At 46.8% G+C, this 122,256-nt stretch overlaps 3 protein-coding genes and 2 pseudogenes across 6 annotated transcripts; 3 read left to right on the forward strand and 2 right to left on the reverse strand.

Moving 5' to 3' along the window:
- Positions 1-7,118: 7,118 nt before the first annotated feature.
- LOC125410367 (ribose-phosphate pyrophosphokinase 1-like) lies at positions 7,119-8,095 on the forward strand (annotated as a pseudogene).
- Positions 8,096-38,708: 30,613 nt separating this feature from the next.
- Nefh (neurofilament heavy chain) lies at positions 38,709-48,124 on the forward strand. Its single transcript, XM_048449850.3, has 4 exons — positions 38,709-39,666; positions 41,436-41,635; positions 42,527-42,651; positions 45,566-48,124. Exons 1-4 carry the CDS (start codon positions 38,784-38,786, stop codon positions 47,538-47,540), a joined length of 3,183 nt encoding a protein of 1,060 aa, XP_048305807.3. The 5' UTR covers positions 38,709-38,783; the 3' UTR covers positions 47,541-48,124.
- Positions 48,125-54,264: 6,140 nt separating this feature from the next.
- Thoc5 (THO complex subunit 5) lies at positions 54,265-93,690 on the reverse strand. Of its 4 annotated transcripts, none has more exons than XM_087909135.1 (21): positions 93,595-93,690; positions 90,988-91,106; positions 84,110-84,253; positions 81,391-81,504; positions 81,157-81,254; positions 79,428-79,574; positions 73,114-73,228; positions 71,180-71,312; positions 70,456-70,491; positions 69,070-69,147; positions 67,762-67,802; positions 67,436-67,535; positions 66,797-66,905; positions 64,288-64,389; positions 63,562-63,658; positions 62,877-62,991; positions 61,562-61,665; positions 61,354-61,441; positions 58,515-58,630; positions 57,025-57,215; positions 54,265-54,455 (listed from the first exon to the last, which is right to left on the reverse strand). In XM_087909135.1, the coding sequence occupies exons 2-21, from the start codon at positions 91,081-91,083 to the stop codon at positions 54,392-54,394; spliced, it is 2,088 nt and encodes a 695-aa protein (XP_087765261.1). In that variant the 5' UTR covers positions 91,084-91,106; positions 93,595-93,690; the 3' UTR covers positions 54,265-54,391. The 4 variants fall into 4 exon arrangements, with proteins under 4 accessions (XP_087765261.1, XP_087765262.1, XP_087765264.1 ...); XM_087909136.1 differs by lacking the exon at positions 93,595-93,690 and adding an exon at positions 93,400-93,526; XM_087909138.1 differs by lacking the exon at positions 93,595-93,690 and adding an exon at positions 86,143-86,307.
- Positions 89,093-89,284, forward strand: LOC148121192 (Nuclear RNase P; annotated as a pseudogene).
- A 712-nt stretch (positions 93,691-94,402) lies between the features above and the next one.
- Nipsnap1 (nipsnap homolog 1) lies at positions 94,403-121,581 on the reverse strand. Its single transcript, XM_048449904.3, has 10 exons — positions 121,436-121,581; positions 106,653-106,780; positions 106,393-106,438; positions 106,034-106,128; positions 99,401-99,471; positions 99,117-99,257; positions 98,821-98,852; positions 98,423-98,517; positions 96,715-96,798; positions 94,403-95,426 (listed from the first exon to the last, which is right to left on the reverse strand). The coding sequence occupies exons 1-10, from the start codon at positions 121,531-121,533 to the stop codon at positions 95,362-95,364; spliced, it is 855 nt and encodes a 284-aa protein (XP_048305861.1). The 5' UTR covers positions 121,534-121,581; the 3' UTR covers positions 94,403-95,361.
- Between the last annotated feature and the right edge of the window lie 675 nt (positions 121,582-122,256).

Here is a 122,256-nt window from a genome sequence, read left to right on the forward strand (position 1 = left end):
GGGATTACAGGTATGCACTGTCAAGTCCAGCAGCTTTTTATTTTTATTTCATTGTAGCACTTCCTTACTTTCTAGTAACTCAAGATGACCCAGGCTGGCCTTGTTCTTCCCCTGCTCCACTACCGTTATCAATCATTTTCCAAGTGTTCTTGCTGTCTTTTATTGAGAATGGGGTAGAAATCCACCCTGAGTACTAGGTGTGCTCAATGCTATGAGGTATTCTATAACTTTTCAGTGGTCAGTGGTAAACCTGTAAAGTGTCAGGTCATCTGACCATATCATCTATTACAGCACAAACTGAAAGCAAACCTTGCTCTCTCCAAACCACTTAAAAATTGAGATTGTTGACTTCCGTTTAAAGCACCTTCAAGGCAGTGGTCCTAGCCTTGCAGTGGACATTCCCAGTGCCCAGAGATGGAAGCAATGGTTTGGACTGGGTCCTTGTAATCGCTGGGGAATGAACACGACACAACCCAGTTTGTTTGCATGACAGGTACTCATTGTTACCTTTCTTTCTTTTTTTTTTAATTTTTTGATTTTTTAAAGACAGAATTTCTCTGTGTAACAGTCCTGGCTGTCCTGGAACTCACTTTGTAGAAACCAGGCTGCCCTCAAACTCATTGAGAACTCCCTGCCTTGCCTCTGCCTCTCAAGTGCTGGGATTAAAGGTGTGCGTCACCACAGCCCAGCTCATCATTACCTTTTGACCTTTAGGAAAAGCCTCACAGGACAGGAGCCAAGGAAGGGACTCAGTCCCAGAGTCCCCAGATCTGCTTTTGGAGCTCACTCATAATGCTTGATCTTTTGAAGGCTATTAAACCCTTCTCCAAGCCACGTCATCAGTCAGTGTAAAGCCTAATGCTTCCCCATGGAGTTGCAAGAGTTAGCGACCTCATAGCAAATCTATATTTGTTTTCTATTGCTGGGTAACAAATTACCACCTCTTTAGCAGCTTCAGACAACATCCACTTATTACTTCACAGTTCTGGAGGCACACAGTCAGCATAGTTTGCCGGGGTTCTCCGCTGAAAATCTGGCTTGGGCTGAAAGCAAGGTGTTGGCTGCCTTGTACTGCTGTCAATCTTCCGCTCCTTTGCAGGCTCAGCAGTCGACCAGTTCATAAGCCTAAGGTTCCCACTTTCGCTCCAGTTTTGTTTCGTTTCATTTCTTTTCCCTTCTTTCCTTCCTTCCTTCCTTCCTTCCTTCCTTCCTTCCTTCCTTCCTTCCTTTCTTTCTTTCTTTCTTTCTTTCTTTCCTTCTTTCCTGAGACAGGGTTTCTCTGTACAGCTTTGGAGCCTGTCCTGGAACTAGCTCTGTAGACCAGGCTGGCCTTGAACTCACAGAGATCTGTCTGCCTCGGTCTTCCAAGTGCTGGGATTAAAGGTGTGTGCCACCACCCCTGGTTCCATCATCAGCTTTGTCAGCAGCAAGGGGATAAAAGGTAATACTTTTAACAGTGGCTTTTCTGTTATAGCTAGCATCTCTGTGAACAGCCAGGGAAAAACCCTCCTGCCCCTTGCAGCTGACAACTACCTGGACCAAGGTTAACTTTTAATAATTTGTTCCTCTGTGACTTTCGGCTTTACATTGTTTCGTATCCATCCCTGCTATGGAGAACCGGTTGTGCCAGGAAAGTTGTAAAGTTCTTTACAGACACTATCAACTGGGAAGGAGATCCGCAGGCCTCTGCAGACATCATCTTAGCTGAAACCTTATTATCGAAAACTGTAAATCTTTAAATGCAAATGTCTCTAAGCTTTACCTTGAAACTGTAAAATTTCCTTTGTTTGTGTTTAATGTTTACTTCTTGCTATAAAAAGGAGGTCTCATACACTTGTAATTTTGTTGTTGTCGTTGTGTCTCTTGCTGACCAAGCCTTATATCCTGGTGCCTGGAATGCAGTCCTCGCAATCCCTATCTGCCTCTTGACGTCTGAAATAGATTCCTCCTTTGAACTGAGGTTTCCGCCCAGATAGACAAAGTTGACTGTTTGCTTGAGAGGGTTCTGTTTTTTTATGATTTGTTTGGTGTTTTTTTTTTTTTTTTTTTTTGACACAAGGTTTCTCTGTAGCTTTGGAGCCTGTCCTGGAACTAGCTCTTGTAGACCCAGGCTGGCTTCGAACTCACAGAGATCCATCTGCCTCTGCCTCCCGAGTGCCGGGATTAAAGGTGTGTACCTCCACTGCCTGCTCTGTTTCTTTATTATAATGTTAAAATCCTTGTGTCCCCTTCCCAAGTGTTGTGTCTCAGTCTCAATGTTTACTTTCAAACCAAGGTTTTCACTGACTTTACCACTGCCTGCAGCTCATTTGGACGTTCAGCAAGTAGTGCTATATTGTCAGCAAAACACAAGCTATTGATTCACACATCACCTATCTGCACACCTATCTCCACATCCAGGGCTGATGCTATTGTTAATTCCAGGAATATATGGAAGAGCAGTGGTGAGAAGATGCGTCCCGCAACACTCCTACGACTGTCTTGAATTGATCACTTGGTTCCCCACAGATTTTGACTGGTGCAAAACTATCTCTATAGGTATTTTCTAGTATCCTTATGATTTTCTCTGGGTACCTGTAGATCCTCATTGTCTCCCAAAGTCCTTTCCTCCAAATGCTACCGAATGCCTTCCTGAAGTCAATGTAACAGACATATAAGTCTTCTCCAAATTCTTCATATTTTTCTGCTAATTCTCTCAAAGTGAAGATCTGATCAATTGTGCTCCTGTTAGCTTTGAATCCACACTGGGCCTCTGCTAGGATTTCCTTTGTTCTGCCCTTGATCCTTTGCAGAATAATAAAGAAGATCTTGCTGCTATGGCACAACAAACTAATGCCCTTGTAATTGGAGCAGTCCAGCTAGTCCTTCTTGTGTGTGGGAATTATGACTGAGTGCTTCCATTTCTTGGGAATCTCTTTGTGTTCCCATATCTCCCTGAAGAGTCTGAGAAGCTCCGCGGCCCCTGAGCCTATTGTAGCTGCCTCCAGCTCCTCCACCATGATGTCATCCACTCCTGGGGCCTTCATGCCTTTCGCTCTCTTGATAGCTTCCTCTATCTCGCTCCTGTTAATAATTCATATTGTCTCGTCATCTGTGGTGTTTGAGAGGTGCCGAAGTGTTTCTTATTGTATTTGACAGCTGCCTTCTTTACAACTCCTCAGAACAGCAGTTGAATGTGTTTGAGATGGCTGGAAAAATTACTCAGTAGTTAAGAGCACTGACTGTTCTTCCAGAGGACCCAGGTTCGATTCCCAGCACTCATGTGACTGCTCATAACTGTCTTTAACTCCAGTTCCAGGGAATCTGACACCCTCATAGAGACATGCATACAGGCAAAACACCAATGCACATGAAATAAAAATAAATAAATCACTAAACAGTAAAAAAAATTCATTGACACTATTAACCAGCACTTGCCTATGACTAATCAGCTTACATCTAGCAGGCTGAGTTTCAAATATATATTTAAATATGTATTTATGCTTATGCATTTATGTTACAGTTATAGGCATTTTGCCTATGTGTGTGTCTATGTACCACTTGCATGCATGCATTGCTGGAGAAAGTCAGAATCCCCAGGAACAGGAGTTACTGTAGTTATCAGTGTCCAACATAGGTCTTGGGAATCAAACTCAGGCTCTCTGGAAAAGCAGTCAGTGCTCTTAATATCTGAGCCATCTCTCTGCCCCCTTTCATGTATTATTTCTTCTGCATGAATCGACTTGTAAGGTTCTACTTAGATTTATTCAGTTGTTTTTGCAGTGCTGGGGATTGAATCAAGGCCTTTGCACAGACTGGCCAAGTACCAATGAGCCATACCTCCAGCTCCTGCAATAGAAATATTGTGGGATTTTAACTAAGTGCAGATTAAACTTATTATTTTGTTTTGTTTTTCCCGATACAGGGTTTCTCTGTGTAGCCCTGCTGTCCTGGAACTTGCTCTGTAGACCAGGCTGGCCTCAAACTCAGAAATCTGTCTGTCTCTGCCTCCTGAGTGTTGGGATTAAAGGTTTGGGCCACCACTGCCAGACTTCAGATTACTATTAATTGGATTAACAGGTATTTTAGCTTCCTATTGCTGAGATAAAGATCATGACCAAAAGCAACTTGAAAAAGAAAGGGTTTATTTCTCTTTAGAGATTACAGGCCATCTAGAAGTCAGCAGTAGTCGAGGCAGAACCTGGAGGCACAAACTAAAGCAGAGGCCGTGAAGGATGCTGCTCATTGGCTTGCTCAACCTGCTTCCTTGTACCACTTACCCACGGGTGGTACTGCCCACAGTTGACTGGGCCCTTACACATCAATGGTCAATCAATAAAATGCCACACAGACTTGCCTACAGGCAGCTTAAGGAGGCATTTTCTCAGTCGAGGTGCCCTCTTCCCAGATGACTCAAGCTTGTCAAGTTTGCAAAAAACCTAAGTGGCACAGCCAGGATTCACCACCCTGCAAACTTTATGTACATTCATGGTTTATATATCCGTGGGCTCTGCCACCCACACACGAGTATATATCAGAAAAAAATGTCAACAAAACACACACAAGGCAGTGGTGGCTCACACCTTTAATCCCAGCACTAGGGAGGCAGAGGCAGGTGGATCTCTGTGAGCTCCAGGCTATCTTGGTCTACAGATCAAGTTTCAGGACAGCCAAGAATACAAAAATAAAATAAAACAAAACAAAACAAGAAAACCAAAACCCTATCTCAAAAAAAAAAAACAAGAAAAAGAAAAAGAAAAGAAAGAAAGAAACCTTGCCTCAAACAAAACAAAACCCACAGGAAGTCTCTTTCATTTATTACTTCCTTAACAAGGTAGCCTAACCCAGGGGTTCTCAGCCTTCCTAACACTGAGATCCTTTAATACGGTTCCTCAAGTTGTGGTGACCCCATCTATAAAATTATTTTCATTGTTACTTCATAACTGTAATTTTGCTGCTGTTATGAACCAAAATGTAAATATTTGGGGAGACAGAGGTTTGGCAAAGGGGTCATGACCCACAGATTGAGAACCAGTATTTCCATAGCGTTTTGATTGTATTTCTTATCATAAGTTATGTAGAAATCAAAGTATGGAAAAGCTGGGTAAGCATAGCTCAGTGGCAGAGCACTTGCCTGGCGTGTCTGAAACCCAGGACTTAATCCTTAGAACTACAAATATGAAAAACCAATAGGACTGGCAAGATGGTCGAGTGGGTAAAGGTTTGTCACCTGGTCTGACATTCCACGTGACAGGTGACCTGCAGCTAACCAAGTAGGCTACACTAGAATCCTACTTCCTTCACAGTACTGAGGTTACAGGCTCTTGTTACCATGCCCAGTTTTTCATGTGGATCTGGGGATCAAACTCCAGGCCTCACACTTGCGCCGGCACTGAACTGAGCCGTCTCTGTAGCCTCCCTTCTCTGCCTCCAGTGGACTTCTGTGTGTTTGGTTTTAGGTTTTTTTGAGACAGGGTCTTACAATATAGCCCAGGCTTGCCTGGAACTTGCTACGCAGACCAAACTGTTTTCTAATTCACTGAGATTAGCCTGATTTTGCCCACTTCATGCTAAGGTTACAGGTGTGGCCACCTCGCGTGGCTTTCCTGGTGGATTTTTAACATACCATTTGGCTGGACAGACGTTCCTCATGTCCCCTTTCTTGGGTGGGACAAAGGAAAGACTCATGCTCAGGATTGGAGGGCAGAGGTGAAAGCACCACAGCGATGTGTGGCTCTGGCCCGGCCCTTCTGACCAGCTCAGTTTGTTGTGGGAAGCTGCAGCCCTTCCACAGCTGCTCTGCTTTCTCCCTGATTGCTTGGGCTCCCGGACTCCCAGAACATGAGAGTGTGTGTGGCTTTCCAGGAAGGAGTCCTGCTTCTTTTTATTTTTCTCTTTCTTCCTTTTCTCCCTTTATTTTCATGTTGTTTGTTTGTTTTTTATTTTGTTTTTGTTTTTTTCCAGATAGGGTTTCTCTGTAGCTTTGGAGTCTGTCCTGAAACTAGTTCTGTAGACCAGGCTGGCCTCGAACTCACAGAGATTCACCTGCCTCTGTCTTCTGAGTACTGGGATTACATGTGTGTGCCACCACTCCCTGGCTGGAGTCCTCCTCCTCCTCCTCCTCCTCCTCTTCGTCTTCTTTTCTTTCAAGATATGGTTTCTCTGTGTTGCTTTGGTGCTTGTCTGTCCTGGAACTAGCTCTCGTAGACCAGGCAGGTCTCGAACTCACAGAGATCCACCTGCCTCTACCTCTCAAGTGCTAGGACTAAAGGTGTGAGCCACCACTGCCCATCCGAGTCCTGCTTCTTTAAGACACCCACACACCCAGGTTTGCAAGCACCAATTTGGGGTTGTGCCCACTCTCCTGGGCTCTTGAGGCTTTCTGTGGGTTCCAGCATGTTTGTGCTATTTTCCATTTTGAATTCTTCTTCTCTTGTCTTCTTGTGTATTTAAAGCTCTCACATGAGGCTAAAGGGTGTCAGTCTTCCAGAAAGTACTGCTGCAGCTCCCACAAATGCAGCTCCCACCATCACATGAGTTCAAACACCTGGGACAAGCCTTTATTCTGTGACCTCAGGATTCTGCCTTCTGATTCTAAACCCTGATTAGATGTGGGTGCTCTGGGTGAAAAGAAGCTGTAGTGATATTTCATTTGTATTTTAATAAATAAAGCTTGCCTGAAGATCAGAGAGTAAAACAGGCCCACTGGTCAGCCTTACAGATCAGCCAGTGGTGACACACACCTTTAATTTCAGTAGCCGCACTAGTTGCCATAGAAACCAGGCTGTAGTGGTACATGCCTTTAATCCCAGCACTAGAGAGGAATATAAGGCAGGAGGAGACAGCTCTCAGCTCAGTCTCATCCTGAGATTCCTGGAGGCAGGATCGCCATTTCAGACTCAGGTAGAGGTAAGAGCCAGTGGCTGGCTGTTTTGCTTTTCTGACCTTCAGGCTGAACCCCAATGTCTGCCTCTGGGTTTTTATTAATTATGCTACATTAGAAGCAGCACAGGTAAGACAGCAGAGTGGCAACATGGTGCAGTAGGTGTTCAGGCTACCAGCTGACTTTGGGTCCAGTCTCCACACCGGCGGTGACCACTGAGCAAAGAGCCAAGAGCACGTTTGTGTAGTCGCCCAAGATGTGGAATATCAAAATCTTCAGCGGGAGCTCTCACCAGGACTTATCCCAGGAAATCGCTGACCGCCTGGGCCTGGAGCTAGGCAAGGTGGTGATTAAGAAATTCAGCAACCAGGAGACCTGTGTGGAAATCTGAGAAAGTGTGCGTGGAAAGCATGTCTACATTGTTCAGAGTAGATGTGGTGAGATAAATGGCAATCTAATGGAACTTTTGATCATGATTAATGCTTCCAAGATTAATCTGGAATTACTTCAGCCAGCCAAGTCACTGTAGTCGTCCCATGTGTCCCTTATGCCCGCCAGGATAGGAAGGATAAGACCTGGGCGCCCATCTCAGCTGAGCTTGTTGCAAATATGCTATCTGTGGCAGGAGCGGATCGTATTATCACCATAGATCTACATGCATCTCAGATTCAGGGCTTTCTTGATATCCCAGCGGACAATTTATACGTAGAGCCAGCTGTCTTAAAGTGGATAAGGGAGAATATACCTGAGTGGAGAAACTGTACTATTGTTGCACCTGATGCTGGTGGAGCCGAAAGAGTAGCCTCCATTGCAGAACGACTGAATGTGGATTTTGCCTTGATTTACAAGGAATGGAAGAAGGCCAGTGAAGTGGACCGCACGGTGCTGGTAGGAGATGTGAAGGATCAGTGGCTACTCTTGCCGATGACATGGCTGACACTTGTGGTACAATCTGTCATGCCGCTGACAAACTTCTCTCAGCTGGAGCCTCCAGGTTTTATGCTATCCTGACTCATGGGATCTTTTCTGGCCCAGCCATTTCTCGCATCAACAACGCATGCTTTGAAGCAGTAGTAGTCACCAATATCATACCTCAGGAGGAGAAGATGAAACACTGCTCCAAAAGCCAGGTGATTGACATCTCCATGATCCTGACAGAAGCCATCAGAAGACCCCACAATGGAGAGTCTGTCGCCTACCTGCTCAGCCATGTTCCTTTATAACAGAATAACTTCTGAGGCTTTTTGAAAATAAAACCAACCCTACCTCTTGTATTTCTTGGTATTTGAGTTCAGCAGAAGACTCTGCTTAAAATAAAGGCTCTATTTTTTAATTGATATTTATTTATTTTATTTTATTTCTTTAAAATATTTATTTATTTACTTATTATGTATACAATATTCTGTCTGCAGATCAGAAGAGGGAACCAGACCTCATTACAGATGGTTGTGAGCCACCATGTGGTTGCCAGGAATTGAACTCAGGACCTTTGGAAGAACAGACAATGCTCTTAACCGCTGAACCATTTCTCCAGCCCCCTTAATTGATATTTATTGAGCTCTACATTTTTCTCTGCTCCCCTCCCTGCCTCTCCCCTCCCCTCTTCAATCCTCCCCCAAGGTCCCCATGCTCCCATTTACTCAGGAGATCTAGTCTTTTTCTACTTTCTACTTCCCATGTAGATTAGATCTATGTAAGTCTCTCTTAGTGTCCTAATTGTTGTCTAAGTTCTCTGGAATTGTAGTTTGTAGGCTGGCTTTCTTTGCTTTATGTTTAAAAACAACCTATGAGTGAGTACATGTGATAATTGTCTTTCTGTGTCTGGGTTACCTCACTCAAAATAATGTTTTCTAGTTCCATCCATTTTCCTGCAAAATTTAAGCTGTCTTTATTTTTTTCTGCTGTGTAGTACTCCATTGTGTAAATGTACCACATTTTTCTTATCCATTCTTCGATCGAGGGGCATTTAGGTTGTTTCCAGGTTCTGGCTATGACAAACAAAGCTGCTGTGAACATAGTTGACCACATGTCCTCATGGCATGATTGAGCATCCTTTGGATATATACCCAAAAGTGGTATTACTGGATCTTGAGGAAGGTTGTTTCCTAATTTTCTGAGAAATCACCACACTGACATCCAAAGGGGTTGTACCAGCTTGTATTCCCACCAGCAATGCAGGAGTGTTCCCTTTTCCCCACAACCTCTCCAGCATAAGTTGTCATCAGTGTTTTTTGATCTTGGCCATTCTTACAGGTGTAAGATGGAATCTCAGAGTTGTTTTGATTTGCATTTTTCTGATGGCTAAAGATATTGAACATTTCCTTAAGTGTCTTTCAACCGTTTTAGATTCCTCTGTTGAGAGTTCTTTGATTAGGTCTGTACTCCATTTTTTTTAAATTGAATTATGTGATCTTTTGGTGTCCAATTTCTTGAGTACTTTGTATATTTTGGAGATCAGACCTCTGTCTGATGTGGGGTTAGTGAAGATCCTTTCCCATTCTGTAGGCTGTTGTTTTGCCTTGTTGACCATGTCCTTTGCTTTACAGAAGCTTTTCAGTTTCAGGAGGTCCCATTTATTAATGTTTCTCTCAGTGTCTGTGCTGCTGGGGTTCTATTTAGGAAGTGGTTCCCTGTGCCAAAGCGTTCAAGTGTACTTCTCACTTTCTCTTCTATAAGGTTCAGTGTGGCTGGCTTTATGTTGAGGTCTTTGATCCATTTGGAGTTGAGTTGTGTGCATGGTGATAGATATGGGTCTATTTCCATTCTTCTACATGTTGATATCAGTTATGCCAGCATCACTTGTTAAATATGTTTTCTTTTTTCCATTTGATATTTTTTGCTTCTTTATCAAAGATCAGGTGTTCTTATTTTTTTAATTTTTAAATGAAGGCTTTTACACACAGGACTTGGTCTCCTTGTTGGTTTTTAGGGGACTTTGCGGGTCTGGGCATAACATTAGGCAGGGGCAGGTAGCTCAATGCAGTAACTAACTTTCGGGAGGAAGAAGCTTGATCCATTGCCATGTGTTTAACTCTATAGCTTGAATTCTCTACACCTGTTCCTTTCCTTTTGGCTTTACCTTTAGCTATCTTGACCTTTTCCTGACCAAATATCTTGGACTCAGGCAGGATCATTGTACTTTACCATAATCTTCTGTAAGACAGACTTGCTTCCTGATGTGGAACTGCTAACGTTCACAGAAGGTAACCTGCCGCAGCGCAATCTTCCTTAGCCTGTTACCACTGTGGTGGTTTTAGGGGCATCATAGTGCCTTTCTGCTGTGTGACAATGGTCTTGTTTTCATAAAACGCTGATTGGCCAATAGCCAGTTTGCACTCATCCAGACACAGAGAATACCTCACTGATAAAAGGTACCAAGCCACATGGCTAACACAGACAAGAATTATGGGTTAAGATGTAAGAAATAAGAGTTAATAAGAAGCCTGAACTAATAGGCCAACCAGCTTATAATTAATGTAGACTTCTGTGTGTTTCTTTGGGACCAGACGGCTGTGGGACCAGGCGGGACAGAAACCTCACTCAATACCTTTTGATTAATTTAAGTATTTAATTTTCATCTTTCTTGGATCCATTTGGTCTCTCCATTGAACAGGTTTCTGCTAAACGATTTGCTCTTATAGCTCTTGTAGAAAACAAACTTAATAAAACGTCTGTTAATGTATGCAAAAAAAGGAAGAAGCCAGCACCAAGAGTTCCGGGCCACAAGCCTCAAGCAGCAAGACCAATTTCTTTTCTTTTCTTTTCTTTTTAAAAATTTATTTATTATGTGTATAATATTTTGGAGCCCTGGGATTAATGGTGTGTACCACCACCCCGTTTAAAATAAACTTTGGTAAAAGTTTATTAGATTAAAAAATTTATTTTAATCTAATACTAGATTAAGCAAATTTTAAAACCTATAATCCGCGTTGGGTGTGGTGCATACACATGTAGCGCCAGTTAATGGGGAGGCTGAGTCAGAAGGATTTTGAGGTCAACCTGACCTAAACAGTGAAACCCCATTTTCTCTCATTAAATGTCAGATGTTCCTCCATTATAGGGGCTTTGATAAGTGGGTCACTTGAAACTGGTGTGTTCTGGGTACAAAATGTGAGAGAACTTTGGGGGGGTGTGCTAGCCAGTACACCCCACCAGTCTGCAGGTGTGTCCTAACCTAGTCAGTTCACCCCACCAGTCTGCGGGTGTGCGCTAGCCGGTTCACCCCACCAGTCTGGGGTGTGCGCTAGCCAGTTAACCCCACCAGTCTGCGAGTGTGAGCTAGCAAGTTCACTCCACCAGTCTGGGGAGTGCGCTAGCCAGTTCACCCCACCAGTCTGCGGGTGTGTCCTAACCTAGCCAGTTCACCCCACCAGTCTGGGGGTGTGCGCTAGCCAGTTCATCCCGCCAGTTTGGGCCCATAGCTCCCCTGGAGTGGGTCTGATTTTAAGAGTTCTGCTTGAGTGGCACCTTCCAGCTGGCCCAGAGGCACAGCTAAAATGAGCGGAATCCCCCGGGGTTGACACTATCTCGCTCTACCCTTTGCTGGCCACTAGGAGGCTCTAAAGTCATGTCTAGGAAGGTAGTCTGTCCCTAGGATGCAAAACAAAACAAAGCAACCACCACGAGGGAGCTTAATCCCGGGGAGAGTGGGGGGGGGGGGGCAGTTGAATTGCCTGAGGGGTCTCCAATAGTGAGGAACTTCCCTTTGAGGCTGTCAACTGTGCCTGTGAGAACTCAGGACGTGATTCACCTTGAGCAACTGGGAGGACTCAGCAGGATTGGTAGTGTCTGGCCTTGAGAGATACCCTCCTGGCAAGGAATGGTTCGATCACCAGCCAGGGCAGGAGGCTGGAGAGGACAGGCTTCATACCCAAGAGGATTTCAGAGTTTCTTTTCTGATTACCAGCCAAGACCCACATGCCCCATCTGGCCTCAGTTTCTTCCCCCATGCAGTAATAACTGGGCGGAATCACCCTTCCAGCTTCCAATTCAGGTGCAAGCTGCGGTGCTGACAGTGCAATCACGCCGCTACCCTTTATACAGTTCCTCGTGCTGTGGTGATCCCCAATCATAAAATTCTTTTCGCTACTTCATAGCTGCAGTTTTGCTACTATTATGAATCATAATGTAAATATCTGACATGCAGCCCTGTGGGGGTTGAGACCCACAGGTTGAGAACAACTGCTCTAGAGTCTAGACTATGCAAATACATCTCTTTGTTTACACAATGCTGCTGGGATGAGCAAAACTGCTATCTTCATTTCATGAAGACACCTAAGGCTCAGGGTCTGTGCTGGGAGGAAGCTAGTACTTCCGGAAAGGCCCAGGCATCTTGGACACAGGATCTGCTGTGTTTGGCTGTATGAGCCTGAGTAAGGCTCTCACCCTTTCTGTGCACACAGAGACATCAATCATTGGGTGTTCAGTGCTTCTTCGTTCGTGGCTTAGGTTTGAACCACTGTCCATTTCGTCCCACAGCCCGGACGCTCCACCCCCATCCCTGCCCACTTCCCTGTGTGCCCACTTCCCTTGAGGCAGCAGGGAACTAATCTGGGACTTGGATTTCAGGACAAGCTCAGGTTTGCCCCTAGAGGACCCTCACAGGGGGCTGCCCACAAAGCTGCCTGCTTCAGGCATTTTCTCTTGTCCCAGCCAGCAGCCTCTGCCACCCACCATGGCCTACTGGCAGCCAGTCTCTTCCTGTTTGCTCCGTACCAAGTGCTCAGTCTCCTTAGCAAGGCCTGCTGGAGCCCACTTCTCTCAGCCCCTTAGGAGCGGTACGCCTTCAGGGTTTCAAGAACTGCTATCTTCCCCAAGTGCCCCATGGGATTGAGCTATTCCTGGCAACTGCTGCCATGTTAGTTCTTCTGGAATCTTCTGGAATCTGCAGGGGATGCTTTGCTCTTCACCTTTCTATCATCGATAGATGCTATGTGTTCTACCATCCACACACCATCTCCCTGGAGTCACAGAGACAGAATTTGTCGTGTTCATCCCCACCCCCACACACTCACGGGGTTTCTCTGTGTAGCCCTGGCTGTCCCGAAATTTGCTCTGTAGACCAGACTAACCTCAAACTCGGCACCCGCACCCCTGCCTCCTGAGTGCTGGGATTAAAGGCGGGTTAGAGGTAGAATTTGAATGTAGGATTCTGCTCCACAATCCACATTGTTTACTGGCTGCAAATGTCTTTCCTCACGTCTCCATCAGGCAACACCCTCCACTTCTCTGAGGAAGGAGCTCATCCATACCAGGCTGGACTGTTCTGCTTTCCGGACCCAGAACGACACCAACGTTAGGCAAATCTGTCTCACACCTCCTGTTAGTTGCTGACCACGCTATTTGGCTTTGCCCGGAAAATAAAGGTCACAGGACCCAGGAAGAAAATGGAATGCCTTGGTCTCTCTGAAACAAATCTGAGAAATGCCCTGGAATGTTATCGTTTTGTTCTCTTCCATTCTGTGCATGGAGCACAGAGCCGCCTACAGGCTCGGCAGGTGCTCTATAACAGCTCTGTCCCCTACCCCATCATCCTGCTCACAGTTGATGAAAGTATGTGGCTTGTCAGACTCTGAGTCCCACTTAGTTCCTGGGACCACACCCTTTCAGAGTACAGTAGAGAGCTGAGGGCTCTCTGAAACAGGCACATCACAGGGACCAAGGTTTGGATTAGCTGTGGGACTTGCTAAGTATCTTCAGGTCACTCATGTGGCTACCCAAAATTTGCTGTATTAATGGTTTAGATAAAACAGCCCTGTTCCCTGAGGGGCAGCCAGGTCCCACCATCCAAGGCCTCTGTGGGTCCCAGGCAGGTGGGAGGCAGCTGGACAGCTGGTCCTAGGTCCCAGAGGAGCCGTGGTGGGTGAGAGATGGATAGACACCATGCAGAGAAAGTGGGTATAGTTTATTTAGTGGGTTTTGGAAGAAAGGGGAAGCGGGAAAGTGGGGAGAGGAGAAGAGAGACTGGATAGGGAGTACAGGTTGGAGGCAGAAGGAAGATCCTTGGAATTGGAAGGGGGAGTAGGCGTGGCTTGTCTTTTAAAGGGACAGGACAAGTCAGTAGCAGGTTAGAACAGCTGATAAAGGCAGTGAAGTGACTCTTACTCAAGCCCAACCCCCAGTGGTTAGGTGCACAGTGGGTACATAAGAAATCAGCCAGCCAGGTACGTAGCTTGCTCTGTTTTGAGCTTTCGTAATTGATATTATTGTTACCTTTTTGTTTTTATGAGACAGTTTCAAAGTCAACATATAGCTAAGGATGACCCTGAACATCTGATCCTACGGTCTCTACCTCCTGAGTGGTGGGAAAACAGGGAAAACAGGCATGGCTCACCACGTCTCCCATATTATGTGGTGTTGATGACTGAGCCCAGGGCCTTGGGCATGTTAGGTAAGCACTCTACCCAGTGAGTTACGCTCCAGCAAGTTATTACTCTTAAGCAATTACCACTACTAACATTAAGGAGCAGTTCTGAGCCCATCTCTCAGCAAACTTCAACCTGAAGTTTGCTTAACCCCTAAGGAGCAAGCCAGGAGTCCTGGCAGCCCGACTTCAGGGGCCTTAGTGAACACATCATTTGGCCAATCTCTCCTCATGCTGCCTTCTTCTCCTCTTTATTCTTCTTCCGGGTTGTGAATTGAATTGAGGGCCTCTGTTAGGCAGACACTGATACTGAGCTATTGTCCCAGCCTTCAATCTGCCCTTTGAGTCTTTCTGGTTTGGTAGCTCTTCAGATACTCAGCTGTGTGGTCATTAACCTGCATAACACTGTCATATGCAAGATGAGAGAGAGAAACACTAGTAATGACATAGCTTCTAAGATCCTAAGGCCATGTGGCTGGTGCTAAAACCACCTAAAATGGCACTAGGCTTGGGAGCCAAAATTACCTGGCTTATGAATGGAGAAAACAAATGCATCCATACACTGGATAAATGCTCGTATTTACACAAAGCCATGAAATACCAACTCGTCCTACAAAGCGAATGAACTGTGAAAACTCGCTAAGTGAAAGAAGCCACACATAAGAAGCAAGTGTTGTATGTAACTCATTTATTGACATGTCCAGAATTGGCGAATCCATAAAGAAGGATTTAGTGGTTGCCTGGGACCATAGAGAATGAAGAGGACTGGAATGTGTTAGTGAGATTTGTGTGACTCTATCCCCTTTACTCTCTGCTTGCTGGCCTATGACATCACCACTTGGCCCAGTGTGCTTCTTCCCCATTGTTCCTCACTATCTCATCTCAGGCTGTTCTGATAAAACACCATGACTGAGGCAACTCAGCAAAAAGAGCCTTTGATTTGGCTTGTGGTTCAGGAGGGGTAGAGTCCACAATGGTGGAGTAAAGACTGTTTCCACAACCATGAAGCAAAGAGAGAATGGGAAACTCACAAGTCTTTTGTAACTTCAAAGCCTGCCCCCCAGTGACACCCCTCCTCCAACTGGGGACCAAGTATTCAAATCTATGAGCCTGTGGGGGCCATTCTCATTCAAACCACCACAGAGACCATAAGCAGTTCAACCCCCGATCTTGAATTTGAACCTCCAAACTATAACTTTCTCTCTTTCTCACTCGACTGCCTCGGATAGTCACACAAACCTAACTAACACACCCCAGTTCTCTCCGTTCTCTGTAGTCCCTATGGAGGTGGACTTGACATTTCATAGATGCTTAAGCCATGTCCAGTGAAACAGTTCGCTGCCTGTTGCCTTTGGATCAAAGTGTGGAATTCTCCAGCATCATGTCTGCCTGCATCCACCATACTCACAGCCTCCATGCTCCCTGCCATGATAACAGACTAAACTGCTGCCACCTCAATTAAATGTTTTCCTTTATGAGAGTTGCCGTGGTCATGGTGTCTCTGCACAGCAACGGACACCCTAGCTGACACAGCCTGTACTTTAACGTGGCAAATATACCACGTTGAGTGGGTTGTACGTTAGTTAGCAAAAAGGAAAGGGGACATAAATGGCAGGGCTGCTTCTAGCTGTGTGACACCAGACACGTTTCCTTCACTTCTCATTTCAAATGTATTATTTCATTATTTATGAATACAGCATTGAGCAGGCGGATCCTAAACTCCTGGGTTCAAGGATCCCTGCCTTAGTTTCCAGAGTAGTTGGGATTATCGGTATGCAGCCAGGTAAGTTTTAAACCATCTAGCACCTCCTTCCTGTCCTCTGTAGGATAGGGACAAAGTCACCTCTTCACCTGACAAGCTGCAAGAAGTGGATAAAAACCCAAGTGTGACAATGCCAAGGGCACAGACGCCTCTGACGAAAGCAGGATATTTGACTCCTGGTCACCCTGTGCCCCTCCCTTCTTCCCGTCTTCTCACTTGCTCCTTCAGCTGACCACCAGGTTCAGCCTCCTGGTCCACCACAGGCGCAAATGTTCTCCAGTCCACTGTGGTCTAGGGCATCCCGGACTGTGGGCTAGGAGACTAGTTAAAGAGACCAGCATGCGGATGACTGGATGGCCTATGGAGGACATGCTACAGATCCACCAGAGACTACAAGAACAAGACAAGGGACACCCCAAGGTCTCATTAGGGTAGTAGAGTGACCACACTCAGGCCAGGGTTAAAACCTTTGTGGGGGTGACATGTCACTCCACTCCCCATCCCTGTGAGAAGTATCAGAGGCACTCAATGTATAGAGAGAAAAGGGTTATTCTGGCTCACAGCTCAAGAGCTTACGGCTTGGGGCTTAAGGTGAGAGAGATCATAACATGAGAGGACAACCAAACTGCTTCCTTACCATCAGCACATGAGAAAGAGGAAGAAACCAGGGTCCCATGATCCCCAGCGACTCAAAGATGTCCCACCAATCCTAACTTTTAAAGGTTCTGCCACTTCCCGGAAGGAACAGGTTGGGGATCAGGGCTCTGATAAGCAGGCACCAGGGGAATACTCCAGATCTAACCCATACCAGTGACTAAGTGAGTGGGCACCGACCTGCTCAAAACTCACTATCCAGTCTCCAAAGCCAAAAGGAGCCCTAGCCCTGCCACTTGGAAGGGGTTGCTTCCATGTCTGGCCTTGGGCAGGCTTCTGTTTTTGTCCATGCTCTCTGAGCTATACCTACAGCCACTGGGCAAGCATTTTGGATTCTCTGAGCCATATGAGTGGGGAGAGTAACAGAGCCTCCCTGCTGCGTTTGAGGCTGCTTGGTTGGGGCTAGCTGAAGAATGAAATGGGGGGCGGAGGCGATGGGACGGGGTACCATGCTTAGTAGAGGAGACTTACTTAGTGATGTAGCTGCTTGTTTGGGTAATATGAGACCGTCCTGCTGCAGCTAGGAAAGGCCTGGGTATCCATGCTCCATAAGGCCTGCCTGGCTGTATCGATGAATTATTCTCAGACAGGCTGCAGATGTAGTTAATAAGTGAATAAGACCTTGCCTAGTATGCACTAGGGTCCCACAAAACTAATAACAACAAAAAACAAACAAAATAAAAGAAGAGATGGGTCCAGGGCTCAGGTTCTGCCGATAGGGGTCCTTGCTTGCCCCTTACCCAGTCTTACTTATACCAGCTTAGGCTAGTTCTGGGAGGGCTACCCAGAGCCTGGAGAAGCCAGCCTCCCACAGGCACTGCAGAGTCCCTGGTACTGCACCAGGTCTTTTCTCAGTAACCTCTGGGAGTGCCTGGCAGCTGTAAATCTCTCAGTAGGGACTGCAGAGGCTCATCCTGGCAGCTCGCGCAGGCTGACTCCCTCATCCTCCTAGCTCTGCAGGACACAGCTCCTAATGAAGCCAGGGCAGGGTGCCCAGGTCCAGGCGACTGCAGTATTCTGTTACGGATCTCAAGGCCATCGAAGGGGCCGGTTCCTCATTTGCCTCATCCGAGTCCCTTTCCATCTTGGCCCCTCTTTCTCCATCTAATAAGAATCTTCCATCTGGATCATCTTAAATGTAGCAGAGGGGTCACAGGCACTGCCTCTACAGCTGCTCACAGGGCACACAGCTCGGTATTTACACAGTGGACTGGTCACGTCACCACAAACCCACCAGTTTAAGAATTTCTGCATTTCAGATGGGCGGTGGTGGTCCACGCCTTTAATCCCAGCACTCAGAAGAGGCAGGTAGATTTCTGAGTTCCAAGCCAGCCTGGTCTACAGAGTGAGTTCCAGGACAGCCAGAGCTATAATACAGAGAAACCTTGTCTTGGAAACACTCCCACTCCCCCAAAAAAATATTCTCTGTGATTCAAGAGCTACTCTCCTTTGACTGGTTTTGTTTTTTTTTTATTTCTGGCCCCCAGGGCTTCAGTATGCTAAACAAATGGTCTATCATCTCCACATCCAAAGAGCTGCTGCTTTCTGCAAAAAGCAAACTGCAAGACCAGGATTAATGCGGCACGATTGTTTACTTACTTGTGTTCCCCCTACCCCGCAAGGCAGGGTTTCTCTGCTTAGCCTTGGTTGTCCTGCAACTCTTTCTGGGCCTAAAGGTGTGCACACCACCGCCCAGGTTAAAAAACAAAGTTTTGCCAGGCAGTGGTGGCACACACCTTTAATCCCAGCACTAGGGAGGCAGAGGCAGGCAGATCTTTGAGTCTGAGATCAGCCTGGGCTACAGAGTGAGTTCCAGGACAGCCAGGACTACAGAGAGAAACCCTGTCTCAAAAAAACAAAACAAAACAAAAAAACAACAAAACCCCCTAAATTTTAACATACACTTGTCCCTGCAGAGGGAAGTCTGGAGAGGCCTTATGATGGACAGCTCCATGGCTTATCTCTGGAGAGCAGGACCTCATGGGGCCTCAGGAGCTCTCACTGCCTCTGGCAGATACTTTGTAGTGTCTGCACTAAGGAACAGTAAGGGAGCCAGGAAAGGGGCTGGAGATTTAAATACGTACATACACACAGACGGAGACAAGTGGGACACGGGTCATCCTTGAAACAAGAATGCCAAGAAAGCTCTCTTTAGTGTGGTCCAAGGCAGCTTATATAGGATCCTTAACTGACTGCCACGTCCCAGCCAAAACCACCAGAAACCAATTCTCTGCCATCAGGAACTCCTGAGGGTCTCATGCTCAGAGCAGCTGCAAAATAAGTTGTTTTGCTCAGAGCAGTTGCAAGCATAATAAATTGTTTACTCTGGCAGGCAAGAGGGCCACAGGAAATTCAGGGTCTGGGGGTCCACAGCCCCCAACACACTTCTGTAATGGAATCTTCCTTTTTTAATAGGTTCATGTTTCTTCTGGGGATTCATTTCCATTTAGAATACAATCCTAAATTGGGTATGGTGGCAGACGGCTGTGCTCCCAGCACCCAGGAGGCTGAAGCAGGGGGATTTTGGTGGCAGACGCCTGTGCTCCCAGCACCCAGGAGACTGAAGCAGGGGGATTTTGAGTTGGAGGCCAGCTAGGGATACACAGCAGGTTCCAGGCTCCACTGGGAAATCCTGTTTCAAAGAAAGTAACATAAAAAGACAAAAAAACAAAACAAGACAAGACAAAACAAACAAACAAAAAACTAAAGTGAAATAAGCTGAAACATCTGTACAATACCACAAACACTTTCAAATTCTCTAGGCCGTGGGTCCTTTTGTGGAACATACAGGGGACCCAGAATAACCGTGAAGGCTCAGGCCCTGGAAGTCTGACCCACAATTCATCAGCAGCACGAAGTCAAGACTTGACACTTAGCTCTGGGCCTCTAAAGGCAAAGATAATAAACCCATCTAGGTTTATCCTCCTAAAGGGGTAAGTGGTAGTTCCTACACCTCAAAGAGTTACTTACTCTGGTAAAATGAAATAAAAACAGTTTTTATTTATTAAAGAAAAGACTCAAAGTTGGAGGTGAGGGAGAAAGATCAGGCGCTCAAGGTCATGCTGGGCTACATACTGAGTCTGTGTTAACCTGGGCCATGTGAGACCCTACTTCAAAAAACCAAAGAAAGAGAAAGTAAGGGAGAGTGACTGACTGACTTAAGGGCTCTGCCTGGGTCCCCAGTGGAGCTGTAGGCTTCATTTGCTACAGGCAACTTTTCTCCAAAGCTGGATCTCAACGTAGACCCCTAGAAGGTCTCCCCAAGGCCAGGAACACAGAGGACAAATGTGGCTCATGGGATTTGGCCTGGATTGGCATCTGGCACCAGCTCAGCCATGGTGCTATAAAAACCCAGACATCACCTCACTGCTGTCTCATCAAAAAAAGGGCATTTTCCTGCATCCCTTTCCAAAGGACAGACTCCTGCCAATGTGCTGTCTGGGAGGAGTGCAGGGCAGGATGGAGATCCTGCGAGTTCTACTCTTGGGGGTCAGAGGGCAGGCCTGGGCATCACAGCAGCCCCGAACTGCCTCTTGGTAACCATGGCAGCCCTATTTCAGGCATTGTGTGCCTACTTACCCCTGCCCTGCAACCCTGCAACCCTGCAACCCTGCGACGGAATTGTTGGTATCCTTGTCTCCTAAGAATATGCTTCTTTATTCACAGGGACTTGCCTGGGTCTTGGCTACGGTCTGCATTTGCGGTGCCACTAAATCCAGAGCTGGAGGTCTCAGATTCCCAGGAGTCAAGAGGCCTCTGATGCGAGCACAGCTCTCTTCTCTCTCTATGTAGCCCAGGGGGGCCTTGAACTTGCTATCCTCCTGCCTCAGCCTTCTAAGTAGTCAATATTACAGGACTGTTTCACATCCACCCTAGCTAGTCAAATCACATGGGGAATTCTGGTCTGAATTCAGGTCTGAACCCCTCTCCTGAATACTTTGGTATTCTTCTCAGAGGTATTTGGTTGCCCAGTTGGTTAATATCTCAGACCCACTTCCTGGCCTTCCTCTGCATGTGCAGCCTCCTGAGAGCTCACCTCTGCAAACCTCATTTCCCAAGCTCCTTTGCCAGCCAGCTCTGGTGCAGTCCAACCAAGGGAAACATTGAGGGGCCTGTACTGACTTGAATGTGTTGGGACTAGCATTTTCTAAGTCCCAGTTCCCCGAGGACACACTTCCTCGTAGTTCCAACGGACTTGGATCTGGGGCACACAACCTACACACACACACACACACACACACACACACACACACACACACACACACCCTATCTAACTCCCATTGGGCTGGGCTTTTCCAATTGCCCCCACTGAGCTCCATAAAGGGCTGTTTTCCTCACAAAGCAATTACTTCAAATCCCTTCCTCTGACATACATGTTATAAAATTTGTGTAAAATGTCTGGGTAAAAAAGAAAGCTCACTTTGCATCACAGACCTTCTCAGGCTGAGGATGTAGCTTAGCTGGTGCTAGTAAAATACACAAAACCATGGTTCAGTCCCTGGAATTGCATAGACCAGGCATGGGAGGTGGAGAAAGGAGGCTCAAAAGCTCAAAGTCATTCTTGACTACACATTGTCTCTAAATAAATAAATAAATAAGATATGTCTCTAAACAAATAAATAAGATATGACATCTTTATTAATTTCTTTTTCGAGACAGGGTTTCTCTGTAGTTTTTGGTTGCCTGTCCTGGAACTAGCTCTTGTAGACCAGGCTGACCTCCAACTCACAGAGATCTGCCTACCTCTGCCTCCCAAGTGCTGGGATTAAAAGCGTGCTTTATTAGTTTTTAAAGCTCACTGCAGTGCATCACATACATTAACAGAACTCATGCTGTACCCCTAATTATCACTGCCAATCATCACAGACGTTCACAGTGCTCATGCCGTACCCCCAATCATCACTGTTAATTTTCCAACCCTGTGAGCTACTTGATTATGACTTCTACTTTGCAGGTGGTAAATACCCTCTCAGACATTCCCTTCCCTGACCACCCCAAATCCCATGGGGTTAATGTGAGAGGAATGATCAAGCCCATTTCTCTGGGGTGGAAACTGAGGCCCAGAGCTCTTGAGTAATTAAGAAGTAGACCCAGAAACCTGACTCCCGACCTGTGATGTTTGTGACCTCCACTCTGGCTCTTGTGAGCCCCTCCCTTCTTCTCCACACCTGTGCACACACCCACTGCTGCCCCCTCTCCAGGTGAGAATAAATAGCTGTCATTTGATTCATCCACTGCGTGTCACCTGCTGGGAGGGTCTCTGCTGTTCACATACCTGAGGACACCAGGTAAAAACATAGCAATAATGACAGTGACCATCAACGGCAATGCATCTTGCTGGTGCATGCTCTGTCTCTCCCCCCCACCACCCCAAGACAGGATTTCTCTGTGCAGCCCTGGCTGTCCTGTAATTCACTCTGTAGACCAGGCTGGCTGTTAGAATTCACACAGCTTCCTCCTGCTTCTGCCTCCCAAGTTCAGGGATTAAAGGTGTGTGCCACCATGAACCAGCCTAGAATCCGAGTTCTAAGCATTGGCTCCAAGGCCTTGATGCCTCCAGGAATCAGATACAAACTGGGCACTGGGAAAGTCCAAGCAACTTGATCTTCTCTTAGGAAGTGCTTCCTCTAGTCCTCAAGTGAATTTAGAACTTTTGATTTCTGTCCTCTGAGAGTGGAGAATCCTAGGGAGGCTCATCCACCGGGGGTTGAGGGGGTGAGGAGGTGAGGAGGTGGGGAGGTGGGATGGTGGGAGTGGGGTCGCCCTACAAACTGATGAAGCCCCATAATGTGATGCCAGCAGAGCTGGCCAGGAAGCTGGCCACTGGGGAAGGCGAAGCAGCCGCTGGAGGAGCCTGGAACTCGGGGTGAGCACCAAAGACTTCAGTGGCCCATATTGCTGCCAGGACATGGTGGGTACACAATATAAGCCATAAACAGCCTAGAATGGAAGGCATCTCACAGGCTCTGATACCACATACTGGATTTGTCTGTGAGTATAAAAACCTGTTTAGAACGATTTGGAGACTCATCCTGGTTGTTTGTCAAGGAGGACTTGAGTAACTGGCAATGGGTGACTCAACATTTTTCAGCAATCTCCTTGTCCCACAGTCAGGCTAAGTACAAGGGTACGGAGGTAAAGATCAGGGCTGCAGTCTCCTGGCAGAGCCAAATACTGGCAAATGCTTTGAACAACAGAGAAGTGTTGAGCGAAGACATAGTCTTCCCCATGAGAGAGCACAGTAATTGGTTAAATAGTATCCACTGGTCAGCCCTGAAAACATACACACACAAGTAACAGACTGAGCAGGTTGTATTTATGTATACAGGAATACATAGTCATACTCACACACACATATGTACCAACAAAGAAAAAAATCACATCACAATCTCCCCAAAATTTGTTTTTTAAAAGAGAGATGAATGTTGGAATGATCATAGCACAGGGGAGACAAAGAGGAGGCTCACGTGTCCCATCAGGGAAAATTTAACAAAATGCCCAGTTTTTGAGTTTGAGAGCAGATACGGTCTTACCAGGTATTTTTGGATGCCCTGGAACTTACTGCCTCTGCCTCCAAGTATCAGTATTAAAGACACAACTTTTTTTTTTTTTTGAGAGAGACAGGTTCTCATGTAGCTGAGGCAGGCCTTGAACTCTTAATTGCATTAAAGGCATGTGCCATGATGCCTGGCTTACAGTGCAGTCTGGACCAGCAGTGAGTGGATGAACGAGTGAAGAGGGGGTCAGGGATGGGCTGGCAAGAACAATGGTCAGAAGTATGAGATTCAACAGATTATTCCAGAACTAGTAGGGAGATGGCTTTGAGAACACTGGGAACCTGAAGAACAGCCTTGTTCACTGGAACTATGCGACTTCAGATCCTGGTTAAACCATGCATCTTCTGGGTGGCCTTGGGTCAGCTAAGGAACCTCTCTGTTAAAGTGAGCCCAAGCGGTATCATTGTTCTAAGAACAAGGTACTGCAGGAAGGTGCTTTAGGACTGTCCTCCACAGGAGCACAATGACATCAAAGAATAGACTGTCAAGCTCTTGGAAGTCCCATGCCCTCCTCACAGGCCCTCAGTGTTGGGACCCACTCCAATGTCCCTCTTCTTTCCTGTAATGGAGCTGGGGTCACCTAGAACACTTGGCTATACCACCACCCAAGTGCTATATCACCACTACCTTGTCCACCACAGATACCCACAATCCACCTTCCTGCTGTTGGTGGGAGCTCAAGGACAATGGGCTGGGCCTTGAGGGAGCAGGTGACCCATGTCCATTGTCACCTGCTAGTGCTGAATCCAGCACATAGGTCCTAATTTAATAGCCAGGGTTGACTCTTTTTCTGGGTAAGAAGGTTGGGGGTCAGAGGCTGGGTAGGCCTCTCCTTTTCCACCATTGTACACCTCTTTTTAGTCAGCTCCTGTTTGCCTGGTTATCATGGTCGCCATGCAGAAACAATTCGGTCAAAGGATTCACAGTAAAGGGACATGGGGAGGACTCAGAAGTATGGCTATCAGTAGACAGCCAGTTTCCCAATCGTTTATCCTGAACAAATAGAAAAAAAAAATGAGGCACAGAGCCCCACTCCAACCCCCCAGAAAGACACCCATACCAATTTATGCTGGGACAACCTTCCCTAACATCTTGGAGGCCCCTGGATGGCCCAGGTTGTGGTTTGGAATAACCTGACTGTCTGCACACAGGGATCTTACAGAACTCTTCAAAAGTGTTGGTTTGCCAGCAGTTTTCCTGGAGAGAGCCCAGACAGAGCCATAGATCAGGCGCTGCAGCTACTGGTGCAGTGCAGGGAGGCCAGGGCCCAGCAGAGCCTCCATGGTGGCCCTGGCTCTGCAGAAGGGACTTGCAAGTCAATGCTGAGCTGGGCTCAGATGGTTCCAGCTCAGTGCGATCTGGAGCCAGAGTGGCCCTTGGGTGCTGCTGGTGAGCTTCCCTGCGGCAAGGTGGAAGGAAAGGCAGGAGGAAGGCCTCTGGCCGTGACTTCGGCAGCTAGCCCTACAGGCAGACCACAAGCAGGCTGGGACTTCCGCCTAGGAGAGGCCAGGTGGGAGAGGCCAAAGGGAAGATGAGAATCCAGGACAAGACAGACTGTGATGTAACTCTCTGGCAAGGTGGCTGGGGTGGTGTCACAAAAGGCACTTCATGGATGCTGATCACTTTCTGACAGCGACTGGGAATGTTGTTCTGGGGCAGGACAGGGAGCAGAGAGTATAGGCACTGAGTACAGACACTGCCAGTCACCATGGTCCCCAGGACAATCTGACAAGGGGGCTCTAGGCAGTGCCCATTTATAGGAAGGTAACCAAGGCCTGAGCAATGATGGCCTGCAGGGCTGTAGCAAGGCGTCCCCGTCTCAGTACCCAGGGACCTTGCCATCCTCCTCCTCCTGGGTTCCAAGAGCCACCAGGACATACTGTAGGAGTTCCTGTTCTGTTTATGCGGAGTGCCCTGAGTGACATGAGCCCCATGAGAATAACTACAAGGACTGAAGGAAGCCACCCCTGGGCAGAGGCACCAATCCCTAATCAACCCATGGTCTGATTTAGCCAGCACCTGGAAAGCCACCCCCATTGCCACATGAGAAAAAACTCAGGGAGGCACACATCTTGCTAGCCCTCCCTCCCCTTCCCCTGCAGCTGATACAGGCCAGGCCCCTCCCCTCCCCGCAGACTTCTCTAGAGGAGAGAGGACTATAAAACACCTGAGTAAGGAACATTTTAGGGTATATTCATGATGTACCAGACATGTAGCTTCTCATCTAATTCTCCTAGCAATATCTGTTACCAGCATTTGTTGGACAGTGAGGAGTGCCATACTTCTTTATGCAAGTACAGCATGTACCTTGAACAAACTCAGCTTCCGTACTCTCTCTTCTCCAGACTCTTGAGTCTTCTCCCTTCCACATTTGCTTCTGCTTCCATGTTATACATAAATGACCCTACACATCTACGTAAAGTCTAGGACCCAGGGTTGGAGTGATGTCTCAGGAGTTAAGAGCTCATACTGCTCTTCCAGAGGACCTGAGTTCATTTCCCAGAACCCACATCAGGTAGCTCGATGGCCGCTAACTCCAGCTCCAGGATTAACCGATTTCTCTGGCCTCTGGTTATCTGGATTGATACACAAATACCAACTGACTCTCTCTGTCTGTCTGTCTGAATGTCTGTCTGTCTGTCTGTCTCTCTCTCTCTCTCTCAGACACACACACACACACACACACAAAGGCAAAAAAAAATATTAGGCCCTGAGGTGGTGGCGCATGCCTTTAATCCTAGCACTCAGGAGACAGAGATAGGTGGGTCTCCCAGTTCCAGACCAGCCTGATCTACAGAGTGAATTACAGGACTGCCAGTGTTACACAGAGAAACCCTGTCTCAAAATAAATAAATAAATCCTAAAAAGCAAAGTCTAAGGTTTACAAAATGAGAGAGAACAAGCAGTTTTTGTCCTTCTGCATCTGGCTTGTTTTACTTGACATGTTTTCCGGTCCCATCCATTTTTCTGCTGTGCCGTAAGTGCATTCTCCTTCAAACTGAAGATGGTGTCATTGTGTTTATAGTGATTTGAAAAAGAATGGCCTCCATACTCATATATTTCAATACTTGGGGCCCCAGTTGGCGGAACTGTTTGGGATGGATTAGGAAATGTGGCCTTATTGGAGAAGGTGTGTGACAGGATGGGGGGATTTGAGGTTTTAAAAACCCATACCAAGCCAAATTAGTTTTCTCTCTCATTCTCTCTCCATTCCTCTTGCTTGTGGATTAAGAAGATGTGAGCTCTCAGCTATTCCCTGCCATCATGCCTTTGCTCAGTCATCATGGACTCTAACCCTCTAAAACCATATGCCCAATTAAATTCTTTTATAAGTTGCCTTGGTCATTGTATTTCCTCACAGCCATACAACAGAGACTAAGTGTATATGGCCTATTTTCTTTTCTTACATTTGCTGGGGACATAAACATCGAGGCTGATTCCATAGCCCAGCTGCTGTGAATAGTGTAACAGAAACATGGATGTGTAAGTGTCTCTGTGATGTGTGAAGGGTCTGTCAGGCAGCCAGGCATGGTGGTGCATGCCTTTAATCCCAGTACTCAAGAGTCAGAGGCAGAGAGCTCTCTGAGTTTGAGGTAGCCTGATCTACAAAGCAAGTTACAAGACAGCTGGAGCTACACAGAGAAACCCTATCTTGAAAAACAAAGAAGAAGGAGGAGGAGGAAGAAGAGGAGGAGGAGGAAGAAAAGGAGGAGGAGGAGGAGAAGAAGAAAGGAGGAGGAAGAGAAGGAGAAAGGAGGATGAGGAGGAAGAGGAAGGAGTAGAAAGAGGAGGAAGGAGGAGGAGGAGAAGAAGAAGCAAACCTAAACTAAATTTGTTTTATCAATCCCTAGCACCTGTGTCAAAAGCCTGGCATGGTGGTGTGTACCTACCTACACTTCCAGCCCTGAGGAGGGGTAGTGGGAAGATCCCTGGGGCTTATTGGCCAGCTAGTTCAATCAGCAGACCCCAGGTTCAGTGAGAATGCACGCCTTTAATGCCAGTTCTTGGAAGTCAGAGATAGATGGATCTCTGTGAGTTCAAGGTCAGACTGATCTACAAGAGCTAGTTCCAGGACAGCCAGGGCTGTTACACAAAGAAACCCTGTCTTGAAAAACAAAACAAAGCAAATCACTCATCTGATCCTGCAGTTTTGGGAGACCCTAGTCCCACACTCACTGCTACCAGAGGGATGTGGTGGCAGAAGTGCCCTTTGCCCATGGTACTTGCTGTGAATGCAGTACGCCCATGCTAACTAGCATCAGCCCTCCAACTTCACACAGCCAGGACCCCTCCCCAGAAGCTGCTGCCAGCCCGGAGACACCCCAAGTTGAGCAGAGAACATGTGCAGCCTCAGAGGCCAGAGTGGCCTGAGCCCCAATCTGAATCTTCCACACAGGACCCCACCTGTCCTCCTTCTCTCTGACACTATCATAATGGCCCCAGAGGGAGGAGTTAGGGAGTACAAAGCCCTAGGAACTCCTCCAGGGTCCAGACAACATAGACACCCCCACCCACCACCAGTTATGTTTACTGAGTTTTTCTCCTTAATCCCAGTGACACCAACGGCTCCCACTGGAACCATAATTTCTCCACCTGACAAGGGCAGAAACTGAGACCCGGAAAGAAGATGGTGCCTAAGACACCTAGGCAGAAGTGGTAGTGCTGTCACCCAGTTTTGGGTTAGTCCCACTTCAAAGGGAGGATCTAGATCACATGGGGAGCAAACTCCATGGTCACTGCAAACATTTGGATACATCACCAGGGATCTGCTGAGTAAGGTGGCAAATTTTATGCTCACTTAGAAATTCTCAGACCTGGGGAAAGAGCCTGGCTACTATGTGTAAGTCCCAAGGGTCATGTCCAGTAGTGTGGTGGGGAGAGAGAGACAGAGGAGGAGGAGCAGGATCAAAACAAGAAGAGGGAGGAGAAGAGAGGAAGGGAAGGGAGGGGAGGGGAGAATGGAGGGAGGGGAGAGAAATACTTGGAGGATGTAGTTTGCTGAATCTCAGGTTGCCTTATCATCTACAAAGTATTCTAGATGGAAGACTGGCGGGGTGTAGCTTAGTGGTAAGATACTTGTCTAGTGTGTATGAGGCCTTACATATATCCTTAGCCCAGATGTGTATACACACACACACACACACACACACACACACACACACACACGGTGTGTGGAGAATGATAGTGTAAGCCTGTAATATATGCACTGATGTCTAAGGGTTTCTCTCGCTGTGAGCACATACCCTGACCATAAAGAACTTGGAATTTATTCCCATTGAGTCTCAGGATATACTCCATTGCTGAGGGAAGTCAGAGCAGGAACCTGGAGGCGGGAGCTGATGGAGAGTCCACAGAGGAGTGCTGCTTACTGGTTTGCCTCCTGTGGCTTGTTTAGCCTGCTTTCTTATAGCACCCAGAACCACCAACTCAGGGGTGGCCCCACCCACAATGGACTGGACCCTCCCATACCAATCACTAGTTAAGAAAATACACTACAGGCTTGCCCACAGGTTGATCTTGTGGGAGCACTTCAGCTGGGATCGCTCACCAGTCATTCATTAATGCCCACTCATGCCCACATCCTGGGCCCCTAGATGCAAGAATGACTCTCTGCTCCCGAAGGCTCATGGCTGGGAAGGACCAGTGGCTCCAGTGCATACCATTACCTAAGTCCCAGGTTACACACTCAGGAAATGAGCAAGTCACACAGCACTAGGGAAGAGGCACACAGAGGATGAGGAGGGCATCCTGGGAGAAGACAAGCTCTCGAGTGGGACAGGGGTCTTCCAAAGCCGTGTGAAATTTCAAATTCTAGTTCTGTATTTGGCAGGCGCCATTCTTTCAACACTAAGCATGGGACTTAGGACCTCACAGGTGCTAGCAAGCCATCTGCCGTGGAGCTACACTCCCAGCCTGTGCCGACAAGTGACAAACCACAGCTTTGCTGCATTGTTGTAGCATCTAAACGAAGTAATGTGTGTGTAATACTTGACAGCATGGTCCTTTACAGGGTCTGGATGGGTAGGTGAGACCAGATGTAAAAGAACTTCTGCTTTAGGGGCACTGGCTTAGAAGGGACATCCTTAGACTTCTTCAGAGATTCTGATCAAGATAGTCTGAAGGAGCCTGGGAGTCAGCATAAACACACAGTACTGAATGAAGGAGCCAGGGACTTAGCATAACAAACAGCACTGAATGAAGGAGCCTGGGACTCAGCACAACGCACAGTACTGAGTGAAGGAGCCAGAGACTTAGCATAACAAACAGTACTGAATGAAGGAGCCTGGGACTCAGCATCACAAAGAGTACTGAATGAAGGATCCTGGGAGTCAGTATAACTCACAGTACTGAATGAAGGAGAATATTTTGTGTATGTGTGTGCCCACGTATGACTGTGTTTGGGTGTGGGTGAGTATGTGTGCTCAGGGCTGAGGCAGACTTCAGACACTTTCTGGCACGTCTTCCACGCTGGCATCGCTTGCCTTTGACCAAGTGCCACACTGCTGTCAGGCTATGTCCTCATACAGCCTGTCTGCAGAGTGACAAGTCGGAGTGTGCGGTCCCAGGAAGGACAAGCCTCATCTCCACCCAGCCTGGAGTTGCAGAGCCTTATTTATTTATTTGAATGAGACAGGGTCTAATGTATCCAAGGCCATCTTTAAATTTTTGACCTGAGGATGACCTTAAATTTCTGATCCTCCTGCCTCTCTCTCCCAAGAGCTGAGGTTACAGACATGTCCACCATGGCTAGCTGATATGTAGTGCAGGGGATCAGCTGAATTGCACCCCAAATCCCCATAGACCTCGTTCAAAGCCCAGCTTTGCCTTGTTCACCTGTTAATCTTGACCACCAGGAATAAAATGTTCTTGTTTGTCTGTTTTTTGCTTTATTTTGCTTTCAAAACAGGGTCTCACTCTGTAGCTCTGGCTATCCTGGAATTCACTATGTAGACCAGGCTGGTATCTCTGCCTCCCAAGTGCTGGGATTAAGGGTGTGCACCACTATGCCCAGTCAGCAATGAACTTTTAAGCCAAATGTTAATTATTTCAAGTTCCAACAACTCCCTCTAAATTCTGGCATTGCTTATTCTGGACTGTGGATGAAGCACCAGTGTGGCATGGCCACCACCACCCTAGCCCCTCTCCTGGCAGCCTTGTCAGACACATTCTGTCTCTGACCTCAGTGTCCCACTCTTCAGGAGGATGACCCTGTACCTGACAGAGCAGCTGCCGGTACCACATGTCAGCAGCCGGAACAAGGAGGCAGGTGCTCCTATGCTGAAGCCGCTCAACTGCTTCCTGGATGACTCAGATTTACACTGTGAAAATCAATCATCCTCATCATCACTTTCAACATAGGCGTCTCCAGGACTGGGCATGTCAGGAAGCCAAGCTCATCACCATTTTGACTTCCTGACTCTGCCACCTGGGAATTCTCCCTCTCCCGTGCCTCCCAAGACAGCGTAAAAAAGATAAAAGCCTCAAGACAGAAAGCCCAAAGCCACTGCTCAACTCCCCTTGCTCCCGCAAGGTGCCAGGACGAATCCCAGAGCAAAGCCTCCAGGCAGCTGTAATGAACTGGAAAAGGGCTGGCTGCGCTGGGCCTTCCCGTGAAAGTGACGTGTGATGGCAGTCTCACGGCTGAGCATATCTGCTGCCCAGCCCAGAGACCGGACAAGAATCCCAGTTTGTGTGATCTGGGGCAAGGTACTCAACCTCTCAGAGTATAAGTAGGTATAGTAATAGAATTTACTTTATAGGGTTGCAGGTATGAAGGGGTGGACATAAAAACAGGCACTGGCGGGGGTGGTGGCACATGTCTACAACCCTAGAACATGGTAGAGACAGAGAGGGAACAAGTTTGAGTCCCGCCTAGGCTATATAGAGAGCTCAAGGTCAGCCTAAGCTATGCAGTAAGATCCTGCTTTAAAACAAAACAAGAGAGGCTCAGAGGTTACAAAAACTGGCTGCCCCTCTAAGGGACCTGTTCAATTCCTAGGACCCATGTGACAGCTCACAAACATCTGGAATTCCAGTCCCAGGCGACTTTTCATTCTCTTCTGATGTCCACAAGCACCAGGCATACACAGTGCAGACAGACATGCACAGAAAACACTCAAACACATAAAATAATATCATTAATGAAAAATAAATAAAACCAAGAGCTGGAGGTACAGTTCAGAGGCAGAGCACTGGCTAGCTGCATGAGCAAGGCCTCTGTGTTTGACTCTCAGCATAAATAAACAAATACCATTCTCCTGTCCCATAGACCACAAGCTTTACGTGTGCTGGTACATAGCCCCTTGCTCCCGGTAAGGAGAGTCCTAAGACCCACAAAGCACTTGTGATGAGCAAGCCCTACTGAGTCACTAGATGAAGGTCCCTCAGGACAGACAGTTTCACTCCCCATCTTAGAAGCCAGAGTCAGCAAGCCACTCAACCAAAACACCCCAGAATAGGTGTTGGAGCTGGTGGTATAGGGTGAGCCAGAACTGTGGACCCACCCACCAGCCCCAGCCTTCGAGAATTCAGCTTCCCTCTCTACCGAGTCCCAGAGCATCCGATGTGTGGGCTGGATGCAGAACTACTGAAGGCTTCATCTGCACTAGGCCACCCAGCAGTGGTAAGGCCGTGGGTGGAGCAACGAGGGAAGATGCAAAACTGCACATAATTCTGTCGTAGCAGCTTGTTTCCCAAAGGGTGTAGGGGTGGGGAGGCTACCTCCTCGTTACTACAGACCAGATTTAAGTCTGGCCAAATGAGAACACATCTTAGAAAGGAGAGGTTGGGGGGTGGGGAGAGACAGGAGGAATGAAGACTAAGGAGAAAGGGGGGCACATGCTAGAAGGAGGAGAAGAAAGGAGGGGAAGGGGAGGGGAGAGGAGGAGGAAGCAGGGGAGGGGAGAAGAGAAAGGGGATGAAGTAGAAAAAGGAAGGGATAAAGGACAGAGTCAAAGGATGTAGGGTATTACAGCCTCTGAAGAGAAAGAAACAAAACAAATAAGAATATTTCACAGACATAAAATTGCTGAGCCAGAAAAGGCAAGTCTACAGGTGGCAGAGTGGGCAGGGCCTGAGCCTCAGCAAAGATAAGCACTGGGGCTGGATGTGCTCCTTCCCAAGCACCCTGTGAGGTGGCTGCCCTGCAAAGCTGAGATCAGAAACTGTCCTCATTCCTGGTGCTGAAGTGTTACCGCTAACCAAGCAGAGCATTGCTGTCATTTCACCTACTGTATGCAACCATGATTCCAAGCACTGGAGGAAATCAGCAGTGGATAACATGGACAGATATTTCTCTGTACAAAGCTTACAGTGCATGGGAGAAGACAAGGTACTCCTTAGTTAGAAAAAGAGAACCAGTTGGTGAGATGGGTAAAGGCACTTGCTGCCAAGCCAAGAACCAAGTTATTCCCTAACTACACACACACCATAGCATGAGTCCATGCATACATGCATGCACACACACAAATGCAATAAATTGTTGAGAAAGAGAGAAAAGTATTTGAGAGGTACAGACAGAAGGCTCACGAGTTCAAGGTCAATTTCAGCTCTATGCTGAGTTTAAGGCCAGCGTAGGCTACCAGATATGGGAGAAAGGAAGGGAAGGAAAGGTAGGTAGGTAGGTAGGGCTAAGTGCTGGAGCCCACATGCTGGAAAGAGAGAGCCAAGCTCTCCTCCGAGGTCCTCACACATGCTGGGGCCGGTGTGCAGCACCTGCACTCTCTCTCACACATAAAGAAAAGTAAGTAGGTAAACATGTGGTGTTTTGAATGAGATGTCCCCCATATTCCTGGATACCTGAACACTTGGTCCCCAGTTGGTGGCACCATTTAGGAGACTTAGGGGTGTGGCTTTGCTGGAGGAAAGGTGTTCCTAAGGGTGGGCTTTGAGGTTTCTGTCTGCTGCTTGTGGCTTGAGATGAGTTCTCAGCTGTTCCTGCTGTCACAATTTCCTGATTGTGATGGACTCATCCCTTTATATTGAACCATAATAATCCCTTCCTTCTATAACTTGCTTTGGTCATTTGTTTTTATCACAGTCACAGAGAAGTAGCTAACACAAAATGCAATACTCTTTTTTAAAAACAAAGAGAAAGAGCTCTTGATATGCATGAGGACCTGACCCCAACACTTGACACCAAAACCAAAACATAAACCAGGGCACGCTGATCCTGGGTCACAAGACTCACAGAAGAGGCCAAACCCTTTTCCCCACCTCAGCTCCAGAAAGCTGCCATTTCTCCTCAGACTTCTCACCCCACCCCAGACATCTGGGCCTCTACTGTAGAGGAGAAATGGGTGGTTCAGTACTGGCTGAGGCTTGGGCAATTTGAGCCTCTGGGTTCTACTTGTTATATACTGAGTTAACTCTGATAACCCACTCAGGCCTCAGTTTACATGTCTGTAAAATAAGAAGGATCCCTGCCCAGTGGAGATGTACCACTGAGGCAGCACCAAAGACAATAAATATAGTATGAAAATTCTCTGCTGTGCACACAGGAGGGGAGGGACCCCTTCCCCTGCAGCCTCACCAGCAATACTGAATGAGAGGTGTTGTGGCAGCACTACATGGTGGTGCTCACAAGGAGGGCCATGACAAGGAGCACCAGCCAGGTCTATGGAAAGCAGGCAGCAGCCCTGGGACAGCAGAGCGTGAGTCCTCCAACATGGGTCACTGGGACTTTGTCTGGGAGATACTTGAAGCAAGATGGGCTCAAGGGCAAATAAGGTCGGGTACTTCAGCATATATTCTTATCTCTGGAAGATTCCCAATTCCCAATGTGTCGGCTCTGGGAAGACACATTGTAATGACTCTATCATCATACTTTGCCATGACATCTCCATCTCTTGCTCTGTAGTCTAAGCTCACCTGAAATGCACTATGTAGCCCAGACCGATCTTGAACTTAGAGCAATCCTCCTGTCTCAGCTTCTCAAGTGTTAGCAGTACTAAGTTACTGTAAGGAGCCGTCAGAACATCGCCATTGTTAAATGGTGCTGACCTCCTACAGCTTGGAGGTATACAGATCCCTTGATGCTGCCGTGCTGGCCAGAGCGCCTGGGGCTTGTGTTTTGCATATCAGAGCCTTGGTTCCCTGGCCTGTCCTGAGGTCCGGGCCCTAGCAGAATGGCATTAACCAATCAGCATCCGAGCCTCTCCACCCTAAAAAAGCGGCTGCCTTTCGGTTTCTCTCTCTCTTTCTCTCTCTCTCTCTCTTCCCTCTCTCGTCCCCACTCCCCCTTCAACCAAGTGCTCCATTAAAGTTGTGATTTGGGAAGGATTCTCGATTCCATGGTCGTCCTTGTTTGCTGGACAAGGGGGGCATCTCACAAGTTATCACACCAGGCTTCTCTTTTCATTTTTGTTGGAATAAGAGTCATCATATTCATAAAAAGGTTCATCTTGGATGGCAGTTTTGGAGGTTCTAGTTCAAGGTCAGCTGAGTCCACTGGGTTGGCGCTCTATGGTAAGGCAGCGTGATGCAGTTGGCGCTCTGCATAAGGCAACGTGATAGAGAGAAGAAGCAATGAAGATGCCAGGCCTGGTGGTGCACACCTGTAATCCAAGCTCTTAAGCAGTAGGATCAAGGGTTTAAAGACAGTCTGAGTGGCAACCTATCTCAAAAACTAACAAAAATTACTTTAATACCAGCACTCAGGAGGCTGAGATAGGAGATCAAGAGTTCAAGGACAGTTTAGGATACCTAGTGATACCCTGCCTCAACAAACCAATAAAAATTCCTGTAATACTAACACTCAGAGACTGAGACAGGAAGACAGACTTCTTTCTTTCTTTCTTTCTTTCTTTCTTTCTTTCTTTCTTTCTTTCTTTCTTTCTCTCAGTGTTTTTCAAGACAGAGTTTCTCTCTGTGTAACATTCCTGGCTGTCCTGGAACTCACTTTGTAGACCAGGCTGGCCTTGAACTCACAGAGATCCGCCTGCCTCTGCCTCCCAAGTGCTGGGATTAAAGGCATGCACCACCACTGACTGACAGACAGAAGGACAGACTCTAGGGCTAGTCTAGGTTATACGGAAAAACCCTGTTCAAAAAGAAAAAGAGAGAGTGTGCTGGATAGTTTTATGTCAATTTGACACAAGCTAGAGTTATCTGAAAGGAGAGAACCTCAGTTGAGAAAATGCCTCCCTAAAATCTGGCTGTAAGGTATTTTCTTAACTAGTGATTGATGGGAGAAGGCCCAGCCTATGGTAGGTGGTGCCACCCCTGGGCTGGCAGTCCTGAGTTCTATAATAAAGCAGGCTGAACAAGCCACAAGAAAGAAGCCTGTAAGCAGTATCCTTCAATAGCTTCTGCATCAGCTCCAGTCTCCCAGATCCTGTCCTGATTGATCTCCTGTCCTGACTTCCTTCACTGATGGACCACAGTGGAAGTGGAAATAAACCCTTTCCTTCCTAACTTCCTTTTTGGTTGTGGTATTTCATCACAGTAATAGAAACTCTCACGAACACAGGGTGGGGAAAGAAGAGGAAGAAGAGAGGAGGAAAGGGAGGGAGACGGGGAAGATGAGAAGAGAAAGGGAGATGGGAGGAAGAGGAGAGGAGAGGAAGGAGAGCCAGGTCTCAGCCTCCTTTAGGAGCGGGCCCACAGTTCCTAAAGACCTCTGAGCAGGACTTAATTCCTAAAAATTTTCACCATCTTGCAATGGCAACTTCCTGGGAACTAAACCTATAACATGGAACACTGGGGATGAAAGTCACACCTGGAATCATCTTAAAGGTACCCTGGGACATTCTGGGCTGAGATGAATTGTCCCCAGGAGACACCTGGGAAGGTGGACTTCCAGATTCAGTGACATCATCATCTAATGTGTGCCTATCACACACAACAGAGGCTTAATAAGTGGATGAATGTATAGAAGTTGCCTTATTCACTGCTAAATGTTAACAGTGCAGGAAGGAGGGCAAAAGTAATTTGAACCACAAGGTTTCAGAAAAGAATCATTCTTAGTTCTTGCTGAATCCCATGTTTTGCTAGAGAACTGATAGAATTCGCTCGTTCATCTGCCCATCCATCCATCCATCCATCCATCCACTCACAATGACAGATTGGTAAGGATACTGCTAGGGATTATCACTGGGGACCACAGAACCCAGGACAAATGGCAGATTGGAAGTGCACTACAGGAATTAGCACTGGGGACCACAGAACCCAGGAGGAGATGATGACCTAAGCACGGGTGATGGAGGCCACAGACAGCTTTCTGAAGGTGAGGCTGAAGGACTGACCAGGGGACCAGCATTCATGCCCATCTCCCCTTTACCCCACATTTCCTTCATTCCTTTTTTGCTATCAGCTGCTTACCAGACTTCCCACACCCAAGAAAAGCATGCACATTCTGCAGACAGCTGAAGAATCTTTGTTCAAAAGAACAAGGATCTAATGGCAAAATTCCAAGCAAGATGAAAACTAAACAGGGAACAATCTGGATACAAGGGGGCCCCTACAAGGGGAAAAATGTCCCCGATGACATTTTTCAGTGCCTCATCCTTTCAACAACACCTGCCAACCAGCCCTTCTGGCCCTGCAAGCGGCATGGTGACTGGACCCCTTTAAATTGGGAAAATGCTTCATCATGTTCTGTTCTGCCTCGCCATGAAAAACTAGAAACTCCCTTCCCCCTCCTCCCTAGTGCACTCTCCTTCCAGTAAAACGTGGTTAAAGGGACAGCGCCATCACTTCTCTGGCCAGTCAGCCTGCAGCCAGAGGCTGGAGATAAAACAGAGGGCAAGGAAATAGGGACCGGCAGAGGTCTTTTTTAAAGTCAATCTGCCACGTTCTGGTCTTGAGGATCCCGCTAGAAAGAAAACCACAGCAAACTGGGGTGCAGTAGGACTTTGAGGTAATTTCCTGGGAGAAGTTCTGATCTGAAGAAATCTATACTGGTTCCCAGCACTTGTCAGTGGGCATTGGAGTGGGATTCTCTCTGCTCCCGGTAGAGGAGGTTTACAGGGGAGCTTCACAGAGAGCCGGGAACTGGACAGGACATGCAGGGGTGGGTCACTTACATGCAAGGGTAGGTCATTGCGAGACCCTGCGGTATGATTCATCCCAACCCTCCCGAGTTCCCACCCGCACAGCACGAGGGTGAAGCCTGGAAGAGCTTTGAACCTCCACTCTTAAAGGACTAAATCAATCCGCCCCGGCAGTCTCTGTCTCTGGTGCTGAAGTGGTAGCAGCACAAAAGCCTCACTAACGCGGCATTTGACGGGAAGACCAAACCGAGAATGAGCCAGGCCTGGCTTCAAGTCTGAGCCCCTCCGCCGCCCTTTTACCTGACTCCTCTGTGGGGCTCACGAGGGCGGCAGACTTGGAACTGAAAAGCCACCCACCACTTCCTCGGGATCATTAAGGGATGCCTATGGTACGGGCTTATCTATTGTGGGGCTAGGAGTGGGGTGACAAGATGAAACTGAGAAAAATCAGGCAAGGAATGGAGAAAGACAAAACTTCTCAGATGTGAGAACGTGGGCTCCCTTCCCAAAATTCAGCCAGAGACTCCCCAAGAAGGAAGCTCTTGGGGGCACTTGGGGGTTTGGAGTTGCATCTTGCCTGTTGTACGCAAGGGAAAACCAAGCAGGAGAGAACACAATTTGTACAAGGTCACTCGGCTAGCAAAGCAAAGAGCTGACCCCCTCCCCCGCCCTGTTTGCAGAACCTGACTTCGGTGTTCTCTGATTCCACACTCAGCAGGGTCTTTCTGCCTACGCAGGGACCCTCTGCTTCTTCGGAGACAGTTTCCCTTGCTGGAAAAGACACAGTCTGCACTTCCGGTCTTAGCCTCTGAACTTTTTGGAGAGCACCAAGTTCCCCTTCCATCCTGTGTTCCCTTTCTCCTTCTGCAGTTTTCCATGTCCCCTCAGCGTAGCTCTGCAGTCCTTTCAAACTCCACGCCCCCCTTTCCTACCCCCATGCCAGCGGTAGAGTTCCTTAAGCCCCTCTTGGGTGGTTGCTCTAACTGTCAAGAGAACACTGCACCTCCAGCTAGGGGGTCCTCATTTATCCTCGGTAGCGTTCCTCATGCAACGTCATTCAGAATCCCTCCATGGGTGGTTGTGGTCTCTGTACTCCTCATCTCAAGGTCTTCTCTATTAGGGAACCTTGTGTCGCCTCTCATGGGGGGTCCTCTCGTACTAATCACTGCGGAGTCTCTTCAAATCGCAAGCACCCTACCCCACCAGTTCTCAAGCCCTCTCCCTATTTCAGGGGCCCCCTAATTCTGAGCACACCAATAAGGGTCTTCCTGCATGCACCTGGAGGTCTGCACTTGTCCGCTCCGGAAGTCCTTTACTCCTTGGTCTGACCTCGGGAGGCTTCGCTGACGATGCGACGATTCCCCTTCACTCCTGGGTCCCCCCCCCGCCCCGCCCCTCTCACTGCGGCGGAGCCGGTCGGCCCGGGGGAGGAGGTGGAGAGGGCGGGGCCCTCCTCCCCAGCCCCCCACTGCCGAGGGGCCGGACGCGGCCACCGCGGATATAAAAGAGCCGGCGTCCCAGAGCTGCCGCAGTGCTGCCCGCCCCGGCCCGGCCCCTCGCTCCCGCTCAGCCGGCGGCCGCACCTGCTCCGGCCATGATGAGCTTCGGCGGCGCCGATGCGCTGCTGGGCGCCCCGTTCGCTCCGCTGCACGGAGGCGGCAGCCTGCACTATGCGCTGGGCCGCAAGGCGGGCACCGGAGGTCCGCGCTCCGCGGCCGGCTCCTCCAGCGGCTTCCACTCGTGGGCGCGGACGTCAGTGAGCTCCGTGTCCGCCTCGCCCAGCCGCTTCCGCGGAGCCGGCGCCGCCTCGAGCACCGACTCCCTAGACACACTAAGCAACGGGCCGGAGGGCTGCGTGGTGGCGGCGGCAGCGGCGCGCAGTGAAAAGGAGCAGCTGCAGGCTCTGAACGACCGCTTCGCGGGCTACATCGACAAGGTGAGGCAGCTCGAGGCGCACAACCGCAGCCTGGAGGGCGAGGCGGCGGCGCTGCGGCAGCAGCAAGCAGGCCGCGCCGCCATGGGCGAGCTGTACGAGCGCGAGGTGCGCGAGATGCGCGGCGCCGTGCTGCGCCTGGGGGCAGCGCGCGGGCAGCTGCGCCTGGAGCAGGAGCACCTGCTGGAGGACATCGCGCACGTGCGACAGCGGCTGGACGAAGAGGCCCGGCAGCGCGAGGAGGCGGAGGCGGCGGCGCGCGCCCTAGCGCGCTTCGCGCAGGAGGCGGAGGCGGCGCGCGTGGAGCTGCAGAAGAAGGCGCAGGCGCTGCAGGAGGAGTGCGGCTACCTGCGGCGCCACCACCAGGAGGAGGTGGGCGAGCTGCTCGGGCAGATCCAGGGCTGCGGTGCTGCGCAAGCGCAGGCGCACGCCGAGGCGCGCGACGCCCTCAAGTGCGACGTGACGTCGGCGCTGCGGGAGATCCGTGCCCAGCTTGAAGGCCATGCGGTGCAGAGCACGTTGCAGTCGGAGGAGTGGTTCCGAGGTGCGCGGGCGCGTGGGTTGGGAGGGGGTCGCTCCCCCCCCTCCCGCGGGCCAGTGAGCAGCAGATGGTTCACCAAGGAGTCCTCCCTAAAGCTGCTGGACCCTCTGCAGAGTGCATGCAACCTCATAAAGTAGCGGTTTTACTCTGGCTCTCCCTTGGGGCGTCCCAACCTTGGATTTTCCTTTAGTTGCCGACCTTCATATTATTTATATCTGTACTTAAACGTTGAGGCTAGCTAAACCACACTGGTAGATGGACCCCAGTTTCAGACCAGTCTCCCATTCGAACTGAACAAGCCCCATCTAGACTTCCAGGTTATCCAGTACCCGCTTGCCCTGCCAACTCTGCGCACCCTTTCTCGCACGCTTCACAGAGAGTGGCACAGGAGTATTCTGCTGACACCTACCATGCTTCTTCCTACTACTCGCTCAGTACATGATGACCCCACCTTAGGAATCTTCTGTGTCAGATGAAAGGAGTCCTTTTCATTTTCACACCCTTTCTAGCCAGTATGGAACCAGCACATAGACCTCATGATTGCAAGTGGCTGAGGCAGCCTCTATTATTAAATATACCCTTTCTCCTCTCAAAATCTGGGACCTCCCATCTCCCTTTCTCCCGCAACTTCCCAGGGATTCTGAGCAGGCTGCAGTTGCCCTGAATTACCGCCCAGTAGCTGCAAGGTGACCTTGATCAACACTGATCCTCTCTGGCTCTTGTTTCTTTGGGGACTGGGACATGGAGTCACAGAGTTTCCTAGCCTTACATGCAGAATTCTCTCTGATACCGTCTCTATAAGCCTGGGCTTTATTCTGGAGGAGAGTGCACAGCTGAGGTGCTTTCCAAGACTGTCTGCCATCCATAGTAACTGAAAATCCTCACTGGGGTGATTCTAAAGCTTGCTAACATCAGGGAAAGCCAGGAATACCGGGATTTAGATACTTGGAATTCCCCTTTTCATGCTCCAAGCCTTTGCAGTGGCAGTGAACCATCCCTTCCCCCGTCCCTGCAGCAAGGTTCCTCCCAGAGGGGAATGCTTCTTTTAGGTTTGCCCTTCACCCAAGCAGAGCATCTGAGGATATATGTCCCCACCAGCTGGCCTCTTTCTTTCCACCAGGGTCAACTGTTGGATGTGGGATGTTCCCTTTCAGGAGATTAAGACTGATTTCTGATTTGCACTGGATGATCTGAGAACCAGGAGCCAGTTGGTGACAGAGACCATTGTATGGCTTCGATTGACTCAGAAGCTGCAGTGCTAGAGAATGAAGTCAGGTAGAGGAGGGGAAAAAGGACTGGTACATAGGCCTTGGGCTCCCCTGTGACCTTGGACTCTGCAGAAATCTGCGAGGAGTTACCATGACTACATTGTAACTGATCACTCCACAGCTTTCATGTCCCATGACTCAGGGACGCTAACTTCTTCCACAAGCCTGCAGATCCCAGCTGAGCATTAGGCCTCATGGCTAGATTTCCCACCTGAACCCCTCAGTATGCCAGCCCTTTGTTAAGGAACTCTGCCTGGTCCTTCCTTTCTCCTGAGTTTAGGGAGAGACATTCTGTTTTTCAAAGCCAAGTAGACTAAACTTGAATCCTGCCACTCACTAGCTGGATGGCTTTGGACAAGAGCTTCTGGACTGTCATAGGATGGGGTGGATTAACACCTCGGCCCATCTTCAACCCATGTATGTCACCTTCCAAATCTGAGCCCAACTTGGAACCCAAATTCAGGTGTGCCTAACCCTGTGTGCCCTGGTTCCTCCCTTATTCAGTGAGGTTGGATCGACTGTCAGAGGCAGCCAAGGTGAATACAGATGCCATGCGCTCGGCACAGGAGGAGATAGCAGAGTACCGGCGGCAGCTGCAAGCCAGGACCACCGAGTTGGAGGCGCTGAAAAGCACCAAGGAATCCCTGGAAAGGCAGCGCTCTGAGCTAGAGGACCGTCATCAGGCAGACATCGCATCCTACCAGGTGAGCAGGAGGAGGGGAATCACCTTCTTAACAAAGGATCCTGGTCTCTGAGTCAGACCTGGCAGTGCTGCAGACTGTGAAGACCACCAATGCAGGGGTATAGCTCAGTGGTAGAGTTCTTGCCTTCCCAGCATGCATGAGGTCCTGGGTCCCATCCTAGCTCCTAATGAATAATTTACCACTGAAATATAAATGCTCAGACTAATCTTGGTAGCGTAGGTATTCTGTTACTTGTCACCAGTGTCTGTGGGGTTAGCCTGGAGGGACGACCTTGGCAGATTTCTTTGATCAAGAACAACGTTGGGGAGAAAAGTGTCACTTTCTTAGGACTGGGTAAATAAATAAACGTGATTATAGAAACATCGGGAACTGGAAAAACATAATTCAGGAGGCAAAAAGTAGTTGTAAAGGTTCACTTTAAGCAGTGCTCCAGTGGGAAGAAGTTTCATCTCTATTCACTATGCTTCCGGGAACCCTCTGCCTTGGCAAGTAATCAAAGAGCAGACACTTGCCAAGCATTTTGGAAAGAATAGAAAACAAAGTAGCTAAAACTGCTCTCTCCCCAGGGCCCTGTGTAGGATGCTATTCAATTGTTCTACCACGGGGCTACACTTCAACCCTTCCATGGAACACTGTCTAAGACATCTGCAAAAGTTCACCCATCATTTTACTCACTGAGTCAGTGTCTGTGGTATCTCATTCCAGATCTTTCCTTGGGCTGAGATTGCTGATCTAGATTTTATTTTTCATGTCTGTATATGAGCAGCTGACAGTTTTGACAGGGTGGGGCTTTGTCCCCAGCCAGGTTGCTGAGCAGGATGGCCCCAGCTTACCTGGAGCTGAGGGCCAAGTACCAGCTGGCAGATGACTTGCCTGATCTGTCATCCCCAGGATGCTATTCAGCAGCTGGACAATGAGCTGAGAAACACCAAGTGGGAGATGGCGGCGCAGCTCCGAGAGTACCAGGACCTGCTCAATGTCAAGATGGCCCTGGATATCGAGATTGCTGCCTACAGGTGAGATGGCCCAGGAGCCTTGAGTGGTGTAGAGCCCCATGTTCTCAGGGCCTTGAGACCGTATAGAGCCCCGAGTTCTCAGAGCCTTGAGACAGTATAGCGCCCCGAGTTCTCAGAGCCTTGAGACAGTATAGAGCCCCGTGTTCTCAGAGCCTTGATACCATAGAGAGCCCTGCGTTCCCATGAAGTACTAAGCCTTCAGTTTAAGTTATGTTTAGGTAGCCTGCCATTCTTTAGAGACAAAAGTCTTCTGGTTTTTATTTTGTCGTGTTTTGATGTTTGAAACAGATCTTACTATGTAGCCCTGTTGGCCCTGAACTCACTGTGTAGACCAGGCTGCTGTCTCGCTCAAGGAGACCCACCTACCTCTGCCTCCCAAGGGTTGGGATTAAAGGTGTGTTCTACCATAGCCTACCTAAAGCAAAAGTATTTCTATTTGGTTTTCTCTTTTATTAGTGTTTGTGTGTGTGTGTGTATGTGTGTGCGTGCGTGTGCGTGTGTGTGTGTGCGTGCGTGTGCGTGTGCTGTGTTGCGTGTGTGGGGGCCAGAGGACAGCTTAGTGGCTTCTGGGGTATGGATTCGGGCGTTCAGGCTTGTGCAGAAGGAACTGCTAGCCACATGGCCATCTTACCAGCCGTTAGTATTTCAGTTGTGAGCCTGAACTTTAACAGCTCTGCTATCCCCCCAGTCCTAATTATAGTAAAATATATTTTAATGATATGTGATAGACAAGATGGTTCAGTGAGTAAAGGCACTTGTTATACACGTCTGAGGGCCTAAGTTTGATCCCAGAACCTACTGCAGAAGGAGAACTGATTCCTGAAAACTGTCCCCAACAATGCATGCACACATGTACCCACACTCACACATACACGTCATAAAATAAAAAAAAATGTTTTAAAATCCTTATGCTGGGGCAGTGGTGGTACATGTCTTTAATCCCAGCACTCTGGAGACAGAGGCAGGCAGATCTCTGTGAGTTTGAGGCCAGCCTGTTCTACAAAGCAAGTTCCAGGACAGCCAGATTGTTATATAGAGAAACATATATGTATCTTAAATTTTGCCATTTAGGCATTTTACATCATTTGCATTTGCAGCACTCGTCTCCATCCATTCAGAACTATTTTAACCGTGCCAGATTCAAACTGCACACCTGTTCCGAGACGCCCCATTGTCCCTGCCCTCAGCCCCTGAAGAGGCAGAACTCTTGAAGCTTATTTTCTTTTAATTACATTTTATTTATTTATTTGTATATGTGTGTGTGCTAGCATGTACACACATATGGAGGTTTGAGGGGGGGTGTGTATGCGGAGAAGACAGTTTGGGGAGCTGGGGTTTTTTTTTTGTTTTGTTTTTTGTTTGTTTGTTTGTTTTTTCTTCCACCATGTGGGTCCTGAGTGTCAAATTTCCCAAGTCCTTGGGCTTGATGGTAGGTGTGCTTACCCACTGAGCTATCTCATTGACTCAAGAGTGACTTGTTTTTTTTTCTGACTGTGACTTACAGTTTAAAGTCTTTATCTACTTAAAACCCAGCTATTCAGAGACTTGCTTTAGAGGAAAAGAGGAGGCCTTCATTCCTTGCAAGGATAGGTAGAGATGACAGAAACAGCAAGCATACCATGGATTGTTGGGAGGCTCAGCCAGTTCCGTTCATAGGGAAATCTGGCTGACACAGGTTCTCCCGGGCACAGTGCTCTCTGAATGGCAGCCATGAGAAGAGCAGTTCCCTAAGAAGAACCCTCCCAGTCTAGCAGGGCTTACATCATGAAGGCCTCTTCTAGTTGGTGGCCCTTGGCTGCCTACCTCCTTGCCCTGGTCTAATCTTGCTACTCAGTACAGTGCACGAACCAGGAATCAGAGTGATCTTTGAGTTAGAAAGACAGGCCGGGGCTCTGCCTCAGGCTGCTGGATTGAGATCTGTAGTTTAACAAGAGCCGGGGTAATGTCAGCTCTTCCACTTGGAAAGCACTGTTCTAGGGGAGACCCCCATACTTGCCCTAGTAGGCCCTCTGCCAAGCCTTTAATAGTAATCATATCATAAAAACAGCCCTCTGAGTAAGGACTCTGGAGTCATCTCTCTACCAATGAGGAAAGTGAGACCTTAGGAGTCTGGGTAGCTTGGGTAAGTACTACCTAGTGAGTAACTAAGTGAAAGGCCAGATCCCAGATAATGGCTGCAAAAGGTGATGGAACAATTCTAAACGGCAACATTCCCAAACCTCAAACTAAATTTATGAGTATGGGCTTGTTCCCAGCTTTTTTTTCTTTCAGCCATGGGAGGGACTTATTTTTCATCTTAGGGTCTGTGTGCACAGTGTGCACATGCAGTGTGCGTGCGCAGTGTGTGTGTGCAGTGTGTGCACAGTGTGCGTGTAGAGGTTACGCACAACTTTCAGTCGTCCCAGTAGTTATGTCTCTTTTTCCAAACCCAGGACCTCTTACACACCGGACCAGCAATATACCACTGAGCCATAACCCCAAACCCTCCAACTTTCTCTTAAATTGGGTTTTAGTTAAGAGACAGTTGTCAGTGTAGGAGTTTTCTACTGAGGACATTCTTTAGGGAGACATTTCCTCCCATAAACAGCAGAGCAGCCCCCAAAGGTCAAGCTCTGTGGGTGGCCACGGGAACTTTCTCCTTTCTCACAGTGCTTCCTGCTGAGCCTGTGACGTAGTGAAGAGTGTGTTCTTAACATGACTCAGTCCTCAGCACCAGAGAAAAACATGAGAGCAATGGGGAGGAGAGAGGAAGGAAAGAAGAAAAAAGGGGGTGAAAGGGAAATTCCTGCCATTCATTCATATCCTTCACCACACCCTGTCACTGAATGCAGTGGGGCTTCCAAAAAAACAAGGAAGATTGCAGACCTACAAGTCTGCTCTGAGTTAATGGTGTGTCTCATTATCCATCCCACAGAAAGCTTCTGGAAGGCGAAGAGTGTCGGATTGGCTTTGGTCCAAGTCCCTTCTCTCTTACCGAGGCACTCCCGAAAATCCCCTCCACATCCACTCACATAAAGGTCAAAAGTGAAGAAATGATAAAAGTGGTAGAAAAGTCAGAGAAGGAAACAGTGATTGTGGAGGAGCAGACAGAAGAGATCCAGGTGACTGAAGAAGTGACAGAAGAAGAGGAAAAGGAGGCCAAAGAGGAGGAAGAAGGTGAAGAAGAGGCGGAAGGAGGAGAAGAAGTAACATCTCCTCCTGCAGAAGAGGCCACATCTCCAGAAAAGGAAACCAAGCCTCCTATGAAGGAAGAGGCCAAGTCACCAGCTGAGGTAAAATCTCCAGCTGCAGCCAAGTCACCAACTGAGGCCAAGTCACCAGCTGAGGCCAAGTCCCCAGCTGCAGCCAAGTCACCAGCTGAGGTAAAATCTCCAGCTGAGGCCAAGTCACCAGCTGAGGTAAAATCTCCAGCTGAGGCCAAGTCACCAGCTGAGGTAAAATCTCCAGCTGAGGCCAAGTCACCAGCTGAGGTAAAATCTCCAGCTGAGGTAAAATCTCCAGCTGAGGCCAAGTCACCAGCTGAGGTAAAATCTCCAGCCGAGGTCAAGTCACCAGCTGAGGTAAAATCTCCAGCCGAGGTCAAGTCACCAGCTGAGGTAAAATCTCCAGCTGAGGTAAAATCTCCAGCCCAGGTCAAGTCACCAGCTGAGCTAAAATCTCCAGCCGAGGCCAAGTCACCAGCTGAGGTAAAATCTCCAGCTGGGGCCAAGTCACCAGCTGAGGTAAAATCTCCAGCTGGGGCCAAGTCACCAGCTGAGGTAAAATCTCCAGCTGAGGTAAAATCTCCTGCTGAAGTAAAATCTCCAGAGAAGGCCAAGTCCCCAGTCAAGGAAGGTGCAACATCCCCAGCTGAGGAGTCCAAGTCTCCTATAAAGGAAGGAGCGAAGTCCCCAGCCGAAGTAAAATCTCCAGAGAAGGCCAAGTCCCCAGTCAAGGAAGAAGCAACATCTCCAGCTCAAGCCAAGTCCCCGGAGAAGGAAGAGGCAAAATCACCAGCAGTGGTCAAGTCTCCTGAGAAGGCCAAGTCCCCTGTGAAGGAAGAGGTCAAGCCTCCAGCTGAGGTGAAATCCCCTGAGAAGGCTAAGAGCCCAGTGAAGGAGGAATTGAAGTCTCCTGAGAAGGCCAAGACTCTTGATGTGAAATCACCAGAAGCCAAGACTCCAGGGAAGGAGGAAGTAAAGTACCCTGCAGACACCAAATCTCCCCAGCAGGCCAAAAGTCCTGCCAAGGAGGAGGTCAAGTCCCCAGAGAAAGTCAAGTCCCCTGAGAAGGAAGATGCCAAGGCTCCTGAGAAGGAAGCTCCCAAGAAAGAAGAGGTGAAATCTCCTGTGAAGGAGGAGGTGAAAGCCAAAGAACCCCCAAAGAAAGTGGAGGAGAAGACCCCTGCTACACCAAAAACGGAGGAGAAGGCCATCAAGAAAGATGAACCACCCAAGGAGGCCCCAAAGCCCAAGGTGGAGGAGAAGGTCGCTACAGTGGAAGCCAAGAAGGAAGAGTCTGGAGAGAAGAAAAAAGCAGCGACCCCAGAGAAGGAGACTCCTGCCAAGGCAGAGGTGAAGGAAGAGAAGACAGAGATGCCCAAGGCAGAAGCAGATGACACCAAGGCCAAAGAACCCAGCAAACCTGCAGAGAAGGAAAAGCCACAGAAAGAAGAGATGCCGGCAGCACCAGAGAAGAAAGACAGCAAGGAAGAGAAGGCCACAGAGTCCAAGAAGCCCGAGGAGAAGCCCAAGACAGAGGCCAAGGCCAAGGAGGATGACAAGAGCCTTTCCAAAGAGCCTGGCAAACCCAAGACAGAAAAGGCAGAAAAATCCTCTAGCACAGACCAAAAAGATAGCCAGCCCCCAGGGAAGGCCGCAGAGGACAAGGCTGCCAAGGGGGAGAAGTAGGCTGACACAGGAACACCAGAACATCCAAAGAAATTCAGGAGGGTCCCAGTACGTAAGGGTCAGTGCAATAAATTTTCTTTCTTCCTTTCCTCTCTGTAAGAAGAAGTAATGTTTAGATGACGGGCCTGCCCTCACCAAACAGGAATTTCTATTAGGATTAAGTTAGCAAGAGAAGATACCCTGAGCCCTGACCCCCCCACTCCCAAGCCCACCTCAGGTGATGGACAATTATGACAGCTTATTGTAGCCGAACGTGATGTATGCCGAATGCTACATGAAAACCACTTGACTAAAAACTGCCCCCTCCTTTCCAAATAAGTGCATTTACTTCCTGTATGTACAATGACAGATGGCCGCAATAATGAATGAGCTGTTAGAAATGCATTGTGCTTGAAATGTAACCTATTCCCGAATGCCTTCTTGTTTTCCAAAGGAGTGGTCAGGCCCTTCCCCAGCACTCTCCTGGAAGAGCTGCAGCAGGTGAAGCAGGGCACTGGCCACGGAACCATGCCAGGGCGCACTTTCCACTGGAGTCCACTTTCAATTGCTTCCGTGCAATAAAACCAAGTGCTTCTAAAATAAAATTGTGGCTGTTCTTATTTGTTCTCTTCCCCTGGAAAGGCTAGGGACAGGGACAGGAGGTCTAGATTTCACACCAGATCTGTGCTGGTGGCCTGGAGCATCATTCCTGCGTATCTCCTTCATCAACATCACCTGGGAGCCGCAGACTCCTGACTGCACACTGTTGACATCACAGTCTGAGAGGGAGGCATAGGGAAAGTACACTTTGCCAAACCCCAGTTTACTCTGATGTACACGGATGCTGGGATGCCTGGGAACAGTGAGCCTCAGGAGGATGCTGAATGGTTCATGGACTCTGCGTGTTAGTGAGAAGTACCTTATATAAGAGGCCGCACATGGCTAACTCATCTATAGGGAAGACTACCGCAATCACCTAATTTACATCCAATGTACTCTGGGCATGGATTTTACCTTTCTCTTCCCAATTCCCACCCCTTTTATAGTTTTATTTGCGACAGTGTCTTGCTTAAATGGCCAGGGTTATCTTGAACTTGGATTCCTGTCTCTCCCTCCCAAGTGTCTGGGGTTGCCTGAATCTACCGCTACACCTGGCTCTGAAAGCCACAGTCCTGCAGGTTTCCACAGCACCCTCACTGTTAAATCCTTGGTGGGACTGGCATGACCCCTTATTCTGCTTGCTCAACACCTCTCCCAGGACCTGCTTCTCTGGTTCTCACCCTTCCCCCACCCCCACTAGATGCTCTTGGCTATAATGTTTCTTATTTCCTTCCTCTGGTCACTCTGAGGATTGACCCAGAATAGCCAATGAACCTCTTTTCTGGGATTTTGAACTTGGTCGTGAGATGTGAGTCAGGAGCTGTGGGCAGTCATGTTTCCAGGCCCATGGTAAGATAGTCTGAGAGAAGGTGAAATGAACGGGGACAAGATACCCATGGTGGATTTCCTAATGATTCAATCTACAGCTTGTGGCCATTCCTTGAAGTGATAAATCCCCTTCTTTACCAACGCTCTTTGGGCTAAAGACACCGCTTTACAAACAGAAGGGCTCTGAATAACAGTGACTAAAGCAGTAGTCGCAGTGACGATGATATCACTATGGTGATACTGCAGGGAAGGAGCATGCCCCACCCCTCACCATACCCCAGAGTTCTGGTTCACACTCCAGGCTAGGATCCACACATCATATTTGACACCCATCTCCATCTGTCACAAAGATTAAATTATTAAAAGAATGCCAAGGGCGATCACCTCTAGTTAAAAAAAAATTTTTTTTTTGGACACAGTCTCATGTATCCCAAGGTTACTTCTAACTTGTTATGTTCCTGGATGACCCTGAATTTCTCTTCCACCTTCTGAGGGCTAGGATTATAGGCATGCACCTTGGTCCCTGGCTAATAACCATTTGTCAGCATGGTCAAGGACTCTGACAACTGAACATTAATTCTCTGAGCTGTCTGCTCTGGAGAAATCAGACATCCATATGCCCTAGCACATAGCCACATCTGCACATAAAGTGGAGATCTGAAAGGCAAGAAATAAAATCAGTACTTACAGTACTTGCCTCCGCCTTCTGAATACCATTATTCCAGGCAAATACCACCTCACCTGGCTCTCCCCCATGCAGCTTGCCTAAAAATGTCAGTCATCTGAATACCCCAGAATTTCTTATGATGACAAATATGAAGAGTAGCCATGATACTACATCTGTAGTCTGTGTGGGCATCAGTCTTTTGAAATAGGGTCTTGTGTAGTCCAGGCTAGCTTCTAATTCACTATGTAGAGAATTGAACTCCTGATCTTTCTTCCTTAACCTCCCAAGGGCTGGGATTCTCTGTGTCTACCACCACCCCTGGTTTATGTAGTCCCAAGGATCAAATCCAGAGTGCGTGCTCCCTACCAATGGAGCTATATTCTTAGTCCCATTTTCAAGGTCAATAAAAGATGAAGAAACAGTGAGGTGGGAGCCCAAAGCTATTTGGCTGGTTTGTGGATTAAAGAAATTAGTGATCAACTGTTGAGTCACCAATAATACATCGGTGCTGTATTAAGTAAGGATTAAAAAAGGATTTTGCCTTGGGAAGCGGCCTGTAAGTGAAGCTTGCTGTCTGCCCAGCCGAGGCATACCCTGTTGACCTTGCCTGTGGCCCAGCCTAGACTTACCCTGTCGACTTTGCTGTGGCCCAGGCCCCCATCTTCCAGGTATATCTTTCCAACTGTGTCCCTCATCACAGCATCTTCTCAGTTCTAGTTCTCTAGTCTCTGTCTTTGCACCCTTATGATGGCATCAGCCCACCCAGATAACCCAGGATAATCTCCCCATCTTGAGACTCTCGCCCTCATCCATGCAAAGTTCTTTGTGTCATATGCTCTTGTACTCTGTAAAGGTTTGTTCCTTGTACTGGTTTAATAAAATGCTGATTGGCCAGTAGACAAACAGGAAGTATAGGTGGGATGGCCAGAACAGGAGAATTCTGGGAAGAGGAAAGGCTCAGTTTGCAGTTGTCACCCAGATGCAGAGGAAGTAAGATAAGACTGCATCACCAACTTGCTTTTGGTTATGTTGTTTCGTCACAGCCCTGGGAACCCTAAGACAGAAGGGCTGAGGGGTGTGCTCAGTGCCTAGTAAGCATGACACTCTGTATTATTGGATCCCCATCACTGCAATAAATAAAAGGCAAGAAACATGAATGGGGTTTCCTGGTGCAAAGCAAGCTGGCAGGGGCTGCAGCTTGGGGTGTGCCCCAGCTCAGAAACTGCAGACTATGGGTAGTTCTAGCAGAAGCAGCTGCGAGGTCCTTGCCCTATATAGACATTCTGAAGAGGCTGATTGTCAAGTCTTTTTTGTTACCTTTCTTCGTAAGACCAAAAGATTCCTTTGCTCTGCTGACTCTTTTGCTAGGGACAAGTTGTAACCAGCAGGCGGAGCCCCTCCCAGCACTCTCAAACCAGTCCCTGCTTCTCTAGAGGTGAGCTTTTGTGCTGAGTCAGTTTGGCTGTCTTCCAGACAAGACCAAAGTGGTGGCTGCAATGCAGGGGCCATTAAAGGAACTAATTTTAGGCCCTGTTTTAATCTTATTCAGCACAGACAGTGAGACACAGGCCTGAAAGTAGCCAGACCAAGAAGATATCAGCAGGGACAAAGTCCCAGGCAAATAGGTCAGGAAAAAAAGCACTCAGAAGCTCAGGCTGAATAAGGCAGCAGAGAAGGAGCTACTTAGAAAAAATGGCTCTCCCATGTTCGTGTCACCAAGAAAAATGAGGGGAGAGAAGGGATAAAAGTACAACGCCTTCACAGAAAGGCTATGGCAAAATGCATTTCAGGAGCTTGTTAAAAATATATTTTCTTGATCCATCTTAGGCCAGCTGAGTCATTTGGAAAAAAGTGCTTTTCAGATCAGCTTGTAGATAGGCAAGTCTGTGTAACTGAGGTCTCTGGCTGAAGAGTGCCTTCCTCTGGTAGTCAGAGAATGGGGGCAGTGTGGGGTGGTGAGGTGTTGATGCTGGACATTTAAGGCTACCCTAAGAGACCATTCTGCTCTTGCTGGAATGAAGAACCCTGGCAAGTTTTGGAGTCTCTCAGCTTATCTTAATTTTATGTTTTTATTTAAGTGTGTGTAGGGTGGTGGTGGTGTGTGCATCAGTGCTGCTGCCTGCGGAGGCAGACACACTGGATCCCTCGAAGCTAGTTACAGGTGATTGTAAGCCACACCACAAATTTGGGGGCCTTTACTAGAGCAGTACATGCTCTTAACTACTGAACCATCTCTCTAGTCCCAAGCTCCACAAAATCTTTTTCTTCTTCTCCCCACCGCCAATACATGGCTTCTCTGTGTAGCCCTGGCTGTCCTGGGTTCGCCTCGAACAGGTGGGCCTCGAACTCACCTGTCTCTGCCTCCCAAGTGCTAGGATTAGAGGTGTGTGCCACCATTGCCTTGCACTTCCCAAAACCTTTATTTTTGAGATGCTCAGCAGAAAGGGCAGAAAAAGCAGTTTCTATGTAGAAAGTTCATGCTGTCAAGGATAATCTACTTAGAGTAGACGTGTTTGCTAAGTGCTGGATTGATTGCACTGTTCTACAGAGATGAAAAGCTTGGAAAATCTTGCCTGGAACTAGAATAAAAGGCACAATTAATTTGCCTTTGAGTTAACAAACCAGATTATACTTCTAACAATAGAATGATTATTGTTGAAATGATGTGTTTGGTAGCCCAGCTGGCCTCAAACTTACTATACAGCAGAGAGTGACCTTGAATTGTGTCCCTCCTGACTCCACCTCATGCTGGGATTATAGACATTCACCACTACAGCTGGTTTGTGTTGCTGGGGATCAAATCCAGGGCTTCATGAATTCTGAGCAAACACTCTTATCAACTAACCTATATGTGTAGCCTACAATCATAGAATAATTCTTAATTTTTGTTTTGTTTCTGAGACAAGGTCTCTCTATATGACCTCCAACTGTCCTGGAACTCAAGATGTAGTCCATGCTGGCCTTGAACCCACAAACCTGCCTGCCTGGGCCTCCAGAGTACTTAAAGGTGTGACCCTCAATAATTCTTAAATATTTTTCTGTGTATCCTGGTTCTTTACTTTTTGGTGCTGAGGAATGACAGAGCTTTGCTTGTGCTCTTCCACTGAACTACACTCTCAGTCCCGTATTCTACAGTTTATGCCAGAAGAGGGCATTGGATCTCACAATAGATGGTTATGACCACTATTTAGTTGCTGGGATTTGAACCCGGGTCCTCCGGAGGAGCAGTCAGTGCTCTGAACCAGAGTCATCTCTCCAGCTTCCGTGTTTTACTTCTTAAAGTGAATTGTGAATTTAGTATTGATTGGGGCAGAGAGCAGAGTTCTTCAGACAAGTGTCTAAGAAAACTCAGGACAAGAAAGGCTGTTCTTTTTGCATGCTGAGGACTGAACCCCAGGCCTTCAGTATACTAGGCAAATGTTCTACACTGAGCTTCACTTCTAGACCTAAGAACGGATAGTTTTGCAATCATTTTCCTAACCTTTGAGTTAAAACATTTTAGTTTTTGAGACAGAATCTTGTTGTGCAGCTCTGTGGGTCTCCACCTCTGGTGAAGTCCTGAAGTCCTCGAGTCCCTGTCGTAAGGATCCTCCAGTGTCACCTAGTCTCGCTCTCCATCCACAGTGCTGATTACACCTAACCTCGCTTAGCTTTTGAGCATGTCCAGGGCAGTGTGGCCAGCCTGGTCTCAGTCTCACTATGACAGCGTACTGTCACTGGCAGTCATTCTGCACATGACTCTCCAGTACTGGCTCAATGACCATGAACACTTGAAATATTTAGACTTATTCTCTGTGATGTCTATCTGCTTTCTATTTAAGGTTGCTGCAATGTTAGGCATTTAAAATATCTACCTGCCAAGTGTTAGGCCATCAAGGAACAAACACAGACTGGCAGAAAGAATGAAGGCTGAAAGAAACATCTGGGTCTACTGACTTTGGTTTCTCTTGCAATTTCCTAGTAAGTAGAAATCTAGGATTAAACAAAACAAAACAAAACAAACAAACAAACAAAAAAAAACAAAAAAACCCACCAAAATACTTTGCCCTGGCAAAACTACACAAGACAGGTGTGGACAAACAGGTGTCACTTCCTAGAACTAGGACCGACATTTCTTAGTCTCTCTCTCTCTCTCTTTCAAGACAGGATTTCTCTGTGTAACAGCCCTGGCTGTCCTGGGACTCACTTTGTAGACCAGGCTGGCCTTGAACTCAGAGAGATCTGCCTGCTTCTGCTTCCTGAGTGCTGGGATTAAAGGCGTGTGACACCACTGCCTGGCTTTTCAGTCACCTTTAAAAAGCACATCCAGAGTTTCAGAACAGTCAACAAAGATACAGAGAAATCCTGTCTCAAAACAATAGAAAAAAAAAAAAAAACCCACATCCAAGCAGGTTGGTGGTGGTGTACACCTTTAATCCCAGCACTTGGAAGGCAGAGGCAGACAGATCTCTGAGTTCAAGGCTAGTCTGGTCTACAGAGCGAGTTCCAGGACATTCAGAGCTGTTACTATTACTACTACTACTACTACTACTACTACTACTACTATTACTACTACTACTACTAATAATAAAAAGCACATCCAGAAATGGTCCTCATGCCATGGTCCCACCTGCTCTTCCAGACTGCCCAAGTAATTACAAACAAAGGCCATTTGGTCGGGTGACATTTTAATCAGCTGGTGTCTTTGGAAAATAACAAGAACATGTGGCCAGAGCAAAAAACAGTGATGCAGGACCCAGGGGTGGGCTTTGGGGGAATGATAGGTTAGAGAGGGAAATCACCGGTGGCTGAAGAATCCTTGAGGATGGTTATATTTAAATGGCTTCATCCTACTTGGACCCCTAGAGAAACAAGAAAAGGGACAGTTAATAACACACCTTCTGGACTGATAAAACCAATCACTGTGAATCACAGTTCACTCACAAGAGAACGCCATGTAGCTGTCATGGGGGAAATGTTACAATTGCATGGTTTAGGCACAGGGCACAGTGAGAAAATCAGATCACACTGTTTAAGGTGTGACAACATTTTCATAAAAATGTCTCTATATGCTTGCAAAATGTGTGAGCCTGAAAGATCCCTTAATATGGCAGACATTTCGGGGACAGTACATGAACACTCTCATTTTTTGGATCACTATTTATAACTTATCAACGAACACTAGATTCCTATAGTTGAAAAAGCAAAAAGAACATTTAAAGCTGAAGACACAGGCAAAGGAAGCAAAATTTTGCACAATAGTATACAGCCAGGAAGCAACAGATACAAAAACCAGAGAGGTCTGACACTAAAATCTGTTCCAGGAAGGCTGAATCATGGCCAAGCAGAGCAAGACCCATGTTCAGACTTCTTCCCAGTGAAAATCAGAGCAGGAAAATGGGTTCTCAACAAAACTCACAGAGGGACTTCTACACAAAGATAAATATGTACAAAAAGGACTTCTTCCTCCCCATGTTTGTCTGTCTATGACTGACATCCAACAACAGCTACAGAGGTGACCCTCCAGGACTTGGTCTAAGGGAGTAAGGATGTTACTAGTATAGGATAGTTTTTTTTTATCAACTTACACACGTCAGAGTCAAATGAGAAGCAAGTGGAGTAAGTTGGTAAGCAGCATCTCTCCATGGTCTCCTCTTCAGTTCCTGCCCCACCTTCTCTTCAGAACTACAGAAGGAAACCCTTTCCTACCCAGGTTGCTTTTGTTTATGTGTTCATCATAAGAAGAGTAACTGGGGGATGTGTGAGTAAGACAGCAGGGGTGGAAAGAGGTGAGGAAAGTTTTATTCTTCACCAGGGCTGAAGGGAACTAAACCTTCTTCTCAGTGGCAGAGGGCTTATCCAGCCTGTGTTGTGCTGGCACTGTAACACCCCCATCTCAATTTAATCTTTCCATTAACACATGGAGTATGTGCTGCTTGGAGGATTAAGTACAGAGATCCTTATCTCATAGGTGAGAGCTGGACCTGAAATGTCAGCCTGGATCATCCATGGCATTATAAACCTCCAACCAGAGGAGTATACCTAGGCAGAGTGGCGAAGTCTCAGTCCGAGCCATACCTCAGGTCTACTACTGCTCACATCAGCACCCTCTACTCAGTAGTCGGCAGGACTCCAGGTCAAGAACTTGTAGCCCCATCAACTATGATGCTATCACCTCCCAGAGTGCTCAACACCTCAGGAAGGAGAAAACAAGCACACGCTGGGTGTGGCTCCCATCCCATAAATGTGCTAGAGCAGGTGGAGAGGTGGAAAGAGCTGAGATTTCACACAGACCCACTGGAGGGAACAAGCTTCAGAGAGGCATTGGTGGTCAGCTCTGCTTCCTTCCAGCTCAGGGCTGGAGCTGGCTATTAAACATGGCTATTAAACATTAAACACCATAAAACATGACAGTGGAGGTGCCAGACAGGAAGGAGGCTGGACACCTTCCCAGATGTCAGAACTTGCTATTCAAGAATAAGACTGAGAGCAAGGTAAGAACTCTTTTGTTTTATCTGTTCTGTAGCCAAGGTCGAACCCATGGCAATCCTCCTGCCTCCAGCTTCCAAGTGCTAAGATTTTAGGCGTGAGCCATGACACCTGGCCTGATAGATTATAATGAATTATAATCCAAACACCCTCACCTTCCTCACTCCTTTGCCCAAAAGAGGGAGCCCTAGTAGTAATCTCCAGTTTTGAAAGAATGAAAACACATGTTAAGGGACAAACAGGAAAGAAGACCCCAATACCCAAGAAAACGGAAAACTAGCCTGGGTACTGCAAGCCCAGACACTCTAAACACCACATGCCAAGACCTGCTAACAGGTCTAAAGAGCCCCTAACTTGGAGCAGGAATCATCCAGGAATTTCACTCAAACGATCTCAGTCACCCTGAGCTCATCTTCAGCCCCAGAGCCAGGGCTCAGTGCTAGGCAGGAGGAACTGCTCTGTGCTAGTGTGCTGTGCTCACCTGCCTGCCTTCTGGAAGCTCTGTTTTGGTCTGGTTTATCTCTATGCTGCCTGGTTGCCCACTGACTTGGTCTCACTGAGGGAAGAACACTTGAAGACGTCAGCAAACTCACTAAGATTGTGGGGTGCACCACTTTAAGTGCTCACTTGGATATCAAAAGTAAACAGGCCCTATTGTTTTCCACAGAAAACACAGCCAAAGCGTCTTAGCTTGGCCCAGTAGTTTCCTTGGATGGGTGACCTTCTCCAGGGGTGACCAAGAACAGGTGAGCCAGCTTCACGGAAGTCTCAGGAAGGAGAAAACAAGTTCTTCCTGGAAATATGGCAGCAGAATTTTCTGTTATGAATACAGACAGATGTCCTCTGTGCCAGGTCCTGTCCAATGAGACCTAGTCTTCAAGGGAGGCTCTGACCTCTGTTCGTGTCCTCATGAGAAGTCCAAGAGCCCATCCCTCTACTCACCTAAAAAGCCTCAGGCACATCTTCTCCTGGGGAAACTCCTTGGGGCCTTCTACACTGTCATCATGGCTCTCGGTCTCCAGGTAGACGTCCAGCAGCACACACAGCCGCTGCAGCTGGTTGGTCAAGAGCTGGTGGCTGGGTCGAGGGCCACAGAGCTCCTTATAGCACACGTTGACCTCGCTCTCCATAGCCTGTATAGGTGGGAAGCCAGCACCTCAGCATTTCCTTTCTAAGTACGGCTGGGCACACTGGCCAGGCTTTTACCCCAGAGCTGAGCCTGAGGGCACCACAAGAGCTACGGTCGGCCCCTGAGGGCATGTGCATGCAGGCATGAGCACGTATGCACCCACAGGAGCTGTACACACAGAGCAGTGCCACAGCTTTGTCCAGACACCCTTGATTATCACAATTTCCCCTAAGTGCTTACAGCAGAAACACAGGACTGCAGGCGAAGAATCTTAAGCCCCAAGTCAGAAGGCATTAGGCTTTCTGCTCTATGGCCATAAGGCTACCAAATCCCAGCAAGAGGCATGACTTTAGCAACAGCCTCAGCACCCTCACGGTCATTGAATCTGAGTGTTTCCGTAATGCTTCTGAATTTATTTACCATCTCACAGAAACCCAAGGTGGTGACAAGATCTTAAGAAAACTCTCTGATCTTTTTTTGGAGGCAGAGCCTCACTATGTAGCCTTGGCTGGCTTGGAATTTACTATGTAGACCAGCCGGGGCTTGAATTCACAGAAATCTGTCTGCTTCTGCCTCCCCAGTGCTGGGATTAAAAGTGTGTAGCACCATGCCTTGGAGGATACCCTGAGGGCATGAAATCCAGAATAACATGTATAAGGTGCTGAGTGAATGTGTGCTGTTGACATGAGCTGGCCGTGGCAAGGACCCTAACCTCACATCCATGCAGGCATGGCAGAGCCTTCCCCTTGCCCCACGAGGCTAAAAGGAATGGCAAAGCCTTCCCTTCTGCTCCAAGTGGGAATGCTGACAGTGTGTTTAGAAAATATCAACCATTACTTTCAACCCCCCAGATATTTATGGCCTGGAGACTGCTCCCTACAGAGCTTGCTCCTACTGGGATTAGCTAAATCTGCCTCCTTGGTTGGTCTGTGCATCCTGACTCCGCCTCCATGTTCAACTCTATGTAATAAGCATGCTGGGTCTGCAGGTGGGCTAAGGTTTCTCTAGTCCAGGGTGGCTAATTCCAGGTTTCTGTGTGTCTGTCTTTTCTTCAATCCCTCACTGCCTCAGTAGATCCAAATTCCTGAAGTGGTGCAAGGATGCCGCACCCAGCTAAGAATGTGATCTGGTGAACGGGAAAAGCTGTGGGCTCCGGGGAAATGGAGGGGTGAGCACATTCTATAAATCCTGTCAGGCCCTTCCTGGAACTGAAGCAGTGCCCAAGGCCTCCACAGCTGCAGCCTTGGCCACTGCCCACTTTCCTAGGAGTTCTCCATGTTTCTGACACACATGTGGGTCTTACCCGAATATTGTCATCATTGCTGTTGGTTTTCTCCCCTTTCCAGTTCAGACAGAGTCGGAAAATGGGTGGGATGGAGGAATAGCCAGGGTTCAACACCACAGCAGCCTGAAGTTTCGCTGGCAACAGGGGAAAGGGAGAAAAATCAGTGACCACCCAGCTTCCCATGGTGGTCTACACACTGTACCCAAAGTCAACACAAATGTCTCCCATTAATGTAAGTGCTGCCAAGTATACGGGCACTAACTGTTTTAGACTCTAACAGAACTGCCAAGTATACGGGCACTAACTGTTTTAGACTCTAACAGAACTGCCAAGCTGCTGAGAATAAGGCATAGTAATTCTGGTTCTTCCCAAGATCTGCTTTACTTACCGGTATTTGTCAATGGATTAAATCTGCTCTCAAGAAATGTCATAATTTTTAAAACCGTGTATGTGTTTGTGTGTGGTTGGTTGTTTGCCTCTACGTATCTTTTTATCTTTGTACCAACATGTATACAGTGTCTTAGGAAGCATGAAGAAGCAAACACATTCTAGGACTGGAGTTACAGGCGGTTATGAGCTGCCATGTAGGTATTTGAGATTCAACTCATGTCCTTTGGATGAGCAGCAAGGGCCTTTAACCTGGCTGGCCTTGAACTCAGAGATCCGCCTGCCTCTGCCTCCCAAGTGCTGGGATTAAAGAAGTCATGCACCACCACGGCTGCCTTTTTTTTTTTTTTTAAAGAATTTGTTGTTGTTGAGAGTCTCACATAGCCCAGGCTAGCCTAAAATTAAATTTATAACCAAGAATGACTTTGAATTCTGGTCCCCCTGCTTCTGATTCCCAAGTAGGACTAGTGGCAAATGTTTCCAGTCTCTCAAATCCAATTTACATGAGGATATGAAGAAAGTGAGGCTTCCAAAAACTTCTCTATCATTAAACAGGCACAAAAGCACAAGATTGAGTATAAGTAGAACTGCCTAGTATCAAATTTGCATTCATAATCACTAAACAATTTCCCCAGTGATACTTTGACCCCTGCTGCTGTTAAGATGAACCTAGGTACTGCGTGCATGTGTCCACAGAGTGCACTTGGGCAGAGGACTGCTCCTCAGGAGACACGTCTCTTTTTCCACTTTGTTTTGAGGCAGGACTTCTTTCCACAGCTATGATACTTATTGGAGCTTCCAGAAGATTCTCCTATCTCTGGGATTACAGACGTATACCATTCCGTTCAGGCTTTTATGTAGGTTCCTGGACTTGAGTTCAGGTCATTAGGCTTTAGCCCACTGAGCCGTCTTCCTGGCTCCCAGATGTCCCTTGACTGGTACTTCTGATTTGGCTTATACATATCGCCCAAAGGTATTTATACTAGAAGTTGTTCCCATGCACTGCTGCAAAGTTCAAACTGCAAGAAGTGGGCTCTAGCACGAGGCAGTTAGGACGAGGAGGAATCCTCTGAAAGGATCAAGGTACTTCTCATGGGACTCTGGTTAAAGGCCAAGCTCACAACCAAAAATAGAACAATCCTAGCTCCTAAACCACTCTGGTTTCCTTTTCACCATATGCTTTCTTCTAAACATCTTTGTATTTTTCACTTGCCATGAAGCCCTTCGTCAGAGAGTCATTAGGTTGTCTTGGATTTTAAGTCTTCAAATATTTGAGCTACCCTAGGCATGGTGGAAAGCTCAGGATTCTGGAGTCTAAGAAGATCAGGAGTTCAAGGTCAGTCTGGATTACATAGTTTCTGGTCAGCCTGAGCTGATTTCAAAAACAAAAATAAAAGAGTGTAGTGGTACAAACTTTTAATCCCAGTACTTCAGAGGTAGACAAATCTGTGAGTTCCAGACCAGCCAGGTCTACACAGTAAGTTCCAGACCAGCTGGAGTTCCATAGTAAGACTCTTTCTCAAGAAGACAAAATATAAAGGCCAGTGAGGCAGTTCAGTAGGTAGAGGTGGCTGCTCCTAAGCCTCATGACGTGGGTTCGATGCCTAGAACCCACAAGATTGAAGGAAAGAACTGACTCCTCTCAAGTTGTCCTCTGTAATGTGTGTGTGCATTGCTTAGACCTGAGTGCACACACACATACACTAAATAAATGTAACAAAAACTGTAACAAACAAACTCTCAAGAGTATTATGAGTAAATAAGCTCTCCTTTTATAACATTTCCAGCTTTGGAAATTTAATTTTGTTTTACTTATCTTATTTCTCCTTTGTGGTATTGGGGAATAAATCTAAGGCCTCAGGTATGCTAAATAAGTGTTCTAACACTGAATCATATGCCTAGTCCAGGAATTTTATATCTCTCAAAATACTAATACAGGACCACAGGCAGCTTGCTCAGCTCAGGGGTCACAGCTGTGAGGCTGGGGGATAAAATGAATAGGCAGTGCCAGGCTGTTGAGGCTGGGGTAGGAGAACAGCTAACAGCCCAAGCAGGGCATCTGTATGGCTCCAGAGAGGGAGGGAGGTTCTGTTACCCAACCTTACAATCAGAGTAACAACCCTACCCTTCTGTGTGGAACACAGATACGAGATCTGCCCCTACAGGGAACTAAAACGAGAGATGAAACCAAGCTGAGGTGAGACCAAGCTTGAGAGTCGGCCATGATTGACGCAGTTCTAAAATGGATGAGCCCTAGTGACTGCATGTAGATTCACTGACATGACACGTGTGTGGCTGTGTTATAAAACAAGTCCTCACTGAAAGAGTGGTTCCCTGGTCACCAGTGTTGGAAATCTCTATGGAGGATTCTAGGGTCTTCTTGCTTATTCCAGGCAACCTCCAGGCATGCATGCTATTTGAGAACTTCCCTTGATTAGAGAGCCCTGTGGTCAGTAGAGTGATCACCTACCTGTTCCCCTTTCAATAAGTGCCAGGTAGTAGAGATTGGTGTCCCCAGCCAGTCCTGCCTCTACTATGTCCTTAGTGAAATGCAGTTCCTAGAACAAGAACCAGGGTGAACTGCTGCTCCCCTAAAGCCTCTGCCCTGATGGCGGGGGGTGGGGTGGGAGACAGGAGCTGAGGGGTGACATGGTCACAGGGGCTGCAGTTCTACCTACCATGTAATCTTCATGGGCAATTATTACCCACTTTACCAGGCGAGAAACAACCTTGGCAGGAAAGAGGTACTGGCAATCACTGGTAACTGGCACAATGCCATGTTCTAAAAGACAGCAAGGCAGGAGGCATTCAGGCAGAAATCAGGTAGCACAGCTATGGCTTGCTGGAGGGCTATGGTGGCCTTGACACTTGTCCACAACACCTGATTACTCAAGAAGTACCCACTCATTGCATGCCAGGAACAGAGAAGCATTTTAACCTGACATCCACTTCATGCAGGACTATATATGCATGAGGTCAGACCCAGCACCTGCATTCATGGGTACTTTATCCTTAATGCAAACAACGTCTAGTAAAACAAATCCCTGAAGCCACAACTAGCATCAGTGCCTCTGCTGCAGGAACCGTTAATTAGATCAAATGGCTAAGAGGGCTGAGCTGACCTTGACAGAAAAACCAACTGCAGTGTTCTGTGTCAGTTCCCTGCTGGTGTTTCAGTAAACAAATATGCCGACACAGGGAACACTCTGGATGACAATCATCCAAGCTTGGCGATGTTAGCAATGCTGAGTGGGGAGCAAGGCCTGAGGGAGATAGGTGATGGTGCCCTGGGGCTCAGTGTCCACATGGGACCAAAGAACTGGCCTGGAGGTGGGAAAGAGGGGTCGTCTCCAGTTGGGTCCTGGAAACCCAAATGCCTAGCTTGACAGTGACCCAAAACTCTGACTCCCTCCAAAACCTTACCCCCACCCTGCAAGTGCCTTGTAAATACCCATTGAGTTTTTACTAGATGAATTGAAAGAAGCCACATGGCTACCACCTAGGCCAGTGGCTCATCATAATCACTTGGGAGCTTAGGAGAAAATCCAAGGAGTTCAGCTGTACCCTTAGAAGGACTAGCTCAGTAGGTCTTAAGGAAAGGATAATGGAATGAACCCTGCCTAGCTACAATCAGTGAGCTGAATGTGAGCTCTGTGAATACAAGGGTCCCAGTTTCTCCCTTCAGGCTATATGGGGTACCAGCATAAATTAGACTCTCATTAAATACTGCCAAGTGCATATGAATCTGCGATGCATGGACCTAGGATAAGCTGCCTGGATGAACCCGTAAACTTGTGCCAATAGCTATGGTGTCTTCTGGGAGGTCTGGCACAGAACTGATGCGTCTGCAGGGCCTGCCACTCTCCCCACGGCCCCTGCCATCCACTGCTCAGTAAGGCTAGGACAGGATTCACAAGTTCTGAGGGAAAGGAGGTGGCTTTATTCCTATGTTGACTGAGTGGCTGTCGGGCCCTAGTTCCTGCACCAGCTTACCCAGAGATGCGAACTGTTTGTGGAGAGCCAGACGAGACTGTACCCTGGTCTTCAGCAGTTTCATGGTGGTTTCCATATGGCTGGCGCTCTGTGAGTGGTCAGCCATCACTGTGTGCTAATAGTGAATGACAGTGAAAGATACACGTGAGAGCTCCCCTTTCCTTTCTCCAGGGACCTCCATTTCTCCTGGGACCAGCCAGACTGCACAGCTAGTTCCAAGGCGGGTGCTGTGTGGGAATGACCGTATTTCTCTACATAACAGGTCAGATGCTAAGCCCTGGCAAGAACACAAGATACTGGGGTCCCATGAGGCTGTGACCAGCTCCTGAGAAAAGGCAGGATTCTATAGTGTATAGCCCTTGGGATTTTGCCCATTCTCATTTGTAGCATCCTTGTACACAAGTCCAACAGCAGCAAAAGCTGTAACTGTGCTATACCTTGGGGCAAGACCAAGTTATCTTTGGTTTATAAGGCTACCAAGCTCCTAGGAAAGGTGAAGTCATTTCAACACATGAAGGGTAGGATATTTTAGTGCCCTGAGTGGATGGAGGTCAGAACACAGCCTCAAAGGAAGATTCTCTGCTAGATCACAACCCTATAAAGCTATGAGAGGCCTTTCTGGAATCTGTCAAGAAATAAGAGAGCTTCAGACCCTCAGCCAAGGAGGTAGGGCCAGCGTACATACCTGGGGCTGCTCTTTGGGGAAGTGGAGGCCACCCAGCTTCTGCACCCACAAGTAGGGGTGACCTAAGTCAAGAACATAGTCTCTCAAAGTCAGGATACTGTAAAAGATAAGACAGAATAAAATAATTTTATGAGTTGGGAACACAGCTCAGGAGCAGAGCTCTCACACAGGCCCTCGGCTCAGTCCCAAGCACTGCCTCGCCCCAGGACACAGTCCTTCTGTGTACCCTAGGGCATTCCCCAGTTCCCCTAGACAGGCCAATCCCAGTCCACAAGTCAAACTCCTTAGCTGTACAAAATCTCTACTTGAAACTTCATCTCCAATATCCCATCTTTTTCTTTAGAACCTTTGCCTCATGAAGCAGAGCTCGAAAAGGCAGCCACTGGCCTCTTCACTGCTCTATCCGCTCATAAAATAACTTTAAAAATCTTGAGTACTCAAGAAAACTAAGATGCCATTCCTTTTATTGATGATATTGTTTTGTTGTCTTTTGTTTTTGGCAGTCTAGGGATGTAACCCACCATACCACTACTGAGCCAAATCCCTAACCCTCATGTCCCTATACTCCAGATTTCATCTTTCTGTGACATCCCTTTGCCTTCTATGCAGGAACAGAAAGATGTCCCTTGCAGCCCCGAGGTCCTCTGGGCCTACCAGGTCTCCAGTTTGGCCTGAACTAACAGATGTAGACACAGAAGAAGGGAAGATGGAAGCCTGCTTACTCACCCAACTTTATCAAACTGATACTGATTGGCTGGGTTTGGAGTTTTCTTTCCATGATCTCCAGGATATAAGCAGCTCAGGACCGAGTCAGGAGACAGCAAGTCTCTACAGAAGACAAGTCTGCGGTGAGAACGCCAATCGACACGGTGCCTCAGAGTGCACCTGGGCATCTGCCAGTGGCAATGTACCACTCGGCTATTAAGATGTCAACTACCATCCTACCATCTTCTTTGTTGTTTATTTTTGGACACAAGCTTTCTCTGTGTAGCCCTGGCTGTCCTGAACTCAGAGATCCGCCTGCCTCTGCCTCCTGAGTGCTGGGATCAAAGGTGTGCACCACCACACTGGGCTCTACCATCATCTTTCATTGTCTGCTTTCTGTGTACCAAATCCTTTCAGTGTTTCAAGTCAGTGACTCTCAAAATATTATGAAATAGAGAAGATTTTCATCCCATTTCTCAAGGTATAAACTCAAGGCATTGAAGGTCAGACAATGACATTCATGATGCTACCAAGTACAAAGTTAACACTATCTGATCAGAAAGAACAGCTTTTTTTTCTTTATTTTGTGCTCATGCGTGTGCACTATGGCACACAGAGAACCATTTTCAGTAGTCAGTGCTGTGAGATATTTGATTACACCGTGTAAAGACATGTCACTGTGATTGGCTTAATAAAAAGCTGAATGGTCAATAGCTATGCAGCAAGACGTTAGGCAGGACTTCTGGGGACAGAAGGGTCTTAGGGAAGAAGGCAGGGTTGCCAGCCAGATACAGAGGGAACAGACATGCAGGAGGAAAGGTAAAAGCCATGAGCCACGTGGCAGCACGTAGATGAACAGACAGGGGTTAATTTAAGTTATAAGATCGAGTGGGACAAGCTTAAGCTATGGGCCAGCTTTTATAACTAATAATAAGTCTCCGTCATTTTTGTGAGCTGGTGGCCCAAAGAAAAAGCCATCTACGAGTCAGTTCTCGTCTTCTATCTTTCCTGCTTCTGCCATGGCTCAGTGTACTCCAGGCAAGCTGGGCTGAGAGCTTCCAGCTGATTTTCCTGCCCCTAACACCCATCTCACTGGGATAACAGGTACAATCATACCTGGCGTTTTACAGGCGTTCTAGGAATTGAACTCAGGTCATCAGGCTTGAGTACCAAGTGCTTTTACTAATAAGCCATCTTCCTGGTTCCTGAGAACAGGAGTCTTTCGTATTTTGTTTTGTTTTGCTGTTTTTAAAATTCTCCCTTCCAGAACTATCCAGTGGGGCTGAGAAGGTGACTCAGTTGGTAAGGTGCTCGCTGCACAAGCATGAGTTCGATGTCCACATCCACATAAAAATCAGGTACAGCGGCACACAGCTATAATCCCTGAGGAGGTAGAGACACAAGGATCCCTGGACTTGCAGGCCAGCCAGTATTATCATACTATGTATCCTAGCCTGGATACTACACAGCCCAGGCCCCACTACCCTGAATTCAAGAAATAGCAGGATCTCCATGAGTTGGAAGCCAGTCTGGTACACATAACAAGTTCCAGTCAGCCTGGTCTACAAAGCAAGTTCCACACCTATGTAAGCTTGGCCTACATAGCAAGTTCTAGGCCAGCAAGACTACACAGTGACACCCCTCTCAAAAAGAATGTCCTCAAACTGCTCAGTGAATGAAAGACCCAGCTGAGATGTGGAACTTAGAAAACCAGGCTCTGGACTCCCTCTGCTGGAAGCAAGGTCAACTGCGCCCAACATGCTGCCAGGCAGTGCAGCACCACCTAGTAAAGGCTGCAGCGGCCAGAAGAGAGTGTAATAAACCTAAATGCAGGGTCTTCAGCCAGGAGAGGCCTCTTATCTGGCAGAATGGGAAGGGGCAGGCAGAGCACTCATTGCTCCACTACGCACTAGGCCTAAGCTTTTTCGCCTCAGTGTTCTTTCTCCAGCTGACAGCAGGACCAGGCCAGGCAGGGCCAGGCCAGGGCAGTGATCCTCTAAGTGTAGGCTAGTTTACTTCCAGGTTCTTTCTGTTCTGTTCTTCTTTTCTAGACTGTAGAAGAAAACTACCATGATCAGGGGCTTCCTTGGGATGCTGTCGCTGCCTGTTTATAGTCCTCTACTTACCACCAAGTTAAGGACAACCCTAGGGACTGAACCGAGCTGGGAAACAAAAATCCTGGCCCCTTGGGACAGAAATGGGAAAAGGGCCAAAATTTGTTAATTTGGTCATGTCTCCTATACCTCATTCATGCATTTACATGCATTTTACTGGCTATAAAAGCCTGTGGCTCTGCCCCACAAGCAAATACACTGTTATCACTTGTTTTATCTGCTGTGTAAAGAGCTTCACAAACGTAAATCAGAGAGCACTTCTATACCTCAGTGATGTGCCAGGACTCCCATGTCGTGGGACACAAGAACATAGGTCAACATGGCAAAGGACCCTCTCATAGTCAGACGGAGGATTGGAGAACAGGGGCTCTCACCACATCCCCACCCATGCTCCATCCCCAGTGCCTTCCCCTTACCCTGCACTGATGGGAGTTATCAGCTCAACGGCGGTTGTCACTTTGGCTTTCACTGTCATGATGTTGAGGTTCATGAGATAGTAGAAAGTCAGATGAAGCACACTGTTGTCTGGAGGAACAGGGAGAGAAGAGATTATTTATGAATCAATACATCCGAGGCCAAGCATGTTGGTGCATATAGTTAATCCCAGTTCTTGGAAGGCCACCTGGCCTACAGAGCAAGTTCTAGGACAGCCAGGGCCACATAGTAAAGATACCACCAACCTCCATCTCAAAAGGATAAACTAAAAAAGCAGGATTCCATGTAAAATGAAAAATGGTCAGAGAGACAGTTCAGAGGGTAATGGCACTTGCCACCCGATGGTCTCAGCTCAATTCCTGAAACCCACATGGTAGAAAGAATCGATTCCCACATTCTGTTCTCTAACTTCTATGTGACTGCTGCAGTAAGTATGTGCATACATGCATATACACATACATACACACATGATAAATACACAGTAAAAAAATTTCTAAGGAGGAAAAGTATAAATAGAAGATTGAAATATTACAGGCAGAGTCTCGAGCTTACTGGACCCTTTGCACCAACAACTGGCCAAGCTCGTAGGCACTATTAGAATTAAGTGAATGCAGTCAGACCTTTGCATTTCAGATCAAGCAAGACAGACAGTGGGTGCCTTTTCAGCATCTCCTTGCGTTTGTCATCCAGTTGAACCCCAAGAGTGGGTCGACGCCGTTTCTGGACAGAGAAAATACGCAAGCATGAGTCATATGAATCTCCCTTTTGCATCTCTGTGTCCCAGAGCCTCAGCACAGCTGCCTGTGACCTTTTGCCCCAGGTACCCAGCTGCCAGACTCCTGTCCCAGCAGACACTTATTCAGATTCTTTGGTTTGCTTTGAGGACTGTGCTCCTTGAAAACACCAGTGTGGCTGCAATATTCCCAAATCAGGAAATGGGGCTCACCGTGGTCTGCTCCTCCTCGGCATCGGAGTCACTCTCGTCATCTGAAGACACACAGGGAAGGCAGTGAGAAGGGAGGTAACTGCACAGGCTCCCTAAGACAAACCTCCACCACGGGGACCGAGGGGCCCACCCAGACTTCCTTCAAATAAGGAGTGAGTTAACTGGCTGCTTCTTACTTGGTATAGAAAACATAATGTAAAGAAAGAATGACTTAGAAACCTACCATCCAGCCTGGTTTTGTTTTGTTCAGTATGGTGTTGTGTCTGTGTCTCTGTGTGTGTGTGTGTGTGTGTGTGTGAGAGAGAGAGAGAGAGAGAGAGAGAGAGAGAGAGAGAGAGAGAGAGAACTTGCCCATATGAGCACACAAGGAGGCCAGAAGTTGTACACAGAATGCACTCATCAATCATCTCTCCACCTTATTTTTGTTTTTCTGAAACAGGGTCTAAGTAGCCCTGACTGTCCTGGAATTTGCTTTGTAGACCAGGCTGGCCTGAAACTAACAGATCCACCTGCCTCTGCCTCTGAGTGCTGAGATTAAAGGTAGGTGCTGCCATGCCCAGTTGCTTGCTTATTTATTTATTTTTGAGACAGTCTTTTACTGAGCTGGATATTTCAGCTAGCCTGACTGGCCAGCTAACTCCCAGGATCTGCCTCTCTTCACCTCAGCGCTGAAGTTAAAAGCATGCACTGCAAACCCAGCTCCTGATGTGGGTACTGGGATCAGAACTCAGATCTTCATGCTGGCAGCAGCACTTCACCTGCTGAGCCGTCTCCTCAGCCTCCAGTCCTGCTTTTCAAGAGTCTTTGAAATGTCATTTCTATGGAGCATAAAGTTGGTGGGACGGTGGTAAAAGCAACACAAATAACAGTAGCTGCCTGTATAGATGGCTGCTGCGTACCCAAGTCAAGACTGTTCTTTCATGTAACCACACAACGGGAATGAGCGGAATATGAGGAATTTATAAGTCATATGAGGAATTTATTGTTTTTAGGAGAGCCGGGGCACTGAGACAGGGTCTCAATATGTCACCCTGGATGGCTTGGAAGTTGCTTTATACACCAATCTGGCTTCAAATCTGTGGCAAATTTCCTACTGCAACCTCCAGAATTTGGGTATTGTAGACATTAACCTGTAACCCTTCCTCAGAGTCAAAGGCTGGTGAGTGCTAGGGATAAAACCCAAAGGCTGTATTTCATGATTCTGGGAACTGAGTTCTCTTGGGCCTACCCTAAAACTGACATCAAGGTCAGGCATCCTGCTATACTGCATCAGTATCCTTGGGTGAGGTATCCCAATCACCATGTTACCTTGAGAGTCCTCAGGGGGCTTGAAGAGAGCTTTGGCTTCGTCCACACTGCCTTCAATTGCCACAGACAACGTCTTATCTGGAGGTAAGAAAAGGCCTCTTGGGAAAGCTGCTGGGAGGTTGCTGAGTGCAAACCAACACAGCAGCTGTGTTTTCTCCACACCTGCCCCCGCTCCTTGCTGACTGAGAGGGAAGGCAAACTCACTCCACACAAAGGAAATAGGAACTAAAATTTGTTCTCTGTGGTTTGCTAAGAACATAAAATCCAGAGTACTGCTTCGCAGCTACACATCCCCGAGACATGTGCAAACCCTGGGCTGGTCACCCCACAGTCTCTTCCACCAAAGTCCTGAAAAGTTCTCTCCCGGAAGCCCACACTCATCCACACCCCAGAGATGATGGGGCACTCTCTGTGAAAAGGTCTGTGTTCAGCACTGCCTCGTTTTACAGTGCAGCAGAGGAGGTAAGAACATGGATGTTGCAACCTAGTCCCAGACCTGACTCTTGTCCCACCCATTACTGGATCTTTGACCTGGAAGGTAACTTACTGATCTGAGGCTCAGTTTCCATATCTAAGAAATGGCGACTTGGAAAACAGCAACTGTTAGTTGAGTGGCAGGAGGTAAATGAACTAAGGCTTAAATTTTTAATTACCCCAAATTTTGGGGGGAAGTGAGGAATGTAGCACAGAAGAGTACAGTTAAGAAGCATAAGGCTGTGGCTTTGATCCCCAGCACCACAAAATAAATAAGTAAATGCATCCTTTAGTCTCACAATAACTAAATGGGGCATACTATTATTATAGACATGCAAAGAAACCTGACGCTCAGGGAAGTCAGAAACCACACTCAGGAAACAGAGTCCTCTCCAAGCTGATTCACTTTAGGCTTGGCTCTCGACCACTCAGTTATCAATCTGTTTCCCACATTCTGCCTGATGTGGAACTCTGGGATCCTACTGCTATGAGCAAATAAGACACACTCGACTTGCTCTGTCCTTTTTTTTTGTTTTCCCTGATTGTGGTGAGATGGAGGAGCACTGCAGCTCCTCCTCATCTATCTCATGGGTAAGAGCATCACAGAACCTTGGTACCATTTTCCCAGCTACAATATAAAGAAAAAAGTCTCTCCCCAATATCCAGCTACTGCTTTACATCCGGAAATAATACACAAACCATCCCGGCCCAGCCCAAACAAGCCAGTTACCCCAAGTGAACACTGGAGACTGTCTTGGGGGGTCACACTCACCCTCCACATGCTAGATAATCACTCTACCACAGAACCACACTCCTTACCTACAATATTCTTTTTAATAGTTTAGTCTTGAATTCAACAGGAAAATAGAAGTGGAAACAGTAGAACTTTAAACACAAAAGAAAGTTACTCACCCTGTCTAGGGGGCTGGGAGGAGGATTTCATATGAGCTGATGATGGCAACGGAAGAGAACAAAGGGGAAGGAGAGGACGAGACGGACCAAGAAGACACAAGAAAAGACACAGTAATGTCTTGGTGCCATGGCTGGGACAGGGGCATGCACAGGTATAGTATATGCCTTTCTGATGCCATGAGCAAGGTGTGAACAAGAAGAAAAGTTTAGTGCTAAGTGAAAGCTGCATTGAAGCAGATCAAAACCTAAAATCCTTAGTGGAGTAGCAAGCTGTCCTGAGCACACTGGGGGTACGTCCTTTCCCCCGGTAATTCACCATAAAGTCATGCAGGCTGATTCAGGGGATGTGGAAGCCTGGGAATGCTGCCTAGGATCCGAATTCACAAAGCACCCCACCCCCAAAACACAAAGAAGACACTGATCCACCTGCCAAATATATCTTGCTGGGGTGAGCATCTGAGAGCCTATATAGGCTACCTGGGCACTGTACCAAAGAGCTATACAGCCATGTTCATAAAGATTCAAAGCATCCACTCTGAGATGTCCATCACATTAGTCAAGCCCCAGGCTAGCTGGTTCAAGCATCCATGCTGAAGCATCAAAGGGGAGGCAGCATCTGTCACCTGGGGGCTCTAGGGCAAAGCTGGGAAACTCTCCTGGACAGTGCTTTCTCACTACGGCTGCATCTCCCACAGCTCCCTCCCTGCCCAGCCCCCATACTTACCACAGGCCTGCCCATATGCAGTGGCCTGCACAAAGAGCACATAGAGGGGAGGTGGCAGGTGCCTAGCAGTCTCATACTGCTTGTGTGCCTGGTCAAATGGCATGAACAGGTATTCTTGCACTGGGAGGGAAGCCTGCAAGCAACAAAAGGAAAATTCAGTCTATCTCCATGGATGCTTTATGATAGTTTTGTTTTGCTTTTGCTTTTTGTTTGTTTGAGATAGAATTTCTTGGGGTAGCCCTGGCCATCCTGGAACTCACTCTGTAGACCAGGTTGGCCTTGAACCCACAGAGATCCGCCTGCCTCTGCCTCCCAAGAGCTGGGATTAAAGTACTCAGGATGCACAGACAGGCAATGTCTGTGAGTTTGAGGCCAGCCTGGTCTATATAGGGAGTTCCAAAAGCCAGGACTAGAGAGGGAGAAAGAGACCCTATCTCACAAGAGAAAAAATACAAAACAAAAACAGGAAAAAAGAAATATAAGGTATATTCAAGCTTATTTTAAAAAACAAAACCTCCCAATTGGAAAGGTAACTATTAATGATTTGGTGTGACTACCAGTTTCTCTTTTTACTAAGAACACACAAAACCCTTGCATATATATAATCTTCATATAGAGACACTACAAACCAAAGCACACAAATGAAACTGAACTATGATTGTTTAGTAATAGACCATTTTTCTAGTTATTCTGTGAATGGTATGCTGCTATGCTCCACGTGACCTAAACATAACAGATAGCAACACAAAGGACCTAGAGTGTTAAATACAACCAGATTGCCAATTTCCATTCTTATCTTCTCTCTTGCCTGCTCCCCTTCATCCCCATCTTTCCCCTTCTCTGTGTTTGCTGGATTGAGACAGAGTCTCATTATGTAGACCAGACCAGACTAGTTTGGAACTCTTATGCAGACCAGGCTGGCCTCAAGGGATTTACCACAATCCTCAACTTCTTGGTTTTTTTGAGAAATAGTCTTGCAATGTAGTCTAAGGAGCCTAGAGCCTGCTCTTTATTCAGCCCAAGCTGGCCACAACATCACAATCTTCCTGCCTCAGCTTCCTCGGTACACTACCAGCCCAGCTCCATGTCCTTTTTTTTTCCTATTATGAAGTTCTACTATAAAAATACATTTTTGTAGCCGGGCGGTGGTGGCGCACGCCTTTAATCCCAGCACTCGGGAGGCAGAGGCAGGCGAATCCCTGTGAGTTCGAGGCCAGCCTGGTCTACAAGAGCTAGTTCCAGGACAGGCACCAAAAACTACAGAGAAACCCTGTCTCGAAAAATCAAAACAAAAACAAACAAACAAACAAAACCCATTTTTGTTAACAGCTCTAATTCCATGCCTACGAAGGAAAGAAGGGCAGACTTGCCAATTCCTAGAAAAATGGATTTATAATTTCCCTAGAATCCTTTCACAAAGCTCCTCTATCAGCCATTTATCTTGCTTCATAAAATTAAAAGGATTTAGATCAAATCTAGCATCACAAACCAACACAAATTAGGTCACATACACAAATGTGTGTGTGTGTACACACACATTTTATAGACAAAAAACAGAAATAGAGTGAATGAGCAAGAGATTTTATATGGGTAAAGTGGAAGCTTTTCAATTTGAGTCAAGTTTTTTTTTTTTTTTTTTTAAGAGAGCAATCCACTTTTCACCATCAGCCCCTGAGGTATCGAGTGAACCTACTAGATGTTATCAGGAAGCAAGTTTAAATGCGTAGGGACAGCAGGCTGGTGAGGAGCATGCAGAAAGGGGTGAACTGAACTTAATGAATCTGAGACAGTGTTACCTCAAAGCTGTAGACAGGCAACAGTCTGGACACGTGTGTGGATGCTCCGGACCCAGTAGCCCAGTATCTCTTTACTCCAGAACATAACTGTCTTTCCCAGAAAAAGTATTCCCAGGGTAAGCTAAATAGGATGCTCACCTGCATGATGCTGTTGAGGCGAGGCTGCAGGCTGCTCAGATACTCCTTCTTCACCTCAATCTCCTTCAGGATCTTCTCCTTGTTGGACAGACATTCACGGTACTTCTCTGCCAGCCTGCATGGGCACACAGGGCACTGTTACCAAGGCACTGCAGGGATATTGCAGTACACCTGTTCAGATCACTCTAACGACAGGCAGCACTTTGTGCTGAGTCCTTTGTCCATACAAGCACTATCAAACTTAGTAATTGCATAAATCCTCAAATATGTTGATTTAAAACATTTTTATTACATCTATTTATTTTGTGTATGGGACAGGGTAAGAGCACATGTATCATGGCATGCATGTCGAAGTCATGGAGAATAACCCACCTACCATGTGGTTTCCAGGGATAAAACCCAAGTTGTCAGGCTCGGTAGCAATTAACCCCTGAGCTGTGTCATTGGCCCTTTATTTAACAAGATCAAGCTGGTCTTGAACTCGTGACAAGCTTCCTGCATCAGTCTTCCAAGGGACAAGATGACAAATGTGAGCCACCATTCGCAGACACCAAATTATTTCTTTTTCCTTTCCTTTCCTTTCCATTCCCCTTACTCATTTTCTCATTGTGAGACAGGGTTCTACTAAGTTATACATGTTAATCTTTGTGTTTGTTAGGGATTCTAGTTGTGATAAAACAAGACGAAAAGCAACTCAGGGAGAAAAGGGTGACTTCATCTTACAATTCTAGGAAGGAACTCAAGGTGAGAACCCGGGGGCCAGAACTGGGCCACGGAGGAATGCTGCTTATTGGTTGGTTCCGCACAGCTTGCTCAGTTTGTTTTCTTTCTTTCTTTCTTTCTTTCTTTCTTTCTTTCTTTCTTTTTTTTTTTTTTTTTGGTTTTTCAAGACAGGGTTTCTCAATACAACAGCTCTGGTTATCCTAGAACTTGCTTTGTAGACCAGGCTAGCCTCAAACTTCAGATCCACCTGCCTCTACCTCCCAGGTGCTGGGATTAAAGGAGTGTGCCACCACTGCCCAGCTCAGTTTGTTTTCTTATACACCCAAGGACCACCTAACTAGGGATAGCACTGACCACAGTGGGCTGAACCCTTTCACATAAATCATAAATCAAGAAAATGCTCCACAGAGTTACCTACAGGCCAATCTTAAAGAAGCATTTTCTCAGTGAAGTTCCTTCCTCTCAGATGTCTCTAGCTTGTATCAAATTGACAAAAAAATTGTCAGCACCCTACAAATCTTACAAATTAAGAGTTAAATCACCATAATAGAAGGGCTGTATCTATATAGCTCACTATGAAAAAAGTATATTTATATATTAATATATTACTATATAATATATTAAAAAGTAAATATATGTATAATATATATAATATTCTCAGAAAAACATAGATCAAACTACATATAACGGGTACTCCATTATGACTAGTAAAGAAAAGTCCTAAAACAAGACAAAAAAAAAAAAAAAAAAAGGTTAGAATGCCAGGCATAGTTGCATACTCCTTAGTCCCAGCATTTAGGAGTCAGAAGCAGGTGGATTTGAGAGGCCATCCTGGTCTACATAGTGTGTTCCAGACCAACCAAGGCTATAATAGTGAGACCCTGTCTTAACAAACAAACAAACAAAAAACCAAAACTAAACAAAAACTTCTAAAAACGAACAACAGAAACCAAACAAATAAAATATGAACAGTAAAAAAGAAAAGTTGGTCAGATCTTTGTGAGTTTGAGGCTAGCCTGGTGGTGTATAGAGTTAGTTTCAGAATAGCCAGGGCTACACAGAGAAATCTTGTCTCAAAAGAAATCCGAAGAGGGCTGGAGAGATGGCTCAGTGGTTAAGATCACTGGCTGTTCTTCCAGAGGGCCCGGGTTCAATTCCCAGCACCCACATGACAGCTAACAACTGTCTGTAACTCCAGTTTCTGGGGATCTGATGCCTTCACAAAATACCAACGCACATAAAGTAAAAATAAAGAAAAAACTAAAACAAACAAAACTTAGCACCCCCCAAAGAAAAAGAAAAAAGAAAAGAAAAGTTGAGAGTGCACATCAGTAACATCAGTCTCCCAAGAGGTTGAAGCGGGGGATTCCAAATTTAAGACTGACTTGAGTAGCAAAGTGAGTTCAGGGCCAGCTTGGTCATACCAAACAAACAAACAAACAAACAAGGCGTAAATAGTCTGGGGCTGTGTCCAGTGTGGTGACAGAAGACATGCGTGAGGTTCTGAGTTCCAAGCCCAGTACCAAAAACAAAACAAAATAACTCCCACCTCTGAAAATAAACAAAACCAAAACTACCTTATAAGGAGCATTATTTATGACAGTACAATATGGAAAAAAAACTAAAAAGTCTGAAAGAAGAATGGTTTTGTGATTTTTCTACGCCTAGGATTGTGACTGTGGTACAACCTTCTGAAATAATGCTTACAACGTTTTTTAAGACTAGCACAGGAGTAAGCCCTTGCTTAATACACATGAGGTCTTAGATTGGATCCCCAGCATTGCAGGCAGAGAGATTGATTCCTTTTTGTTTGTTTGTTTGTTTTTTTGTTTTTTTGTTTTATCAACTTGACATACACCACAGTTATCTGCAAGAGGAACCTCAGTCTAGAAAATGCCTTCATCAGATTAGCCTGGGGGAGGCCAGCATACTGTGAGCAGTGCCATCCTCTGGGCTAGTGCTGAGCAAGCCAAGAGTAACCGCATTCCTCCATTGTCTCTGCTCCAGTTAAAACTCCAGCCTCTTGCCTGGCTGCCCTCAATGAGACTGCACCTGAGAGTTGTAAACTGAAACACACCCTCCCCCATAAGTCACTTTTGGTCATGGTGTTTATCACAGCAATAGAAATCCTAATCAAGATAAGCAGAGCAGGCTGATTCAGTGAGTTCGAGGCCAGCCTGGTCTACACAGTGAGTTCCAGGACTGTCAGAGATACACAGAGAAACCCTGTCTCAAAAAAAAAAGAAAAAAAAACTAAAAGGACAAGCAGCAACAAAGGTGTTTACTTAAGAGTTTAAAATACAGTTCAGTTGGTAGAGTGCTTGCCTAGCACCACATAAATCCAGATGTCACGGTGCTTACCTATAATCCCAGCACTTGGGAGGCAGAGGCAGGAGGAGCAGAAGTTCAGAGTCACAGTAAGTGGATAAAGGCACTTGCTGTGCAAGCCTGCGGACCCGAGATCAATTCCAGAACTCACAAAAGGGGAAAGGAGAGAACTAACTCCAAAGTTGTCCTCTGACTGCCATACACTTTTTATGGTACATATATCATGCACACACACAATAATAAAAGGTAAAATTAAAAACAATATTAGGAGTCCATGATGGACGGTGGTGGTGCACACCTTTCATCCCAGCACTTGGGAGGCAGAGGCAGGCGGATCTCTGTGAGTTCAAGGCCAGCCTGGTCTACAAGAGCTAATTCCAGGACAGCCAGGGCTACATAGGGCTACATAGAGAGACTCTATCTCAAAAAACCAAAATAAAAATAGTAATCATTTAAAAGGTAAAAAAATAATTTAGTTTTCAGTTATTAACATTTCTTAAGATTTTATTTTTAAATTTTGTGTGTGTGTGTATTTGAGGTTTATGTACATTGAGTGCAAGTGTCCAAAGATGACAAACATTAGATCCCTGGAGCTGGAGTTACAGATGAAAGTGAGTTAGCTTAAATAGGTGATGGGAACTAAACCCGGGTCCTCTGGAAGAGCCAGTATGTGCTCCTAACCACTGAGTCAGCTCTCCAGCCCCTCAGGTGTTACAATTTCAAAGGAAAAAAATTACCTTTATGCCCAGACATGGCAGTAGCATGCCCGTAGTTCTAACCACTGGGAAGCTGGGGCAAGAAGAGAGCTTGTGCAGCAGTTTGTGACCAGTTGAGGTAATATAGGAAAACCTGCCTTTGGACACTGGATTTTGAATAGTGTTAACAAGTGTTAAAAACTATGGGAACTTTTAGAGATGGACTGGACATATTCTGCATTATGGAATGGCTATGAGCCTATGATAACAAAAGGTAGGAGATATAGATATGCCCGGTGTCATCTTGACAAAGGACGGGGTTGTGATGGTCATACTGACCCGACTGGATGAGATCTAGAATCTCCTAGAGGGCCAGCAAGATGATTCAACAAGTAAAAGAGCTTGCTCAAGCCTAGTGATTGAAGTTCACTTCCCAAAACCCACTGCCAAAGGAACAAAATAAAAGCTGTCTTCTCACCTCCCCATGTATGAGCATACGTTCCCCCCCCCCCCCCCCGCCACACACACACACAATTAGAATCACCTAGGAGATGAGTCTCCTGGAATACCCTTGAAGGAGAATCTTGACTAGGTTAAGGGAGGTGGGAAAATTCACTCTAAAGAGGATAGCAGGGCTGGGCAGATGTCTCAGCAGGTTAAGAATATCCACGACTCTTACAGAAAATTGGGGCTCAGTTTACGGTACCCACGTCTTTAGGCAGCTGACAACCATTACATGTAACTCTAGTTCTTTGGTGCGGGGAGGAGTGGATATATGCTCTCTTTTGGCCCTGCATGCATGTGGTGTAAGTGTGCACACAAGTACACACACACAGTTAAAATATAGGAAAGCTTTAAAAGCAGGCAGCATCACTCCCTGGGCTTGAATCTTACACTACATAAAAAGGAGAAAGCCAGCAATCAGGAATACATTGCTCTCTTCCTGACTAGGAACAGGGACCAACAGCTTCATCTTCAAAGGCAAGGCAAAATAAGCCCTTTTCCCTCAAGGTGCTTCTGCTAGGTGATTTTGTCACAGAATCAAAGAAAATAACTAATAGTTACTAAACAAAGAGATGGGTTTCACAGTGACTTTTTCATGCATGGATATCATCATACCTTGTATTTTTTTTTTTTTTTTTCCCCGAGACAGGGTTTCTCTGTAGCTTTGGAGCCTGTCTTGGAACTAGCTCTTGTAGACCAGGCTGGCCTCAAACTCACAGAGATCTGCCTGCCTCTGCCTCCCAAGTGCTGGGATTAAAGGCGTGAGCTACTACCGCCCAGCTTCATCATATCTTGTTATCTGTCACCCCCACTTTCCTCTATGACTCTCCTCATAATTTCTTACTTATCACTATAATTTGTACAAAATGTGTGCATGGACATGTGAGGGTACTCATCCATGCATGCACATGTAGAGACCAGACATCAATCCAATTTTTTTTTAATTATGTATACAACATTCTGCCTCCATGTATGCCCATGCTCCAGAAGAGGGAGCCAGATCTTATTTCAGATGGTTGTGAGCCACCATGTGGTTGCTGGGAATTGAACTCAGGACCTCTGGAAGAGCAGCCTGTGTTCTTAACCACTGAGCCATCTCTCCAGTCCCCAATCCAACTTTTGAGACAGGGTCTCTCACTGAACCTGGAGCTCACTGATTAGGTTAGATTGGCTGGCTAGAAATTTCATAGGATCCACCCGTCTCTACACCCCCAGACTCATGCCACTTCATCCAGCTTTTTCACATGTGCTTGGGACCCAAATTCAGGTCCAAAATCTTGCACAAGTACCTACTGAACCATCTGATCCATCTTCCAGTGCAGTTTTTGTTAACTTATGGTCTTGAAAAATGAGCCAAGAGCCTGTGCATGGTTGGTAAACATTCCACCACTGAGTGCAGAAAGAGGTCAGTCAACTTTGAAAAATCCAGTGAATTAGTAAGAACTGGGATTTGGTCCTGGTGATCATTCTAATCCTGGTCATGATCAAGCACTATCAGGGTCTAGCCCCGACATAAAATATTTTTTGAACCAGAGTGGAGGTGTGGGAATAAAGACACAACTTACATGACTTTATCAGGAGGGAGTTTTTAGGGGTCCTTTATGAAGTCTTGAATTTACATCCTGAAAATTACCCCAGGTTTATTTTCCAAACAGCTTTTATACCAAAACATAAACTGAGGGGGAAATTCATTAGCATTTTGTTTTCCAGCTAGCTGGGAGAATGACTGTGGTCAAGTCTACACCTTTTTATGCCCATTTAGTCACGACTTTCTATCTACGCCTGCTCTGTCACGTAGACTGAAAAACACTTTTTTCTCAGGCAATCTCCTAAATCACACAACGGAGCACAACGATATTAGCATATCCTGACCACTTGCTTTGGATGGTGTTAGTTTGTCTCATTATCAAAGGGATAGGCGACCACTTTTTGTGTGGCAGGTGCAAATTGTACCTTGTCAGGTCATTTAGAATTTTGACTGCCATACACTGTAGAAATATGGGCCTGTATAATCCAGCCCTACAATTTGTGTGGTTAATGAGGTCAGGGAGGAGGAAGCACTACCTTTTCCGCTGCTCCAGCTCCCAGTCCAAACGGGCCAAGGTCTGTTGGTGAGGGTCTCCCATGGTGATTTCAGCCTTGCTGATGTTTGGTGGAGCCTCTGTATAAAATTCCTCTACACTGACCAGATCAATTTCTTCATGCTTTGACCTGTAAGCAAAAACTAAGTTGTCAGGCAGCCGTTTTCAGGACCCCAAATTGTGACTTTCCAGGAGCAGTTGATCAATTTATCCCCATGCAGCCCCACATATAGCTACTCGAGATCCCGAAATTCTCTCAGCAAATGCTCAATGACAGACATTTCAGTATGACAAAGGGCTATTAGTGACAACCACAAGGCCCATGCTGCCCAATCTATTTGTCAACAAATTAGTTGAAGACTTGAGAAGGAGTTTAATGAATTTACAAATGTCTCCTGGCTGAACAGGAGAACTATTAGCCAAGAAACTCAGAATTCCTACAGTCTAGGTTCATGCCATCATGTAGAACCCAAGATAAGACTTGTCACCACAGAGGAATAAACCTAGGTGTCTACACCTAACTTTAAGACATTTCACTGAATAAATATAAGACTAGAAAAAGCCAGACTGGTAGAACTGGATGTGGAAAAAAAACCTAGTGGCTTTAATTTCTGCTTGTTTATAAGTATCCTTATAAAAGAAAGCCTGATTCTGTACTGGGTTCATGTAACTGAGTGCTCAAGTCCTGGAGAAATAAGCATCAGAGTTACTATACATTAATAAGCACCATGTGAGGCGGTGATGGCACACACCTGTAATCCAACACTCAGGAGGCAGAGGCAGGCGAATCTCTATGAGTTCGAGGCCACCCTGGTCTACAGAGTGAGTTCCAGGATAGTCAGGGCTACACAGAAAAACCGGTCTAGAAAAATCTCAAAAATAAAATAAGCACCTATTATATGCTATCCTTACTTCATCTAGTTCTTAAAGATGGGGATTTTATCTCCATTTAAAAATCATTACTTATTACATAATTTAGCTATACTTTATTCATTTTTCCCATTTTTCTTTTTTGTTTGTTTGAGACAGGGCTTCTCTGTGTAGCCCTGGCTATTTAGGGACTCATCCTGTAGACCAGGCTGGCCTTGAACACAGAGAGCTACTTGTCTCTGCCTGCCGAGTGCTGGGATTAAAGTTGTGCACCATCACTGCCTGGCTCTTTTTCTCTTTTTCCAATGTGTCCAAGATCATACAGCTAGTGAGGGGCAGAGCCTGGATGTTAACTCCAGAGCTCATGATCCTTCTATGTGGCCACCTGCCTGAGTTCTAACATATTCTGACTTTGCCAACTTCCATCAAAACAATGATCATAGAGTAGGGCATCACATTCATGTTGTTTTTATACATTTTCAACTGTCATAGTGTCAAAATACCATTGGAGAGGGAGATTTTGACCAACAGGTACATTATTTTTTCAATAGAGCAAGTAGGTGCCAGTATTCTAGCACAGTATGTAGATATAATAATAATACATGTTGAGGAGAAAGAATTGCTTTTAACAAGTGCTGAGCCCAAAATGCAAAAGGTTAGAGAGGTTTCCACAGTTCTTTGTGTAGTATGAAATGATCGCCTGAGATTCTCCCACTCAAAGTAATCCCCAAATCCTGCAGTCTTCTAAACATGCTAATGCTCCTATAAAGGGATCATTCACACCAGGCTATGAAGAACAAGCATTACCACATGTACGGCAAAGCCCTATCCCCCAAACTCACTTGAACTCCAGGCATTTGGTGATTTCCTTCTGCAGGTGCATCACTTCATAGAGCAGGTTCTGCAGCTGCAGGTGGTAGGCATCAACTTTCTGCTTGGCCTGAAGGAAGACAAGGTGAGCAGGGCAATTTGGGGGCAAGACTGAGCATCAGCAAGTCAGAGAAAGGGCAAAGGAGTCAGTTACAGTGGGGACAGAGAAGAGGGATGAGAAGTCAGGCTATTAATTTCAACTCTACCTCATGGGTCTGATCTCTTCCTTTCTTTAACCTGATGTGGGCTAATCGGTTGAGCTTCTTTAGAGTCATGAAATGCACACAGCTCTGGATCCTTCGTTCTTCAATTTCAATGGCCTGTGCACAAAGAAAATGGTAAAGACCAACAGATGATGGATCAGATCCCTTCACAGCCTAGCTGCTGCCAAGCCAACACCTTCCAGGGCCATAAACAGACTCTAAAGGGAGCCTGGAAACAGAAAACTGACCACGTAGCCAACAGCCTGCAGAACAGGCTGCAGTGTGTCTCTATCATTATTATTGTGACTACTGGGGTATATATCTTACCCATGGCTCTCCATCTGTGAGAGAGACACACTGCAGTGATCTGTGATGTGTATCTACCAATGGCGCAACATCTGTGAGAGAGATACACTGCAGTGATCTGTGATGTGTATCTTAGCCATGGCGCTCCATCTGTGAGAGAGATACACTGCAGTGATCTGTGATGTGTATCTTAGCCATGGCGCTCCATCTGTGAGAGAGATACACTGCAGTGATCTGTGATGTGTATCTTAGCCATGGCGCTCCATCTGTGAGAGAGATACACTGCAGTGATCTGTGATGTGTATCTTAGCCATGGCTCTCCATCTGTGAGAGAGATACACTGCAGTGATCTGTGATGTGTATCTTAGCCATGGCTCTCCATCTGTAAGAGAGATACACTGCAGTGATCTGTGATGTGTATCTTAGCCATGGCGCTCCATCTGTGAGAGAGACACACTGCAGTGATCTGTGATGTGTATTTTAGCCATGGCTCTCCATCTGTGAGAGAGACACACTGCAGTGGTCGGAAACACAGAGAGAATGTGAAGGATTTAACATCAGAAACAGATGGAAGAGCAGGCCCAGAGCCTGACTAACAACACAACGGCTGCATTTCAACACGGAAAGATACGTCCAGCTCCATTCTTTCCTCCTCCTCCTCCTGCATGGGCCCATGACCCCACCTCCCCCCAGTCTTCCTCCTGGAATGAGGTCAACTGTAGGTAGTCCTATGATGGTGGCCACTCGACCTGGCATGACTTGGCCAGACAGAAAGGCTCTTTATCAGTTTTGTATTTCTTGTTCTGTTTCAGTAGAAGATCAGGGTGCTGAGCCTGAGTGTTTTTTAGCTGCATGAGAAGGAAGGCTTCCCCCTTCCTAACAGATGTAACAGTTTTGTAGGGGAGAGAAGTAGGATTTTAAAAAGTGCAGCTTTCACTTACATTGTGAAATGTGAAACTAAAACAGTCAGCGGTTTTAAAGGAAGGGAGGGAAAACATGATGGCACACGCCTTTAACCCTTGATGTGGGAGTCCCTTCTGTGTGCTGTGATTACCATTAATGAATAAAGAAACTGCCTTGGCCTGTTGACAGGGCAGACCTTAGGTAGGCGGGGAAGACGGAACTGAATTCTGGGAGAAAGAAGGCAGAGTCAGGGAGACGCCTTGGAGCCACTGCTGCCAGAGTCAGACATACTGAAACTTTGCTGGTAGGCCACAACCTCGTGGTGATACACACATTAATGGAGATGGGTTAAATTAAGATGTAATAGTTAACCAATAAGAAGTTAGAGCTAATGGGCCAAGCAATGATTTAAATAATGTAGTTTCTGTGTGATTATTTTGGTTCTGGACAGCTGGGACAAACAAGCAGGTCCTCCTCCAACAAACCCTAGCACTGAGAAGGCAGAGGCAAGAGTTCAATGGCATCCTGATCTACACAGGGATTCTAAAGACAAAGAGAGAAAGAAATAAAAAGGAAGGAAGGAAGGAAGGAAGAAAAGATGACAACTAGTTTGCATAATAATATCTACATCTACTGATATTAGGTGAGACCCTCACCACAGCAATGCCATGCCATAAAACTTGGACTCTTATAAACAAATGATAGTAGCTGGGCAGTGGTGGCGCACGCCTTTAATCCCAGCACTTGGGAGGCAGAGGCAGGTGTAGCTCTGTGAGTTCGAGGCCAGCCTGGTCTACAAGAGCTAGGTCCAGGACAGGCTCCAAAGCTATAGAGAAACCCTGTCTTGAAAAACCAAAAATAAATAAATAAATAAATAAATAAATGACAGTAATAAAAGTAACAGCTATGAAGCTTGGTAATAATAATAGAGCTATAGAGTGTAATAATATTAACAATATTGGTCATCACACATGAAAATAAGTAAGACTGCTGGGAAAACGTAAATTCTTTAACCCACCAGTCTCATTTTTAGATATACTGTTCTGTTTTATATCTGCCCAATTCATCTAACATCAAAGACAATTTTGGGCTCTATGATTTACTTGCACATACTTCTCAATAGTTAACAGAATGCCTGAAATGTAAAAAATATTAAGTAGATAATATTAAATTATAATCAGAAAAAAGTTATCTTGTACTTTTCTGTTGTTTTTTTTTTTTGAGACAGGTTTTCTCTGTGTAACCAGGCTGTCCTCTAACTCAGAGATCCGCCTGCCTCTGCCTCCCAGGTGCTGGGACTAAAAGTGTGCACCACCACCGCAATACTGTACTTTTATTACTATAATAGGAGATTGGACTAACAATTTAATAGGCAGCCCTCTGGACGCTCCAGACTTCAACCCTAATCACAGCTGGGATAGAGTACAAGATCAGGAAGAACCTAGTGGCTGCAAAGGGAGCCCCAGCTGTGCAGACTCACACCAGGTTTAGCATGCCTTGCCTTCCACCTTACCACATCCTTGCTGCCCTTGCTCTTCAGGTCCTGGATCTCGGCCATCAACCTTTGTAGCTCCTGGCAAGTATACTTGTAGAGATCATAGTCTCTGCCAGGGTCCCGCAGGTCAACCTCAGCCTCCTCGCTGTAGTATTTGCCTTCCTGTGAAGGAAAGGAGAAAGGGTCTGGGTAGAGGGTGGAAGTCTCCCTGCCAGGATCACAGACAGTAAGAATGAGAGCCTTCTATATGTAAAAACATTATAGTGCCGGCTCAACTGGTCTGGGCTACACTATGACTGGCCAACTAGGACTACAGAGTGAGACACTATTTCACAAAACAGAACTTTACAAAGAAACCCCAAACCAGGGCATTTATGGAATTGGTCCTTTTGTTGTTATTGTTGTTGTTTTGGGATTTTTGTTCGTGTTGTTTTTTAACACAGGATTTCTCTGTGTAGTCCTGCCTGTTCCAGAACTTGCTTTGTACGTGATTGGGCTGGCCTTGAACAGAGATCTGTTTGCCTCTGCCTTCCCAAGTGCTTGGATTAAAGGCATGTGCCACTACCCAGAGATTCTCAAATAAAACTTTCAATTATTTATTTATTTATTTATTTATTTATTTATTTTTGAGGCAGGGTTTCCTCTGTGCAACAGCCCTGGCCATCCTGGAACTCACTCTATAGACAAGGTTGGTCAATAATTTATTTTTGTTTTGTTTTGGTTTCGAGACAGGGTTTCTCTGTGAAGCTTTGGAACCTCTTCGGAAACTTACTCTGTACACCATGCTGGCCTTGAACCCACAGAGATCCACCTGCCTCTGCCTCCCAAGTGCTGGGATTAATGGTGTACCACCATCACCGAGCAATAATTTGTTTAATATTTTAAAATTATGCATATGTGTGTATCTGAAAGTGGTTACAGGCACGTGGAAGTCAAAGGCATTGGGCGCTCTGGGAGCTGGAACTATAGGGGATTTAAGCCACCAAATACAGGTGCTAGAAGCTTAACTTAGGTCCTCTGAAAAAGGTTTAATTGAGCTCTTATTTGCTGAGGCATTTCTCCAGCCCCTAAAATGTTTTTCTTGTTTTCAAAATAGGAACCTCTGTGTCTTTTTGATTATGAAATAATGCATACCTGATGTCAAGAATTCAGAAAAGAGACATATCAAAAACAAAGTAAAATATGACCTGTGAGGTCACCCTAATGACCTGAGTTCTGGACTGCCAGACCTGGAGGAGATGACTCCCACAAGCTATTCTCTGATTATTAGGTGTGCGCCATGGTACACTAGTGCCACATACCCCAAATATATACAATAGACTTTTTTAATGGCTTGTAATTTCACTTCTCAACCCAAAACAACTTCATTGTGAATACTGTGAATTTTTACTTTTAAATAAGCTAGGATCACATTGTCCATGCTGATTAAGGAAATTACACATTCAAATAAACATAGATGTTTGCCTTAATAAATAAGGTAAAGAGTAGTTAAGAAAGACACCAAATATCAACACCCAATATCAGCCTACAGACACAAACATACAATGTGTGTACACACACATATGAATATATATACACAAACAAAAAATTAAAAAGCACTATTTGCCAGGCATTGTGGCCTATTCCTGTAATCATCGCACTTGGAAGATGGAGGCAGGACAATGTTGACTTCATGCCAGCTTGGACTATAGCACAAGACCTAAAATCAAGTTAACAATGCTATAGTCAGAGCAAACACAGAAAAATCTCTACATTAATTTTGATTTCCTTAAACTAAGGGGAAAAAACTGTGTTTTATTTTCTCTTCACTTTATTCTTTCCATAAATTCCCATTTAAATGTATTAGAATTAATTCAGAGAGTCTGAGTAATAGTTCAGTGGTTAAGAGCACCTGCTGATCTTGGAGAAGACCCAGCTTCAGTTCCCAGAAACCACATGGTGGCCCACAATTGTCTGTAACTCCAGTTTCCTGGGAACCAGCACCTTCTTCTGATCTCTACAGGTACTGCACACACATGACTTATTTTCTGCACTTGTTTATATGTTTTTACCTGGGCTAGAGAGATGGCTCAGCAGTTAAAAGCACTGGCTTCTCTTCCAGGGGACCCATGTTCAATTCCCAGTACCCACATGGCAGTTCATAGCTGTCTGTAACTCCAGTTCCAGGGGATCTGACACCCTCACACAGACATGCATGCAGGCAAAACACCAATGCACTAAAACAGAAATAAATAAATCTTAAAAAAAGGTCACCAGGCAGTAGTGGCTCATGCCTGTAATCCCAGCTCTTGGGAGGCAGAGGCAGGCAGATCTCTGTGAGTTCAAGGCCAGTCTGGTCTATAAGAGCTAGTTCCAGGACAGCCAGAGTTACACAGGGAAACCCCATCTCAAAAAAAAAAAAAATCTGTACCTGTGAGTTAAACAAATATACAAATTATAAAAGCACTGGCTTGTTTCTTGATATGAGGCTCTAATCCAGGACCTTGTACAGTCTGAACACAGGCTCCACCACTAATCTGCACATAAGCCCATGCTGCTTTTTATTTAAATTTAATCTTATTTGTTTCCTTAGTCTATTTCAAAAAACAAGCCAGCTGTGGTGGCACACACCGGTAATCCAAGTATATCCAGATGATGATCCGAGATATCTCCAGCTTGGAGCTAACCTTAACTACGTAGTAAGACCCTGTTTCAAAACAAAAGAAACAAACCAATCAGCCTAGGGCTGATAACTCAGCAGTTAGCAGCAACCAGTGCTCTTCCAAAGGACCTGACTCAATTCCCAGGACCTGCACAAGCCTACAATCATCTCACTCCAGGTCCAGGTATTTGATGCCCTCTTCTGGCCTCCAGGGGCACTGAACACATTGTGTGCACAGACATAGATGCAGGCAAAACATCCATATGCTTAAAATTAAAATAAAATTGCCAAAAACAATAAAAACAGTTAAATTATTGGGATGAGGTGGAGGCAACAGGATCAGAAACTCAAGGTCACCCTCAGCTTCAGAGCAAGTTCAAGGCTAACCTGGGCTATTTGAGCAAGACCTTTTCTCAATAAACAAACAAACAAACAAACAAAGGAAAGCAAAAAAAAAAAATTCTACTTTCTACGTCGTGGATCATCTTGACAGATTCCAGGACAGAGAAACAGATAAAAGAATGGAAGAATAGATAAAAAATGAAAAATAAAGGGCTGGAGAGATGGCTCAGTGGTTAAGAGCATTGTCTGCTCTTCCAAAGGTCCTGAGTTCAATTCCCAGCAACCACATGGTGGTTCACAACCATCTGTAATGAGGTCTGGTGCCCTCTTCTGGCCTTCAAGCATACACACAGACAGAATATTATATACATAATAAATAAATAAATACTTTAAAAAGGGGTTTGACATGGAAAACCCTATAATAAAAAAATAAAATAAAAATAAAATAAAAAAGATAAAAGAATAGATAATAGAAGACCCTACTGATGACAAGAACTCCTGGGCCAAGCTGGGTGGTGGCGCACACCTTTAATCCCAGCACTCGGAGGCAGAGGCAGGCAGATCTCTGTGAGTTCGAGGACAGCCTGGTCTACAAGAGCTAGTTCCAGGACAGGCTCCAAAGCTACAGAGAAACCCTGTCTCGAAATGACAAAATAGAATGAAATCTGTTGGGAGCCACCTGGAGGCACAGGTGGTCCTGCAGTTTGGAGGTAGCCACGTGGGGCTGAGCAACCCTGCCTGCACCCTTGCCTGCACATGCTCAGACCAGCAGAATGGCATTAACCAATCAGGACAGCGTTCAAGCCGCTCCACCGTTTAAAAGCAGATGCCTCGGGACCCTACTTCCTCTCTCTAAGCTTTCCCTCGTCCCTGCTCTATCGTCCCTTCCCCCAATTTTCCTCAAGGGAATGCTCCAAATAAAGATGTGACCAGAGAAGGAATTCTCGTTTTTGGTGGGGTTCATTCCTGCGGGACAGGATGGCGCCCCGCAACTGGTGCTCGAAACTCCGGGACGCTGAGGGACCCTGACAACTACGCCGGGGGACCCTGAAAGCCCGGAAGAAAAAAGCTGAAATCAGACACCAGCACAGAGAGCCTTGAATTTCAGAACTCTGAGAACATGGAGCGGTGAGTGACGTCGGTTGAAATCCCCAGAAAGGGGAGGAAAAGAAATGTAAAAAGGAATTTCAAAGGATAGGCCTAAAATAGAAAAGAAAATACAAAAAAAAAAAAAAAAAAAATCAAAGTTAAGGTATCTGAAAGAAGGTACAGAAAGCAACGGGGAAGAAAAATCCCTTAAGTTCAGTGCAGGAGGGATGTAAACAGCAGCAAAAAAGGCGAGGTAACTAAGGCGGGACTTTGAGGACGATGGGGTACGGGAGACCGCGGCTTCCGCTCCCTCTCCGTCCACCTGCGTACTCGCTGTTAGAGACTGGAGGCAACAGTCTCGTAGGGAGGCGGGCTTGATCGAGTTCAAAGACTGCCTTTCCTATTCTTAAAGAGCCACAGAGCTTTTGGAGGTGATTTTCGCCTAATTTTGTTAAGAGAGCTCAGTCTCTGGCTCTCACGTACAAAAAACTTTATTTTTTGACTGAGAAAGACAAGCTGCTTGATCGTGCTGAGAGTGCTGGCGGCAGCCGGCCCGCCTTTGAGCGGTAATGCCTGATTAGAAACACGGAAGTGGGCCAGGCACGGTGGTGCACACCTGTAATCCCAGCTACTCAGGAGGGAGACGCAAAATTGCACTCTCCAGTGCTAGCTCGTTCGGGAGGCGTGGCCATGCTAACCAGTTGCTGGCGGGGAGTTTGCTGGAGGCCTACGAACAGCCTGCTGGCAGGGAGTTTGCTGGAGGCCTACGAACAGCCAGGTCCGACGGGCGGGCTAAAGTCCGTGTGACATCAGAGGCTATATGTCCCGGCCTTCTGGCGGGGCTATGGTTTTTGGAGGACTTTTTCAACACCTGAGCGGACTCGCCTGACTGAGGCGGAAGCTGCGTGGTGAGCAGCGGCGCCATAGAAGGCAGAGAGGAGCTGAATCGGCTCTGCGGAAAAACTGTGTTTCCATAGCAACATGGCCGGGCCCTCCCTGAGCGGGGAGATGAGTTCCCAGAGAACGGGGCTCTGCGCGCAGGCGGACCGGGCAGGAGAAGCCCCCCCACGGGTGGGCGGATGCCCCCCCTCGCCGGAGCTTGGCGGTGCGAATTCAATGCCTGAGGTGAGGCTGAGGTACAGTTCGCAGTTACGGGATAACCGGCGAGCCCGCGCACGGCCCGGGGCGGAGCCATGCCTTTGGGCCATGCGGAGCGCGCCACGGTGGGCCGCGCCTCAGAGGCGGAGCCGCCGCCGTCCGCTGCTGCCGCCCTCAGCCAAGGTCGCCAAGAATTCAGTCAGATAAAAACATTTGTCGCCAAAAATTCAGTCAGATAAAAACATTTATCCCCCAAACATCGCCCCTTCGTCAGCAGGAAGTAGCCAGATTGATGAGCAACGCCCATTCTCCCTTAAAAAACTGGTCGTGATTATCATAATAAAGGCGCGTCAACCTGGTTATCATTACCTATTGCCCCTGGCAACGGGTGAAATAAACAATGCTACCTAGAGGTTTTTTCCATCTGAATAGGGGAGCTGGAGAGATGGCTCAGCGGTTAAGGGCATTGCCTGCTCTTCCAAAGGTTATGAGTTCAATTCCCAATGACAACTGCTTTGGTTTTTAAACAATAGAGGGGGACTACATTACCAGTGACAGCTTCCCCCAGAGAAAGGATTTTTCTCTTGCATTCTTTATATTTAATTTTTAATTCAAAATTTTGCTGGTACAGGCAAACAAGATTTGCTTTTTGAAACGGAGACCTACAGGTCTCTAAGTTCAAAACCAGCCTACTTCCAGTACTGATTGTGCTGAATTTTTACACTGAGAGTTTTTAATACTCTTAAATGTTTATTTGGGAGGAGAGTTTTGTTTATGTTTTTCTAGGAATGCTGACATACATCTGGATGCCAGCGAGACCGACCAGAGAGATAAAGAAGACGACCCAGTGGATGCTGAGTGTCCTGCTGTGGAAGATTCGTGCGGAGGCAGCAGAGATGACCTTCTGGGCGGTGCCAAGAGCAGCTGTTTCACACCATCGACTTGAGCAACACCCTGTGCAACCTCTTATCTCTGACTCTATTTTGCCTTTTCCCTCCTTGGGGATGGGTGGGAGCAGATATCCTTGGCATGCTGCGTCTAGGTGGGGACCAGATTGGAAAATAGTTTTGCCTTATTGCTCTTAAAGACAATAATTAGGGGGAGATGTTGGGAGCCACCTGGAGGCACAGGTGGTCCTGCAGTTTGGAGGTAGCCACGTGGGGCTGAGCAACCCTGCCTGCACCCTTGCCTGCACATGCTCAGACCAGCAGAATGGCATTAACCAATCAGGACAGCGTTCAAGCCGCTCCACCGTTTAAAAGCAGATGCCTCGGGACCCTACTTCCTCTCTCTAAGCTTTCCCTCGTCCCTGCTCTATCGTCCCTTCCCCCAATTTTCCTCAAGGGAATGCTCCAAATAAAGATGTGACCAGAGAAGGAATTCTCGTTTTTGGTGGGGTTCATTCCTACGGGACAGGATGGCGCCCCGCAGAAATCTCTTGGTCTTAAAAGCTCTAGAGCTGTGCAGTTAACGCAAACCTTAGGACCATAGGAAAGCTGGGAACAGCATGGTGGAATATGCTCTCTGGGCAGGTATTGATCATACCCAATATTTGCACTTGATGTAAGTATTCATCTTTTGTCATATCATCGGAATTTTAGTTACCTGGTCTAGTAAGGACAACCAGAAGTCTCTGGACACGTGTCCCTGAGCTCCGACACACTTCTGGACAGTCATTTTTCCAATCTGTACTTATCCAGCAGCATAGAACCCTGGCTAACTTTACCTGCTCTGTGTCAGATCGATTCCGTTTCCCTTCAGTTGGGGCTCCGTCACTTCGGATCACTTTAGGTTTCCGTTTTTTGCTGGATTCTGATGACATTGTTGCTCTTCCGGGTCAGAGAGCTATTAAGAAGAGAAAGCTTTTAAAGACTTCCCAGAGGGTCTGGATGGATGACTCAGTAGTTAGGAGCACTTGTGGCTTTTCCAGAGGACCCTGTTTGACTCCCAGAACCCAGTCAACAGTTCATAACCATCTAGAACTATTGTTCCAGGGCACCCAATGCCCTCTGACCTCTGCAAATACCAACTGCCTATGTGGTGCACAGATATACATGTTTGCAAAACATATACAACTAAAAGTGATAACTGAAAAATATGTTGTTCGAAATTTTCAAAGAATTAATAAAAATATTTTTTTTCTTTTTTATAAAAAAAGGGGTGGAGATATGGCTCAGTAGTTAAGAGCACTGGCTGCTCTTCCAGAGGATGCACGTTCAATTCCCAGCACCCAAATGGCAGTTCACAACTGTCTGTAACTCTAGTACCAGTGGATCCAACACCCTCACACAGACATACATGCAGGCAAAACACAATTACATATAATTAAAAGAAATGAATCATTTTTAAAAAGAGAAAAAAGAAATGCCAATGAAAGAGCAGATTCTTAACCAAGACAAACCAGATAGCCAAACTAACCAAAAGACAGACTCTGTCAAAAAGATTTTCCAGAATTCAACTTGGAGACCTTCCTGCCTCAGCCTCAGCAGTGCTGAGATTATAGCTGGGGGTCACCATGCTGTGTTATCTCTTTTTCATTTTTCTTTTTCTTTGTTTTTCTAGACAGGGTGTCTCTGTGTAGCCCTGGTTATCCTGGTACTTGCTTTGTTGACCAAGTTGCCCTTGAACTCACAGAGATCCACCTACCTTTGCTTCCCACGTGCTGGAATTAAAGGCATGCGCCACCACTGTCGGGTTCTGGCCAACTGTGATGGGTGGACACCTCTAATCCCAGCACTCTGGGGGTGAGGAGCAGAGGCAGATGGATCTTTGTGAGGTTGATGACAGTCAGTCTACATACTGAGACACTATCTCAAAAAACAAAAATCACGAAGACAAATTTTGATTGTTTCAAGTACATCTAGTTTCCTACTTTGTCGTTAGCATTTACAAATGTCAAGGTTCTTATAAGAAATAGATTCTCAGGCGGGCAGTGGTGGCGCAAGCCTTTAATCCCAGCACTCGGGAGGCAGAGGCAGGCGGATCTCTGTGAGTTTGAGGACAGCCAGGTCTACAAGAGCTAGTTCCAGGATAGGCTCCAAAGCTACAGAGAAACCCTGTCTTGAAAATACAAAAAAAAAAAAAACCCAAACAAACAACAACAAAAAAAAGAAATGGATTCTCTCTCAGAGCCTTGAACAGGGAAACTAAGGCAGAATTTATCAATAACTATCTGTTTTCATTATTTCTTATGAAAAATTAATAATTATCATAAGACAAGTGCAACCAGTTTCCTGTTTATGGTACACAGACCTCAAGTTTTCTACCAAAGTCAGTTTAAGCTTAGAAAGTGACTGTGAAGTTGAGAATGCAATTCAGCTGGTGGAGTGCTTGCCTAGCCTCCTCAAAGACCTGGGTTTGAGCTCCTGGACCTTATAAAACTAGCTGGGATATGCATGCCAAAACCACTCTGGAGGTAGAGGCTGGAAGATAAGAAGTTCGAGATCATCCTTTGCTACATGGTGGATTAAACGTCAGCATGGACCACATAATAAAATTCTGTCTCAATGAAAAAACGGAGGGAGGATGGGCTGAGACTGGCATAGCGGTACACATCAGTAACCACAACACTTGACTGAGGCAGAAGGATCTCCGCGAGTATGTAGCCAGCAGGGGGAGCTACCGGCCAGAATGGACTCCAGAGACTGCATTTAAAAACTTCATTGAAATAGGGCAGGTGGTACCCCTTCTTACTACACAGGCCTTTGCAATGTAACTTTAAAAAAAAAATCTTGTTTTATTTTTCTTAAAAATAAGAAAAATAAAATATTTAGTGAAACAATTAAACCAAGTCCGGCCAGTTAGCTAGGAAACAGGGGACATTAGAAAGAAAAGCCAAGCCTCCCTCCCCTCCTAACGTTCGCACTTTATTTTTATTACTCTCAGCCTTTACGCTGCAGCAATAAATGCGCTAATCTTTTTTCACTACGACTCCCTGCAGTCTTATGCAGCGTTAAGTGAATAGGGCGCCGGTCTCTCAGAAGGGCTGCAGGGCGGCTGCAAGTGACAGTTCATCAAGCGGCGGGCTCATCTGACAAAAGCCACAAAGGTGGCATCGAAAACCTGGGAAATCCCAACGTCACATAGGAGCGCTTCCCCTCACACACACGCAAATGGACCACAAGGAAGGTGTTAGCACCTCCACTGCCTTCAGCACCCTACGGAGACTGAAAGGATGGAGCTTCGGCTAGTTCCCAGGAAGGGAAAACAGCCACGAGCCCCGTGGGAGCCCCGCGGGTGAGCATCCCAGCCCAGGGAATACGCGTCGTTCCGTCGGCACTTCAGTCCCCGCGCGCCCCGAGCCGACCAGCAACCCCAAACCACTCTTGCTCACCACAATGCTCTTCACGCCTTCCAGCCAGGCGGTCACTTCCGGCTCACGACCATAGAGAACCGGAACAAAAGAGCTAGTGGCCGGAAGTGACATACAAAGGCCAGATGCAGCATGGGAAGCAAGGAAGGGGCGGATAAGCGGCTGGGAAACCTTTCTAAACGCCCCCCTGAAACTGGGAAACTGCGGCGAAGAGGACCTAGAACCTGTGTTCCGTTCCCCGAGTTACTTGAATTTGTGATATGCTCAAGGAGGCACAGGAATGTCGCTGTGCCATAGCTTGGACCCTGGTAGATTTGCCTCCTGTGTACGAGACAGCTTTAACGCTGTGTAGTTCAGGCTGATCTCTTAACTCACGGAGGTCCGCATTCCTCGGCCTCACTGGAATTAAAGGCCTGTGTTACCACGCCCGGCTCTAACTTGACTTCTTGACGCTGTCAGAGCCACTACACCAAAGGCGGCAGTAATTTAGGCAGGGACATAATTCCTTGTTATACCTGTTCCGCCTTCCACAAGTGAATCACTCATGTTAGGTTTGATTTTCCAAAGACAAAAATCGTCGTTCTAATGCAGTATTTGAAAACTTCAGGTGTTTCTTATCCCTGGTATTTCTGAAGTAAATCCTGCTTGGTTGGGGCTTAACATGTGTAGGAATGCCGGGTGGTGCACAAACAGTTTCTTCTCTTGCCCTGGAGTGAAGATGAAGATGTCTTCTCTAAGAGATCAAGGGCACAGTACGCCTCAGCCAGCTGGAAGCTTCCCCACCTTAAACAGCTGCTGAGATTCCTTGCAGAGGAAGACACCACACAACTTACAGTAAATATTTAATTTGGTTCCATCAACTATCCCAGCACATTTCTCTGGTACAGTAACAAAACCATGCTAAGCTGGGGTTCATGAGGTAAGGGGGTCACTGAGGAGACCCCAGAATCACTGAACCCACTCCACAGGCCTGGTGGTTCTGTAAAACGAGGGTCTGGCTGACAGAATGTCAAATTGGGAAAGAAATTCAAGACGGGAATATAGGCCTCAAGCTGTATTTTTGCCTGGAGGAAGGAGAAAGTACAGAAGAGCTGGAACACAAATTCCAGTTTTAACTGCATTATAGGAAAGAATGGCTAAGCCTCTCCCTAAGGAGTTCTGTCATCTCTGCTCTCTTCCAATTCTGTTTCAAACCCAAAAGCTGAGTCCTATGTTCCAGCTTCTGGGTTCCTGCTTCAAGTCTGTGTCACAGTACCTAAGCCCTCCTCCCTCCCTTCCATCCTTTTCCCAGCCCCTCTCAGTAGAATTCTGGGTCTCCCCCTGACTTCAATGACTTCAGAGTTTATGGCAGTTCCACATTGTTAAGGCTCAGACTTGCTTTTTTAATGAGTAGAGACCAGGGAGTTCCTGGAGGCCATACCTGGTCTGATATCTCGTCACACCCCACCTCATAGCTACGAGTTATGCCGCCTGTTAGGAAACTAAGTCATCTCCACAGTGTTAGCTGGGGACCTGACAGCCTGGAGACGAGCAGTCTCAGGGAAACGGGTGAATGGCTAAAAGGTTGCTATTCTTCATTACAGGAATTAGAAACTCTTCCGACTTGGGAGAGAGGTGGGGCAGGTACAGACAGAACTGTAAGTTCTCAGGGAACAGCTTTTCCAAGCTGAACACAACCCAGCAGAATTCTTCCAAAGCTGAGAGAAAACTATGCCAGCAGGCCTAGAAGTTCCTCTGTTCCAGCTTGCTTCAAAGAAGAAAGGGAAAGAGGTGGAGGCAGGGCCAGCCTCACTGGAGAGGAGAAATCTTCAGAGGGATCATGATTCGTGACTCCATGTGTCGAACCAAGGGGACTATGGAGAGAGAAGCAGAGGTTACAGGGTGCCTGAAGCAAGCCAAGTAGTACTCTTTGTTCCTGCCTAAAAACTCTCAAAACCTGTGATGAGAAGAGGTCCCTCTGACATCTGAGAAAGGTCAAAAGCATAAGGATTTAGGTGCTAATGAGCTAGATATTTTAGAAAATTTTATACATTTTCTTACGTATGTGGAAGAAAAACTACCATTGGGCTGAGAGGTAGCTCAGTGGTAGTACAGCTGCCTAACAAGTATGAGTCCTTGGATTCTACCCTCGCTTCCAGATCAAACAAAGTACACTAAGCCTAATAAGATAAAAGCAAGGGCAAGCCACACTAAGGATAACAGGAAGATTTGAAGAAAAGAAAACTTGGGTGGGGGTTCACTGTAGCTGTCGAGTCAGGCTGGCCTCAAATTCACAGAGATCCACCTGCCTCTGCCTCCGGAGTGCTGGGATTAAAGGCATGCACCACCACTGTCCAGCAGAAAAGTAATTCCAAGGCCTAGGGCGTAGTTCTGTGATAAGGGCAATGCTGATTAATATGTATGAGGTCTTGGACTCCACCTCCAGCACCAACAACTAAAGATCAAAGGGAACTGTAGTGGTGCACGCTGGCAAGGTGAGAGCTGTAAGGGCTGAGGTTTGATTTAGTGCATCTGCCCCTCATACAGCCAGGGAGGCCATGCCCATAGGGGTATATGTGTCAACAGAAAGGCCCCAGGAGGTCAGATTTTTTAAAAAGAATTTTACCAATTTTTTTTGTAATATTATGTCTCTATGTGCGTTCAAAAAATTGCCATATGTTTTTATGGTAGATCAGGGTAAAGCACTTCCTTGCAGAGACAGCATTTGCATTACCATCTGATGAGGAACAGCTGCTTCTGTGAGAGGCACAGCTGACCCAGGAGCACATTTTACATAGGGATTACCTGCCTGTGTGAACCCTAAAGCCTCAGGACAGATTGTATCATGTGGAATGTGTACCCCACTAACAAAGACAAAAGCCTACTAATGCATGTCAAAGTAAGCTCCTACTTGGGCACAGTGGTATATGCCTGCAATCCCAGCAACTTGGGAGACTGAGGAAGAAGGTCCACGCAGGATATGCCTGGGCAACACAGCAAGGTAATGTAAAAGGCAATAGAAAAGGTTGGGTGGATGATGGTGCATATCAGAACAAAGAAAACAGTGTGTTCCCACACTGAAGGTAACCAAGGGATTGCAGCTGGCCTGCAGAGATTGGCGTCCTCTGGTCTCCCAGCAACCACCACAGAGAAGACACCCACCTGTGTAGTAGACGTTTTCATCCCAGCCCCTCTTCCTCCAGGCCGCATTTCGAGTCTCCTCCCGAGACTGCAGGTCTTTGTAGGCTGTGAGAAAGGCACAAGTTCATTCCTCAGAGAATCTGATCCCTTCCTCAGCGCAGGGACCCTTCTATTGCTCCAAACCCTGCCCTACTATCTCTTCAGCCCTAGGTACCCCTCCTTAGACTGTCAATAAACAAAACTGTCAATATCATCCAGTTGTACATACTAAAATGATTAATTTCAACCGGATAGTAGCAGCACATGTATGTACAAAGGCCCTGTGGTAGGGATTAAGGATTTTAAAGCTTATCTGTATGCTGGCAACTCCTTTCTATTTCCTCTCTCAAACTCTCCTGTTAACTCCTATATCTGGCGCCCATGTAACATTTCTAGTTGGGAGCATCTGTATATTATAATTTTTATTGTATTTATTTATTTATTCAGGGTGAGGAGTATATGGTGATCAGGAGGTAAGTTGCAGGAGCTAGATCACTCCAGCCATGAGGGTCCTGGGAATCAAATTCTGGTTGTCAGGCTTGGTGGCAAATGCCTTTACCACCATTTGGCTGACCCAACACTGGCATCCTAAATATAGCACTCCCAGAGGCCACAATTACACTTCAGTTCCATGACCTAGCTGCTCCTCCTGACGACCCTGTCTTAAGAAAAGGACATACAGCTGCTCAGGGAAGAGTCTGAATGCTCCCCTTACCCTCTCCTTTCTCCTCCAGCAATTCAGCTCAAGCCCCACCGATTCAATCTTTAGACCAATTCATCTGTCTGAGCACACCACTGCCACGACCTGAAGACAGCCCGTGCCTACCTGGTTCTTCCCATGCCATTTCCAACCTTGCTTCCCTACCAGGCACTTTTGGCAAAGCCCATGGCAGCTTCAGAACTGAGATGCTGCTATTGCCTCCTCCCACCACATCCATGATAAACCCCAGCTTTCATTTATTTTTATTTTATTTTATTTATCATGCATGATAAATTCCCATGGCCTGCAAGGCCTAGCCTGTCCTGGTGGCTGCCCTCCTCCATCCATCCCATATGCACAATCTTCCCGGTTCCCTCTAAGCCCTCCTCCTTTCCACTCAGTGAAGGTCTCTTCACATGCTGATCCTCTGCTGCGACTTCCCCCAGCAATTCATAGCTGGCTTCCTCGCCTTCAGTTCAGTTCAGGACTTGTATTTTACCCTCCAGAAGGACCTTGTCTATCCAAGCCACTAAGGTCCCTGTCTGTCTTTCTTTTCTCTTTCTTTCTTTCTTTCTTTCTTTCTTTCTTTCTTTCTTTCTTCCTTCCTTCCTTCCTTCCTTTCTTTCTTTCTTTCTTTCTTTCTTTTTCTTTTCTTTTTGGTTTTTCGAGGCAGGGTTTCTCTATAGCTTTGGAGTCTGTCCCGGAACTAGCTCTTGTAGTCCAGGCTGGTCTCAAACTCACAGAGATCAGTCAGCCTCTGCCTCCAAAGGCGTGTGTCACCCCCGCCCAGCTCCCCGTGCTTCTTTCTGCTGTCATCCTCTGCCTAGTCTCCTGCAGCATCTGTCATCGTGTGAATTGGGTTCTTTTTTCAAGTTTGTCTGAGGCTGCATCACCCTCTGCTAGGATGTAAGAGCAATAGGAACACAAACGCATCCACATGTTTTACAAGTGACAGGGGACAAACAGGCTCCTTGAGTGTCTCCAACCTACCCCACAGGTGGTGCACCACGTAGAGCTCTCCTATTTGTGAAAAGAAGCCTCCCACTGCCTCCTGGTTCTCTTGACGATACTTGATGGCCCGAGCCCTGGAGACAGCAGAGAACATGGGACAGAGGCCCAGCCAATGGTCCTTCAAGGTGGCCCAGGCTGATTCATTGGCCACACTTTCTGGGCGGGATCAAAGTGGGGCCCAGGGCATGGATTCTGGAGGTGCGGCTGCTGACTTTACTCTACAGAATCTGCACTGTGCAGGTGGCTCCTTCTCTGAGGTCTGGGAGGAACAGAGCATGCTGGGTTCCCTGTAACATGCCCTGAGAAAGCCCACGGGGAGCCAAATGAGGCAGGGAAGCAGGGACCACCACATTCCCAACACAAGCGCTCCCACTTACCAGTTATTTCCCCACTCAATCATGGTTCCTGGCTGAAAAAGATCCAGGGAAGGAGGAAGTGAGCACCACCTTGGACTCCCAACATCACAGGGGCAGGGATGGGAAACTAGCCTTCCCCAGAGCTGGGGGCCTGATTCACGCCGGGTGTGCAGCTATGCACAGGAATGCACATACCTCTCTCTGCTCTGAGCTCATAAGGAAGGAGGAGCATCAGGACCTTCTAACCTGAGCTCTTACAAAGCAACACAACAGAGGAGAAGAACGCAAGCAAGAGGGCTCTGTCAGAAGCCAGGTACCTTGAGCTTGTATGTCCTCAGTTCATAGATGTTGGGGCCAGCTCTGGGCTGTGGTTCATTCCAGAAGCTGAACTCCAGAAGCAACTGGTTTCTCCTGGACAGCAGCATCTTGCTCCGTTCCTTTCGGAACTCCAGGTACTCCTGAATGTAAGGTATTGTAGGCACAGTAGCCAGGGGGTTATGCCACCCTGTCCGTGTGCTCTGTGGGTTGCAGAGGACTCTCCCACACTCCCCTCCACACAGGGCTGAGCTGGAAGCAACATGCACACAGGATGCTGGGATACCTTGTTGTTTTTTAGCTTGTTCATGCAGTCCATGAGGGCTGGATAGCCACCTGAGAACCGCCATAGGTGCACTGTTGGGGACAGGGATACAGGTCAAGGGGCTACGAAGAGCCTGCCTGACTAACCAGCACCAAGGCTGGACTGTGTATGCAGCAGTAGAGTAGGGAGTCTCCTGGTACCCTTTGTCTTGGTGAGGAGTAGCACTGGGGGACGGGGGTGACCGTAGATGCAAGCCCAGGAGACCACTAGCTTTGTTCTGCTTGGGTATTATTCTTTGACCCCTCTAGGACTCAATGTCCTCACCCACAAAATCCCACTAACATTTCTAAAATAGCAACAACAAAAGGATTAGATGAGGATAGGGGGTAGCTACTAATAAAACACATGCTTGGCACACAGAAGGACCTGAGTTTCATCTACAGCATCACAAACAAAACCAAACAGAAGATGATCTGAGTGTTTTCCACCCTGGGAATACCAGGAAACAAAGGGCTGTACAGAACACTCCAAGCTGATGCTGTATCTCAGTGGTAGAGCACTTGTCTAATAGTGGGTGTTGGAGATTATCATTTTAAGGTGTGCTACTTTTTGTTTATGCTGTGGAACATTTGTTTAATGATGTCAAGATGTGTTACTTTTGTTTATGTTGTATTTAACTCTGTGAAGCTGTGATTTTTGCCTGTCTAATACACCTGAAGGTCTAATAAAAAGCTGAATGGCTAACAGCGAGGCAGGAGAAAGGATAGGCAGGTCTGGCAGGCAGAGAGTATAAATAGGAGAAACGAGAAGGCTGAAAGAGGAGGAGGAAAGAGAACGAGAAGAGGATGTCAGGGATCAGCTACATTGTCAGCCATGAAGTAAAGCAAGAAACACAGAAGTAAGGAAAGGTAAAGGCCCAGAAGCAAAAGGCAGACAGGATAATTTAAGATAAGAAATGCTGGTTAGAGACAACCAAGCTAAGGCCAGACATTCATAAAAAGTCTCTGTGAGTGTGATTTATTTGGGAGCTGGGTGACGGGCCTTTCAAAAGATCCCATAAGGGCCCAAAGAGGAAAACAACCAACAACAGCGGGGGACCTAAGTTTCATTTCTAGCACTGCAAAACACAACCAACCAAACAATTACAAAACAAGAATGTTCCAAGGCAGTGAACTTAAGAGAAAAATAAAAATAAAAATAAAAACTGCAGCTATGTATGGAGACAGGGACACGTAGTTCCAGCCACTTGGAAAGCTGATGCAGGATGATGCCTTGAGCCAATATCTGGGTAACAGAGGGAGACCTTACCTTCTGAAGAAAGGAAGCAGGCTGGGGATATAGCTCAACTAGTAGCCTGCACAAAGTCCTGGGATCAAATTCCCATAAAACTGGGCTAGTGATACACATTTGGATGGAGACAGGAGGATCAGAAGGTTCAAGGTCAGCCTGAGCTGTGTTAAAAGGGGGTGGAAGAAAGAAGGTAAGGGAGGGAAAGGACTGGGATACCCGAAAACACCAGCCTGTGGTTAGGGGTAGGTGGATACATACAGAGATGCCAGCATACACATGACCTCCATACACATGCCATCGACACAGAACAGGTAATTACGGAGCTCTCTTTGTACAGATTTCCTATTTTATTTCTTGAGCCAGGGTCTCTATGAGGCCCCACTGGCCTGAACTTGATATGTAGACTAAGCTGGCCCTGGACTTATGGTGAATCTCCTGCTTCTACTTCCCAAGAACTAGGATTACAAATGTGTACCCACACTAGGTTTACAGGTTTTTGTTTTTTATTAAACACACATTTATCAGGATTGAGACAGGTTGGTTTATGGGGTGATGAGCTCCATTGCTGGGAGTATGCAAGGGAAGCTCAGAGGATTGTCTGTAATGGCTGTGGCATAGGCTATCTCTGGACCACCCACAGTGACACCCGGGAAATGTTTACAGCTGTCTATCAATGGCAGATTCAGTGGACAACTGAAATGCGTCAAAGATGACTGAGGAACTGTGAATTTTTTGGTTGTTTTGGTTAAGTTTGGGTTTAACTTTTTAGACATAGTCTCATTCTGTAGACCTGGCTGGTGTGGCTCTCACTCTGTAGACCAACGCGTCCTCAAATTCACAGTAATCCTTCTGCTTCAGTCTCCTAAATCCTAGGATTACAGGAGTCAGTCAGCATGAGCTTTTAAAACAACAATTTTCTTTCAAGGTTAAGTTCATGAGTATGAGCACTTTGCGTGAATGCATGTGTGTGTACTGTGTGTGCCTGGTGTCCATGGAGCTCAGAAGACGATGTAGATTCCCCAGAACTGGAATTACGGATGGTTGTGTAATAGTTGGATGTCAGAAATTGAATTCAGGTTCTCTGCAAGTACAAAATGTGCTCTTAACTGCTTAGACACCCCTCCAGGCCCAAGCATTAAGTTTTTGAAAATAAGTTTTCAAGGGAATATCTACTTTTGAATTTTATTTATTTATTTTTAATTAATTAAAGTATTTATTATGTATACAATATTCTGTCTACATGCGTGCCTGCAGGCCAGAAGAGGGCACCAGACCTCTCTACAGATGGTTGTGAGCCGGGAATTGAACTAAGGACCTTTGGAAGAGCAGGCAATGCTCTTAACCGCTGAGCCATCTCTCCGGCCCTACTTTTGAATTTTATGAGTATAGGTGTTTGGCTTACATGCATGTCTATGCACCATGTGTATGCATGCCTGTGGAGGCCAGCAGAGGGTGTGAGATTCCCTTGTCACTGAAGTTAAAGACACTTGCCAGCAACCATGTATATCCTGGGAATGGAACCTGAGGCCTCTGGAAGAACAGTCAGTGCTCTTAACCCCTGAGCCATCGCTTTAGCCTACCCTGCTCCCCAGCATGAAATGTTTTAAAGAGAGGAGATATTTATATTGAGCATTAAGTACTGCAAAGAGACATAGCCCTGACCCCCAAAACTCACTACCTATACGAGAAGGCAGACAAGTATTTTGGCAGCTACAGGGACACATGATCAGGGAATGAAGAGGCAAGAGGTGAAAGTCAGAGCCAGGGATAGAGCCTGATCCAGCAAGAATAGTACCTGATCCAGCAAAAATGCAAAGAATCCAGTTTTTCAGACGGATGTCATGTCTACACCAAAATATAAAACAATAAGACAGGCAAGGGCTGGTAAGATGGCTCGGCAGCCAAAAGCTCTTGCTACACAAGCCAGACAATCAGGGCTTGATCCCTGGAAACAAGTGAGAAAGCTAGGTACGGAAGCACACACGTGCACAGCTGAAATCTAGCCTGGAGTGTACACAGTACACACGGAAACAAAGGGGACCCTGCCTCAACAAGGTGCAGACAGGAACATTGTCCGCTGACCTCCACAACTGATCAGACCATTTCAGCATGCAGGAGGCTGAGGCAGGAAGGGTACACCCTAGAAGCCAGTCTGGACTACACAGTGAGTCCCCATCTCAACAAAACAAAAAAACAAAAAAACAAAAAACAAAAAAAACAGGGAAATCAAACCAAGTTGGTGTGGGAGAATTGTCTGTATTCTGTCAATCATGTATTTTAATAAAACGCTGATTGGCCAGGCAGGCAGTATAGGCGGGAAAGCCAGACAGGAAGTAGGGGTGGAGCAAAGAGACTGGGAATATTCTGGAAGCATAAACTCCCTCCTGCACAAACCACCGAAGAGGCAACATGTAAGCTGTCACACTGAGAAAGGTACTGAGCCCGTGTGGCTAACATAGATCAGAATAATGGGTTAAGATAAGTCATAAGAATTAATAAGTAGGGGGCTGGAGAGATGGCTCAGTGGTTAAGAGCATCGTCTGTTCTTCCAGAGGTCCTGAGTTCAATTCCCAGCAACCACATGGTGGCTCACAACCATCTGTAATGAGATCTGGTGCCCTCTTCTGGCCTGCAGGGATACACACAGACAGAATATTGTATACATAATAAATAAATAAATAAATAAATAAATAAATAAGAACTAATAAGTAGCCTGACCCAGTGGACCAATCAGCTTTATAACTTATAGAGTTCTCTGTGTGATTGATTTTTCTCTTTGGGGCATGCCGGTTGTGGGGTACCGGGTGGGAACCGATACCCCAACAAGCCGGCCCTGTCATGTTACATATGGCGCCCATGTGGATAACTGAATCCACAGACAGCCTGAGAAAGTTTGGGAAAGAATAGAGTAAAGCATGTTTTCTTGGTAGCAGCAATTTCTCAGGTCTGCTCTGCTTGCTAGAGGCAAGCAAGGCTCTCATCTAAGAGAGGCGTCCTGACTCAGCTTTAGCTGCAAAACCTTGCAGCTCTTTAAAGAGGTCCTGCCACAAAACACTTAAATGGTGTTGATGAAAAGCTGAATGCGGGGCTGGAGAAATGGCTCAGTGGTTAAGAGCACTGACTGCTCTTCCAGAGGATCCAGGTTCAATTCCCAGCACCCACATGGCAGCTCACAACTGTCTGAAAATCCAGTTCCAGGGCATCTGACACCTTCACACCTATGCACATAAAATAAAGATAAATAAGTCATAAAATTTAAAAAAAAAAAAAAAGAAAAGCTGAATGCATGCTTTTCGGTTTTCAGTCATAGCAGGAAAAAAGCTGCGCTGTTTTAAAATGCCGGTTTTCTGGGCTGTCCTGCCAGGGCAAACTATGACTCTTTCAGGCAGGCAGTCTGACTGAGTGTGGTCTGTGAGCAGAATGCTGCAGCTTGCTGGCAAGGACCTTGAAATGCCATAGAGTTGTGGCACTGAACACAGCTCTGGCTGGTATCTCAGCCATGAGGCTGGAAAGCTAAGGAATAGGTTGGGTCTAACTGTCAAAGCCATGGCTTTAGTCTTACCCATTAAAGACTCATGTAGTCAAAAAGAGAGAGAGAGAGAGAGGGAGAGAGAGATACAGTAAAGAGAGATTCAAAGAGGAAGAAAACCTCTAAATGGTTTACAGTGTATTAAAAATATATACAGGTTAAAGTCATTAAAAATAAAAAAAGAAAAAAGAGAGAAGTAGGGTGTGGTGGTACACACCTTTAATCCAATGCCTGGGAGGCAGAGATAGATTGACCTCTGTGACTTCAAGGGGCAGAGGTAGATTGACCTCTATGACCTCAAGGTGTGGTAGTACACGCCTTTAATCCCAATGCCTGGGAGGCAGAGACAGATCTCTGTGAGTTCAAGGTGTGGTAGCACACACTTTTAATCCTAGCACTGGGGAGGCAGAGACAGGAGGATCTCTGTGAGTTCAAGGACAGCCTGGTCTACAGAGTTATTCCAGGACAAAGATATATACAGAGAACATGTCTCAAAAAGCCCAAAGTTAAAAGTAAAAATAAAAGAAGTAGAAGTTAAAATAAAGCTGCATAAAGATGGAAAATACACAGAGAATCTTGATACTGTGTGTTATTATGCTCTCTTTGAATTGTTTGAATGCCGAGGAAGGAGCAACAGCTGCTAAAAGACTTTTGTTTATAAATGCTGCTGAACTAACCCAAGATAGGCATTTTGAAAATACCTTGGCTTCAAAACTGAAGTCAAAAGGTATGTTACTTTGGAGAAGAGATTTTGCTTTTGTTTCCACAGAAAATGAGAGGCTGTGGATTCATTATGAGTTAAGAAAAATCAGGTTCGAAAAAGGACGACCACCCGAGAAATCTCCGATAGGAACAGATGGCTCGGATGTCTGAGTTCTACATCCAGAACAGATTTAAGACTGCTGCCCGAGATGATCAATACTCACAGGATACTTCAGTCAGGACTTGATTATAACTCTAAATTTTCTTTAGGTCCCCATAAGATTATCAGCGCCCCCAACCAGCAGGAAGTAGCCTGAAATACTACGCCCACATTTCCAACAAATGGACTATGGGTATTTTCCTTTGTTTAAAAAAAAAAAGAGGGAAATGGTGCAGGAGAATTATCTGTATTCTGTCAATCATATTTTAATAAAACGCTGATTGGCCAGGCAGGCAGTATAGGCGGGAAAGCCAAACAGGAAGTAGGGGTAGAGCAAAGAGATTGGGAGTATTCTGGAAGCATAAACTCCCTCTGCCACTCCTGCGCAGACCACCGAAGAGGCAACATGTAAGCTGTCACACTGAGAAAGGTACTGAGCCCGTGTGGCTAACATAGATCAGAATAATGGGTTAAGATAAGTCATAAGAACTAATAAGTAGCCTGACCTAGTGGACCAATCAGCTTTATAACTTATAGAGTTCTCTGTGTGATTGATTTTTCTCTTTGGGGCATGCCGACTGTGGGGTACCGGGTGGGAACCGATACCCCAACAAGCCGGCCCCGTCATGTTACACCAAGTAAAGCAGACAAGGGAGAAAAAAACGCCTCAGTTCAGCCACCTATAATGGTGAGTAGAGCCGTTCTGTCTGGGGCCGATGAATCACAGGCCAGCAGCACAATGAGCAGAGGGGGTAGTGAAATGGGGCTGTGGACTGGGCAAGAAAGAACTTGCGGGCCCCACGGGTGGCTTGAGAGCACGCAGGAGCCACAAGAGGTTGAGTGGGGCAATGGGGAATGAGAGAAACACACTTCCCTATACCCCCAGAGACGTTGCGGAGAGAGGAGGGCACTCAGATATGAGAGCTGCTGGAGACCCTGGCTGGGTGGCCATGGTGGCACAAAGGAACCTCACCTGCCTGGTCCTGCTCCCCGTACCATGTGTTCCAGTTGCCCACAAGCGAGCAGGGGTAGTCCTCATCCAGGTGCAGCTTAGGCAGCACAGCCTCCCTGTGGGAGGGGCACAAGAAGGAACACGGCTTGCACTGACCACTAAGGAGGTAAAGGTTCCAACTCGGGCCCTGGGGCTGAGTTTGTCTTCTCTCTAAGAAACGTAGGTGGGGAAGACATCCTTAAAGCTTCCAACTCTAGAATCCACACCCCTTGATTTTGGCAGGAGAATGAAGTGGAGAATGATGTAAGGGTTTCTTGGGGAAAGAGAGCCCTACCCCCTACCTCCCAACAGTGGCTGGAAACAGTAGAGGGAGGACTCACGTCAGACTGTTGTAGGCATCCAGACATTCGGGCTTCACATTGTGAACTGCAACACAGGACAGAGAGCAGAAAGTGAATACATACGGTACTCACACACGCTTCCGTGTGTCCGGATGAGCAGGTCCCAAACAGGGCCAAGGCTCTCAGGACGGCACCAGGGAGCCTCATCCTCATCCTCTCCAGTATCACAACTCTTTTCCCCAAACCCACCCACAAAAGAGAAACCTGAGGTGCTGCTAGCCAGCTTAGCAGCTACTCACACTGGATCTTGTAGAGATTACTAGTCTCCTTTTTGGACAGCAGAGTGGAGTGGGCGTCCTTCCGAGGATCCACCTTGTGAACAAAGAGGGAGCGGAACCAGCTACCTTCGCTGTCCTTGGAATAGCAGCTGCAGAAAAGAGGGGTGGAGAGGGCCACGTGAGGCACGGAAGCCCTAGCCATCCCCCTGCGCCGGTGTGCTGCTCCCTTGCCCTGATGACCTACATTTCTGAAAACAGGGCCATGGAATCCCACAGCAGTTAGAATGAACTGTCATCACCTGGGCAGACGGTGCCTTCTAGAGATTCCAGCTGCTCAGTCTGCATCTGTATCCTTGTAGGGCCCAGGAGACCAGGAGAGAATTTGTGCCTCCCACCTCTCTCCCTTCACTCCCTGTCCAGGGGTTCTCCAGCCATACATCACAGTCTATTGCTCAGAGGAGGGACCCCCAAACTCACCTTGCCTGATGCCCACCAGATGGGACCCTTGTGATGGCAAAGACCCTAGCCCACCTAAGGCAAACAATCACTCTACTCCCCCAAAGCAGTCAAAATTCTTCCTTTTGCCATTCTGAGTTCTATGATACAATCTTACAAGTTCCTTCTTCCTGTTCCCTAACATCCTACACGACTTCTGTAGCAGTATCAGCTTTTCCTGCGTCACCAAGCCCTTTTCTCTGTACATGAATAAGAGAGAACAGAATTCCTAGGAATTCTGAACTCGAATCCTGGGGACTTCGGAGAGCCCACACGTTTACCCTTCCAAGTCATTAGACGCCGTGGCATGGGACAGCTGTTACCCTTGTGGCTGGAAAGGACTCCAGTATAACCCTCGACCAGTATGACAGTTTATATGTTCCCTCAGGTCCTTGACAATGTCAGTTCAAGAGCCTTCTACTGGATCTCAGCAGAGTCAACAAATACCCAACCTTGGCACAAACTCCAGAACTTACCACAAAACTTACCGCCAGATCCTCACCTTGAGCCCCCTTATAACACCCCCACCCCAGACTACCTGGCTCATAGGTGTTGACAGCTTCATGGTGGCAGAACAGAGCTTAACTGAGGTCCTAGAGTCTGGGCTTTTTCTGGGTAATACGCTCAAAGGCAGAACTGCGTTCACCAAGGGCAGAGATGTAATTTCTTTTTCATGTAATGCATGTGCACACAGTCATCTGGAAAGGAAGGGGTGTCCTCACTGCCCATGTTGCCATGATTAGACGTGTCTCAGAGATGTTGACCCTACAAGAAGCCACCGGGCTTCTAACTGCAGTGCCCATTATTCATTGCTAGGCCCACTCTGACAAGTCTTAGGATCACAACCAAGCTGACTAGCAGCCTTCCACTCCAACCTTAATCCCCAGTCCCACTCTTCCACGTTCTCAGAAAACCCAACTAAGCCTCACTACTTTCCCCTAGCATGATGGCCAAAGACAAAATAGTCCCAGCAGATTGTGACACAATGGAAGAAGCAAATTCTGTAAGCAGAGGGGAGAGAGGAAGAGAGAGCCTAACAGGCCACCACCCACCATTCTCTTGAACATTGCTTTACCCCTCCCTTCCTCCCCATCCCCACTCCCATGCCTACAGTCTGAAAATGCTCAGCTTTCCTTTTCAATATTAAGAATTAAGTGAAAGCATCAAAATTATGGTATGCTCTCCATGCCTGTTTGGCAACCCTCTATCATCTGAAAAGGCTGAAATGGTTAATCTAGTGCTTTTTATTTTTATATAAATATTTTATGTGCATGTGTGCCCAAGTGTATGTTTATGCGACATGTGCTAACAGGACCCCACAGAGGTCAGCAGAAGTGTCAGATCCCCTGGAACTGAAGATACAGATGTTTGTGAGCTGCCATGTGGGTGCTGGGATTCAAACCTGGTCCTCCACAAGAGGAGCCAATGCTCTTAACCACTGGACCATCTCCAGCCCCCTTAATCTAATTAGCTCTTAGAAGCTCTCTAAGTTCACAATTAAGACACTCCTCAGCCCACTTTTCCTCCCAACTGCACTTTTAAGATCTCACACCCAGGTGTAAAACTACTCCTTTAATCCCAGTAGTCAGGAGGCAGAGGCAGGCGGATCTCTGTAAGTTCAAAACCACCCTGGTCTACAGAGTCAGTTCCAGGTAAACAAGGCTATTTAGAGAGAACTTGTCTCAGAAAACAGACAAACAAACAACAACAAAACATTCACCTCCAGACTGGAGATGGCTCAGCAGTTATAGCATTGGCTGCTCATCCAGAGGACCTGGGTTCAATTCCTAGCACCCACATGGTGGCTCACAACTGTTTAGCCCTACTGTCTCAGGAGATCTGGTGCTCTCTTCTGCACACCCAGGGCACCAAGCATGCATATGATGCTTAGACACACAAACTGGCAAAACCCCCATAGACATAAAACAAATAAATAAATGTTAAATAATTAAAAAGAGATCTCACATCCCTCACTCCAATAGCTCTGGGCCCCTATCCTTGGCCTAGGGTTTGGCCGCATCTTTCCTGATGACTACTGTCATACTCTTTACCTGCCTTTCTGAAATCACCTAATAGTGCCATTTTTAACCGTTCTGACGTGTTATTCTGCTCCTCCTGGTCTCAGCCCCTCCTGCTTTACCGTCCCCCAAAGACCCATAAACTCCTCAAATAACACAACTGGACCCTCCTGGAAGACTACTGCCTTTGCTTGCCCTAACTCCTACCTGGAGTGCATTTCCTACTCAACCGCTTACTTACACAGATGCAATTAACAATTTCCCTCTATCCATATTTCCAATAGAACTCTAGCTTTGTGGGCTTAGCACACCTCTTCCAACACTCTCATAGTCAAATGTAACATAAATTCACTTCTTTCTATCTTCTTGCTCACCAGTTGAGTGTGTAGTCTTGTCAGATGTTGGCCTATTAAGCCAGGCTCATTTGAATTGAGGCCACAAGAGGTCCCATCCCACAGAGGCATACTTTTAATAGCCCTGGCTGTCCTGGAACTCACTTTGTAGACCAGGCTGGCCTCAAACTCACTGAAATCTGCTTGCCCCTGCCTCCCAAGTGCTGGGATTAAAGGTGTGCACCACCAACACCCGGCCCAATAGGCATTCTTTAATCATGCAACTTCTATTAGAGACATAAATAGTGTACCTTTGTCAAACTCCCAATTCCAAGACAACATACAGGTCTCACAGATGTTTACTCTTTGGTCTGCCTGATAAAACTCTAGGAAAAAAACCTCAGTTCAATCAAGCCTGACCAACTGATTGTCCCAACCTATCAAGTCTATGACAAAACTATACCTCCTCTCAAAAGAGCCCTTCAAATTCTCCTCTCTCCAATAACCAACACTAGATACTAACAGACCTGACAGTTTTCTACCTGGACTAGGAAAACTGCGTCAGCCCCCAGCACCTCAACTTCAACAACCCCTTAAACAGTCAGGCTCCTATTTCTTTCATCCCTCAGCTTCCTTCTTTTCTGGAAGATCCAATCATTTACTTTCTACCGAACACCACTATGTTTTAAACTCACATCAATTCTATGTGGAACTAAAGTCTATCTTCAGGCTAATTGGACTGGTACCTGCCTTCACAATCAGGTATTCTTGAGTCTCTTTCAGAGGTTTCTTGACCTAGAAGAGCTGTCCACTTGAAACCCCTCCTACCGGGACTGGGTATTACAGCAGGACTAGATATCAGGACATGGAAGCTTTTATTCAAAACCCTCCTCCTGGGACAGGGCATTACAGCAGGACTAGATACCAGGAGATGGAGACTTTGATTCTCTGCATAAGCTACATCTCATCAGTTTTTGAGGACCAGGGTAACTCAATAATGCTCCATACGTGTCATGTCTTTGACCTACTTCTGGTGGCCCAAAGGGGTGCTACCTAACTCTGGGAGAATCCTGCAGCTACACCTACCAATCGACATAGTACATTGGTACAATAGACATCAAATTTAAGAGTCTCCAAAGGATGGTTCTCAATTGAGAGGCACATGAGCTGGCTTTCATAGATACTATTCTTCTTGGCCCTACTCACTAGTCTAATCCTCACCTTCCTTTTATGACTCTCACTTCTTTACCTTCTGGTACAATTACTGTTTTACAGCGTATAGACAATTAAGCTACAGACTGTATAGTCTTCAGGGATATCAACCATCACCATCCATAACAACACCTGTCTCTCACCTCTGAAAACCTCTTAATTTCCAAATGATGCCACAGTCTGGACTTCTACCTCTTGAGAAAGCCATTCCTTCACCTTTAAAAAAAGAGGGGGGCCTCCAGAGCCTTCTATGCCTTACCATCCTACAATCCTGCAGTGACTGAACCAGCAGCTCCAATCAGGGCCCTCTGTGATGCCTCCACTTAGGGGGATCTTCATCTCTTGTCAATGACTTGACCTTGTTCAATTGTCTTGGGAATGTAAACAAAAGAGGCCAAAAATAAAAGCAAAAGCTCCACTCAGTGATCTGGCCTGATCTATACTATCTTTTTTGTTTTTTTTTTTTCAAGACAGGGTTTCTCTGTGTAGTCCTGACTGTCCTGAAACTCGCTCTGTAGACCAGGCAGGCCTTGAACTCAAAGGTCCCCATGCCTCAGACTCCCCAGTGCTGGAATGAAAGGTGTACACCACCACACCAATTATTTTTAAAATGTGTATGAATGTTTTGCCAGCAAGTAACTGTATTACATGCATGCTGCACCCGTGAAGACCAGAAGAAAAGGATTTGATCTGCTGGAACTGGAGTTAGAGATGGTTGTGAGCCACCATATGGATACAGGGAACTGACCTTAGTCCTCTGCAAGGGTAGTGAGTGCTCTTAATCGCTGAGCCATCTCACCAGCCCAGATCCGTATCTTACACAGACACTTGGAACTAACCTCTCCTGACTCATGGAACATTACACAAATGGACAGTTCAAGGAAAACAAGTTTTGTTATAAAATCTACTATTAAACAAGATAACGAGAGGCCCATCTATTCCTTCGAACATAAGCCTGAACAAGAGCCTCGCAGCTGTCAGACAAAGTAACATCCCCTTAGCTGATATGAAATCGGTTTCCAACCCTTTTCAGGGGTACAACTTCCCTCTCTGGGAACTCATTTTTTCTTGAAGTGTATTTCAGCAAGTTCTCTGTTCATGTCTCAGTAATTCCTCTATGGCTGACTCATCACCCTTCCCGAAAGTGTCTCACACTATGCTTCTTTCCTATATGCACAAACTTGTGACAAAGCTTAATCTATAAGTAATGCATTTTCATACATATGTGTTTAAAATTATGATGAAATTTCATTTATAAGCTAAGCATAGTAAGAAATTAACAATGATAAACTAAAACAACTATTCGGAAATAAAGTATCTATGGATGTGGTCTGTTCCTGGAATTTTCCGCTTCTTTGTTGTTGTTGTGTTCTGTTTGGTTTTTGAGACAGGATCTCTGTGAAACAGTCCTAGCTGTCCTGGAACTCAGAGATCCGCCTGCCTCTGCCTCCCAAGTGCTGGGATTAAAGGCGTGCACCACCACCCTGTGGCTCCATTTCATATCTTCTGACAAGAGTTGCTAGGAAATAACTAAAACTACAGGAAGTAAAACAGGAGCAAAGGGTGTAATATCTAATCGCCACTGCTCACCTGACTGGGTTTGGGATAATGTAGTAGACTAACCTTTGGTCATGTCTGTGAGGTATTTCCGGTGGCTTAACTGAGAAGACGACTCACCTGACTCAGTGACTAGAGACCTAGACTGAATAAAAGAGGAAATGGGGGGGGGTGGGCTGGAGAGATGGCTCAGAGGTTAAGAGTACTGATTGCTCTTCCGGAGGTCCTGAGTTCAATTCCCAGCAACCACATGGTGGCTCACAACCATCTGTAATGAGATCTGGTGCCCTCTTCTGGCCTGTAAGCATACATGGAGACTGAACACTGTGTACATAATAAATAAATAAATCTAAAAAAAAAAAAAAGAGGAAACGGGGGAGGAAAGCCTACTGAGCCCTTGAATTCATCTCTCCTGCTTCCTGACTACGAGCACCACATCAGGCTCTGGCTGCTGTCGTGGACTGTACGCTCAAACACAGTAGGCCCTTCTCTCTTAAGCTGATCCTTGTCAGGTATCTGGTCACAGGAAAAGTAGCTGACAGCAATGAGGACTCTGCCGCCTACCTGGGAGAGGGAAGATGGTTTCATAAAGCAAGAAGAATGAGGACTTAAACACGTCTAGCGTCATGGGCTCCTTCAGTTATTGTACATGTATTTGTTCACAGCAAAGAGCAAAAGGACAAGTGTCCTTAGGTGGGAGCCTGAGCCAGGCTCTAGGAACTTCACTGCAGGAGCTCCATGAAGCAATGCAACCCTTAGAGTGTGGGTTCTACTACTGCCACCTTCAGGATGAAGTAGCTCACTGTCTAAGGAACTTGCCAAGGGACTATGGAAAATCAGAGAACTTCCCTCGAGAACCAGTTCCTCAGGTGGGACGCTGAAGGGCATGGCCTTTGCTCTGAATGCTGTGACTGACTCCCCAAGAGGAAGTGGTGACAGGGAGGAAAGTGGTTCTATTTGCCGACCAAGACCTTTGCTCCAAAGCTAGGCTCTCAGTAACTCATTAACATCACTAGTGGCCAAGGTAAATATCCAGTGGCCAGTCCTGAAAAGCAAGCCCAGTGGCTTCAAGGCTGGGCAGGGGAGGTCCCTGGAATTTTGATGCCTTCCCTCTCCTCCTGCCATTCTAATTCTGCACGTCTGCTTCCCCTTGTGCTGAGTAAGCAAAACACAGCAGCCCACCCAGCTAGCTCTTTTCTTTTACATTAATTTTTACTTCATTTTATGTACACGGACATTTCACCTGCATGCATGTCTGTGCACCACCTCCATGTTGGCTCCTTGGAGGCCAGAAGATGATATCAGATCCTCTGGAACTGGAGTTATAGACAGCGGTGAGCCACCATGTGGATGCTGGGAATCAAACCCAGTTCTCTGGAGAAGTAGCCAGTACTCTTAACTGCTAAGTCATCTCTCCAACCCTAGTTGTTGGAAATATTTCATTATATAAGTAAAAATCTAATAAGGGACTTGTTTAGACCCAGAGAGTTTCTCCATTTCAAGTCATCATCCTCAAGCACATTATTTTTTTAAGAGATATGTTTATTTAATGTGCATGAATGTTACCTGTATGTATGTATGTACACCACATGGGTGCCTGGATGTATGTATGTACACCACATGGGTGCCAGAAAAGAGCATCAGATCCCTAGGAACTGGAGTTACAGACGTTTGGAAGCCACTGTGTGGGTGCTGGGAACTGAACCCAGGTCCTTGACAAGAGCAGCCAGTGCTCTTAACCACCGAGCCAACTCTCCAGCCCCAAAGAACACATTTTTAAGAGTTCACATTTTACTTTTCTAGTGAATTCCTGATGTTCTCCTACCCTTGCCTGCCCAGTCTTTCTCACTTTGCTCCCCTGTTTTGTTCTACAACAGTGGTTCTCAACTTTCCTAAAGCTGTGGAAAGTTCCTTTAATACAGTTCTACATGTTGTGGTGACCTCAGCCATAAAATTATTTCTGTTGCTACTTCATAACTTTAATTTTGATATTGTTATGAATCTTAATGTAAATATCTAATATACAGGATATCTGGTATGCAACCCTTGTGGAAAGGTCACTCGACCACCAAAGGGGTTATAACCCCCAGGTCGAGAACTGCAGGAACATCTAAAACCCTATGCCTGAGCTAGGCATACAGATCCATGGGAGAATATCTGCCTACCTAGCATGCATAACACCCTGTGTTCAATCTCCAGCACTGAAAAAAAAAATTCACGTACCAAAACCAAAAAACCTCTGTTTTGTTTGATCATTACACTTTATTTATTTATTGTTTGTCTCCCCAACCAGATGCAGCCTCACAAGGGTGGATCTGCTGTGTTCAGCTGTGTTTCCAGTAACCGGAGCAAGGCTAACACACAGCACAAACTCAATCTATGTTTGGGAAATAAATGGATGGGGCACAGATGCAAACAGATAGACAGATGACAGACAGGGAATAAAGCCTGAAAGTTAAAGAGAAACCCTGGCCTAGAATGTGGGCTCAGACTCGGGGACCTTTCCATTCCAACCATCACAGCAGAATTAGTGCTCAGAGACTAAAACCTTGTCAGTATCCCTGGACAAACCCAGGTTCTAATGCTAGCCAAGCTTCACCATTCTCATCTATAAAATAGGGGATAGAGCAATGGGAAAAGAGAAAAGACTGACAGTAACATCGCTACTTCTAACTTCCTAATGGATTTCCTCCTTTTCTTAATCTGCCCCTTAACCTTTATAAAGCATTTTTGTTCCTGTAGGGCTAGAACAAAACCCAGGGCCTGGCATATACCAAGCAAGCACTCCACCTCCGACCTATATCCCATTCTTTAAAACACCATTTGTGGCCAGGTGGTGGTGGTGGCACACACCTTTAATTCCAGCATTCGGGAAGCAGAGACAGATGGATCTCTGTGAATTTGAGGCCAGCCTGGTCTACAGAGTGAGTTACAGGACAGCCAGAGCTGTTACACAGACACCGATCTTGGAAAAACAAACAAATAAACAAAAGCATCTGCACTAGAGACTGGTGTCAGGTATCTTCTCTACTACTCTTCACCTTAAGTTTTTGCAACAGTGTCTCTGGAGTTCATCAATGTGGCAAGACAATCTGGTCAGCAAGCTTAGGGAACCTTCTGTCTCTTCCTCCCAACCCTGGAGTGACAGGGACTCATCACATCTGGCATTTGTTTGGAGACAAGGTTTCTCTGTGTAGCCCTGGCTGTCCTGGAACTCGCTTTGTAGATCAGGCTGACCTCAAACTCAGAGATCTGCCTGCCTCTGCCTCCCGAGTGCTGGGATCAAAGTCGGTTGTGCACCACCACCCCCCCAGCAAGTCTGACTTTTTACATGGATGCTGGAGATCTGAACTCAAGTTCTCATGTTTACACGGCAAGCATTTACAGACTTAGCTATCTCCCCAACCATAAAGGCTTTTTTCTTTTTTTTCCCCCAAGAGAGGATTTCTCTGTGTAGCTTTGGAGCCTGTCCTGGAACTTGCTCTGTAGACCAGGCTGGCTTTGAACTCACAGAGATTCACCTACCTCTGCCTCCTGAGTGCTGGGATTAAAGGTATGCACCGCCAACACCCAGCCCATAGAGTCTTATTTTTCACGTCATTCCTCTACTTGGTGCCCACAAAGCAAAGTCCAAATATCTCTGAGTCCCTATTTGCAATTCTAGCTCCCTTTTAAGTTTGGTAATTCTGGAGCTAGGTTTGCCTACTGCAGTATTCTCAGACTAACACTCTCAGCACAGCCTAAGAACTTACTCAGAAATCTCAGGCTCCCCACAGACTACTGCACAAAAGCTCAGGGGATGGGATAATGAGGCAGGGCTAGGAATTTAACTTTTTATGGGGGCGGGGCAGGGTCCCATTACTCACCCTAGGCTAGCCTGGAACTGCCTACACAGCACAGGCTGGCTTCAAACTGGTGATCCAATTTTTTTAATTCAAGCCTGGAGGTGCTAGAATTACATGCATGCACCATGCATGGCTACAATCTGCATTTTAGAGTGTGAGTGTGTGCTCCTGGTATTGTCACATCTGTGCACACAAGCAAAGAGCATCTGGTACCTCCTCTATTCCTTTGGGACAGGGTCTCTGCTTGAACTGAGAGCTTGCCCTTTTTCCTCCCTTAGGCTGACAACCAGCAAGCCCCACTGATCTTCCTGTCTCTGTCCACTAGAGTAATAGAGCTACAGGCACATGAGATGACACCCAGCTTGTCACAAAAGGTGTCGAATCCAAATCCAGGTCTCATGGTGATACAGCAAGCACTGCTAGCTGCAACCATCTTGCCAACCCCAATCTGAGCTTTCAAAGTCAACAAAGGCCAGATTTGGCCAAGCATGCCTATAATATTTCAAGGTCAGTCTCAGGCACATAGTAAATTTGGGCTATATGAGACCTTATCTCCAAGAAAAAACAAACAACAAACGAACAAAAAAAAAACCCTAAAGATGCAGACATAAAGGCAAACATCTCTTTTTTGATCTTTTGTTTTGTTATTTTCTTTTTGCTTTTGTTTTTCAAGACAGGATTCACTGTGTAACAGTCCTGGCTATCCTGGAAGTCACTCTGTAGACCAGGCTGGCCTCTGTCTCTCAAGTGCTGGGATTAAAGGTGTGCACCACCACTGCTCAGCTAGTGGCAAACATCTTTAGTCCCAACCTTTATGAGTTTAAGGTTGATCTACATAGCAAGTTTCAGGACAGCTCAGGGTTCTGTTCCCAGCACCCATACCTGGAGGCTCACAACCACCTCCAGCTCCAGAGAACCCAGCTCCAAGGAACCAGACGCACCCCTCTGGCCTATCTGGCCCACACTCATACACATATATACACACATAAAAAATAGGCTGGGCTTGGTGACATACACCTTAAATCCCAACACTTAGGAGGCAGAAGCTGGTAGATCTTTGTGAGGTCTATAGAGGGGATTCCAGGTCAGCCAGGGTTACAGAGTTAGACCTTGTATCAAAAACACAAAACAAGGGCCAGAGAGATGACTCAGCCATTAACAGCAATGACTGCTATCGCAGCGGACCTGAGTTTGGTTCCCAGCACCTCCAGGCACCTCACAACAGCCTGCAACTCCAGTTTCAGGAGAGCTGGCCTTTGCAGGCTCCAGGAGACACGAAAAGTCAAGCAAACAAACACATAAATAAAGCAAACAATTTTTTTTCTTCTTAAAGCAAAATCCCTAACCAAATAAATAGCAAGGGCCTACATAGCTAGGAATAGTAGCAGCCACCTGTGGTCTCCCAGTACTCAGAGGGCTGAAACAGGGTGATTCTAAGTTCACCTTAGAGCAGGGCTACAAATGGAGTTCAAGGCCAGCTTGGGCAACATTGTGAGACTAGGTCTCAAACACAATGTTAAAGGGCGAGGAATACAGCATTGTGGTAGAACACTTGCCTGGCAATCACAAGACCCTAAGTTCAATCCCAGTCCTGAGAAGAATCAAAAAGAGTTGCCCCAGCGACCGGTCCAGCCCTTTCCCATGGGACTCGCCCAGTTTCACCTTGGCTCTTTCATTTCCCACAGCCCTGCCTTTTCCCACAGCCCTGCCTACAGCGAGCCACAGACTATCTCCCTTCCATTGCCCATGTGACCTACCGCAGTGCTTCTGACACAATAGCTCAGAAAGTATTCCACTAGATGAGAACATTTCCATCTCCTGAGGCAACAGTATTGTAGACATCACATTCACACTGGCACTGGATGGAAGTCAACGGCCTGATGCCTCTCCAAGTGTGAAGGCTCGAGAACCTCAGAACTTTCTAGACTTTCTAGGCTCACCTCTCTGTAGGTCCTTAAACATCTCAATTGGAGCTGGCTGCCACACTATTGTTTATCGTGAGAGAGATGTTTCGGCTGTGAGAACCGAAGTTTGGGGCTGTAGGTGGAGCTCAGCGGAAGAGTGCTTGCCTAGCACACATGAGGTCCTGTGTTCAGGCCCCAGTGTCACAGGGGGAAACACATCATAAACATATAAAAATAGGCAGAACCATCATAACTACTAAAGGCTTGTTGGTAACAAGATTAGTGTAGGAGTGACACGAATGTCTCTTTCTTCCTTCCTTCCTTCCTTCCTTCCTTCCTTCCTTCCTTCCTTTCTTTCTTTCCTTTCTTTCAAAAGAATCTTGTTATATATCCCAGGCTTAGCTTCTAGCTCATGATCCCCCTGCCTCAGTCTACTAGTGACATGAGTGTAAGTATGTGCCATTATCCCTGGATAATAGCATTGTTTATTGAGCAGCTACTACACACTACAAGTTAATCCTCACAGTACACTTACTTTTAACTTATTAATTCTTCGAGAATTTTGGACAGTGTGTTCTAATTATATTCGCCCCTCCTTTTACAGTAAAATTTTGAAACAATGAGGAGCCAGCAAGCTGGCTCAGCAAGTGAAGCGCTTACCATGCAGTGTCTTTACCACATGTCTTTGGTAGAACTGCCAGCCCCAAGAGTGACTCCAGAAAGATAGGGAGCAGGCTGAAAATCAGCAAGAAGAGGTGGTCTTGGGTCTCAATATGAGGCCATGACAAAATAATAATAATAATAATAATAATAATAATAATGATGATGATGATGATGCAAATCATTAAGGGTAAGTATCATAGGTAAATGCTGAGTGTCATAGCAGGGATTACCATGCCCACTGTAACAGAAAGACACCAAGGCTCATCAAGTATCATCCAGGATTGCCACTTTAGAAGCAGCAGGTGCCTCTAACCCCTCCCCCATCCCGTTGTGACCTCTGGGTGTTTGCCACACTAAAGATCCTACCACTGTTCCTTTCTCAGCCTCAGTATCTCCATTCACCTGGAAAACATGGTCTCCTAAAGATGACCTTGTGCCAGGCCATGGTGGCACATGCCTTTAATCCCAGCACTTGGGAGGCAGAGGCAGGCAGATGTATGTGAATTCAAGGCCAGCCTGGTCTACAGAGTGAGTTCCAGGACAGCCAGGGCTACACAGAGAAACCCTGTCTCATAAAAGCAAAAAACAAAGATGATCTTGTGGCTGGATACGGCTTGGTGGCGCTCTTGTAGAGGACCTGAGAGTTGGTTCCCAACACCACATCAGTAGGGAGGCTTACAACTGCCTGGAACTCCAGTTCCAAGGGATTTAGCTCCTTTTTCTAGCTCAATGGCTCCTGCATTCCTGTGCACGTTCTCATTCTCTCTCCTCTCTACACACACATTAAAAAAAGTAAATTTCTTTATAGAAAAAAAAAACCAGATGATCTTGGGTCAGTGAGATGTAAAGGCACCTGCTGCCAAGACTGACAACCTGAGTTAGATCCCTGGGAGCCACATGTGCCATAGAATAGACATGCATGTGTGTAAGCACACATACAGAGACACACACATGAATACAAATGTTCATTTGCACATCCACACAAAATAATTTTTAGATTATGTTATGCATGAGTGTTTTGCCTGTGAGTGTGTGTGTGTCTGTGTCTGTGCACCACTTGTACACCTGGAACCTATGAGGGCCCAAAGAGAGTGTCAGATCCCTTGGAAGTGGAGTTACAGACAACTGTAAGTGGTCACATGTGTGAGCTGTGAATCAACCTGGGTACACAGAAAGATCAACCAGTGCTGTGCCATCTCTCTAGTCCCCAAAAGAATTTTTTTTTTATTTGTTTTGTAAGACATGGTCTCTCTATGTAGTCCTATCTGTCCTGGAGCTGGATATGTAGACCAGGCTGGCCTCCAACTCAGAGATCTGCCTGCCTCTGACATCTGAGTGCTGGGATTAAAGGCGTGCACCACCACCATCAGGCTCAAACTAATTTTTTAATGTAAGATGATTATTTTTCTGGATATTCTTTCAACTCTCACAGTGACAGAAATTGCTTGAGGCCCAGGCTTGGGCAATGGGTAACACAAACATGGCTTCTTCAGTCCTCAACAATCCAATGAGGTCTAGAGATAGTATGGTTTAATAGGCAGAAAGAGCACCAGCCTAGTGTACCTGAGCTCCTGGATTTTTTTTTCCAGTCACACAAAACAATTCTGTTAGACACATCCCATTTCCTCCTTCTAGCCAAGGTCATCCCTCCACAAAAGGCTGTTTACAAGGTACACCCCAGACTCCCAGACACGTTTCCCAATGTCAGCTTCTCCCTCTTTATCCAGCATGGAGGTGACGGACACGAGTCCAACTTCCATATCTCAGCTTTCCAAAAGTCCCCGTGCACAGTGATCTAATGGGGGACTCTATGGCTTTACTCCCGGGCTGGGGCAGGAGGGGTGCAGAATTCCTTTCTACAGGTGTGAGAACAGGTGTTTTCTCTTCTTTAGCAAATGTTCTTTGCACTTACCCTGTCCTCAAACCTGTGAGGGTGTGGGGCTGTGGAAACAGGAGACCGACTAGGGAAGGACAGATTAGCACCGGGTGGGAAGTGCTCAGGGTGATAAATGCAGAGTAGTAGTTAGCACAGGGCACAGCACGGAGGAGGGAGGAGCAGCCCAGAGCCAGTCAGGGGCAGCCAAGCCCTCCACAGTCAGAGCTGAGCCTCTCTACACCAGCGGTGGTGCAAAGTGCAGGGTGCATCATGAGACCTGGGTCCTACCTCCAGAGCAGCCTCCGCACGGCTCGGAGACTGACCTTGACCAACTCCCACCCCCTTCTGTCGACCCACTGTACTGTACAGTGCAGGGTGAGGGACCACTTTGGGAATTCCCACTGTACCCCAGTCCTCTCCTTCCTCCTACAACTTCCTGAGGGAGGAGCGGCCTGGCCCAGAAGCCCCCAGCGTGTGCTAAATCACAAAGGACAGACTAGAGGGCTGCTACCACTGTCCTCTGTCTTCGCCCCCCCTCCCCACTCCAGTGCTCAAGTCCTGTCCCTCCCACTCACCTCATTTTTTATTCTCAGCCCAGACTCAGGCCCTAAACAGGACAAAGAACCTGCCCAGCAAGGCATGATAATGCACGCCAGTAATATCTAGGAGGCCGAGGCAAGAGGATTCCGAGTTCGAATCACATGTAGTGTAAACCTGCTTTAAAAAATAAAACCCTACCCGTATCTTTTCACCTCCCTCATTCTTTCTCAGCCTCTCCTCAGGCCTCCATACTGGCAGCTCCTCCTCTAATCCCTGAATTCCAAACCCAAGAGTTGCTCTTCATTCCAGCCCCCTCCCCTGCCCCTGTTCCGGGCACGCGGTCGGCCCCGTCGGCCTCTCACCGCACAGCAGCCGCAGCCGCGAGATCCCCAGCGCGGGGTCCCTGCTTCCCCAGCAGCCGCCGTGCCGCTGCAGAGATGATGCACAACCGCGGAGCCATGTTGGACCAGAGCAGGTCGCAGGAAGGCCACGCCCCAGCCCGGTGGAGGGGGCGGGACTAGAGAAAGCCACGCCTCCGCCTCGCCAGCCTACCTTTCAAGAACAGTCAAATGGGAACCCTCCAAATCCGTTGCCACACCTCGGAGCTCCTGGAGCTCTGCAACTAACTGGCTCCGTTCCCTTGAACACCCCTTTCCCCACCCTGTACCTCAGAATTCACCTCGGTAAATACGGGCGTCGAACAATAAGTTCTGGACATTCGGAGGACACACCAAAAAGGGTCTGCATACCCTAAAATTGTATACAAGTTTTGTGTGCCTGTCAGTTCCCTTTCGACTAGGGTACTGGGGGGGGGGGGTGGAACCCCTGCAGGACTTTACACGTAGTTTGTGTTCTGGGTCAAGACATCAGCAGTGTTTATCTCATCAAAAGAACAGACACTCTCCAACACTTACTTTTTTAACGTCTAAAGAGATTTATTTCATTTTTAATCGTTTGTGTGTGTACAGGCGTCAGAGGCCTCCTAAATCCTGGAGCTGGAGTTTTAAAGGAGGTTTGAGGTATCCTAATGGGTGCTGGGATTCAAACTCGTGTTCTTCTCCAAGAGCAGTACCAGCTTTTAACAGCTGAGCCATCAGCTATTTAAGCCTGGCGGTTAAGGCTCTGGGCAAGCAGAATGCTTTCTCTCCAGAGCCCGAGTGTGATGCTTTACACCTGTAATCCC

The sequence above is a fragment of the Myodes glareolus genome, chromosome 8 (assembly GCF_982192425.1).
Source record: "Myodes glareolus chromosome 8, mMyoGla1.1, whole genome shotgun sequence".
Taxonomy (NCBI): Eukaryota; Metazoa; Chordata; class Mammalia; order Rodentia; family Cricetidae; genus Myodes; species Myodes glareolus.

What these genes read in the sequence shown, in the direction of transcription:
- Nefh (XM_048449850.3), top strand. Translation starts at nt 38,784, where the DNA reads ATGATGAGCTTCGGCGGCGCCGATGCGCTGCTGGGCGCCCCGTTCGCT. An exon ending in CAGACATCGCATCCTACCAG is followed by an intron (nt 41,636 to 42,526) that starts GTGAGCAGGAGG and finishes TGTCATCCCCAG; the next exon opens with GATGCTATTCAGCAGCTGGA. An exon ending in ATCGAGATTGCTGCCTACAG is followed by an intron (nt 42,652 to 45,565) that starts GTGAGATGGCCC and finishes TCCATCCCACAG; the next exon opens with AAAGCTTCTGGAAGGCGAAG.
- Thoc5 (XM_087909135.1), bottom strand. Translation starts at nt 91,083, where the DNA reads ATGTCATCAGAATCCAGCAAAAAACGGAAACCTAAAGTGATCCGAAGT. An exon ending in GCCTCAACAGCATCATGCAG is followed by an intron (nt 71,313 to 73,113) that starts GTGAGCATCCTA and finishes TGTTGCTTGCAG; the next exon opens with GCTTCCCTCCCAGTGCAAGA. An exon ending in CTCCCAGCCCCCTAGACAGG is followed by an intron (nt 69,148 to 70,455) that starts GTGAGTAACTTT and finishes TCTTACCTCCAG; the next exon opens with ATAAGACGTTGTCTGTGGCA.
- Nipsnap1 (XM_048449904.3), bottom strand. Translation starts at nt 121,533, where the DNA reads ATGGCTCCGCGGTTGTGCATCATCTCTGCAGCGGCACGGCGGCTGCTG. An exon ending in ACAAGCTAAAAAACAACAAG is followed by an intron (nt 99,258 to 99,400) that starts GTATCCCAGCAT and finishes CCTTACATTCAG; the next exon opens with GAGTACCTGGAGTTCCGAAA. An exon ending in ATTGAGTGGGGAAATAACTG is followed by an intron (nt 98,518 to 98,820) that starts GTAAGTGGGAGC and finishes TGCTGTCTCCAG; the next exon opens with GGCTCGGGCCATCAAGTATC.